The sequence below is a fragment of the Odocoileus virginianus genome, chromosome 22 (genome assembly GCF_023699985.2).
Source record: "Odocoileus virginianus isolate 20LAN1187 ecotype Illinois chromosome 22, Ovbor_1.2, whole genome shotgun sequence".
Taxonomy (NCBI): domain Eukaryota; kingdom Metazoa; phylum Chordata; class Mammalia; order Artiodactyla; family Cervidae; genus Odocoileus; species Odocoileus virginianus.
The window spans coordinates 31724594-31834464 of record NC_069695.1 but is presented as its reverse complement, the minus strand read 5'-3'; the positions used below and the strand labels follow the sequence as shown (position 1 = coordinate 31834464).

Sequence of the window (109871 nt, the reverse complement as noted above, 5' to 3'; positions counted from 1 at the left end):
TACCTTTTATAGGTTGTCAGTCAAAATCTTGCTTAAAGTACTTTTTGTGGTTGAGGGATAGTTGTCACAGAGGGCCGTCTCTCAGAGGCTGCCACACCCTCGTTAGGGTAAGCTGCAGTGATGCTCCAGAGAGCCTTTGATTTCATTCATGAAAAAAGGTCAGAGTTCAGGTTCAGGAAATGAAAGGTAATTTGTTCTTGTTTAGTCACTAAGTCATGTCTGGCTCTTTGTGACCCCATGGACTGTAACCCACCAGGCTCCTCTGTCCATGGGATTTCCCAGGCAAGAATACTGGAATGGGGTACCATTTCTTCCTCCAAGGAATCTTCCTGGCCCAGGGATCAAACCCAAGCCTCTTGCATTGCAAGTGTATTCTTTACCACTGGGGCTTCCCTAGTGGTTCAGATGGTAAAGAATCTGAATACAATTCATTGGGTTGCAAAGAGTCGGAAATGAATGAGCGACTAACACTTTCATTTTGCTTACCACTGACCCACTGGGAAGCCCGAAAGACAAGTAGGCATGCCTTTTTTCCACAGCATCTATAATATTGTACTGATTGTCCTTAAACATTTCTTGCATTTATTCCAATGTTGAAACATGCTAGAAGTTTCTACTTCCCAATTCTAAAAGTTATTAATTGATACGTTAAGGGATCTATTAGAAATGCAAGTCTTTAAGCCTATCACCGTTATTAAGAAATGTAAGACACAAATGCTTTAGTGGGGAGTAGGGAGAAATTTGGGTGCCCCTGGTGGCTCAACAGTAAAGAATCCACCTGCAGTGCAGGAGCCACAGAAGAGGCGAATTTGATCCCTGGGTCAGGAAGATTCCCTGGAGGAAGGCATGGAAACCCACCCCAGTATTCTTGCCTGCAGAATCCCATGGACAGAGGAGCCTGGCGGGCTACAGTCCATAGGGTCGCAAAGAGTCGGACATAAATGAAGTGACTTAGCACGCAGGCATGCCGGGAGAAATTTAGTATCAAAAACTCCAAAATTACTAAGGATAGTAAATCAATACTACCAAAAAGAGATCCTGAGAATCTGGAATATAATACTCTTTCAAGATCAAGAGAAGAAAAAACGAACTCTTCAGTTAATAATATTGTCATAAAACATGCTTTACATAGAGGAATAGGAGGCAAAATTTAGTGCTCAAAAGTCACCTTTAAAATCTTGATACATGCAATCAGTTTTTCTTACAGAAACAAAAAGTTTTTCTGAGTCAAAATATACAGATAACCCACAGAAGTGTAACAAGAGGTCATACTGATGATTCTTGATTTCTGTTAAAGGTTAAGTCAGAATGTTCCCTCTTCCTTTAGTGGAATAAATTAACAGTGATCATTACAGCAGGGCATTGCAATTCTATTTGGAGTTTTTCAGTTTACACATATTTTTCAAAAACTGTCATTTCGTACTCTGTCTTCCAAGCTCAGAGAATGGAATGTCCTAGCACTGTTCCCTTCCAAGCTTGGACTGTGTGCCCTTTGGCAGCGTCGGGCTCTTGCACCACTTCTGAAGTTCATAGCAACATGAACTGCGGAAAGACAGTGCCTGCCAGACCAACTGTACAACGATTCCTTATCTTCCCTGCTTGGCTGCCTTCTGCCCTGTTGAGCTGACATTCACATGAGTCTCATATAACACCACTGCCTGAGAATAGGGTGGAAATCATTTAGCAAGCTTACATTGCAGCACCACTGCTGACAGTCCTGGAAGACTGAGGTGCAGCCAACTATAGGTATTTGGCTTTATTTGCTTGGGAAAAAAACCCCTACAATTTCCAACAATTCTCTTCTATCTTTCCACTTATTTTTTAACTGTTTTGACGAATTGGTCTGTCACTTGACCATTAATAGATTTAAGTCTAGTCTAATTTAACTTATTTTATTCTCAAATAGACTTTTCTAGTTGAATTACAATTGTTTGGTGAATTAACTAACCTGATCTTTGTTCCTCTAAGGATCTGGCATTAGGAGCTGCCTAATCTCTTTCAAATGGGCCTCCCTAGTGGTTCAGGGATAAAAAATACACCTGCCAATGCGGGAGATGCAGATTTGATCCCTGGGTTGGGAAGATCCCCTGGAGAAGGAAATGGCAACACACTCCAGTATGCTTGTCTGGGAAATCCCATGGACAGAGGAGCCTGGTGGGCTACAATCCATAGGGTTGCAAATGAGTCAGACACGACTTAGTGACTAGAAAACAACAGCAGCAATCTCTCTGAAGGCTAGAATACTCACTATGTGTTATGAGGATTGGAGGAAAGTAGTATAATATCCAAAATGCCATATTTACATTGAAGACATAGATCATGTAATTGTTCCCTTCCTGGACTGTAGGAATGCCTTAATAATTCCAGAAAGGGTTTCTCTTCATGGCATTCATTTTTCTTTAGTCATTTCTGAGGAAAAAATTCCTATGACTTAAATATTTTATAAGTAATTGCAGGGCAATCCTGACATAGTTAACATTCCTCCACATTGAAACAAACTCGCAGGGAAATAACTGTTTAAAAGAAATGGGGTTGATTGACTTCACTTCCCTAGAACCCATTTGCATTGAGAATTTTGACAGCAATTGGTCTGATTTAAGTGTCAGTAAAAGAAAATAGAAAAATAATTTCATTTCTGATTATAAATTATATAAATATTCCAGCAGTTTATCTGAATTAGAGTCTGTCTCTGATGTCATTTAGGTCTAATTCAACCAGATTCTCACCCTGCTTCTCTATGGCATTTGTCCACCATGGAGAGTCCTTTGAAGTCCCAGAGGCTGGACGCATAGAACTCCCTTGGCAGGAAGAGGTTTAAAAATAGAGCAAATCCCAGGTAGAAAGTCCAACAGCCGACACAGGAGGCACGGCCTCGGGTCTGCACTTCTTTCCCAGGCCTTTAGATTCTACTTACCATTAAAATGATCAAAAGGCAAATGTTCCTGAAAAGGAGCCAGTCCATTCCTCCGGGTCTTTCTTGCACGGGCAGTGAGATCTGATTTGAGTCTGGTCCTTGTCCTGAATTCGGCTCTGGAAAATGCACTTTGAAATGTCCTTCGAGGAGGGCCTGGGTGATGACTCTGCTGCTCTCTGAGCCAAGGGATGAAGATGTTCTATAATGACTCTGTTTCCCCACCCTGAACTTCTGGGCTGGCCCGAAGGACTGGCATCGCCTGGGTTCTGGGTAACAGCATAGACACACCTTGATTCTTATTGCAATGAAACCCTTTGTTGGACACCAAAGAAAAATCCTACAGAGTGCGGACAAGATTTACAGGGAAGATACCCAGTGAATAATAAATTACTCACAACATGAAAAATAATTAAAATGCTAGGGCCTGTCATCATGCTGAATGAAATTAGTAGGCTTCTTCTTACTGCCAACATTGTAAAAGCAAAATTACATATACTCACACACACATATACATACGCACATGTTCACTACAGAGCCAACTTCAAGGATGGACACTTTGAGCAGAGGACATTGTGAAAAGGTACCAGGCCTAAGTAGGGAAACAGACAGAATAATGGAATTCTCATGTCTTAATTTTAGTGATTCTTTCCTCGCTCCTTAAAAAGTCCTGTTGTTGAGTTGCATTCTTCAATTTTAAAGATCTTCTAAAAACAAAGTTAAGACAAAGAAACTCTTGAGTTCTCTAGAATATTTGTTTGCACATTTTAGCATCTTCTTAGCATACAGTCAAATAAGTATGGTATAACATTAATTAAATTGTTCTAAGGTAACCACAGTACAGAGTATGTTTATTCCTCATGGCATTTCTGCTGATAAAAAAAAGTGCATAACATGGCTGAGGAACACCTTTTAAGTCCTCATAAAGATGTATCTAAGAATTGAAGGGGGAAAGAGCAGAGCAACATCTGGTTATTTCTGAAAATCATTTTCCCTTTTTCATTTCTTTCTTCTCCTTTCTTTGTCTGGGTTTAGAATAGGTATAGTTTTCTCATAAAAAAATTGCTGGCTGGCATCAACTTTCACAACATAAAAAGCAAATGTTAAACGTTCTCTAATTGCTAGTAGGTATTGTTGGAGAATTTTAAAGGGAGACTGTGTCTTGTCTTCAGAAACAATGCAGAAGCAGTTCCTACTCGTGGAATGTATTCCAAATAACACTTAGTTCTTTGAGAACCTTAGTTTAGCATTTTTGGAAGCATAGGATAGAATCTAGGCAGTTGGAGGGCTGGTATAGTATTCTAAAGTGAAGAGAAATGAGTGATATGTTAAAGGTATTTGTGAGACAGAGAGCAGGAAATTATACTTAAGCAACGTTAAAAAGTGAATTGTTACAAAGAGTATTTGGATGTATCTGCCTAAGCTAACCTATATATTTAGGTGTGTGTTAGTCACTTGGTCATGTCTGACTCTTTGTGACCCTGTGGACTGCAGCCCACCAGGCTCCTCTATACATGGGATTCTGCAGGCAAGAATACTGGAGTGGGTTGCCATGCCTTCTCCAGGGGATCTTCCAGACCCAGGGATCAAACTCAGGTCTGCTGCATTGCGGGCAGATTCTTTACTATCAGAGCTGCCAGGGAAGCCCCTAATCAGGGGACACCGTGGCTGCACAGGCCAGAAAATGAACCTGGACCTCCCATGTGGCAGGTGAGAATTTACCACTGAACAACCTATATCTGCCTAATTCAAGTATTTAGAAGATGACCTGATAAAGCAGGCGTGTGGATTGTGTTTTAAAATACATCTTTGAGTGGCTGTTCAGAATGTGTAAGACTAATGCACATACCTTTATGGGGTGGATATTAACCAACTGTTTAATTGTATGCTAGATTAGTCTTTAAACCAAGAATTATGGAAACCTATGCTTGAGTAAATAAACATTCAAAGCATTCTCTTGTAACATTTTTATATCCAACTGAGCTTTCATCCTTCTTCATTTGCATGAATTTTTGTCCAGAGGTTTGCAATGTGACAATTGTATCTACTATAGAAAAATTTTCTTTTATAGCTATATCAGAACAGCATTAAATTATTTTTCACTCTTTGAGATATATCCTCTCTCAATGGTGCCAGTGAGCTTGAGGCTTTTGGAATGCACAGCATTTTCCCCTCTGTTTTTCTGAGTATCAAAGGTACAAACGGTGCTTCTGCTTGAGACTATTTCTAAGAGAAAGGGTGGTGAGAGATGGTTCTCTCCAATCCAGCTTCCCAGAGACCTTTTCATTGGCCATAATTACACTATGACCTTGTTTTTATTTTTGTATGAAGGATTTGACTTAGCTTGGAATAAAGGATGGTGAGAATTTGCACTGTCAGTGAGTGGGGTTATTCCTCGGCTAACTGTGGCATTATTTCCATCCCTAGAAACATACCACCAACAGCTCTGGAGATGGTTTGTGTATGGAAATGTAATGTGCAATATTGCTTGAATTTGAATTGTAAAAACACAGGAGAAGAAAATAAAGTGTTTCAAATAAATGGAATCTCAGGCTTAAAAAATATATGACTGACACCTTCTTTCTATGTGCCACCAGTTTATCATGGCCCATATACTAATTTTTTTTTGCTGTCCGCATCAAAAGGAGAGTATGAGAGGATGGTAGAGGGTTATGGGAGCTTCACTGCTTCCAGTACCATGCTCTGGGCCAAGAGGCAGGAATAAATGTGGGAGATCTTGGATTGCAGTGGGAGTCACTTCAGAACAGTAGCGAATGGGAGAAGCCAGCAGGGATTTATGGTTCTGAAAGTTGGGTCAGTCAGAGTTTAAGAAGGAACTAAAGGATCAGGGAGAAGTCAGTGACTATCATGATGGTTTTATTTCTATAACAACTTCCAAGCAGGCTCTGCGGTAACCTCTAATGGTGTATTATACTAAGATTATCATACGAAAACTAACCATTGTTTAGCCAGTTAAAGGAATTTGTTTTATTTTAGTTAATATTGAATCATAATAATTTAATTTGCCTAAGCAAATTAATGAAACAAGTTTAGATCCCTATGAGTTATTGTTTTTCACAAGGGGAAAATTATACTTTTCCCTTGCTGTGTCGTATGGAGATGTTTTACAAAGATTTCCTTCTTTTGTTTATACCATTGATTGATTTCTTCTGAAATACAGAATTTTCTATCTGAATTGCTATTCATAGGGTGAATTTCAAAGAAAAGAAACAATAAGCAATAGAAATAAGGACTACATTGTGGCTCAGACGGTAACGAATCCGCCTGCAATGCAGGAGACGTGGGTTCAATCCCTGGGTTGGGAAGATCCCCTGGAGAAGAGAATAGCTACACACTCCAGTATTTTTCCTGGGAAATCCCATGGACAGAGGCGCTGGTGGGCTACAGTCCATGGAATTGCAAAGAGGTGGACGACTGAGTGACTAACACTTTTAAGCCACTTTTCAGTAATGGTAAATATGTGAATGCAAAATAGAAAAAAGTTGACAGCTGAACGTTACCTTTCTTTTTAAATGAGAGGTTTATTGAGGTATAATTCACATACTGAAAAATTTAGTCATTTCATGTGTATAAGTAAATAAATTTTTTTGTATATTTACCAATGTGTACAACTTTGACCATAGTCAGTTTTTTTTTAATTGAAATTTAGTTTTAATCAGAGGTTAATTTCTTAAAATATTGTGTTGGTTTCTGCCATATATCAACATGAATCAGCCTTTCTATGTTGTAGAGTTGAACAAACTATTGAGTTTACCAGTTAACTCTGTAAATGGAAATTTTCAAGCTAAGCGTGCCCTATTATTTATGTTTGAAATCAAACTGGTAGTATTTCATTTCCTCATATGAAAGTGTACATTGAATTTCAGGGGTGCTTTTGATATTTAATTACTGTTCTTGTGCTTCTATAATATTGTCTCTTCCTGCTTCCAAAGTCATAGAATATTTTCATCCCAAATGTCATACCCTCCTAACACATGGAGAACACTTTAATATGATTTTTAAAAATAATGCTACAGAGGACAGCTAATTCAGTACATTCCAGTACAAATTCTTTTTGGAAACAAAAAAGAAAGACATCTCTACAGGCAAAGATACTATGAAAATGATGTTAGGGCAAAGTTTTACATGAAATTACAGTTTAGAATTACTGGTGGATATGATTTAAGTATCTAAGGGAAGCTTAATTTCTTGAAAACCGGTTTTAAAGGAAAGGAAATTTAAAAAATATTTATGGTCCCAAACTATGTCAAATGCTGGAGGCAAGTAGGTTCTAAAGTTGACTCAAGCAAAAGGGTTTTCATTAGCATGGGCCTAGGGGGATGGGCAAAAAGTAAACAAAGCTGTTTTGGTTTTGACCTAGAGCAGTTACTCTGAATACATGTCTGTTCACTTTGAGATAATGGCATTGAAGATAAACAACCTGTCTCCTCATTAAAACCAGTTTATGTATGACAACCAGGGTGCTGGCAAACCAGGTTATTTAGTGGGTGTTCAACATCACGGAGTTAAACATCAGTTTCCTAAAGAGTTACGTTAGTACCATAAGGATGATGTTAGTTTACACCCTAAAATCATACTTAGCCACAGACAGAAGTGCCTTGTTGGTTCTCTGTGACTTCATGTCCTTGGTGTGGGATGTATTCCAAACAAGGGCAGAAAGAATAGCGTGGCTTCTAGCTCTGTGTTAATTATAACTTACATGCTTATTGCATGGGCTTCCCAGGTGGTGCTGGTGGTAAAGAACCCACCTGCCAATGCAGGAGACATATACTTACTGCATACTTCTCCCCACAGATGTCATTGTCGTTCACCCCTGACTCCTGGTCATTACAGCAGTGGTGGCTAGCTGTTCCACAATGTGGTCATTACTTATATGTCACTCCGGCTACTTTGATGGCGCTGGCCGTGCCCCTCTTTGGCAAAGTTGTAATGTGTGTGTAGTTTACCTTTGATGCTGTTGGTCAAGCACCACGCAGACTCTGAATAAGATCTGGGCTCAGGTTGTTTTGGAAGAAATCCAGATCCAGGAAAGTCAAAAGCTAGGCAGTGCTTTTATAAATATATTTCTTGAACTACTTGCACCAAAATCATTTGGTCCAGTACAAAACGAATGCAGGTTGCTGGACCCCAGATTTACTGAATCAGAATCTCTGGAGGTGGAAGCTAGAATCATTTATTCTTAACAAACTTTCTAGGTAATTCTGGAGTTGCAGGCTGAAATTTAAGAGTCACTGAACCAGGGTAATTAACCAGGGCCTATGGATAACCCAAAATGGCAGCAGGAAAACATGGACATTTTTCTAATATGGTAAGATGAGCACCTCTTCATGGGAGGGAAGGGCTACTGGCTTTTAGTGTTTCTTTTTCTGTGAAAAGTTTGCTTCCTTTTTCCTATCATGTCACTGAGGTCTTAATTATGGATTTATAAACACTCTTCACATGTAAGGAAAATTAACCTCTGTCATATGTGTTGCAATTATTTTCAGCTATTTTCTTCTTTTTTTAGTTTCTCTTGGGTATGTTTTAATTTTGCAGTTGGAAATGATTATATTTTTACACTGAATAGGCAGTAATAAAGAATCCTTCTATCTCTTAGTTCCCTATTGCTGCTGGAAGAAGTTTTCTCATGAAGTTTAGCTGGATAGGTCTCTGGGTTACCTTGAATGTGCTGTACTGTTCTCTTGCTGCCTTCCTCATTTCTATGGAGTCAGAGAGGAAAGGTGACTTCTTTAAGGAGTCTGCCTTTCAGCTTTGACTCACCTACTGGCCAGTGATATGGAATGGGTTTCTGCTGCCTTCCTCATTTCTATGGAGTCAGAGTAAAGGTGACATCTTTAAGGAGTCTGCCTTTCAGCTTTGACTCACCTACTGGCCAGTGATATGGAATGGGTTTCCTGTAAAAATGTTCTCTGATGATTCTTTAGCCTGCCTACATCACTAAATCTTGAAAGGCTGTGTCATTTATTTTTAGAGAAATCTTCACAAGAGATCTAGAGGAATATCTACTGCCTCAAAACTAGAACTTCCTAGTTTTGGTCCACGTTTCAGTGTAACTTAGTGGACATTGCATGTGTGTATGTGCTTTTGAAGGTAGATTGTTATTTTCAACTATTACTTTATTTATTGTTACTTTATTTCATAGAGTTTAGTAGCATAAAAATATCTTGACTCAACTATCATTAATTGGAAGTCTTCATTGTCTTCACTTTTATCACATGTGTTAGTTTTTATTGTGTAGAAGTTAAAATATATTTTTCTTTTATTTATTTCAGGTACCTTATCTCTAATTATAGTATCTTATTTGTCATGCTCATAGAATTACCTATTTACAGTTAATGTCAAGGTGCTATGCCAGTGTGGCATTTTTGAAATGGGTAAAAATTTAGATATGGTTCAAATTCCAGAAATTTTATAAACTGGGATGTTTCCATGAGTGAGTTAATTTATCTCTGTAAATAGCAGATTCCTTACCTATTTCCTCTGCCTGTAGATTTTAGGACATTAAATTAGATATATTTTTATAGAAACACTAGCACTCAGGGCATTCTATTTGAGTGGTATTCTTTCTTTTGTAATTTATAGAGTGTCTATATTTTTAATGGATTTGACATTTATTAAAATTTTTGGCATTAAGTGTAGGTATACACTGTTTTTTTCTATAAACTAGTATTCAGTTTTTAGTGTTAGATATTAAATATGATTTTCTTATTGTTTGCTACTCTAGGTTATAACACATTAATTTCTAACCATTTTGTATCTGTGTTTAAAATTTTGTTCTATATAGTTAGTTTTTAATCCTCATCTTGGTTTTAATAATTTTAAAAATTCATTATGTCTTAAAAATATGGCTCATTATTCTTACTTTGCAAATAATAATGTTTTAGAGGGAGAGCTTTTGGGTTGTTAATAATGAGTATTGCAAAGAGAAGTCAAGCCAGATAGTTACCCAAATAGGACCTATAAATTACCTAACTTGGCCTGAGTTCTCCATTGTAGTTTACACCTGTGTTTTCTAGGGTCACATTTATTTTTGTTTTTATATTGAAAATAGATCAGTTTTCCTGGTGATAGATGTTCAATAATCATGTTTATAGAAGACAGTCTATAAAGTAGAATATTAACTTATGAGTTTGTACTGGGGGGATTTTTTTTCCATGGTAAGATAACTGTAAAGTTAATATTCTTTCTCCAGGTGTCCTCTACTTGTCCTAGCATTTAAGGTACCAACCATCAAATTGTTTATTGATCATTAATAGAGAGCAAAATGGATAGATATTTTGACATGCTCTTCACCTAAGCAGCAGGGATCTCTAGTAAAATATTCTTCCCATGTGAAAGAAATACCTTTATTTTTTCTCCTAGAGAACAGCATATGAAAAGGTATGAACTTCTACATATATTTGATTTCACCTGTCAGTAGATCATTGATATGATTTGTTGATCTCATAGGATTCTCAGAGTACTTCTCTTTTGTTATCATGATCTTTGTCATATGAAGAAAGCAACAATCTCATTGCAGTTTTTTGGACTCATTTTTCAGATATTTGAAAAATATTTATATTTGGAAATAAACTAGTTTTCTTTCATTAACCACTTAATTTTAACTACCCGCTAGTAAGGTCTAAATTTTTATATATCTAATCTTTCCATCAAATCTTACCTTTTAAGGTAAAGGTACATTTTACAATCTAACAAATTGAATTATATTGTCCCTCATGAGATATCATCATGCCAAAGAATAATTTCAAAAGAGAATTTCTGTTGAGAATAGTGGAATTGGATATGCTCTGTGATGTAATCTAGGGTCTCAGTTCTCATACAGACTGTCAAGATGAGAATGGATTTTAGAAAAACTGAAGTGTGAATGAATTGCATTTATTCGTGTATCCAGAAAATAATTATTGAGTTTCTGTTTGTCACTATGCTGATCTCTCTGCATCACACATTAATTCAAGACTTGTTATTTAATTGCTTCCATATTCAAATAATGACAATAGAAATTTCAATGTACGTTTTTCAATAAGCTAAGTGGAAGAATATATCTTCGAAACAGAGTAAATGGTCATGTTGTCGTTAGAAATAAGTTGCTATGTACACAGAAAATGATGAATTTAAATGACTCATAGCCCTTGTTTTTGGCAGTGAGTAGACATCAAAACTGATTATCTATCAAGGTCACTCCTAAATGGGTAACAGTAAAGCTAAGTCATGTATTATAAGAGAATGATTATATGTCTATACACTTTACAGGGACAAGCATCTAATTAATATAAATGATATAATATCATAAAGGTACAAGTTAATGACAAGGGGGACCTGAAGACTTTCCTATTTTACTCCATTGGTTTTCTTTATCCACTCTGTTGATATATTAACTCATGATCATTCTTATTGACAGTGGAATGGTCAAGAAAGGCCTGTCAAATCAGAAAATTCTGAGGTTTCGTGTCACATATTTTATCAGAGAGTGCTCTATAGAGGGTACCAGTGTTTGTGACAGATCTTTTCAGTACCCTCTGCATATATTGCCCTCATTCCTAGGACAGTTTATCTTTATGGTGCAAGTACCACGCCAGCTCCCAGGGTTTTCCCCAGGAGGGATTTTCCCTTCCCAGAAGTGCTGAGCTTCAGTTGTCCATGATAATCCCTGGCTTTTATTGCCTGCTTTCCCATCCCTCTTTCATCTCACCATTTACCCCCTGTGGTTCCTTCCTCTCCATCCTTTCCCTCCAAATTACCCTCACATCCTATCCTAGGGTCTACTCCTGGGTGAAACCAATTGAAAACATGATCAAAATAAACCGAGAAGCCTGGGGGAGTAATTTATCAAGCAGAAAACAGGCATACATTTGGAAAGAAATATCTATTAATTTGAATGCAGTAAAGTATTTTCCTTTGAAAAATGTGACCAATCACATTCTGGGTCCAACCGGATAGCAACTTTTATTTATTTATATATTTGTGGCTGGGTTGGATGCTCGTTGCTATGGGCTTTCTCTGCTTCAGGCTTTTTCTAGTTGCAGTGCTCGTGCTTCTCATGGCCGTGGCTTCTCTTGCTGTGGAGTGTGGGCCCTAGGTGCATGGGCTTCAGTAGTTGTGACTCTCTGGCTTACTTGCACCATGGCATGTGGGATCTTCTTGGACCAGGGATTGAACCCATGTCCCCTGCATTAGTAGGCAGATTCTTAACCACTGGACCACAGGAAAGTCCCAGATAGGAACTTTGATAAGAATTATAGCCTGAGATTTTGAGTAGTTACAGGAAGGCTCTAGAGGCAGTGGATTTCGTCCCTAGATTTTATGTAAGGATGGCTAGGACACAGGCACAGAACAGACCGGGATATCCCAAGTCTGGCATAATTAAGCTTTGTTTGTAAAACTAGAAAAAGTAAGCCTCCCAGAATCAGCTGGAGTTTGTATTATTTGAACTCAGTCACCGAGTCCATGCTGAGAAACTGGCATTTGTTCAAAATTTTTGGCCAGTATTCTCCATTTATATTTATTATGCTTGAGTTCTTTCAAGATTCTTTATAGTGGGATTTTAATTTACTGCTCAGTGTCCCTTTTCCAGTTTCTTTTTGCATGTTGCTGTTAAACTGTTTAGGGCTTTTGGTTTATTTTTTGTCACTTGTTTTGCTACCAAACTGTATGGTCAAACCAAGTAATATGACTCCATGGGATCACAAAGACTTGGACACAACTGAAGCAACTTAGCACACACGTATGCATGGAAGAGCTGGCAACAGGTGATCTTTTGAAAATACAAGCCTGATCAGAGTACTCCTCTGTCCAGGCTTTCCAGTGGCTCTGCATGTCACTGAGGAAGTCAGAATTCTTACAATGTCCCGTGAGGTCAAACTCCATCCCACCCCTGGTACCTCTCAGACTTCATTTCTCATTGCTTTCCTTCTTTCACTCCACATGTGGTCTGTTCTTCTTTCCTGAATCTCCCAAGCACATGCCTGCCTCAGAATACTTGCAACTTTGCTGTCCCCTTGGCCTGACATGCCCAATGCCTAGATAGCCACATGGCTTGGTGTCTGCTCAAATATTGTCTTATAACTAGCCATGCCTCAGTTACCTTATGTAAAAGAGTATCCTCCCTAGGGATTTTCAAGAGGGAGGGGACAAATACCTATGACTGATTCATGTTGATGTATGGCAGAAACCAACACAATATTGTAAAGCAATTGTCCATCAATTAAAAATAGATAAATTTATTTAAAAAAAAAAGAGTATCCTCCTTAGAGGATGGTGTTATATAAGCCAAAAAAGAACAGTCTTTCAAGGAAAAGAGAGCAGTTACTTTTTTTGTCAGATTCTTGCCAACAGTTAAGAAAGACCAGGACAGCCTTATATTTGGCAATGTATAGATATTAGATTTGATAAGGGCCATTCTGATGGACTGATGGGTGAGCACTGATGTCTCGTGGGACATGGGAAAAAAAGGAAAGCACGTGCATATAAGTCTTGAGAAATTTGGTGAAATAGATAAAAAATGAGACAGCAGCCACAGGGAGGGGTGCAGATGGCAAAGTTATGGGGGTGGGGAGAAAGAGAGAGAAGAGGAAGGAGACTATTAGGGAAGGAGCAAAGTCCTTGAGCTCAGATGGGGAATTGTCTTTTTCCATGAGTAGGACACTAACTCCATTGCAATACAGCAAGGGGAGAATATGGGTATAAATGTGGGTGGCTGTGCAGGTTTTTAGAGAAAGATGAATGGATTTGAGATTGATGATTTTAATTTTCTCATGAACAATAGAGTTAGCTCATCAACTGAGAATAAAGAGGGAGGAGGAGGTGTGAGAGTGTTGAGGATACAGCAGGTATGAAATAATAATCTCGTATACTGAGATGGGAAGTCTACCAAAGAATCAGATAGGATTAGCGAAGCATTTGCTGTTAACATGAAATTTGAAATTGAGTATTTAAAATGAAAAAAGTCAACTCACTTGAATCATCTGTTTAGCTTTGTGCAGACAAACACGTGGGAGTGAAAGATTTGGGATATGAAAGGAGGAGGGTCAGGGCAAGGTGGTCAAAGGCATGGTCCAAGTGGTGACAGTAGTTGGACTCAAGAAGTTTGATTAGACAAGGAGGGAAGTGAAGCTGACAGATGCTGAGAAAGTGGTGGGAGTCCAAAGAGTAATGAAGTGGAGGACTTGCAACAATCGGAATTTGTCAGCAAGTGAGCTGGAAGGATAAGGAGAAATTGAAAGAGAGGCATTTGAGGTCCTGCCATGCTGGGTTAGGATGAGGAAGCAAATGATTGAGAAAACTGGGGGAATGGAGGTGTAGGAGCTGAGAATGTGGGGTACTGAGTGCCTCATCCATGGAGTTGGAGAAGCCACAGAAGACAGTGGGCCAGAGTACAAGAGTCTTTAGTAAAAGTGGGAGTGTTATTCAGAGGTCAGTAAAATAGCACAAGGAGAAGAATGGGAGGGGAGATAAACAGATCCCATGTGTCTGAAAGGGGAAGATGATAATGTTCTGAAAGTGGCACTGGAAAGCGAAAAGGAGATGTACCCCAATAAATATGATGATATGATAATAACGGTAGTAAATAAGAAAATCCACTTAAAAGATATAAAATGCTGGTGTACCAAAAAAGCAGGGTATGAAAGAGAAAAAGGTGAAAACAAAGATGCTGAAAGTATCAAATAAAAGCTGAAAATGCAAGTTATTGATCATTAGCTTATTTACCATGAGACTGCTTAAGGCTGTGTTCTGACATAACTGAGTAGCATTCTAGAGAGAGGGTTCCTCAGTAAACATGAGAAGAAATGAATTAGGAAATCAAAAATAAAAAATTTTAACAGCATGAAAATAAAACGATTTCTTCCCTTATATGGACTGCAAATAATAACTAGATTTGATAACTCCTAATTATTCTTTATATGTTGAAACCCATCCCCACCTTGCAATTCAGAAAAGATAATGAAGGCATATGAATCATTTTATTGCTGTAAACATAACTCTTTAGAAATTACAAACCAACCTAAAGTAGCCAACAGATGACCATGCAAGGAATTAGGACCCAAATAATCCCCAAATATTTATACTGAAAATGGAAGAAAAGCACCTTGTTGTAAACATCGCCCAAGATGAATATTAGAGTTTAAAACTAGTTGTAAAATAGCAAAAGAAAAATAAGTTAGACTAAGTACAGCTTGATGATAAAGTGTTTAGTAATTCAAATATAACAAAATGGAGGAATATAGACAACTAAACAATAGCTTATTCATTGTTTTAAAATTATTTGATGGAGAACATATTGATCTGCTTATGCTTTCATCCTAACATGATTTGAATAACTTAGAACTGGAAGACAAATTCTCTTTCATGGACCCGTGGATTCTAATACAATGTGGAATAAGTCTTGCAAACACCAGGAGTTCCTCAGAAGTTAGAATTGATTAAATAGGCATGAGGAAATGTGGCAATACCTTCAAAAGTTTGTTCTGGGTTTCATACGTTTTCCTGAAAAAGTGAGGGCCGTTTTAGCCAAGATTACAACACCTTTAAATCCTGCTAAAGTCAAAGGCTGTCATGTATGTTATACCCTGACTGACATTCAAATATTGGTATAAAATTAGAAATGAATTGTGTATGTAGCAACTGGAAACATCCAGAGTGAATATGTAATTTTTGAAGCTATATAATTAAAATTGTGTCAGAATAGTACATTGAATAAAGATTATGAGGCTAAAAACTTTATACAAAAATGTAGAGCAGATGTCCAGATGAAGGCCTATAAATAACCCCAAATAGATACTTTTTCTATAAATTTTTCAGTGCAAATATTGTTACATCAGGCAAGCTAATACTACCTAGCAGATATATTTGAAATTCAATGTCAAAATTAGCTCAAAATGGTATTTTGATTGATATTAAAGTATTTGTAGTACACTAATTTTTGTCCCTGAGGACTACATCTTTGGAGAGTAGGATGTTTTGTAAATATTAAACACTTTATTTTCAAACTATATATACATAACATATAAATAACTCTTTATTCCTTCTCTTTTGTTAGGAGCCAGCTGATCTGAGACTCAGCTTGCAATATGGGTTTGAAATATAACTATTCACTTATAAAGATATTTTCATATCTTTACATCTATGGAATGGTACAAGGTATATGAATTAGAGTAAAGCATCTAAAGAGAAGGATTAAATTCTTCCTAAAGGCTGATCATTTAAAAAAAAATTACATGCCTTTAAATGACTTAGAATGGTTGCTGTCTTAAAAAGGTAATTTTAAAATTTAGGGATAAAGAATTAGAACATCAATGTGTAATCCTGAAAAAAAAATTCATTTTGAAATTATCTTCCTAGGAAGATTGATGACTAATACTGCCATTTTTTTTTGTATCTCCCATGATTTTATGTAACTAGTGGATCTTAATAACAAAAGTTATTAAGGATAGTCACTCTGGCATTTGTTAGATTATCTAAAAAATGCCTCTGGAAGATATCAAGAGTCTTAAGAAAACACTTCTGTATGATATGTCATATCAAAGTGACAAATACTAGCAATTAATTAATAATTATTTTTATTTCTTCAAACTCCTGGATCCGGGCATCTCAAGTATGCTTTATTTCTGGAAAGATTACCCATTATTAATGGAACCTCTAAAATGAGAGAAATAAAAGAAAGACTCCCTGTGAATGACTTTATTTACACCTCTGCATTTTGGCATGCTAAAGTCTATCAAAATTTTACATAGTCTACAGAGTCAATATAAGATGTATATTGTGGATTTGAAAATATTGATACCATTTGCTGTAACAGAGCAAAATAGCTCTGGGTAAAATAATTCACTCACAATCCCCCTTTGACAAGTGTTCGAAGTCCAATAACTATTCTTTGATCTTATAACACTCTGGAAAATTGAGTAATTGGGGCAGACTAATCCTTAAAAGATTTTTGTCATATCTAGTTTCACATTAGTGAGCACATATTAACATTGAATTTAGAAAAGAGAAAAAAATGCCTCTACCATACAATAGTAAATTTACCTCTAAGAATGCTTTGATTCTATTCAGAGATTTTTAACCAGGTAACACTATATAGCAAATTCACAGAAATGACTTATCATAAATAGCACATTACTAAAATTTTGAAGTTATAAAAATATATCATAATATATAATTTGGAAACTATTTATAAATTGGAGCATAGATAATCCAAGAGCTTATGACAAATCAGGAATGTAAAATTTAGGCTAGTGAGAAAATTCAGTTTGAGGGTGGAATAAAGTAAGAAAATGGTTTGTCTAGTACAACTTCACTCATGTTAACACAATATCATCAACTCTGTTAAAAGTTCCTAGTTGATCTCTTCAAAATAGGAGCAGAGGGTTGTTTTAAAAAGTACGAAACTCAGTTAAAACCAGTAGTATGGTATTAATTTACTGAAACATTCTAGCTCCCCCCATTAAACATTTTACATTTTCTAAAAACAATTTTTTTAGATCCCCTTCAAATAACCTCCCCAAAGCATAACTATACTGCAGGCTTTTTCTCACAGCTCCTCCCAAATCCTTTATTTTAACGTAGAAAATGTGTAATAAAGAGCTGGAAATATAAAGGAATAACACTAAAAACACAGTCTGCAAATGCAACGCAGTTCCCATCTGCTTCTTTGGAAGATGATTTACCACTAGTGATGACAACCGTGTCAAGCGTTACTTGCTTCAGTCTGAGAACAACACCTGGTAGGTTCTCCTTTATCAGGTCAGAGTCACAGCAGTAAAGGGAGAAATGAGTGTGATGCCATGCAACCTCACCAGAATACGATATTCATCACTATTGCATCTACCACTAAACACAAACTAGAATCAGAGAAGTCCTTGACTCCATAGGAATTGTAGCTGAAGCTCCAGCGCGGGATCCAGGCTCACACAGCGCCAGTTCAGCGCCTAGTCAGTCTCACTCGGCTGCCACTCTCTTAGGGAATTTCCCTCCCAGGAAACATTTCCTAATTTGAGGTTTGTTTCATATAGTGCCCTTATTAAGGTAGGAGTGGTTGGTCGCTTGTGGACTTGGATGTGTAGCCGGGATTTTATTCTTTAATGGCTAAAGTGAAAGTGAAAGTGTTAGTAGCTCAGTTGTATCAGATTTTTTGTGACCCCATGGGCTGTAGTGCACCCAGTCTCCTCTGTCCATGGGATTTTTCCAGGCAAGAATACTGGAGTGGGTTGCCATTCCCTTCTCCGGGGATCTTCCTGACCCAGGATCGAACCCAGGTCTCCTGCATTGCAGGCAGATTCTTCCCCCACTGAGCTGTGAGGGAAGCCCTCTTTAATGGTTAACCCCAGTCTAAATATGTGGTTGGGCTTTTATTTATATCCTCTGTGACACTGGCCAGACCAGGCATTTGGGGCACATACTTGAGTGTATATTGCATGTTTAGTTTTTTAGAAATATTGCCTGAGCTATATGAAATTTCAAAACCAAGCAAGGAGAATGATGACCATTGCCATCTTAAGGTCAGTGTTTCGTTCCACGCGCTGGAGATACACTAGAGGCCACACAAAAGCACAGAAGACCCTACAGGCACAAAGAAGCCCCTGTCTCAAGTTTTAGTTCATGGTCATGATTGCCTTAGTATTAATATACAAAAAAAAAAAAAAAAAGTTACAAAGGCTCAGGAGAGCTCTTGCCCAACGGCACTGTTTCCATCGATTTTTCTCACTGTGGTGTCTCACCGTGTGCCACAATTTTCTTAGCACGTGGTTGTGCATCCTAAATCACACTGTTAGTATTGTGCTGATGGGAATTGAACCTAAATCACAATGATGGTGAAAAAAGCACGCTGGGGTCCCTGGCTACTTGGTATATTGAACTGTACTGTACTTTGTGATTCGACTCCGGGTTGTGGTAGGGGATGCGGAACCGAGGGTGTTGCTAAAGTGATGCTCAGAGGAACCCCTCAAGTGGCCGATGGTGGCTGTGCCCCCTAAGCTGCTGCTCAGGCCCCCGCCACCTCCTAGGCTGCCCAGCCCGATGCCGCCACCACCTCCTCCACCCGCACTGCCCAGCAGGCCGCTGCTGCCCGTGATGCCGGAGCCGGAAACTACCCTCTCTGTCACAATCACGTTGTGGGTGTTCGATAACTCAGGGTGCATGCTCAGATTGCCCACTATGCCGGAAGTTGGCTGGATCACTCTTTCCGTCACTACTACATTCGAAGACTGCCTAGGGTCAGGGATGGTCAGAGTGGTGGGCAGACTTGAACTTGGTGCTATGACCCTTTCTGTCACTATCACGTTTGACCCGTCTCTCAAGTCAGGCATCTCTAACATCCCCTGCAAGTCGGCACCAGAGATTGGACCGACTACCCGCTCCGTCACCACCACGTTTGATGCGTGCCGGTTATCGTGAATGTGGACAGAGGGCTTCAGAGTGCCCGAGGAGGTGTAAGACTCCGTCACGGTGACATTACCATAGCCCAGAGGATCAGGAATCGGCGTCGGATGCTGTACCCCAGGTCCCGAGGGGTAGGTGTTCTCAGAGATGACGGTGGTGGTGCCGAAACGTGGGGAGATGGGTGGGTGTCCACTACCAATGGGCTCTGTTCCCTGCGGAGGGCAGACCGGCTCAGTGCTGTCGGGTGGCCAAGACGGATCAGAGTCTGGAAATGGTTCAACGTCTTTTCCCAAGCTGATGTCCGCCAACTTCTTAAACTTCGGCCCCAGTGTATCCAAGAAGCTGTCATCCAAGTCTTCTCCAATGAAGCTACAACAGCCTACAGAGCCCGCAGGGGAGCCTGCACCTTCAATATCATAGATGAGCAGACAGTCATTGGATGGGCGTCCTTCGTCTTCATCCGCATAAGCATATGCTTTCTGAATTTGTAGATGAAAGAGAAAATGGAATGATGAATACATTTTTAACAGTAATAGAGGTCTTTAGCATTATTTCTTCTTCCAGGGCTTTACCAGAAAACTACACATAAAGCAAAATTCTAACATCTTCCATAGACCCTTGTTGTTTAGTTGCTAAGTCGTGTCTGACTCTTGGCGACCCCATGGACTGCAGCCCACCAGGCTCCTCTCTCCATGGGATTTCCCAGGCAAAGATACTGGAATGGGCTGCCATTTCCTTCTCTACAGACTTTTTAGAAGTCATTATGTAATTACTTGAAAGAGTTTGGTTAGAAATGACTTTAACTGTAATTTTGATAATTTATTTTGATATTTAGATGGACTTTTTCATGTTGGTGCACTTTGGACACAAAATCACGAAAAGAATAAAATGAATTATTTTGCAACCAAGTTAGAAGGACATAGTTAAAAACACAGAACTTAAAGTATGCCAGAATTGTGTATTTTGTGGATTTGTTTAAAAGACGCAGTTTATAGTTGATTTGGGTTCATTCGGTATTGCATTTGTCTTCCTTCAGATGAAGTGAATATGGTGATTTATTTCCATGTGGTTTGTAAAGCAAGGTAAGAGGAGAATTTGACTCTGGGTCTATGCTACTTTGAGGTTCAAAATCAAAGGTGACCAAAGACAATTCTTAAAAATGGAACCTCTGTCAAGTCAAAGTGAAAGCCCACAGACGTGTGTGCTTTTATTTATCTCTCTTGTCTGCAATATTAGATTGCAAACTTTCAGGTTAGACAGAAACACCTAGCAAACCAACTCATTGTGCCATTTCAATTCAAAATTATGTTTTGAGTCCTTACTGTTTGCCAGACACTCGATTAGGAAGTTGGCGATAAAGTAATGAGCAAAACCAGGTAAAGTCCCTTTCTCATAGGGCTTACATTTCAGTAGGATGAACCAGAAAATAACACGTAAAGGTTTCTGTCAGAAGGTGCAGAGTAAAGGAACAGAGAGAGATGGGGTTTGTCTTTCAGACAGAGTGGTCAGGGAAAGCATCTCATAAAGTGACGTTTGTTCAGAAACTGGAGTAAAGTCACCGGGAAAGTAAAGTAGAGAGAGAGGGTTTTGGACAGAAGGAGCTACAAGTGCAAAAATTTTGTGGCAGAAATTGTACTTTTCATGAAAATAATATTCATGTGTAGGGACATGGAGAAGAAGTCTGCCTATGGATTTCAGCAACAGTCCTTTTATTATTTGCTACTATTGGAAAGATTTTTACTGGCATTTCAGTTCAAAATATCAGCCACTGGGTTCGATCCCTGGGTCAGGAAGCTTCTCTGGAGAAGGAAATGGCAACCACTCCACTATCCTTGCCTGGAAAATCCCACAGACAGAGGAGCTTGGCAGACTACAGCCCATGGGGTCGCATAGAGTCAGACACGACTGAGCGACTTTTTCACTATTTTTCTGATTAGGAGGGTTAATGAAGGTGTTTTAGGCCAGGATGTATAAGGACATAAATGTATGAGAGACAGTCTCAGAGGTAAGAAATGTTTGAAGGTTTAAGTGTCCTAAGAAGTATAACTAAGGGCAATTCTGTCTCTACCTGGAGATAGCAAAATTAGTTCTCTCTGGTTCTTAGAATGTCCTAGAAGTGTACTATGGCTCTTGGGCCTACTCTTTCTTTTTAAAAAATAATTTTATTGGAGTATTTTTGCATTACAGTACTTTGTTAGTTTCAGCTGTATAGCAAAGGGAATCAGTTATATGTGTTTATATATATATATATATATATATATATATATATATATATATACCCTTTTTAAAATTTCCATTACTCTTACTGCATTACTCCTTTACCCTGTTCTTGAAACTGAGCCATGTACCAGCAACATAATGTAGAGCGTGTATGGACATGGGCATGTGACTAACAGATTTTAGCAATGGAACATTCCATAAAATGTACAGACAAAGTACTACAGAAATACACCTACAGAGACATCAGTCCTATTTTGGATGAGAGGATAAACAGTTAACAATTTCAGAAAGGTGGAAATGTTTGAAGTGGATTGAAAGATGAGTGGGGGTTGGTAAGAGAGATGATCAGACAGAAGCATTCCAGGATGAGCACAGCATGAGAAAAGACATGGAGGGGAGTGGACCAGTGTGAACAAGGCAGAGGCGCTTGGCAAGTGGGGTTGTTGGTAAGGATTAACTGGAGGTGTGAGGGCAGAGGTCAGTTGGTTAATGGCTATGTGAAGGAATTTTGGATTTCATTCCATAGACAAAACAGAGGTGGGAACCACTGGCTATTTTAAGCAGGGGAGTAAAGTGCTCAAGTCAGAATTTTAAAAATGTTATTCAACTGGAGTATAGATTGCCAGCATCTATATCTAAAGACCAGAGGCTGGGAACCTAGTTAGGAGATGCCCACCATACCCTTGTTGAAAACGGTAGGGGTCTGGGGTAGAGATGGGGCTTCCTTGATGGCTCAGCGGTGGAGAATCCACCTGCAATGCAGGAGACACAGGAGATGGGTTCAGTCCCTGGGTCAGGAATATCCCCTGTAGGAGGAAATGGCAACCCACTCCAGTATTCTTGACTGAAAAACCCCTTGGACAGGGGAACCTGGTGGGTTACGGTCCAAAGGGTCATAGAGTTGGGCATGATTGAGCTACTGAGCATGGGGTAAAGATATGGGTGCAGGATGGAGAGAAGGCATGGGGACAGAGAGCTTACCTGGCAGAAGTAACTTTCCATGAAGTTCATATTCAGCCCTCCTTCTCTACATTCCCTCATAGAATTTCTTCTTAGTGTTCCAGGATATTCTTGACATATCTCAGGTCCTCCTGACATTTTAACTCCTTCTGTTAGTTCAAATCCTGTTGTTCTTTCTCCTCCTCCCAGATCTTGCATTTCTCTGCCACCATACTCATTTGTGTAAACTCCTAAAAGTGTTGATCAAATTAAATTTTACTTTCCAGTAAACTATATTTTAAATCCAGTAAACTATATTTTCTCTAGTGCATTGTAAACTAAAAATTAGTAACTTATTCTAATGTATAATTTCTTCATTTAGGTATGCAGTTGTGAGCAAAGAAATAAAATGAAGGTAATACATAAATAAAGGAGATTATAAATATGATATTGAGTTCAAAATAATATTATTAACCAATTTGTTAATTCAGTAATTATTTGTTGTATTTTTATGTATGTCAGTCATGTCCAACTCTTTGTGACCCCATGGACTGTATCCCACCAGGCTTCTCTGTTCATGTAATTCTCTAGGCAAGAATACTGGAGTGGGTAGCCATACCTTCTCCAGGGGATCTTCCCAACTCAGGGATAGAACCTGGGTTTCCTGCACTGCAGGCGGATTGTTTTACTATCTGAGCCACCAGGGAAGCCCATTATTTGTTGAGAGGTTACTACATGTTGTGCTGGGATAAGGGGGCTCCCTAGAGGTTACAAAACCCTATCTATACCTTAGAGAGTTTGATTTCAAATTGGAGGAAAATACCCAAATTCTAAAAGTTAAAGAAAAAGTATAAGAATACTCAGTGTGTATATATTAGACTCTAGCACAGGCACTCCAAGGCTTTCAGAGAAGAGAACAAGGCTATGGTAAGGGGAAAGGTTTGCGTGGAGACTCTGGGATTTGCATTTGAATGTGAGGGGTGAGTGGAAGTCTATTATAGTATTCCAGATAGATAAGATAAAAGGGTGGCCTAGACTATGCAAGTGCCATGGACAGAGTGTTGAAAGTCCTAAGGCTTTCATATTTTAAAGCTCTTGAGTTTAGGTACAGCTTTTCGTACTTCTTATTCTGGTGCTGTTCATGTGCTTTGCTCAAGGTTTGTAGATTTAATAAGGGAATAAATACATAAATAAATCCTCGTGGGTTTGAAGATTTGTCAAGTCTTGAGAACTGATTGGGTGTCAATGAATAGGAAGCTATGAGAGTCAACAATGAGTTTCTGCTTTTGAAGTGGAAGGTATTGGTGTCATTAACAAAAATGGATGCCTCAGGGGTAGAAATAAGTTTAAAGACTAGCATCTCCCGCCTTTTGAATGTGGTTCAGTTCTGTAAGTTATAAACATTCTATGTCTTTTCCATTTTGAAGAGTTCAAAGTGGAAAGGTCATGATCACAAGTTTGAAAAAGACTGAAAAAAACAGAATCCGTAATATTTATTTACCTTGAAAAGAAGCAAGATGGTGGTACAATTATTTTCAAAATATGAGTTTTTAAAATTAATTGCTCTTTTTATTAGACTGATTTTGTGAATTGTAGAGGCAGAGGCTAGCCTCAATAAATGAGCATATATCTATTTAATAGGGTTGTTTTTAAGTTCAAATGAGTAGTTTTTAATAAATAGTTGCTCTATTAAACAAAAGAATCTCAACCAAAATTGACTTTTGTACTTCTCTATTTACAGAAATCCCAGTCATCTCCTGTGTACTTTCTGATGATTATGGAAGATGTAAAAAAATACAGCTTAAAAGAATAATAATTACTGTAGGTTTTTCTTTATAATTTAATTTGCAAATTAGTCATCTACAAAAGAATGATAGAGACAATTGTAAAGATAAGATGGTTGGGAAATAGTAAGGTATACAAAGACAGAGAACAGAGTTCCTTCTTAGTAAATGAATTGTTAAAACTTAAAAAAAATTTTTCTTACCTGAGTTGTCGGCATACTCAATTACATTTGCATTAGGGGCAAGTATGCATGGTACACCGGTATTGGCCAGAGCCTAAAGGACAGGAAACATTTTCCCATTTGTAATGATTCTTTTCTTTCAATGGTTATACAGTGGGCTTGTTCTCAAATTATCTGAGACATTAAAAAAAAATACTAAAAATAATGTGAACCTCACTGAGAAAGGCTTTCTTGGCTGCTGTCATCCAAGTTTGACGCACCTTTGATTTCTCTTCATTCACCCTTTCGGCTCTCTCAGAACAAAGAACAGTCTAGACTGTGAGTGATTCCCTGTGTCTTGGTTCAAGAGTTTTGAAGACTGTGAAGGGGCCGCCTGTTATTGGTGAGCACTTACCCCAGGATCGGCCTGTGCACCTTCCACTGCCCACGAGTGAATTGCTCCGTCGGAACATTCAGGAACAGGCTCGAAGCCAGCCCTGCCGCTGGGGGCGCCTCCACAGTCACAGCAGATCAGCAAGAACGGGACCACTGATGGGGGAAAAGACAGGAATACTGGGATTAACAGTGGGACCATACTAAAACAAAACAACCTACCCTGATGATTAAATTTGAATCCTTAATTTAACTCCACTTGATTCTAACATAATTATGAAAGTTTCAGAAAACAAACTGAATATTGGTGAGATAACAAAATCAATGTGAGCTTCAGACTGCAGTCAATATTTACTTGTTACAGAGTATTCCGATGACAGATGGTATTATACTATTAAAACAGATGAGGTTTTTTTTCCCCTGTCATTACTTAGGAAAGTATTAAAGGAGAAATAGTCCTCAGAGATTGTAACATTTGGCTCATTTCCACTCTATCATCCTCTAAAGCATTGTTAAAGACCGCTTGGGGAATCCATTGCACATTGCACCCTCATATCTAGATCCTTGACTAGGTCCTGTCTAGTGACCATAGGATGTGGTCTCTCTCTCTCTTTTTAAAAATTTTTTAATTAATTTTTTTGCTTAATTATTTATTATTTTTGGCTTTTTTATTGGGTTTTTACTGCTGCATGCATGGGCTTTTCTCCACTTGTGGCAATTGGGAGCTACTCTTTAGCTGTGGTGTGTGGGCTTTTCACTGCTGTGGCTTCTTTTGTGGCTGAATACGGGCTCTAGGCCCACAGGCTTCAGTAGTTGGGGCTTGTGGACTCAGCAGTTGAAGCTCCCAGGCACTGGAGAACAGGCTCAATAGCTGTGGCGCATAGGCTTCATGTCTCGGGAGCATGTGAGATCTTCCCAGATCAGGGCTTGAACCCGTGTCTCCTGCATTGGCAGGCAGATTCTTTACCACTGAGCCACCAGGGAAACCTGTGGTCTATTTCTAAATGCTCCCACGCGTGATACTTCTTTTTCATTATCAAAGTGTTGTTGTGAAGTAAGTCTTATTATTTCACAGAAGGCAAAAGCAAGGCCCGGGGAGTTTGATATTGAAACTCCAAATAAGAATCTTAACTTATCTACTTAAAAATATTGTAATATATAGTGGAACTATGTGTAACTTTGCTCTGTGTTTTCCAAGTCTCCTATAAATGTGTTATCATACCTTCATGATTTAAAAAATTAAAATTAAAAAATAGATACTAAAAAAAAAAAAGCAAGGCTCAGAAAAGTTGGGTAACCTTGGAAAGACTCAGACAATTGAATTTAGAAGCTGGAGTTTGTTTACCCCTTCTTCTCTTTGGCTCTCCTTTTCTTAGACTCCACAGCTTTAGCATAGCTTTTGAACTGTGGTGTTGGAGAAGACTCTTGAGAGTCCCTTGGATAGCAAGAGATCCAACCAGTCAATCCTAAAGGAACTCAGTCCTGAATATTCATTGGAAGGACTAATGCTGAAGCTGAAGCTCCAATACTCTGGCCACCTGATGCAAAGAACTGACTCACTGGAAAAGACTATGATGCTAGGAAAGATTGAAGGCAGGAGGAGACGGGGACGACAGGATGAGATGGTGGGATGGCATCACCGACTCGAAGGACATGCGTTTGAGCAAGCTGCGGGAGATGGTGATGGACAGGGAATCATGGCTTGCTGCACTTCATGGGGGCACAAAGGGTTGGACACGACTGAGCAAATGAACTGAAGTGAAGGGAAATCCCCTCAAGGCTAACCCCCTCCCTATGTTTATAGTCTCAACTCTCGTCTCACTGTCAGACACATCCTTTATTTCTTCTCTGCTGGAGTCCTTTATTGTGATTACTTGCACTCTCATTCTTTTGGGATTGTGCACAGGGATTTTTTCTTCTTCTTCTTGTATTGTGTTCCCCTTTTCTTGTCCAGTAGGCTAGCTCCTATTCATCTGTTAAAATCCAACTCAGAGTTTGCTTGCTCCATGTAGCCTTTTCTGATTGTTTCAATCAATTGTTTCTTACTGTCTTCTTCACTCGAACAGCAGTTTGAATCTGTCTGTTATGGTGGTGGTTGGTGGTGGTTTAGTCATTGTGTTTGACTGTTGTAACCCCACAGGCTATAGCCCACCAGGCTCCTCTGTCCATGGGATTTCCCAGGCCAGAATACTGGAGTGGGTTGCCATTTCCTTCCCCAGGGAATCTTCTCCACCCAGGGATCAAACTTAAGTCTCTTGCATTTCAGGCAGTGAAATTCTCCTGCATTGCAGGCAAATTCTTAACCAACTGAGCCACCATGGAATCCTGTTAGGGTACTTCCCTATTACACTGAGACTCAATGCAAAATAGTTTTTATCCTCCACTGCACTCTAAGAAATCAAACTGATTTTTTTTTTCATTGTATAAACCCAACATCAAACATAGAACTTTCTTGATAATTGCATAAAACAAGAATGTATAGAATATATTTCATCAAAGGGACAGAAAACTAATCGCCTCCCTAGTTTTTTTGGAGGGACACATAAAAACAGGACTGTTCAAGTACTTACATCCTAGGACCAAGAATCCCATGATGAGTAGTCCAATGCCAGCAGGACCAAAATGTACATTATCTCCTCCTGGCTGATAAATACTAGGTTGATCTACATTGTAATCATTTGTGCCAACAGCTAAAGTATTTGTGCCAATACCAACACCAGTTAAGTAGCCTTTAGTGGTAACATCGCCAGAAGTAGGGCCATTTTCACTGGTGGTACTTCCATTCAAATTTGGATGATCGGTTTCCCAGCCACCATTTTCAAGGTCAATAATAATTGTACCAGTACAAGTTTTTTGAAGAGCATCTGTAACAAAGTTTAAAATGAAAGAATTATTTTATACATTTAGTTTAATAATTGTTGGATGATACAAAACCATTTTCTCTCTGCATAAATACTTATTTCAGTGTCTTAATTCCTACCAATTCAATAACCCCCCATATTGTCCTTTGTCTGTGACTCAGTTTTTCAGTCAAATCATTATGAGTAAATATTAGTGCTTGAGAAAAACTGTTCCATGTGTTGAGAAACATACACAGTAAACATCACGTTATGTGTTGGTCAGCAGTGTGTTATATGTCAATGTGGAGACATTTCTAGACTATGTGTTGCACACTTCTCCATATTTTGTTTGCTGTTTTACTGTCTTTCATCTTCAGTTCTTGTTTTTTTTCCTTTTATAGGATGACAAAACCAACAGACTTTGAGCAGGTTGGTCTGTCATTTGTATAGAAATCACCTACTAATAAAACATCATATCCTCAAACTCACAACTGTCAGTTCAAACAACCCATAGGAGGGAGAATTTGGCACTATTGGAGGTGAGGGATGGATTTTCATTATTAATAAAGTGAAGAACTTTTATTTCACTGTCAGACATTTCAAATTTGCTTTCTTCTTGTCCTTCGAAGTTTCAATAAATTATTGTCTTTGTTGGCTAAACATAAGAGGAGAGATATTTGTGGTTTGTTTCAACTTAATGGCTCCACACTTGCTGCTGGTTTCAGCAAGTTACTATTATTGTTATTGTTGTTCAGTTGCTAAGTTGTTTCAGACTCCTGAGACCCTGTGAGCTGGATTATTATCTCTATTTTATAGATCTAAGTTTTGTTGTCAGACTTTGTTCAACATTGTCACTCTAGAATCTGGCACAACGGCTAACATTTGGTTAGAATTCAATACATAGTTTCTGAATAAATGAATAAAGGAATTCCTGCAAGTAGGTAATAGAGATAGGCTTACATCCTAGTCTGTGTGTGTGTGCGTGTGTGGTCTGTTGTGTCCGATCCTTTGCAGTGCCCACCAGGCTCCTCTGTCCATGGAATTTTCCAGGCAAGAATTCTGGAGCAGGGTTGCCATTTTCTACTCCAGGGGATCTTCTTGACCCAGCGATTGAACCCACATCTCTCGAATCTCCTGCATTGGCAAGCAGATTCTTGGCCACTGCACCACCTGAGAAGCCCACATCCTAATCTATCTGATATCAAAGTCCATGTCATTTCAGTCAAGCTAAGCTGATTATATTGTTATTGTTGTATTAGAGTACAACAATTCTATTGTTACTGTTTTTGTTATTTTTATTATTATCATCAGATCCAATGTTTACCCCAGAAAACTGTATTTTTTAATGACAAAGGTATTATTCCCTACTTGCCATAAACCTACAGTTTTGGTAAGCTTAAGTTTCAATTTCTCCTTCATGTGTCCAATTAAGCTTGATTTTGGGTATAAGGAAAGGAGTAACCTAGCAATTGCTTAAGACAATTTCAGCACTGAAATAAGCTTATCTGTGGATGGAATAAACATTTCTATTTGTAATACACATTTTAAAAACTACATTTATTTTGACTGATTGTGAAAAAGACCAGCATAGTTTGGTAAAAATTCTGAATTAATGAATGACTTTAAAGAAGTGCTCCTTTATTTCTTTTTAATCCGTGAAGCAAGTGGAAATTGTCAATCCCATTTTAGGACAATTGAAAGAAAAAGAGAAGAAAGAGACAGAAGAAGAATGAGAAGTTGACACAGCAAATATTGCTTAGAATCAGCTTTGAGGAACTTTCCTCCTAGTGATCTAACCTAATTTAAAGCTGTTCATCTTGAAAAGTAATAAACTTGCTAATTCCAAATTGTTTACATGAAGTTGTACATCAACTAAGGATCGTATAAAGTTAAGCTAGCTTGGCTTTGTGTCTATTTGAAAATAATTTTACAATATTTTTAATTAAATTTTTAAAAATTAAATATTTTTAATTAAATTAAATTACAAAATTTTTAAGTAAAAATTTTCAATTACCGACATTAATAGGAACTAACATTTATTGAAAGTCAGCACTTGTCTAGCGCTTTACTGTAATAACTCCTTGAAAGTGAAAGTGTTAGTTGCTCAGTCATGTCTGACTCTTTGCAAGCCCATGGACTATAGCTCACTGGACTCCTCTGTCCATGGAATTCTCCTGGCACAAATACTGGAGTGGGTTGCCATGCCCTTCTCCAGGGGATCTTCCCCACCCTGGGATCGAACCCAGGTCTCCCACATTGCAGGCAGATTCTTTACTCTCTGAGCCACTAGGGAAGTACTTAATAACTCAAGTACTTCTAAATCCATAATGTTCCTGTCCCATTTTATGGAAGAAAAATGTGAGGGATAAATGGGTTAAATAACTTCTCTAAAATCTGTAGCTAGTAAATGACAGTACAATATACCAATCCAGTTTCATTTCAGAGCTCACAGTCCTAACCATAAATTATGTCTCTTGTATCATTCAGGATTTGATTCTGTAATGCCCAGTATGATAATTTTTGTTGGAAAAGGGGTACTTCAAAATACAATAATTAAAATTTTAGTTTCTGAATATATATGTATATACAAATTCCATGTATATATAATATAACTGTATACACAAATTCCATGAGAAGGGAAAAAAATAAGTTGATTTCTTACCATCTATAGATAGAATTGTTCCTTGGTATTTTCCCTGAAGTATTTTGTATTGTTCCATAGTAACTTTATTTCTCAAAGTAATTACGGCTGTTCTTGAGTCAATAGCGATCAGGTCAGCTGGATTTCTTCCCATTACGTATCTGTTTTTGAAAGACAGTGGTACAAATTAATGTTAATTATGTAGAGAGAGCGAGAGATTGATTTTTATTTTTTTGAAGGATAATTGCTTTCCAATGTTGTGCTGGTTTCTGCTGCCATCCACCGTGAATCAGCCATAAGCATACATATGTTCCTTCCCTCTTAGACTTCCCTTCCACCCCCCCCATCCCATCCCACCCCTCTAGGTTTTCACAGAGCTCCCTGTGTTAGCTATCTGTCTTACACACGGTAATGTATATGTTTCAATGCTTCTCTTGCCTTTCGTCCCACCCTCTCCTTCCCCTGCTGTGTCCACAAGTCTGTTCTCTATGTCTGTGTCTCTATTCCTGCCTGCAGATCGGCTCATCAGTACCATTTTTCTAGATTCCATAGATTTGCATTAATATGCAATATTTGTTTTTCCCTTTCTGACTTCACTCTGTATAATAAGCTCTAGGTTCATCCACCCTCACTAGAACTGACTCAGCTGTTCCTTTTTATGAGTAATAGTCCATCCTAAAGGAGATCAGTCCTGGGTGTTCAGTGGAAGAAGTGATGTTGAAGTTGAAACTCCAATACTTTGGCCACCTGATGCGAAGAGCTGACTCATTTGAAAAGACCCTGATGCTGGGAAAGATTGAGGGCAGGATGAGAAGGGGACAACAGAGGATGAAGTGGTTGGATGGCATCACCGACTCGATAGACATGGGTTTGGGTGAACTCCGGGGGTTGGTGATGGACAGGGAGGCCTGGTATGCTGCGGTTCATGGGGTCGCAAAGAGTCGGACACAACTGAATGACTGAACTGAACAGAGCTGAATATTCCATTGTATATATGTACCACATTTTATCCATTCATCTGTCAATGGACATCTTCCATGCCCTAGTTATTATAAATAGTGCTGCAGTGAACATTACGGTACGTGTGTCTTCTTGAATTATGGTTTTTTCAGGGTATGTGCCCAGTAGTGAGACTGCTGGGTCAAATGGTAGCTTTATTCCTAGATTTTTTGAAAAGGAAATCTCCATACTGTTCTCCATCTGTCTGTATCAGTTTACATTCCCACCAACAGGAGGGAATGTAGAAGGGTTCCCTTCTCTTTATACCCTCTCTAGCATTTATTGTTTGTAGATTTTTGGATGATGGCCTTTCTAACTGGTGTGAGGTGATGGTTTTGATTTTAAAACGTGTTTCCTGCCAGTAGATGTAACCCCTGAATATAATTTTCAATCATTAGAAACTGTGTCTGAGGACATTCAGGAAAGGATGGAGATTTAAACTTAAGAAAAAGAATTAAGCAACCACTTGTGATGGAATGTCTATTATACCCACTTGGATGTCTGAATAATCCCTTGATACTTGCAGCCTCATTTTCATTTGATTTTGGTAGCATCAGAACTGTCCTGGACAACCCAGATACTGGGACTTACTGGACTGTTGCTAATTCTAAACTTTTCTCTTACCAAAGAAGTTATTTCTTCAGAGCTTGTCTTTCATCCCTTTCCTATTTGCACCCCCTCCCCATATACACAGTGAATTTACAGAATTTCTTGTGGATTCCAAACTCTGTCCTTGTCTTGCACCTCTATCCTATTCTCTATTCTCTTCTTCTCCTCATCTTTGACTTTGCAGGTTTCCTTCCATTTATACATCTGTTAGACATACATTGGTTAGATAACTGTCTGTGTCAGGCGTTGTGCTAAACATGGGGAATAGAACTTAGAAAGAAGTCGGAGGTAGAGGTGTAGTCTTCCCTCAGTGAACTCACGTCTCTGGAGTACAAGAGAGCTTATCAGCAATGGTGGTGCAAAGACCGTAGATGGTAATGCCTGTATGTGGAATCTGAAAAATATTTGTGTAGATGATCTTATTTATAAAGCAGAAATAGAAACAGATAGAGAGAACAGATGTATGGATACCAAGGTGGAAGGAGGGATGTGATGAATTAAGAGATTGGAACTGACATACATACTCTATTGATACCATGTATAAAATGGGTAACTAATGAGAAGCTACTGTGTAGCTCAGGGAACTCCAGGCAGTACTCTGTGGTGACCTGTGGGGAGGAAATCCAAAAACGAAGGGATATATGTATATGTTTAGCTGAGTCGCTTTACTGTAGAAGCTAACACAACACTGGAAAGCAACTATGCTCCAGCTCCTGCTTAGTCGCTCAGTCGTGTCCAGCTCTTTACGACTCCATGGACTGTAGCCTACCAGACTCCTCTGTCCATGGAATTCTCCACTGGGGCGAGAATGTGGGTTGCCATGCCCTCCTCCCGGGGATCTCCCCAACCCAGGGATTGAACCCACGTCTCTTGCTTCTCCTGCATTGGCAACTGGATTCTTTACCACTGAGACACCTGGGAAGCCTTAAGCAACTATATTCCAATAACATTAAAAAAAAAACCACACAACAGTAATGGCACAGCTATAATACTCGAATGGAGTGAGTTGACTACAGAGCAAAAGCTTTAAAAACTCATTTGTGAGGTCTTTCCGCCCCACCATTGTTTTTGACTACAGGCACTTTTCAAAATACATGTGCACATATAATACAGTGATTTTTCATGATCAAGTAGAAACATTTGGATATGTAGAGTTAAAAAAAAATACAAAGCATGACTTTTTCCTTAATGTAACCAACTTTTTCATATCAAGGTTATTGTTGACCAATATTAAATGCTGATTAAAGTAAGAAAGCAACTGATATGAGTTAGCTAAATCTAATTGATTTCAGTGGGTGGATTTGCAATGGGAAAATCAATCCATCAAATCTTCTAAGGGGAATACCATGATATGTGGAAATTAGCTAACTGATCAATAAAATATATAAACACAGGAGTGTCAAACTTTCAAGATACAATTATTTTCACATTTTAAACCTTCACACTTTCCATCTTACATTTTTCACAGATATTTATACTTTCTTAAACACTCTAAATTAAGTAACAGTTTACCAGTTTGTATGTTACATGACTGAATTTCAAAAATAGTGATAACTATTTTAATTCAGATACAGTTCAATATGTGGTGAAAATTAGTTGGAAAAAGTCAGTCTTACCTAACAGTTGTTGAAGGCCGACCTGTGTCGAGATCCAAAGCTACATAGTCTCCTATTTTATAGTTTTGTCCCATATTACTATTTACTACAAATGTCTTTGAACCTGGACGGAACACTGAGCCTTCAATTATGTTTAACACGGTCACAGAGACTGCGGTTGCTGTGAGTTTATATTGAGACATAATTGATTGATGAAATTCAGCTTTATTTCTAACACCAAGACTAAGTTGCAGATTATTCATAGCTTCAAAATCTAGAGGCTAGAAAATACAAAGTGAAATGGTTTTACTAGAAGGAGAAAAAGCATTCTAGAGGAAAGAGAAATTCTTTGATTAGAGGCAAAAGAAATTCTCATATCTGTTTCTCTAATAAAATATAAATACATATAAATACACAATCTATTCTTACGTTATGTTCAATTCAATACAAACACATGAAATACAGTAAGAAAAAAATCCAGTTGTCTTAGATCCTTTGTTGAAAAAGTTAAAAATGTGTGAGTTCTAACTGACCAGCAAATTAAAAAATTTCAAATAATACAGATGGTCAAATCCATTGATTTTGTAGTTCAAAGAGAGCTTATGCTAGCTGCTATCATTTCACATTTCTCAGAAGATAGCCCTATTTATAACAAAGAATGGGCCAAATATATCTAGTCTCAATCATTTGACTGATTTTATCCATAAAGAAATATTTATAAGAAATTTTATTTTGTATATGTGATTTATTTCAATAAATCAAATAATAGAATATAATATATAAATAATAAAAAGAAATCTATAGTTTATTCAGTATATCCAGGAAAACATGCATTTTACTTTATAAAATTATCAAATAGTAATTTTCATTATGAAAGATGATGTCAAAATCCACTACTTATATAATCCACAGCTATGCAGTATGCATGTAAATACCAGCTACATTTTTCTAAATTTTCACAAGAGTAGATTAGATGACCATCAATTCACACATTGAGCTCTCCAATTAGCTAAAATTTTCAGTCTTTGCTCTAATATTATCTCAATTTGCAACTCTAAGAATGGTTATAAAATTATGTATAGATACACATCATATGCACTTATTGTGCTGGTTTAGTCACTAAATCATGTCCAACTCTTGCGACCCCATGGAATGTAGCCCACCAGGCTCCTCTGTCCATAGGATTTTCCAGGCAAAAGTACTGGGGTAGATTGCCATTTCCTTCTCCAGGGAGATCTGCCTGACCTAGGGATCGAACCTGGGTCTCCTGCACTGCAGACAAATTCTTTACTGACTGACCTACCAGGGAAGCTCTATGCACTTATTACATGCATAGAATCCTAAAAAAAATTGATACATGATGTCACACACATCTGGGAGAAAAATCAACATTATTCCCATTTTACAGATAGAGATATTGAGGCCAGATAGATAAATCGATTTTCTAAAGTAACATCATAGTTTTGGGTGTAATAGATTAAGACTCAGTTTTCCTAGCATGGAAGTCTAGGTAGGATAGTGGAAAAAAGAATGTGAACTTAATAGCTAGAGAAGCCGAGGTTTGAGTGTCAGTTGTCCCACTTACTAGAGATGAGAACTGAGCAGGTTACAAACTCTCTCTGAACCTGTGTATTTCTTTGTAACGTGGGCATAGAGCCTAGTTTGCAGGGATACTGTAGAGCATAAGCTAAGGCACGTGCACAATGACTAAGTGAATGGAAGCTCTAGGTATGGTGACATTTATGAAGACATATGAGACAAATGATCACACGTTCCTATAGGGCCACAATTCCTCAGGAGTTCATTTCCCAGGGCAATTTTGAAGGAAGGAAATAGTTAAAAGAGGATTGCATTTTACCATGAGGAATACGTGTTGCATGCATCAGACACAATCCATGCACAGCTATTGCAGATTTTAAAAAATTGACTGACAAGTCTAACAACAAAGGGTGAAACTTTCACTGTCGACTCCCTAGGAGTCAGACATTTTTCCTCTGAATCTCAGAGAAAATTCTACTGCAATTAAATTGGTGGATAAATAATGTATTGGAGACAAAGAACTCTGTTGACTGGGACCAAATTTCTATGATATGGACCAAATCTCTAGTGTATGTATGCCTGTAATAAGCCTGGGTCAGCAGCCAATGTGAGATGAGAATTTGATAATCCTGCAAGTACAGGGGGCTTCCTGTAGCTCAGCTGGTAAAGAATCTGCCTGCAATGCAGGAGACCCCGGTTTGATTCCTAGGTTGGGAAGATCTGTTGGAGAAGGGATAGGCTACCCCTTCCAGTATTCTTGGGCTTCACTGGTGGCTAGGCTGGTAAAGAATCCACCTGCAATGTGGGAGATATGGGTTCCATCCCTGGGTTGGGAAGATCACCTGGAGGTGGGCATGGCTGCCCACTCCAGTATTCTGGCCCGGAGAAGTCCATGGACTGTAGTCTAATTTTAATTTTGTAAAAAAACTCTAGATAAACTAACAACTTTTAATTCATATGATGAATATTGTTAGTGAATAATAATTGATGTACAGTATTGACAGGGACACCTTTTTTAAGGCCACGTTGAATCTGGTTCAAAATAAAATTCTTCAAACTGAAAGGATTAATTAATTATTGTTACAAGCATAAAACAAGATTTATGTTTAAAAATGATTTCCCTTTATATGATCCATGAGGGAATATTGTATTGATAGGAAAGAGTTTCAAGTAAAAACTTCAGTGCCTATTTTTATGAAGTGACATAAGCAGAAAAACTCTCTATAAAAGGCTCTATATCATATATAACCCTAAAACACAGTAATTTTTATTCTTTTGCCCACTCAAGTTTGTGAAGTGTTAATATCATTTTAAGATTACCACTTTGAAAAAGAGCCAAGAAAACAAAATGTTGGATAGGATATACTATAATAGGATACCATACCTTAACAACCTTTAAAATTCCCACATTTGTTCTTTCATTCATTTCTATTTCAAACCAATTCCCCTCATTTCCAGAAATGAAGAAAATGACTGCCATCCAGTTAGCTGAGAACTCCTCATCCAAGTCTATTACTCTAATCTCGAGCAAATTTGAATTCAGAGTGTTTTCTTCAATGCTTATGGAATACTAAAACAAGAAGTAAAAATATTTTAGCACAAACTATGTAAGAAAGAGAATTATACTAGTTTTATATAGAATGCTTATAGTTGTTCATGATATAGAAAGGGGATCCATGTTTGTGGTCTGACTTTTCATTGTTCAAATATGGGTTTTTTTCCTATGTATTATATAAACAAACACGAGATGAAATATGTGTGTACCTTTGTGTTATGACTTAAAAATAACTAACATGTACATCTCTAAATAGAATTGTTAGAACGAATTTTAGAAGTTAAAGAAATTAAAGTTATTAAATTCAAGGACTGGACTTTGCTGGTGGTCCAGTGGCTGAGACTCCATCTCCCAGTGCAGAGGGTGGGGGTTTGATCCCTGGCTGGGGAACTAAGATCCCACATGCTGCATGGTGCCCCCCCCCCCACAGACCCCAAACTTTGGGACTTTCCTGGTGGTCCAGTGGCTAAGACTGAAAGCTTCTAATGCAGGGGTCCAGGTTCAATCCATGGTCAGGGTATTAATTCCCACATGCTGCAACTAAGACCAGGTGCAGCCAAATAAATAATTTTAAAAAATTCAAGGACTAATACTTACTGTTGGCTGTTCCATGTATGGGATATTATCATTGACATCGAGGATTTTAATGTTGCATTCACACTCTGCTGACATACCATCTGCCCCACCATCTCGGTCTGAGCCTCTTACAGCTAGAGAGTACTGGCCATATTGCTAAAAAGACACAACAAACAATATCACAGTTGATGTAGACAGTTCTTACTTTGTTTTGTACAAAGATCTTTTAAAATGTTGGCTCAACATTTGCATAAATCTATGATAAGATAGAAGTAACACAGAATGTTGAAAATTCACAAATCTCACATGAATCGATATGAAGCTGCCACTTCTATTTCCAACAATGCCTATCCAGCATTATTTAAAAAGCCCTCATTCCTTATTATATGTTGAAAAATAATATAAAGGGCGAAGCAGACCAAAATTGTTAGGAGGGGAGAGATCATTTACCAGGAATTTATAGAATGAAAATTCTGTACCTAAATTATTAGCCCTTGAATGTGCAAGTAGAATAAAGAGATAGCAAATGTTTGCATTTCTGGGGAGTGGCATGTTGTGGCAGTACAGTTACTGATGATCTATTTTCTTGATTCTATTCAACGGTGCTTCAATTTTTAGAAGCTGGTAAAAGCCATGAAGCCTTTTCTAAATATATGTATATGTGTATCCTCACTCAAAGTTGATATAATTTTAGAGGATTCACAATTAGAGATGTCTTGAGAGCTCTCCATAAATCCCAGGTTAAGAATATCTGCTCTGAAAAAAAGGGAGAGGCCTCAGATTAATAAGATTAGATATGAAAAAAGAGAAGTAACAATGGACACCACAGGAATCATGAGAAACTACTACAAGCAACTGTACACCATAAAATGGACAACTGGAATAAATGGACAAGCTCTTAGAAAGGTACAATCTCCCAAGACTGAACCAGAAAGAAACAGAAAATATGAACAGACTAGTCACAAGTACTAAAATTGAAACTGTGATTTTAAAATTCCCAACAAATAAAGCATCAGGTGGCTTTGCCAGTGAATTCTATCAAACATTTAGAGAAGAGTTAACACCTATTCTTCTGAAACTATTCCAAAAAATTGCAGGGGAAGGAATATTCCCAAACGTATTCTATGAGGCCACCATTATCCTGTTACAAAAATCAGACAAAGATACCACAAAAAAGAAAATTATAGGTCCATATCACTGATAAAAATAGTGATAATTGAAAATCCTCAATAAAATACTAGCAATCCAAATCCAATAATACATTAAGAAGATTATACCCCATGATCAAGAGGGATTTATCCCAGAGATGCAAAGATTTTTCAGTACCTGCAAATCAATCAGTGTGATACATCACATCAACAAATTGAAGAATAAAAACATATGATCATCTTCATTGTCATCGTCATCAAAAGAAAAGCTTTTGACAAAATTCAACACCCATTTATGATAAAACTCTTCATAAAGTGAGCATAGAAGGAACATACCTCAACATAGTAAAGGCCAAATATGATAAACCTACAACTAAAATCCTACTCAGTGGTGAAAAGCTAGAAAATATTTCCTCTAAGATCAGGAACAAAGGAACAAGACAAGGATATCCACTCTTGCCACCTTTCCTCAGCATAGCTTTGGAAGTCTTAGCCACAACAATCAGAGAAAATGAAATAAACTGAATCCAAATTGGGGAAGAAAAAGTAAAACTGTCACTATTTGCAGATGACATGATACTATATATAGAAAATCCCAAAGATGCTACCAGCAAGCTAGAGCTCATCAGTGTATTTGGTAAAGTTGTAGGATACAAAATTAATACACAGAAATCTGTTGCTTTCACAATGAAATCTATACTCTTACAGTGAAGGCTCAGAGAGAGAAATTAAACAATTTTATTTCTCATCACATCAAAAAGAATAAAGTACCTGGGGATAAACCTACCTAAGGAGACAAAAGACCTGTACTCTGAAAACTATAAGATCTGATGAAAGAAATCAAAGATGACACAAACAGCTGGAAGTATATACCATGTTCTTGAATTGGAAGAATCAATATTGTCAAAATGACTGCACTACCCAAGGGAATCTACAAATTCAATGCAATTCCTAGCAAATTACCAATGGCGTTTTTCACAAAACAAGAACAAAAAACCTTAAAAGTTGTATGGTGACACAAAAGATCCTGAAAAGCCAATGCTCTCTTGACAAAACTGGAGCTAGGAAAATTAGACTCCCTGACCTCAGACTATACCACAAAGGTACAGTCATCAAAACAGTATGTAACTGATACAAAAATAGAAACATAGATCAATGGAACAATATAGAAACCCAGAAGTAAACCCATGCACCTAAGATCAGTTAATCCACAACAAAAGAAGCAAGACTTTACAATGGAGGATAGACAGTCTCTTCAATATAAAGAGGTGTTCAGTGCTGAGAAAACTGGACAGCTACATGTAAAAAATGAAACTAGAACATTCATTAACATCATACACAAAAATAACACGATACACAAAATAGATTAAAGATTTAAATGTAAGACTGGATACTAGAAAACTCTTCGAGGAAACTGTAGACAGAACAGTCTTTGATATAAATTTCTGCAATATTTTTTTCTGAACCATCTCTTAGAGTAATGGAAATAAAAACAAAAATAACAGGACATTGATGGAAAAACAGACATAGAGAATAGACTTATGGACATGGGGAGAGGGGAGGAGTGGGTGAAATGTATGAGAAGAGTAACATGGAAGCTTACATTACCATATGTAAAATAGATAGCCAGTGGGAATATGCTGTATGGCTCAGGAAACTCAAACAGGGGCTCTGTATCAACCTAGGGGGTGGGATGGGGAGGGAGATTTAGAAGGGAGGGGATATATGTATACCTGTAGCTGATTCATGTTGAGGTTTGACAGAAAATAACAAAATTCTGTAAAGCAATTATCCTTCAATAGAAAAATAAAAAAAAATAAACAAGTGAACGCTAAATAAATTCAAAAGCTTTTGCATGGCTAAGGAAACCATAAACAAAATGAAAAGACAACCTAGAGACTGGGAGAAAATATTTGCAAACGATTTGAACAACAAGGGATTAGTTTCTAAAATTTATAAACAGCCCATGTAGCTCCATATATGAAAAAACAAACAACCAATCAAAAAATGGGCAGAAGACCTAAGTAGACATATCTTCAAGGAAGATATCAGATGGCCAAAAAGTACATGGAAAGACACTTAACATCACTTAAAGATGCAAATCAAATCATTAGAGATGCAAATCAAAACTACAATGAGATATTACCTCACACCAGCCAAAATAGCTGTCATCAAAAAATCTACACACAATAAATGCTGGAGAGGGTATAGAGAAAAGGGAACCCTCCTATATTGTTGGTGGGAATGTAAATTGCTGCAGCTACTATGAAAAAAAATATGGAAGTTCCTTAAGAAACTAAAACTAGAGCTGCCATATGATTAGCAATCCCACTCCTGGGCATATATCTGGAGAAAAACATGGTTCAACTTGGTAAAAATCAGTAATTATTTTTTTTATTTGCAAGTGAATAGACTGGTCTGAATGTTACTGAATTCCTCTCCATCCTTCTGATTCTGTGACTCATTTCCCAAAGTAATCAGTGGGCTATCAGTATGCGAGATATAGGAAGAGAAAAGGGAAAAAAGAATTCTCTTGTTAAATGAGCCTTCGATAGGATAGATTAAAGAAAGATAAGCAAACAAACCAAAAAAAGAAAGATAAGCAAGTTTCTTAACCTGTAAAAATTCTTGGGGCTTCTATTGTGTTCACCTCCATTGTGACTCATCAAGATGGGGGACATTACAGCAATTGTTTCTTAAATTTATTTCATTGTAGAACAAACTTAGAAAAAATATAGAAAAATAGAGCAAATAGAGCTTTTATGTCTACCTTGTGTGTATTTTTATGTACTTTCAGAATGTAGTTTTCTCAAATTGAGACAAATCCAGTAAGATTAAATGAGAAATGAGTATAAAATCTATTTGAGGAATTCTTATTTTTTTCATCTCACAAATATTTCTTGTGTCATTCCCATTATGTGAAAAGGTTATGTAATTAAAATTTTAAACTATTGTTTTCTTTTTCATTTCTTCTTCTTAGAATTCTTGCTTTTAGAATCAGTTCCATTGAGACTACAACCCACTCAAAGGAAAACAATTACCTCTCTGTCTAGAAAATTATTCATTGTTCGAATTTCTCCAGTGTATCTGTTGATGATAAACATTGGTGAATCTGAAGGTTCTTGTCTTATGATCTTGAAGGCTATTTTTGAGTTCAAATTATTTGGTTCATCTGCATCAGTAGCATTGAGTACCATCACCAGTGTATCTAGAAATCAAGAAAAATTGATTGCAAATGGACAATTTTCATTTTTGTTGTAATATAATATATTGCTTTTCCAACAAAGTGTTATGGTTAGTTAGTCCATGTAATGGGAACTTCACCACTTTCCTTTTCTATTGCTTCAACATATCAATATCTTAGCTCCTTTCAATACCTTTGTCTTGATGAAAAGATAACATTTTACCAGGAACCTTAGACATTACTGATATTTAGAAAACAAGGAAATATTTTCTTCTGCTTTTATATTTCTTATTCTAGTGTAATTATTTTTTTAAAAGGCTCCTATGGTGAAACAAAGTGACATAAGGACAGACCAACTCTCCCAACTATAGTACTTTCTAGCTATGTGATCTTGGCCTCAGTTTCTACATCTATAAATGGGGGTGAAATTGTATTGTCCTCACTGAATTCATGAAAGAATTAAATAGCTATATGAAATAAAATTATGTAAAGTTCCTATTGAATAATGTACATTCAGTAAATATATTTTATTATTCTAGTTTGCACGGTCTCTAGTAAAGTACTAGGTGTCTAGTAGGTTTAAAGAGATGCATGTTTAATTACATACTGCACCTGTTCTTCACCTTTTCCAAAATCTTATTGGTAGTTTTAATGAAGGATGCTGGAGAATGTGAAGAGCTGCCAGCATTCATAAACTAGATTTTTCTATACTCAACTCTATTTCAAGCACAATTTATCTTTAGACACAAACTATCAGCTCCTGTCCCTCTCTCTCTCTCCCAATGTCTGTGTGGATTTATTTCAGCATTTTTAAGTGTTTTTCAGAGGCAATTATTTCATTAATTATGGTGCATTCATATAATAAAATCTCAGGAAACTCTTAAAAGAAATGATGAAACCTGTATTTCCTAATATGAAAATGTGTTCAAAATATATTTAAAAATTCACACTGTAGATTAGTATGTAAAATATGGTCACATTTGTTTCTTCTTTGGAAATATGTTTATATATATTTACATGATTATAGAAAGTATGTACCTAAGTAACTAGTGATTCTATTTGCCTCTGAAGAATGGTACAAAGGAGAGCAAAGAATGCATTTTATTCCGTTCTTACTCATATTTTGTGAAATTTTTATAGCAAACCTTCTTATAGTAGTATTTTTAAAAGTTTAAGATATAGGTATAATATTTTAACAAAAATATTAAATAAAATTTAATAAAATAAAATAAAATTTTATTAAATAAAATTTAATAAAATAAAATAAAATTTTATTAAATAAAATTTAATAAAATAAAATAAAATTTTATTAAATAAAATTTAATAAAAATAAAAAAATTAAATAATTATTTAAATTATATAAAAATTAAATTAATTAAATAATTAATTAAAATTAAATTAATATGTAGGAATTAAATAAAACAATATTAAAATAAAATAAATATTTTAAATAAATATTAATAAATAAAAATTAAATTAATAAATTTTAAATTAAATTAAAATTAAAATGTAATAAAATAAAATTAAAATTAAATGTGTAAGAATTAAATAAAATTAAATTGTAAATAAAATAAAATTTAAAATTAAAATAAATAAATTTTTTATTTATAAAATATAAATGTTAAATAAATATTAAATAAAATTTAAATGTAATAAAAATAAAAATTAAAATGTAAGAATTATTTGAATTTACAAGAAATTATACTACTTAAAAGTACTATGGTTAGTTGAAGTTTTAAATTTAAATGAGACAGTATCTCTGCTGTTTTTTAGTATATTTAGGACAATCTTCAGTGGTACCCTAAGCAATTGATACACTATCTGCACAAGTGACTGAATATTTGGCAGTTAAAATATTGCTTTTAACAGTAATCCATAAGGAAGTAATTGCACATTTAGATTATGAAAGCTCTTGAGAGTAAATACGGGATCTAGTTTCTAGATTTTCTGGTGCCCGTCCACTGACATCCCTTGACATGGTCACCTTTAAATCCACATGGAGGACCAAACAGGATTAGGTTTAAAATACATTTCAAATACATAACATCGGTGACTTGACTAAAAAGCAAACAAAACGTATATTTATTAAATCATATATAAGAAGGGGAAAATGCTTGTTTTGTATTTAGTTAAAGTCACTCAGTCATGTCCGACTCTTTGCGACCCCATGGACTGTGGCCCTCCAGGCTCCTCTGTCCATGAAATTCTCCAGGCGAGAATACTGGAGTGGGGAGCCATTCCCTTCTCCAGGGGATCTTCCCAACCCAGGGATCAAACCCAGGTCTCCCGCATTGTAGGCGTTTTGTATTTCTTTGCTGAAAAAGCTCTTGAAGATTATGAACACCAAATAGATTGTCTGGAGGTGATTGCTGTGAGTTACTTTAAAGTAGTTAAAATTTTTTTTAAAAGTAGTATGAATAGAAGTGGATGAGATTCCCCTTCAAGTAGTCCGTGTGTGCGTGTGTTAGTCGCTCAGTCATATCTGACTTCTTTGCGACCTCAGGATCTATAGCCTGCTAGGCTCCTCTGTCTATGGCATTTTCAGGTCAAGCATACTGGAGTGGGTAGCCATTCCCTTCTCCAGGGGATCTCCAGTCTCCCTGGGTAGGGACTGAACCCAGGTCTCCTGCATTGCAGGCAGATTCTTTTCTGTTTGAGCCACCACGGAAATCCTCAAAGTAGTCAGACTGGGAGGCTAAATTCTCTTCCCAGTGGCTCTGTCATCACTGTGCAAAATACTTTTGGAATTTTTTACAGAGGTGGTGTGTGAGCAAATTCCTCCCATTTCTTTAGCACTGCTTCTTGTGTGTGACAGTTGGAACTGCTTCCACGGTTGAAGGGAAAGCCATGATGGAGCCTTCTTCATGCCTTTCTGTTCTACATGCTTCTCCAAACTTATCTTTCACATTCGTGATGTAGTTTTTTGACAGACTTTAGCCTCTAGATGCCTGGCTGTTAAGAAACAGATCTGGAAACCCAATAGTCTTGTTTACTTAACAAAGTAGACTACTTACTTGCATTAGAATTTTCTTCTATTTCTCCGACAAAAGTAGACATAGAAAATACTGGAGGGTTGTCATTTATATCCAAAACCCTGACTCTAAGCTCAAGAGGTTTCTCTAAATCTTGGCCCAGTGAATTCAGAGCCCGACAGTAGATCTAGGAGAGAAAAGAGGAATAATTACATGGTGCAACCCATAATTATTAAGTTCTCGATTTCTCTGAGCATTATGCTTAGGTATTGTGGGAAACTAAAAGAACAGTGAGACATATGATTTCCTACTCAAAGGTGGGCACAAACAGTACTTAGAAGGGGAGGCAAACACAAAGTCAAAATCCCATTTGAGAAAAGGTAACATGATAAGTTATATAAAGGAAGAACAGAATAGCTATGACTTCATAGGAGGATGTAATGATTGAGAGATCTTCAAAGAAAATTTCAACAGGTGAAGCAGATAATTGACAGGGTGTTCCAAGAGAAAGGATTCATGTGAGGAAGGAAGTGAAGTGGCAAAAACTCATTGCTTGGAATTAGGAATAGGGGTTATGGGGTTTGAGATTATGACAAAGGAGAGTCACACAGCGGCTTCAAAGAAATATAGCATCCATGGGATAAGTGGTGGCTATGTGGGTGTTTATGTTATTATTTGTTGTTGCTGTTCATTCATTTAGTCGTGTCTGACTCTTTGTGACCCCATGAAGCATACCAGCTTCACTTATTGGGTGTTACATAAGTATATTGTGTACTCTTTTGCCTATGTGGTATATAGTAAGTCCCCTACATATGAACCTTCAAGTTGCAAACTTTCAAAGATGCAAATGTATTATCAATCTATCCCAGTACAGTACTACATAGCCAATTGTGTTAGTTGGGTACCTAGGCTAACTTTGCAGGACTTAACGAATACACTCCCAGAACGAAACTCATTGGTATGTAGGGAACTTACTGTGCATATGTGCATGCTCAGTCTCTTCAGTTGTGTCCAACTCTTTGTGACGTTATGGACTGTAGCCCACTGGGCTCCTCTGTCCATGGGATTCTCCAGGCAAGAATACTGGAGTTGGGTTGCCATGCCCTCTGCCGGGGGATCTTCCTGACCCAGGGATCGAATCTGCCTCTCTTACATCTCCTGCAGGGGCAGGTGGTTCTTTACCACTAGTGCTATGTGGGAAGACCATAGGAACTTACTGTGTTCCATATAAAAAGGCATGTGTTTCAAGAGAAGCTAATAGGCTGGCATGTTGATTTAGAATTTTCAGGGAAACATTGTGGGAGACAAGGCAGGAATACCGATATGGAATAGTAGACTAAGGAATTAAAGTAGTTTGAGGCATACAGACAAGCAGTATGAGTGAAAACCTGCAAGCAGAGATTACTATTTGAAGGCATTTTGGAAAATTATGCGGTTTGAATTGGAGAGGTTTACAAGATCAAAGAAAGATATTAAAATTTCTCTACTTTTGTTTATCAAGTATTAATAAGTGTTGACTCTAGTGATAGGTGGAAATTGATTAGCAGCTAATGGAGCAGTCAGAAGAGAGATGAAAAAACGAAGTAGATTGATTAAGTTTCTTGGACAGATAATTATGGGAAAATAGCTAGCTCTTGGGATAATTCATTGGGAAAAAGTAGAAAATCGATCCTTTTTTTATTTGGATTTAATTCAGAACACTTCTGAACTGGAGGAGAGAGAATTAATTATGGGAGTTTGTGATGGAAGGCCTCAGACTTTTTAATGAAGCGGGTCATCAGGTCAACTGCGTAAAGTGAAAATGAGGTTGAGAGTTTGAAGTTTTGTCACGGTGGCTGTAAAGAATAGAGTGAGATTAAGGGTGAGTTAAAGTTTCTCCAAGGCATATTCTGAGCTCAGGGGAGTTGAGCAATGTGAATTTATCATCAAGTACGTTCACTCAGGAAAGGCTCCATCTGGAGTTCCAGAAGTCACCATTTGGCATTGGAGTGAAGAGGAACTGATATTCTCAACTGAATTAAAGAAAAAGAAGTAAGTTAAGTGCTTTCCCTTCTTGACAAACATTTAGTTTGACACGGGAACTGACGAGAGGTTAGCCCTTTCGCTAAGGCTGTTAAACAAACACTCCTCTCTCTCTTAACCTTTTGTTTCTGTCAGGTCATTGAATGCCCATGAAATAAGAGACAACCAAAAATGCCCAATATTGAGACTCTTGAAATCAAATAAATATGATCTGAACTTAAGATATTTCAAAAGTAATATAGGCCCGAACACACACATTCATGCACTTACAATGAAAAAAGGGGTGACCTCTCGATCAACTATGGATGTTATATTAATTTCACCAGTTTTTTGATTAATAACAAAGATTCCATAAGGTGGTTGATCAATTCCTACTCCAGAGATGCGGTATGTAACTTGCTGGTTTGCAGCACAATCTGAGTGAATCTGCAAAGAGAGCACAGGTGAAAACATTACAGAGAGGAAATCAACAGTGCAACTGTTTGATGTAATATCTATCTTTCTTGATAATTGTTGAATGTGAGTTATCCTGTTATCTTTTGAGAAATGTTGGAAATGGGAATTATTTTTCTGGATAAGTGGAATAATTATAGCTCTAGTATCTTCAGCAGTAAATGACAATGTAATAGAAGAACTTCAATTTTAGTTTCTACCAAATAAGAAAAAAGTAAAATATCACTCTCATAAATCTAAATCTGCATAGTTATCATTCATGCATTCACTCATTCAACATTTAAGATGGATCATATTATTTTTAATGTCTGTGCTAATGTTGAGGCCAATAGGGAACTCCTTACCCTCTTTAGGAGTTTCTCAATGTTATTACATAACTTTGATCTTTTGATTAAATGTTTTTTTAAATGTAAAGTTTTGGAAGAAAGTTTTAAGTGAATTTATGTAGGTGACAAGAGAGAGCTATCCAACTCTATTGTAGAAGGTTTTAATTCTGATAATAGGTTGTATTAGCAGAAAAATCAAAGAGACCACTCCAAATAAATTTTATGGAAACCAGGGATCTCTTTGAAATTAAAAATTGCATGATTGTAAGCAATCTTATGGGGGAATCTCTGTGTAAATCTGTGTATATGTATGTATATATGTTTGTATGTGTGAATTTGTGTGTGGAGATGTTTCCGTGTGTGTGTATGTGCACATGTGCATGTGACTGGGTGTTTACAAAAGGAAAATAAGGGAAAATGAAGGGAAAAGAGAATGTGAAAGAGGGTACATTGTGATTGTTCATAGAAAGCTGAAAGTACAAAGTCAATTCTAGGAGATCATGAGTCAGAAAGAGCACACATTTAAATGGTCCCTGTGAATGTGCTGAACATTAAATTCATTGTTTAAATCACTATATTTTTTCATCTAGAGTTTAGGGTGACACATGATTGTGTATATTAATTTCACTAATGTGATGAGTCAGTGTTCAACTGTCTACCCAAGTGGCTAAATTTCTTAATTTACACTTTTGATGGCTTCAATTTTTATAATCTGAATAGCTATAGTTCTGTTCTGTATCCTAACTTCTCAGTGAGATATGCTCATAAAATATTTCAAAGATAGGTTCTTTTGAAAATTTAACTCTGTCCATTCTGATGTTCGGTTTTTTGCCTTGGGGTTGATACTTACTTTGGCGATCGGGTTCCTCTTTGAGTTGTCCTCACCTTCACGGCAGGCTGCAGCAAACTTAATCCACTCACGCTTTTGCCTCCTAGTGGAAAGCCACTTGATGGTGCCATTTTTAGTGTTATAATCTCTGACCTTGGGTGGGCAGGACAAAGTAATAGTATCTATTAACTTTTATTCATATTCACATTCCATTAAAGATTTTAGGGGTCAGGACAGTGTCAGAAAGAGAGGATGTTTAGTTGGAATAATTGGTAATTTTGATAATCCATTATGTTAGCATAACATTAACTTTACTTATAAAGGATAAATTTTCATTGGAAAATATATTACTTCTCCCAAACTATATTTTTTCACTTTTAATTTGGAAAAAAATTAATTCGCTATATATTACCTGGATTCTAAATTCACTGTTAACTTCCAGCACCACCTATAAAAAATAAGATAATCATAATAGTTAATTTTTAATTGAATGCTCTACAATGCATGTTATCCCACTGCTTAAAAAAAAAAAAATTAAACAGTCTTATGGGTCATTAGCAGGTGAATTTGGTTTCTCTCTCAAGGTCTGAGGACAATACTAAGGATTCTTTTATGTTTGGTTTTTACCTTTCAATTTTGCTCTTCTTTTCATTACTTTTTATTGTTAACTTCTTTTTCATTCTTAGCCTGTACAGATACTTGTAATCATATGAGCTAGGATATTTGAAACTAGAACCCAGGGAGAATGAGGGCTGGGAACTCAAGATCTCTTAGTAAATCTTATGCTCGAAGAGTTGAAAGCACTTGGATGGTATTTAGTGATTTCAATAGTATGTAATGATACTAAAATATTCGACTATAGTTTTGGGATCTGACTAGCCACAACTGGAAATAGGAAAGAAAAGCTGAAGTAAAGAAAGCATATAGAGCAGAAATATCTGGAAAACTTTGGAATGTTTGCTTTTTCACAGTCCAATTCTAGATGGAAGATTTTTGAGTATTCTTGAAAATCTTAAGATGATAAATCTTTAATTTGCTTTGAAATATGAGAATAAAAGTGCTGAAATCAAAACAATTTTCTTTATGTAAAAATGAGTTCATATTTGATGTTTTATTGCTGGCATTAAACAAAACAGATGATATAAATGCATCCTTCCACAGCAATGAAAATAAATTACAAGACTGTAGGGACAAATTGCTGTGTAAGCAACTTTCATTAATCTTTTCTCCTGCATTAAACAATTTCCCTGTCAAACAAATGAACTAGTCAAACAGAACTCTCCCTAGTTTCAGCTCTGGCCTTGATCTTTATATATGATTTGTAGTGTAAAATTATGCATATAATTTAAATTATTTTTTTCTAAAGACAAAGGCATTTCTAAAAACACATATTTATATATTAACTCTACTATATCAATAAACTATATCAATGTCAATAAAGACGTTGTAAAATATCAAAAAATTATGTGTGAATTGGAAGGATTTATCTACATTTATTAAATTTAACTTGGAATTAGTTAAAGGTGGTATACATTCTTAGTTTCTATTCACCCCTAAATAAGAAAATTTTAACTTCTGTTTTTTTTTTTTTTCAGAATTGCTAATCATGAGAGGTGTTATCATAATTAGACTTTATCTGGACCACTGATAAAAGAAAATTATAGTTTGTATTTTAAAAAATACTAATAATAGTAATTTCAAAATATAATAATTACTTTTTATAGTCACTTTCAATTTCCCCTTAAATAAAAATAAAATTTTAGTCTCCAAGTACATATTTTTTAAAAATTTCCATAATTCATAATGGTTAATATCAGTAGTATAAAGAGATTATGTTTTTATTATAGAAATTATATACTAATGGTATCAAATGTTAATCATTATCATTAATCACCATTACAATTTACTGAATGATAACTAATATTGGAAAATGTGTTTAGAGAAATCCATGCACTCAATCTTCAGTAGTATATGTGGTCAATACTATAATTCTTTCCATTTTACAGATGAACAAATTGAGGTTTGGGTATTAATTTAGGGCTAATTACAAAAGCATCTACCTGCCAATGCAGGAGACTCAGGAGACAGGGGTTTGATCCCTGGGTTGGGAAGATCCCCTGGAGGAAGAAATGGCAACCCAGTCCAGTATTCTTGCCTAGAAAACCCCATGGAGAGAGGAGCCTGGCTGGGTCACAGAGAGTTGGACATGACTGAGTGACTGAGCACACACTCACAATCCAAAACAATTCAGCCTAAATTTGTGTTTGTGGCACGTGTAATATAAGATGGCTATTCCATGTAAATTTCTAAGTAAAATACACTATGAAGAATTGACATTATTACAACTTTGAGAATTCAAAATAATTCTGATTTTAATCTAATCTCATAATATCCTTGTGAATTATTAATAGGAATGCTTATATACAATGATAAAAGCAATAACAGTAATGCTATGCATGGGGTGGGAGGAGAAAGAAAAATAAATGACCCAAATGGTCCAAGTTACTTTGGACAAGTAACTGAGTTGTTATTGTAGAGTCCCTCCTGGGCACCGAATTGAAATGATGTTAGTGCAGGTATGTATTTCTTGCTACCTGTGAACTCATGAACACTTTTTCCTCTAATTTGTAGGTGTGGAACTGGGGTGTGGGGGTATCTTATTTGTCTGGGAGCCATTTCTTCACAGTTAAAGAATTGTGTATGCATCAGTTATCTGTCTTGTGCTTCCCTTACCACACCAAAGTGTCAGTGCTTGCTGTTTGTTTTGGAGAACTATGCCAGATGACTAAGAAACCGTCCAACTTTATGAAGCTGGGTCATTCTTTTTCCCATGAGTAGCAACTCAGGCAGAAGATCAAGCAAGTTTCACCACAGAGTCAGGCTCTCAACTGGATTAGTAATTAAAAAACTGCCAAGTCTGCTTAAAATTATGTTTTGTTAACATAATCTTACTGTGATTTGCTCAGAGTCCAGGGGAAAAAAAAAAAAAAAACCAAACCCTGAAATAGTCATTCTTGGACTTTCAAAGGCAAAATAATGAAATAAACAGAGTACTTCATAGGGTCAGAGAACTTTCAGTGTACTTGCTGAATTCTCTTAGCTTAGTTTTCTCATTTGTGAAATGACGGGGTAGACTAAATATATATATAGTTACCTTTTCAATTTTAACAATAAATCTCTGTGTGCAGTAGGAAAATAATGAAATTTTTTGATCTTGGGAAAGGCATGATAAAATTGTGGGTTTAAAAGATTACTCCAACCACAGGGAAGAGGCAGTGATTACAGGCCACCAGCAGTGAGTGTTTACATCAAATTAGGCCGGAGATGCCGAGCTGAACACGAGCAGTGGGAACAGACCAGAAAAGATTAAGGGAGAGATACTGCATGGGTGAAACTGACAGGGCTTGAGAACCAATGGGACGTGGGAGTCCAAAGAGGGAAGAATTTCAGGTGATGGCAGTTTTAAACAGGCAGATCCGGAGCACGGGCATAGCAGAATTTAGCAGGTTAGAACACGGCAAGTTTAAGATGCCGGAGAAGGGCCTGGGTGAAGATGCTTAGCTATTAGAAAAGCACATCAGCACCGTGAACAATGGTGCTTCAGGCCTGATATGTGGAGGAATAACTGCTCAGTTTGCTTAGTTGAAATCATGGGAGAATTTGAAATCCCTCAAGAACACAGCCAAGAAACAGCCTGGGGATGAGAATAAAACATGGGAATTCCTACATTTATGTAACTGGGAACAATGACAAAAAATAAGAAATGAAAAGGAGAAAAAGAAATGGCTGAAAAAATAGGAAGAAAATGTCATGCAAAATCAAAGATGTCAAAGGAAGGGAAAGCTGAAAGACAGATGGGGCATGAACCATATCAGATGAATAAAATAGAAGAACAGAGTGATTCCTGAAGAAATCTGAGGTTTTCTAGGATTTTGAATAGGATGCTTCAGTTGAATGAAACAGGCTCTTTCTGACTGAAAGAAATTGGGGAATAAGATGGGGAAAAGGACTTGAAAATGATCACTTTCCCAAGGAATTTGGTAATAAAAAAAAAAAAAGTCAGAAAGATGTGATAGTAGAATTAGATTACTAATAGTGTGCAAGGAAATAGTTTTGGAGAGGGAGACATGTTGGAGATGGAAGTCACTTGGTTGAAGAGGTAAATTGAAGGACACTATCCTGAATAATTTAGACTTTGTCTCTAGAACAAGGATAAGGTTATTTGGGCGAAACTAGGAGAAGGAAATGGCAACCCACTCCAGTGTTCTTGCCTGGAGAGTCCCAGGGGCGGGGGAGCCTGGTGGGCTGCCGTCTTTGGGGTCGCACAGAGTCGGACACGACTGAAGCGACTTAGCAGCAGCAGCAGGGGACTAGTTTGGTTTGTGAGATGTGTTGGGGATGTGTTCTGTGGAGACCATGATGGAGATGCACTTAGGTAATGAAGACTGGTCAAGCTGAGTACATCTCAGCTCTTTTGCCCACTGGATATGGGTGTTGGGGTGAGTCACTTAGCCATTCGGTGCCTCAGTTTCCTCTTCTGTATATGAGACTAAAGCCCTTTCCAATTCAAATATTCTAAGAAAGCAGTGAATAATTCACTTAAAGCACATCCTCAGGGAACCCTCCCTGATCTCTATTATAGGAGCCAATCCATACATATATATATATTTAAAAGCCACAAGACACAAAATTGCATGCTAATTTCAATGATTCTAATTAAGCTCATTTTTTTTTCTTTTGATGTCAAGGTTTACATTTCTTTACATAAGTAAAAATGGTCTTGAAAGTAATAAGTAGTTTTTATAAGGACAACTTCTTGCATTTAATAATTGTGTTAATCTTCAACAGTCACATGACAGTTTTTAAAGCATCACATTTTGTGTCTAACTGTTATGTATAAGAATGAACCTGAGATAAAGCCAAAATATGATAAATTGCTTCTTTTAAAAAAACCTCCTGTTTTGTCTTTCCTTTGTATTACTTCGGCCATAGCTGGAGTCGACAGCACGTTGGTAGGTCGTTCTTCTTATTTGTTGATTGGTTTACTTATTTCTTTGACAAATACATATCAGATATGTGAAACCAAGGCTTTATTATTAAGACTTCTGAAGGATCTAAGCCCTAGAAATATTATGACAAGCCTTAGATAAAATGTAAATGTATACTGCATTATGAAAGTAACAGGAAAATTCATCGTGACTGTTTTCATGTGTAATACCCTCATGATTATTTGGAGTGTGTGTGCAGTGGGGAGAAAATAGAAACCACCCCAAAATTCCCTATTGACACCCCTTCTTTGTGAATTAGACGTCTACTGAGCAATCTCACACCGGTGCAAGGCACTATGAAGGATACCAAAGTGACTTAGACACAGAATCTGCCCTCGAATAACTTACAGCTAGGTAGTTTTATGAGCAGCAAGCAGTGCTTAATTTGTGAAGCTGTGGTTGTTTATTAGCCAAGGCTGTGCTCCATGCTTGTAGACCAACTGGGATCAGCAACCGGTGGCATTTGAACCACTTTAACTTGCCTAAGTCCATTAGAGGTCATCGCATACCAAACATAGCCAGCGAGAGTGACATGACCCAGTGCTCTGGAAGGGTGCTCCCTCACTGTGGGGAGCACGGTAAGTCTAACTGCGGGACTAAGCACACATCCTGCTTCCAGTGTCAGGACAGTGCCGTGTCTGTTAGGACACGGAGATAGCCAACAACAACGTCCTTGAAGAATATGTAGCAGAAGAGTTATCAGAAATACAGTGCTCTGGGAATAGACAGTGTTATTTTTCTAGATTTATGAGCCTTGTTAAGTTGGTGAATCTTGTCCTTTAGCAGGCAAGTCATCAGATTTATCCAGTTAACATTTCCTAGTTCTTTAGGTTTTTCTATCTCCTCAATCAGACACAGCAAATGATTTTACTCTGTAGCAACTCAAGCCAATTAAATGATGACAAATTTGTACTCTTTATTTTCATAAAAGTGAAAGAACAGGCCGATCTTAAATCTGCTGTGAAATTCCAAAGCTTTTAAGAGCATCATGATTTTGCTTAAATACAATTTATACATTTGAATTAACAGGTAAACAGAACTGCTGCTTCCATCTTCTAGAAAATATTTTACTGAAATTCTGATATCTGTAATATGTATCACTATAATATGAGCACAAGAAAGCCTAAAACCCTCTCTTTTGCTTCTCTCCTGTTGTGTCTGTACTAATTCCTTAGTTCTTCTCTTGCTTTAGGCATCAATAGACACAATTATGGAAATTTAAGATTCTGGTTCACATAAGTTGATGAACTATGTAATAAAGTATATATTATATTTTAGCCCTGGGCTTGAGAAATACTCTAAAAACAACTGCATAATAATTTCAACAACTTAATAATTTCAGCCAAGTTCAAACTATAGAATTAGTTTATCTGGTGGTCATAAGAAGTTTTTTTTAAGGCAAGTATTAACTGTGGAAAGAGGAGAAGTGAGGCTGATATGATCAACTGAAGAAATCAATCATTCTTAGTAGTAAAGATGGGTTTATTTGTTCTTTGAGTGTATGCTGCAGAAGCTGACTTTTATAGAAAAAGACACCTTGATATCTGTATTGATTTGAGTTGATCGATTGGACCTGATGAAGTTGCAAAGTGAGGTTTAGAAATCAACAGAACTATAAAATTCTACTGGTTCTACTTTGCTTTTTCACAGTCACCGTGCCATCACTTCTACCACAGTTACAGCCACTTAGAGAGACTTCTTATATTTGATGTAAAGTTAACTTTGTTTTCTGGTGTAGAATTCATTCTAACCACCCCCAGCCCCTTGCTAGCCATGCATATACACACCAAACTCATGGAAACAAAAAGAAAGAAAGAAAAATAAATGTAGCGTTAATAACATTTCTTTGGCCTGCAATGTTATAACAACTGTAAGCTAGTGTCTGTTCAGGCACCTTGCCTAGATAATGGAATAGTCGTGTGGCAAGCCTGGCCTCCATAAGAAGTTTCTTCAGCTTTATTCTCCTTGATTGAACCCACTAATTTGAACAGTCTTAAAACTTAAAGGAACACTGAGCAGATTACACAGCATACTTGTAAATATATGGTTGTCGGGCTCTCAGTGGGTTTGCATTAAAGATAGTATCAGTTTAAATGTCTTAAAAGTTTTCAAAATTGCCCAAATATGCTCCTTAACATAATTTTCACTTACCAATTTTGAGCAGAGAATATAAAGACTTTACATAGATTTCTTTTCTTTTTTTAAAATTGGTAAAAGCAAACATTCAGAATAAGGCTAGCAGAAAAGTTTGATATAGTGCTGGTTCACGTTCAGAAGAAGTATTTTAAAGCAAAAATAGATTGGATAACTCCAAAGGATATTTATCCAGATCATCTGGTAAAATCAGTAGTAAAAATAACTTGTGATTTTTCTAAACCTTAGAAAGTGAAATTTTTTAAAAAAAGTTATTTTAAATGGAAGATTTAAATTCTTTATAAAATAAGTTCTTCAAGAAATAATTTTCCTAATGTGTATGAGAACCTATGATTGATTCCAAAGTAAAATATGGAAAAAAACAAACAAATGATTCACATGCAAACAGGCAAAAACTATCCAGATTCAGAAAATAAAGGACAAAGGCCCAGAACTCTCTCTACAAAGAGAGACAGTTACATGAAAATACATGGTTTTGATAAATTGATATGCTGTACTGAAACTGATATGCTGTACTGAAGAATGACTAGATACAAATGGCTGTTTAAAGGAATTTTATAGGATGTAATTAATTAGAAATAATCATAAAAATTTAAAAAGGCATCTTAGAGATTCAATGAAGATACATAAGCATCTGAGTAAACTTTAATCAACTGATGCTATAATGGACCTGAATCAGATCAAATTTATATGAAATTAAAAGTATTTTCTTATTTCATAATTAACAAACCCTCCTATGTTCAAATGCCATACCGTGTGGTGCTCATTAATCCCTGCCATGTCCCAAATTATGAGATTCTCAGTATCAAGTCACTGGAATAAGTCTAATGTTTGAAGGGCAGTTTGGAACTATATAACTACCACTTACTGATGCTCATTTATTAATAAACCCACTGGTTATGGCCTCTCAATTAATAAAGTGAATTCAAGTTAACCAGCATGTGTTGAATCAAAGATCTCACTTGTTATACAGACACCCAACAATCCAGTTCAAAAATGAAGCAAGTAGAGACAAATATTCACCACAGCACTACATCCTGCCAAAATTGGAAGACACGATTCACCTGGCAGTTTCCTCTTTATATTATATTAACATTATTGTGAGAGAGACTACAATTTTCAATTTTTCAACACAAGAGAAACTGATACAACACACTAGTCCTGTACTTAGAAGTTGTCTCTAAAGTGAGAAGACTAATAAAGTGTAGGGTGGCAATAATAAAGTATTTTGTTATAGTTTCTCTGATCATCAATGTGCAACTTTTGTCTCATGGTCATTACTGACTTTCTAGTAGTAAGAACCATTATCATAATAATTATACTTATTCCTTAATTATAGCCATTCCCTCACCTACTATGTCATTTATAAATCTCCCATACTGCCATTCTTTCTGAAATTAAATAAATGTTTTAAATAAAATTACAGTTTAGAAGTGTGGGGCTTTTGATATTAGTGATATGAATCCCAAGCCACATACAGAACCGATGAGACTGTTTAGGTGGTGAAGCCAGTTACAAACAATTATGATTTTAATTTATAGGGATCCTACTTTTACATTTTAAAAATATAGTGAATCTACCAGCAAAGATACCAAAAGTATGGGAAAATGTCTGGATTAAAAATCAATACACCTGTGAGATTAGTTTTCAAAGCCCACCTACAAAAGAGAATTTGAACAACAGAATGCTATTAAGTAGTGATCTGACTTTCCCAAGTTCAGTGTTTCCCCGGTGACTTGGCAGTGACTTCGATGTCAGAGATGTGATATGGTGAGTTGACACTGATGCACTAATATGACCCTGGAGTCTTCAATTAAGGAGAGAAACACTATTAAAAAATCTAGTCCATAAAAATCACCTTATCATTAACCTAAACTTTTAATGGGTTTAGGTTAGAAATAACACAAAATAACATTTTCCTAAAAGTTCTCTCTTGTTTACAATGAGAACGATGATGGAAAGTTTTTAACAGGATTCACTTACCAGGAAAATGAACAGCACCACAGCTGCTCCGAAGAAGGGCCAGTTCATCGCTGCTGGGTTCTCTTACATCCAAGATCAAGGGAGTTTTGTTTTTGCTTCTCGGTTCTTTCTCTTCCCCCCACTCAGCTGGTGTCTGCTTAAAAATAATTTCTCAGTAGATGTTCTTACATGCAGGCTTTGAGGTGTTTCTGCCTTCTCTGGGAGCAGGTCTGAAGGTACGTATAACCTGTTTAGATCCCCACCCTAAAAACTTGGGCTGGTCTCCCTGAAATGCTTAACAGGATCATCATTGCTCGCAGGTAAAAACTTAGGGACACACCCTCTTCCAGCTGAAAGGCAGCTTTCTGTGGGACATGGAAGATTCACTCCTTTATTGAAGGTTTCCAGTGGCAGGCGTTTAGAATGATCAGAAGTGTGGAGAACTGTACAATGGATGGGGGTTTTTCACCCTAGGCTCTATTTACAGGTTGTTCAGCTTCTTCCCATATTGAAAAGGGAAGTGGAGTCTGAATGTTTATACTATTCAAAGAGGATTATGTGACCCATGTTCATTGCCAGACCTTCAGGTCACAGTAGAACATTATAAACTTTCCATTTCAGTGGACGTTAGGAAACAGTCATTTTCTGAATTATTTTTAAGAGACAGAAACTCTGCTAATGTTAGGAGTGAGGATTTTTTTTTTAAGCATTCTTTCAAACAAACAAAACGTATATACTTACAATTTTAAGGTTCCTGGAATAAATCACATTTCCCTCTAAGTGATCAGCCAAAGTCCAGGGACGTCTCTATTGTCTCTCTAAATGAATGTCTTCTTTCCCCAATTATTTCTCTCTCTTTAAGGTTCTGTCCTTTTCAAATGGAGTAAAATAAAATGTAAAATATCACTAGGGAAGATTAAACATAAACAATAAAAACCACCAATTAAAATCTCAGTGATAATTTAAAAAGTGAGGGTCAGAGCCTGAAATACTAGTAGAAACACAGAAAGCTGTTCTTCAGGTGAGGTGGGTTAAAAGTCAGTGATGATTCCCAAGCGCAGAGCCAAGAATCTGTATAGTGAGCCAATTAGAGCACAGGGAATACACTGGAGAAAAAGCTGCCCACACATGCAAGTAGGAAACTGAATGGAGCCCTGAAGTCTGTGAAAATAAATAGTGAACTGTCACAGGAAAGACTTCAGTGTTCTAAGGGTAATCTCCTCTTCACCTGGCAATGTCTAGTATGAATATTGTGAGTGGCAGGAAGTCTATAGAGCTAGAAGTAGCTGTCTGGAGCAAGAGATCTATCTGGTAAGATGCTGATTATGGTCAAAAAGATGTTAAAAATTATCCCAGAAAGGAAGAGTATCTCTGAGGGTCAGAGGTTCTCCAGAATGCTGTCATTTCATTACAGGTGTGTGGCTAAAAAGGTTGCTCCTCAATTGGTTTGGAAATATCATGCTGTTCGTCATGGAGCTTAGAAGAAGAAGATAGGCTGCCTATATTTACTTGCATAAATGGTGAAAAAAAAAGTGAATAAGAATACTTATGATAGGAATTGGTTGATGTGAATAATTGGATCAACTTTCTCATTAGTCAAGTAGGTTATAATGTAACTATCGACCCATGACTTAGTCTGAGCAATGTATTAGTAGTAGGAAAGTCTGACCACAAATGTCTGAAGACTTACTGGGCATGGGAGATGGAAGGATCTACATTTACAAGCCTCCCAGTGGCAAGTGAATGTTCTTTCCACCTTGAATTCTGGGCATGGTGCTAAGATGTACACTGGTCCTCTTCATCCATGGAATGACTCTTCCCCACACCCAACCCTGGCTCCACCCCTAACTCAGTGACTTGCTCCACAATCCCGACCAACTGGAGCATCTGTAAGGCAGCAGTGTCTCCAGGAGCCTTCTGGAGAGGAGGTGTGGGAGAACCTGGATGTTGCAGAGCAATGATTGTCTTAATTGTCACATGAGAGCTAGTGACATTAGGTAACAAGTGGAGAAGGGAGGTTATGAATCACCATTCCTCCTCCTTCATCTCCTTCTCTACCTCTTTTTCCCTACTCATCTTAATGTCCTTAAAGCAGTGTTGTTCAATAGACAACTTCCTGAAATGTGGAAATGTTCTCTATCTGGGAGAACACTTGAATCGATTGTGGATCTGTGGATCCATTATGCTAGCCACTAACCATATGTGGCTATTGAGCAATTGAAACAACTCAGAAACTAAATTTTTAACTTTAAATTTAAATAACTGCACGAGGCCATTTTTTCTTGTTTAGTTGCTAAATTGTGTCTGACTCTTTTACGACCCCATGGACTGTAGCCTGCCAGGCTTCTCTGTCCATGGGATTTCCCAGGCAAGAATACTGGAGTGGGTTGCCATTGCCTTCGCCAAGGGATCTTCGCAACCCAAGGATCAAACCCACGTCTCCTATACTGGCAGGTGAATTTTTTACCACTGAGCCACCAGAGAAATGCTGCCACATACGGCCAGTGGTTACCATATTACCCCAGTGCAAAGATAGAGCATCATTGTTTTTATTATCTTCTATCTTATCCTAAGCCTAATTCCTTTTTTTTTTTTTTTAAATCAATTCAGCTCTTTCTAATGAAATCTACCCTATACTTTTTCTCAGTTGAGGGAACTCTAGCTTTCTGCTTTTCCATTCAGCACATTTGATTATTCTCCTATTATCTCAGTTGCCAAGTTCCTTATATTTGACTCCTTGCTGGTCAAATTTCCTAATGCCAATGAGCTAGGAAATTAAAACAGAGGCAACAGCACACAACTCTCATTTCTGTGGTCATGTTTCCCCAAGCATTTCTTCCAGTCCCCTTATCTGTAACTCTCACCCCTTTAAGACGTAACTGTGCTGTACAAGGTTGCTTAATCTTCCTGGTCTTGTTACATTCTGATTATACTATGAACAATGTTCAGTATGTGCACTTCCACTTACATCCCAGCAGTTCTTACTTCACGGGAATTTAATGAAACCTGGGGCTATTTTTCTGTTTTGTTTTTTTCCTGGTGTTTTGTGGTAAAATGGACAAATTTTCTCACAAGGATCAAAATTCTTGGGGGAAAGGATTTTGCTCTTTTCTAAGGCATTGCACACCCTAGAATGTCATCCCAAGTGTCTACATTTCTTTATTTTTTTTCACAGCTTGGAATATTGTAACACTCTCCTGAAAGACAAAGTGATCAGCATCTTCCACAGAAGCTGATGGATTCTACTGATCTAGAATTTCTTAAGCCTTATTTAAGTGACTGTTCTATCCCCCCTCATTTACATGGTGGACTCGTACATTCCAGAGAAACCCTTTGGAATATGTTTTTATGTTATATGTAAGCCTCTCGTGCCATATATATCTAAATTACATTAATGAGCTCTAGAAATTGTTTTAAAAAACAGGTGAAAGATATTTTTAAAAATCTTAAAAATGGAGAAGAAATTGAGAGAAATGTTAAGGATAATAGAAACAAAACCTTTTGTGTTTTGCTAGTGTTCCTATGAGAGGCATTGAGTCTAGATCTTGCTCAAGTTGTTTAAAATCAGACTATTCCTCAATGAGTCACATAAAAAGTCTGGGGGATGGAGGCAACATTTGGTTAAATGAGACTTTTCTTTTTGTGTATAACAGTCAAATGCAATGCCTGATCCTTAACTGGATTCCTGATACGAAAAAAAACAACTCTAGAAATAACTTTGGGGATATTTGGAAAAATTTAAAAATAGGCTATTAAGGAATTATAAATTTTATTAGTCATGTATATCTTAATAATTTGTTATATTGGTTAATTTATAGTTATGATTGTATTTTGTAATTATATAAATTTATACAATTGATTATGTAATTGATGCCAATTAGCTAATTATAATTATATTTATATGTATTAATATATTTATTGCTGTATCTGTTTTTTATTAAATTTATTTAGTTTTAATTGGAGGATAATTGCTTTACAATAGTGCTGGTTTCTGCCATACAACATGAATCAGCCATGGAAGCAGCCTAGATGCCCATCGACAGATGAATGGGTAAAGAAGTTGTGGTACCTATGTGCAATGGAGTATTACTCAGTCATAAAAAGAACATATCTGAGTCACTTATAATGAAGTGGATGAACCTAAAACCTATTATACACAGTGAAGTAAGTCAGAAAAACAAATATCATATATGAATGCATATATGTGGAATTTAGAAAGATGGTACTGATGAACCTATTTGCAGGGCGGCAGTGGAAACACAGACATTGTGGACACAGCTGGGGAAGGAGAGGATGGGGTGAATTGGGAGAGCAGTACTGAAAGGTATGTCTTTCTTGTTAAAGATGCATGCTGAATTAAGTAGGGACAAAATCTCATGATGACAGAAATTTTCTTCATGGTAATTCAGCAATAAAATGGATGAAGTGAATATGGCAAAATGTGAACTGTTAAATCTAAGTGATGGCTTATGGTTTTCTCTGTTTTCTGTATAGTTGAGAATTTTTGTAATAAAATTAAAAATAACGATGGGTAGGTGTTGGCAAATTATAGCCATGGGCCAAATCTGGCTCACTATCTTGTTATTTTATTGGGACACAACTGTTTTCATTGGTTTACATATTGTCTATGGCTATGTTCCCTCTAGAACAGCAGATCTGAGTGGTTATGACAAGAGAGCGTGTAGCCTGCAAAGCCTAAAATAATTGCTTTTCTGGCCCTTTACAGAAAAAGTTTGCTGACTCCTGCACCAGATGGATAGATTGTATTTTGTAATACAAAATATGATTCATTAATACATTAGTTGATTTTAGGACAATTCAGAAGGTTGATCTGGAGATTATGAACAGAAATCAGGAAGACTGAAAATAACCACCAAAATTAAAGCAATTAATCATTGAGGAAAAGATACATCTTTATAATCAATTATAGTTTTAGCTTTATATTTTCGGAAAGACTTTTTAAATTCATCAAAATATTCTACAGTCTAACCCTTCTTCCTTTCCTTTAAATCAGATATAAGGAGACTTCATTTTTTCTCTAGTCAGTTCTAGAATGAGAGTCCAATATCATCACATCTTTATGTGGTTTTTTCAATATGGAAACATTATTCATTAGCAGGGGAATCCTATGTGACTCTGAAAACACTGGATCCTACTGAAATATCTTATAAGAGTGGTGAAGAGATTGCTATTGTCAATTCTTTTTTTAAATTAAAATAAATTAAAAAATGTTTGGTTCTACTGGGTCCTTATTGCTACTTTCTCTAGTTTCTTTTGTTGTGGAGCAAAGGCTCTAGGCAGACTTCAGTAGTTGCAGCACATGGGCGCAGTACTCGTGGCTTCCTGGCTCTAGAGCGTGCAGGCTTCGGTAATTGTGGCATATAGGTTCAGACACTCTGCAACGTGTGGAATCTTCCCAGACAAGGGAGGGAACCCGTGTCTCCTGCATCGGCAGGCAGATTCTTTATCCACTGCACCACCCAAACTTAAAAAAAAAAAATTTCTCATTGAACATCCACTGCATGACTGTATATTCAGTATTGTGCTAGGTGGAACTTTGAAAATAATTTTGAACTCTGTTCTTAAAGATGTCACCCAGAGCTGGGATACAGCCATGCTCATTGGCTTATGTATTGTCTATGGCTATGTTCCCTATAGAGCAGCAGACCTGAGTAGTTATGGAGCCATCACTTAGATTTAACAGTTCACAGTTTGCCATATTCACTTCATCCATTTTATTGCTAAATTACCATGAAGAAAATTTCTGTCATCATGAGATTTTGTTCCTACATAATTCAGCATGCATCTTTAAAAATAAAGACATATCTTTCAATGCTACTCTCCCAGTTCATCCCATTCTCTCCGTCCCCCACTGTGTCTCCAGTTTCTGCATTTCCATTGCTGCCCTGCAAATAGGTTCATCACTACATCTTTCTAGACTTCATCTATACTGAAATAGAAGTATTACTACTCCCTTCTGGGTGACTGTCCAACTCGCACATGTGTGTATTAGGTACCACTGCAGGGTACTCTTTGAACTTCATGTACAAGTTCAGTCCTCCCTTTTACCTGTAATAAATTGTCATCAGTTTAGTTCTATGACATTTTTTTCCTTTGGTCTTCTCTCAGGGAGTCATCTCAGAGAGTCGCACATGACTAAAACAACTTGGCACACATGCGTACACACACGCATGTGCCTTTACTAGGGACTGGAGTTACAAAGATGGGTGCAACATGGTTTCTGCCCTTAAGTGGCTCCAAATGAGCTGGGATGAGACAGAAAACAGATTTTTTTTTCTACTAACATGTTAAATAGAAATGCACACAAGGTGCTTTGGGAACCTACATGTTTATGATAGAAAATTCTTGATTTCTCCTTTTTTCTATAGCTTACCTAAATCAACTCTTGTTATATTAACACTAAATTTGTGTCTGTGCCTTTCTGTCTTTATCGTTGCTGTCATAACTCCCTTCCTGGCCCTTTTCACCTGGCATTGCCAGGCCATACCTCTAATTGCACTTCTGCTTTCTTCTCTTTAGTCAGTTTTGTATTCATTTTCCAGAATATTCTTTCTGCAGCATTGCTTTCCTTATGCCGTGTCTCTTCTCAGGAAACTGCAGTAACCATATTTCCTCCCAGGTCAAAAGGTCTTAATATTGTAACCTCTTGGAGACAAATTTGTGTCTCCAACTTACTATATCTGGTACAAACAAGATGCAGTCAGCCTCAATGGTTTTAGTATTTTCCACCATTGCCTTTTATTTTGGGAGACTGCTTTTGATGATGATGACACTGATATATTTCAGCAACATATGTTCATTGATAGCTATCTAGAATATTTTCCATTTAAGGGTGAGTGTATAGCCTATGAGACGGTAAAAAGTTTTCTTTACCATTTTCAGAAAGTTATTTGACTGCAGTTTTAAAAAATCAATTCCATCAACATTCTTGAGCCCTACTAGGGACTATACTAGTTTATAGGAGAGGTGAAAATGGATAATAGAAGTTTCTGTCTTTAAGAAGGCTACAGTCTTGACTGGCTCCCACAGGGGTGATGAGGCTTCTCTATTTCAAACCACTCTGATGTAAGTGCGGTAGGGAAAGTGTATAGTGAGTGTTCTGAGTCCTACAAAAGGGAAATAATTTCCACATTAAGGGAACTGGAGAACATTTCATGGAAATGGTAGATTTTGAAATTTTTAGGATGATTACCTTCTCAACAAATGGAGATGTAGATGGCAAAGAAGGTAAAAAGGGATATGTATTTTTCAGGCCAAACAGGAGTCAAATTAGATCTAAGTATATTATTTAGGTTGAAGGTAGCAGGGTTGATGAACTTGCAGAATGTGAAGGACTTTGAATGTCCTGTTGAGGAATTTGCATGGTATTATGCTGCAGACAAAGAACCAGTATTTACCTAGTCAAAGCTGTGGTTAAGGAATTTGTCCTGGAAGCTTCATGGTAAATGATAGAGAAGAGATACTAGAGAGAGAAAGATAAATTTGGAGGTCATCATAATGGTTTGGGTAATAAACCTGAAATAGTGTGGTTTCAGGGAAAGGAAAAAGGAAATGGATGTATGATGGAGTAAAATAGACAGTATTGAATGATAGATTTAATGAAGATGGAGGAGTAGGTGATGGGGACTGGAGAGCAACACCTCCCTCCTTTTGAAATTAGGTGCAATGGAAGGAAAAGAAACCTATCCGAGGTTTGGTGTAAGAACTGATCAGTTTTTAACATTTTGTTTGTGTTTTTTTTTCCCTCTTCTACTTAAAAAAATTCAAACCTTTATCCAGACTTCAAATCTGTTAATATTTTGGCACATTAGCTCTCTCATTGTGAGCAGATATTTTCTTGGTATATTTTGTATAATTTGCGTATTTGTGTATTTTGAATAATTTGAAAGTTGCATACATTATGACACTTCATTTCTAAATATTATCGTATATATCTCCTAAGAGCAAAGACCCCTGCTATATAATCAGTTTCAGTGTCCTTGAACCAAAAAGCATCAAAAAGAATAATGTTGTTAATGAACAATGAAACACTGAATAAGAAAGAATACGCGAGTCCACAGTGTTGCTCAGAAGGGATAATGGTGCTGATGGTAAGGTCTTCTTTCGAGGAGATTGTCAGCTAATAAATATAGAAAAAAAGTAGAATTAGAGAATTTTAATGTTGCACTTAGAGAGATACTAAGTGATTCAGGTAAAGATCATCAGTGGATGTTAATATTACAGAATGAAGCTTTGCTGGGAAACCAGGTATTTACATGGTCTCAATATATCACATCATCTCACCAGTCAATAAAACTAAGCATTGTTTACAGTGGCAGAAGCTGAAAATATGCAGCTCTTTGCATGATGCAGTCAAAACTATATAATGTCACCCATGTCATAGTCCTGTCCAAAATGCTTAACCTGAATCTCCAAACGAGAAGACAATCAGGAAAATCTCAGTTTTGGAATATTCTATATTAAAAAACACCTGAGCTTTTAAAAAATGCCAATGTTAGATACATAAAATATAGTGGGTGGTTATGTTAGATTTATTATTGTTCAGTCACTCAATCGTGTCTGACTCTTTTGACCCCATGAACTGCAGCATGCTAGGCTTCCCTGTCCTTCACCATCTCCTGGAGTTTGCTCAAACTCATGTCCACTGAGTCAGTGATGCCATCCAACCATCTCATCCTCTGTCATCCCCTTCTCCTCCTGCCTTCAGTCTTTCCCAGCATCAGGGTCTTTTCCATTGAGTAGGCTCTTCACATCAGGTGACCAAAGTATTGGAGTTTCAGCTTCAGCATCAGTCCTTCCAATGAATATTCAGGACTGATTTCCTTTAGGATTGACTGGTTTGATCTCTTTGCTGTCCCAGGGTCTCTCTCGAGTCTTCTCCAGCACCACAGTTCAAAAGCATCAATTCTTTGGCACTCAGCCTTTTTTATTGTCTAACTCTCACATCCGTACATGACTACTGGAAAAACCATAGCTTTGACTATATGGATCTTTGCAGGTAAAGTAATATCTCTGCTTTTTAATATGCTGTCAAGGTTTGTCATTGCTTTTCTTCCAAGCATTAAGTGTCTTTTAATTTCATGGCTGCAGTCACCATCTGCAGTGATTTTGAAGCCCAAGAAAGTAAAGTCTGTCATTGTTTCCATTGTTTCCCCATCTATTTGCCATGAAGTGATGGAACTGGATGCCATGATCTTAGTTTTTTGAATGTTGAGTTTTAAGCCTACTTTAAAAAAAATTTTTTTTTCATTTATTTTTATTAGTTGGAGGCTAATTACTTTACATCATTGCAGTGGTTTTTGTCATACATTGAAATGAATTAGCCATGGATTTATATGTATTCCCCATCCCGGTCTCCCCTCCCACCTCCCTCTCCACCCGATCCCTACTTTTTCACTCTCCTCTTTCACCTTCATCAAGAGGATCTTTATTTCCTCTTCACTTTCTGCCATAAGGGTGGTGTCATCTGCATATCTGAGGTTATTGATATTTCTCCTGGCAATCTTAATTCCAGGTTGTGTTTCATCCAGCCCAGCATTTCGCATGATGTTCTCTGCATATAAGTTAGTTAAATAAACAGGGTGGCAATATACAGCCTTGATGTACTCCTTTCCCAATTTTGAATTTGGCATTGGAATTAAAACACCTTTTCCAGTCCTGTGGCCACTGCTAAGTTTTCCAAATTTGCTGGCATATTTAAGGACATCAAAATACAATATTTGATTCTTATTTGGATCCAATGGCAATGAAAAACAGTAATAAAGAGCATTTTAGGAGACAAATGAGAAAATTTTTATTTGGGGCATTTTAAACTCCAGAAAATATCATATTTTTAATGTTCAGTTTTCAAAATCATTTTAGCACCAATACACACAAAACAAAAAGCAAGAATAACATTAAATATTATTGATAAAGTTTAAAATAAAGACATTTTTAAAGGAGACAATAATTAAATGTGGTGAAGATATCATTATCATGAACACTGTTGCATCAAGTAAAATAGCATAACATGCTCAAAAGAAAAAAATGCAAAGGAAAGTGTAGAACTAAGAAATTTTAATTTATATTTTTAGTCATTGACAGATTTTAAATATATGATTCTGAAAATAAGTTAGACAAAGACAACAAAAACAAAAAGCAATAACAACAACAAAACCAAATGGGAAAATATTATTCACTGCTAAAATTGCTGAAGTTTGAAATAATATATTAACATACAAATTTGAGGGGCACATTAAAAGAATGTCATAACCAGTTGAAATTCTCTTTAGGAATGCAAGATGGTACAAAGTTAGAAAAATCTATTGCAATGTTTAACTATTGTAACAACTCAAAAAGTAACTTCCACAAGTGCTTTAAAAAGCTTGATGTAATTTATCACCTGTTCTAAAGTCAGAGAATGAAAAATAAAGAAATGGAATGCTCATTAACTTTATAAAAATGATGTATCATACCAAAGTCTGCCATTTATTCTTGACATCAAATGCTAAACACATTTTTAAAAATATATTTTTATTTATTGTGAGTGCACAGGATCTTAGTTGCAGGATTTCCAATCTTTGTTGGGGCATGTGGGATCTTTAGTTGCAGCATGTGGGATCTAGTTCCCAGGCCAGGGACTGAATCCAGGTCCTCTGCATTGAAGGCATGGGGTCCCAGCCACTGGACCACCAGAGAAGTCCCAAAATCCATTTTTTTAATCATGAAAATGATCCCACTATTATATAATATTTTCTAGAACTAATAGCCAAATATAAGTATTGGGAGTTAAAATTATGACTATTCATAAAGTATACATTGATTCCAAGAGAATCAATTTAAAAATTAATGCAAAGAGCAAGAGAATTTATTCAGGTGACTGAGTACCTAATTAATAATAAAATTCAATAATCTAAACAATTATCAGTTAGGAATATAATATACTAGTTTTTAGTAGCAACTATAAATGTAAACTACCTCATAATGAAGCAGAGAAGTAGTGCAGAATCTACATGATGAAAACTTGAATGCTTTCCTGAGCGACATAAAGAGGACATGAAGTGCCGGAGAGACACACCCTGTTTTTGTGCAGAAAAACAATGATAAAAAGACTCTGAAAATTCTTTTTTTGTGGAATTTGACAAATTTATTATATGTAAAGTATAGTAATGAATGAAGTCAAACCTTGAAAGTGAAGTGAAAGTGCAAGTTGCTCAGTTGTGTCTGACTCTTTGCAACCCCATAGACTATACAGTCCATGGAATTCTCCAGGCCAGAATACTGGAGTGGGTAGCATTTCCCTTCTCCAGGGGATTTTCCCAACCCCAGGGATCCAACCTAGGCCTCCCGCATTGCAGGCAGGTTCTTTACCAGCTGAGCCACCAGAGAAGCCCAAGAATACTGGGGTGGGGAGCCTATCCCTTCTCCAGCAGCAGTTCCCGACTCAGGAATCGAAGCCAGGTCTCCTGCATTGCAGGCAGATTCTTTACCAACTGAGCTATCAGGGAATCCCGACAAGGTATTAAGTACAGCACTACAGTAGTGAACACTTTTGGGGATTGAAAATGAATAAAAAGATCAATGAAATAGATTAAGAATTTCAGAATAGATTTAACATATAGTTAAAGATCTCTGGTCCAGAATACAAATAGCTTCTCAGATCATTAAGAAATCTGTGCATAATTTAAAAGATGGTGTTGAGGCAAGTGGCCAGCCACTTAGAACAAAATTATCCTGCCTCAGAAAAAATTCCAGATGGAGAAAATATTTAAACGTAAAGGAAGCCAATCATAGAGGAAAAGAACTGAGTAAAAATTAATACCTTAAATTGGGGGATGTCGATCTAAACCTCAAGAGTAAAGGATTGATGAATTTTAACAATATAAAAATTAAAACATGAACATAGCAAATAAGCATGTGCAAAGAAAAAAAGAGTTAAGCTAGAAAAAAATGTGTTGTATGTGTAACAGAGTTCACTGTCCATAGTATGTAATGAACTCTTGCAAATCTGTAAGGAAAAGTTGACAACCCCTCCTAAAACAGGCAAACTACATAAATAGATCTTTCACTTAAAAAGGACATAAAATGATTCATAGGCAGAAGTTACTCAATCTTAGTCAGAATTAGATATATAAATAATAATGACAACAAAAACAAGTAAAAATATCTTACCGGTCAGATTAGCATTTGATAACAAAATCAAATGCTAACAAATGATAATCAAATGATAACACTATTGTTGGGGAGGAAATAGAAAAATGGGAAATCAACTCCTTGAGTGAAAGTGGAAGCTCCAGTTGGTAAAATGTTTTGGGAAGGTGATTTGACAAAGTAACAAAAGCATTCAATATACCTGCACTTTTATACAACAATTTCTATTCTCTGAATTCAACCCATTCATTGCAATATTTCATTAAGCTTGGTCCTATGTTTCTTCTCCTTATTGGTAATCTCTAGAGTGATTTCATGCAATAAAAACCTCCAGCCCTGTTTTACTCTGACCAAATGTAACCAAATACCCACTAGACATCTCCTCTTGGAAGCTTCAAATATAGCTCAATTTCAGAATGTTGAAAATTCACGCTCTTTTCTCACTTTGACCAGCATCCATTGCCCAAGCTTAATAAGACCACCATCTATCTCTATTCAGTTATTTAAGACTGAAGCCCAAGAGATGTTACTACCTCTTTCTTCTGTAACCTTCCACTTCTGATCTGTCACCAAATTCTTTTGACTCCACGACCAAAATATCTTTCAATTTCCTTCCCTTCTCTCCATCTTGACCATCACTGTCTTAGGTATGAGATAATGTTCCCTCAACCTGGATTATTATTATTGTGGCTTCCTAATAGATCTGCATCCATTCTGACCATCTTCCAATCTCTTTACTACCTGAGTGCAAGGAAAAGTATTTTCAAGAGCAAAAACCAAGCCTACAAATATGTTCAATGGCTTTTATCATGAAAGGGAACAGAAGTTCTTAGTTTAGGCTAAAGGTCCTGAATTGTCTGACAGTTGGTCACTCTTCAGTCTCACCTTGTACCACCTTCTATTTGTAAGGAATCTGGAGGGCCCTCATACACCTCCTCCCTTACAGGTCTCAAAATTGCAAGTTTAGAAAGATGGTAACGATAACCCTATATGCAAAACAGAAAAAGAGACACAGACGTACAGAACAGACTTTTGGACTGTGGGAGAAGGCGAGGGTGGGATGTTTTGAGAGAACAGCATCAAAACATGTATATTATTTATGGTGAAACAGATCACCAGTCCAGGTTGGATGCATGAGACAAGTGCTCGGGCCTTGTGCACTGGGAAGACCCAGAGGGATCAGGTAGAGAGGGAGGTGGGAGGGGGGATTGGGATGGGGAATACATGTAAATCCATGGCTGATTCATGTCAATGTATGACAAAAACCACTACAATATTGTAAAGTAAAAATAATTAAAAAATAATTTAAAAAAGAAAAGAAATTTATACAATATCATAATATCAACTATACCTCAATTAAAAAAATACCTAGGAAATAGTAAAGCAAAGACTAGAAAAAGTAAGTAAATTAAGAGAAGCAACCCCCCTTCAAATCATGTCTAATGCTCTATAAATAGCTTTATATAAAACTATAAAGGACTAATTCCATATGAAAAATTATACATATTATAAAATCTAATTATATATGGTTTCAAAAAATATTGCTGTACATACTACTGTTGAAACTATGTGTAAACATGGTTAACATAGAGAACCCTTTTTAAATTGTAATTTTTTCTGGGTTACTATTTCAGAATGACCAGAAGTTAGGCATCTAATAGCCTTTCTATATATTAGTTGCCTTTATGCACAATAAGCAACTAGTATAATTTTAAAAATTGTTTTATTTTTCCAGTGTTATTACTCCAGCTTTGCTTATTAAAATGTACTTTTATGTCCACACAATTTAATGGTTAAAAAAACGTGAGTTTGAATTTTGTATTTTTTTTGTCCATTTCATTTTTCCATAAACTTATTTTTATTGTATTTTACAAAAGTTTTGCTTTGTGAAGGATTGAAAATTGGTTATTTACCATAGATAGTTTGGAAAACACTATTTGGAAGCACAATGCTAAAATTCAAAATTTCATACTGTATACCAGTGGTGTTCTTAGTATTTAATTTGTTCAATTTCTCCTTTCTTACTAAGCAATACATTTTAATGTCTTCCTGTTTGCAAGCTTAATTTCTAATAATAGCAATTCAATAAAAGTGTCAAAAGCTGAAAAAAAATTTGCAAGTTTACATGTATTTGTGTGATTTTACTCTCAGTCCTCACCCCTAGATTGTTCTAGCCATGAGAATGAGAACCATTCTGATAATTTTGGAGAAATGCAGGGTATAAGGATCTGGAGGTCTCACTGAAATCAAAGACATGTCTATTAGGAGCAAAGGAATAATATTAATGGAAGAATAGAAGGTTGTGGTTCTAAAACTTTCCCATTAGAATTTAAATGTTAAAAGTGGAACAATTTTGCAAGTCTTAGGGGTGGTCAAAAGAACTGGTGTTTATGATGGTATGAATCATACTCAAGATATTTTGTACATGCATCTTGAGAAATTAAAATCTCCTTAAAGTTGGGGAACAAAGCTAATGGAGGTGATGGAATTCCAGCTGAGTTATTTCAAATCCTAAAAGATGATGCTGTGAAAGTGCTTCACTCAATATGCCAGCAAATTTGGTAAACTCAGCAGTGGCCACAGGACTGGAAAAGGTCAGTTTTCATTTCAGTCCCAAAGAAAGTCAAGCCAAAGAATGCTCAAACTACCACATAATTGCACCCATCTCACACACTAGCAAGGTAATGCTCAAAATTCTCCAAACCAGGCTTCAACAGTACATGAACAGTGAACTTCCAGATGTTCAGCTGGGTTTAGAAAAGGCAGAGGAACCAGAGATCAAATTGCCAACACCCGTTGGATCATCAAAAAAGCAAAAGAGTTCCAGAAAAACATCTATTTCTGCTTTATTGACTATGTCAAAGTCTTTGAGTATGTGGACCGCAACAAACTGTGGGAAATTCTTGAAGAGATGGGAATACCAGATCACTTGACCTGCCTCTTGAGAAATCTGTATGTAGGTCAGGAAGCAATAGTTAGAACTGGACATGGAACAACAGCCTGGTTCCAAGTCAGGAAAGGAGTACGTCAAGGCTGTATATTGTCACCCTGCTTATTTAACTTATATGCAGAGTACATCATTTGAGAAACGCTGGGCTGGATGAAGCACAAGCTGGAATCAAGATTGCTGGGAGAAATGTCAATAACCTCAGATATGCAGATGACACCACCCTAATGACAGAAAGGGAAGAAGAACCAAAGAGCCTCTTGATTAAAGTGAAAGAGAAGAGTAAAAAAAGTTGGCTTAAAACTCAACATTCAGAAAACTAAGATCATGGCATCTGGTCCTGTCACTTCATGGCAAATAGATGGGGAAGCAATGGAAATAGGAACAGACTTTATTTTTTGGGCTCCAAAATCATTGCAGATGGTGACTGCAGCCATGAAATTCAAAGATGTTTGCTCCTTGGAAGAAAAGCTATGACCAACCTAGACAGCATATTAAAAAGCAGAGACTTTACTTTGCCAACAAATGTCCATCTAGTCAAAGCTATGGTTTTTCCAGTAGTCACATATGGATGTGAGAGTTGGATTATAAGGAAAGCTGAGTGCTGAAGAATTGATGCTTTTGAACTGTGGTGTTGGAGAAGACTTTTGAGAGTCCTTTGGACAACAAGGTGTTGGGAAAGACTCTCGAGAGTCCCTTGGACTGCAAGAAGATCCAACCAGTCCATCCTAAAGGAGATCAGTCCTGGGTGTTCACTGGAAGGACTGATGTTGAAGCTGAAACTCCAATACTTTGGCCACCTCATGTGAAGAGTTGACTCACTGGAAAAGACCCTGATGCTGGGAAGGATTGGGGGCAGGAGGAGAAGGGGACGACAGAGGATGAGATGGCTGGATGGCATCACTGACTCGATGGACATGGGTTTGGGTGGACTCCGGGAGTTGGTGATGGACAGGGAGGCCTGGCGTGCTGCGATTCATGGGGTCACAAAGAGTTGGATACGACTGAACGACTGAACTGAACTGAACTGGACAGCAAGGAGATCCAACCAGTTCATCCTAAAGGAAATCAGTCCTGAATATTCATTGGAAGGACTGATGCTGAAGCTGAAACTCCAATACTTTGGCCACCTGATGCGAAGAACTGACTCATTTGAAAAGACCTTGATGCTGGGAAAGATTGAAGATGGCACAGGATGAGAGGATTGGATGGCATCACTGACTCCATGGACGTGAGTTTGAGTAAACTCCGGGAGTTGGTGATGGACAGGGAGGCCTGGTATTCTGCAGTAAATGGGGTCGCAAAGAATCAGACACAACTGAGCAACCAAACTGACTGACTGATGCTCATCACTACTTTGAAGTTATGGTAGTTATTAGATCCAATGCTAGATTTTGTAGTTAATAAAGATACACATATATCACAATTTGAAAAATGAGAGACTGAACTGAACTGAAAGTTGGGGAGCTCATATTTTTACTTCTGCTTCCTCATTGTTGCCTGGGACCCCATAAATACCCAATAAACATTTTAAGTTAAGTTGAATTCAAAAGCCCTATTTTAAAGAAATTCTGGGGACTTCCCTGGTGGTCCAGTGGCTAAGACTGTACTCCCAATGCTGACAGCCTGGGTTCAATCCCTGGTCAGGAAGTAGATCCCACATGCTGCAACTAAGAGTCTGCATGTTGCATGCTGCATCTGAGACCTGGCACAGCCAAATAAATTAATTAATTTAAAAAAAAAGAAATGCTGCTACTCTTGTTACAACATTTTTCTAGACTCATCCCACAATTGCTTCTATCATATCTTGGAAAGAAATTAGTATCTTCTGTATTCATTTTTTCATCACTTGATCTCAAGCAGCAATTTCTTTTTTTAAATTTTTATACCACGGGAGATTTCCAAAGTGAATTGCTGTTGCAGTCAGTGAGCAGTGCATATTTTTTGGCAATTATGACAAACATAACAAGAAACTTGGGAACAGGTTTTTAAAACATGCTTCTGGTTCCTGGGAGGATTTTTCAACTCAAGCAACTGCAGACCTCATCAAAATTTCATGATATAATTAACTAGTTAATATGAAATGCTGATGACTAACCCTTGGAACTGCACATCCAAGCAGTCAAACTAGTACATTATGAGTCATAGAACTGTGATCTGAGAGTCAGTGAGAAGAACACCCAAGAAAAATCTGCATCCATTCCGAGCTATTGATTGTGAAGTAAGCATAAGAGACATGCTGAGTCCTATCAGAAATTGTGTCAATGTCACATCACCAACTCTTTATCTTGGACTAATCGTATCAGAGAATAACTATAAGATATTATTAAAGTTTTTACCATTAAATATATTTACTTCCATTCAGAGGTGTTAAGTTTGATTCTCTGCAAATTAAGTAGAAAACTGTGTCTCAAAATGTCCTTAAAATCTTGATTCTCAGGTCATTGTATTTACTAAATTTGTATTTCTAGAGAGGGGGAGCCAGATAATGATATTTTTAATTTGTGTCCAAAGTGGCTTGTATGTGCCTTAAAATTTGAGAGCCTCTGATATAGAAGCTTACTTATTAAGGATTTTATTCCTAGATTGTCTTGGTGTAGACATCACAACTGTTACACAGATGAATAGAGACTCAGTGATCCCAGGAGTATTCCCTGATTTAAGTTGTTATTGCCAGTTTCTGACATTTTCAGCAGTGGAGAAGGTTCTGGTGTTTCAGTTCAGTTCAGTTCAGTTCAGTCGCTCAGTCGTGTCCAACTCTTTGCGACCCCATGAACTGCAGCATGCCAGGCCTCCCTGTCTATCACCAACTTCTGGAGTTCACCCAAACTCATGTGCATCGAGTCGGTGATGCCATCCAACCATCTCATCCTCTGTCGTCCCCTTCTCCTCCTGCCCCCAATCCTTCCCAGCATCAGGGTCTTTTCCAATGAGTCAGTTCTTTGCATCAGGTGGCCAAAGTATTGGAGTTTCAGTTTCAGCATCAGTCCTTCCTATGAATACCCGGGACTGATTTCCTTTAGGATGGACTGACTGGATCTCCTTCCAGTCCAAGGGACTTTCAAGAGTCTTCTCCAACACCACAGTTCAAAAGCATCAATTCTTCTGTGCTCAGCTTTCTTCATAGTCTAACTCTCACATCTACACATGACTACTGGAAAAACCATAGCCTTGATATAGATGGACCTTTGTTGACAAAGTAGTGTCTCTGCTTTTTAATATGCTGTCTAGGTTGGTCATAGCTTTTCTTCCAAGGAGCAAGTGTCTTTTAATTTCATGGCTGCAATCACCATCTGCAGTGATTTTGGAGCCCCAAAAACTAAAGTCAGTCACTGTTTCCACTGTTTCCCCATCTATTTGCCATGAAGTGATGGGCCCGGATGCCAACCAGTGTTTCTGTTAATAAGGAGAAATTGCCTGAAATTGCAAAGAAGACAAACTTTGGAGTCAGTTCCCTGGTGGCTTCATGGTAAAGAATGATGCAGGAGACAAGATTTGATCTGCTTAGGAAGATATCTGGGAGGAGGGCTTGGCAACCCACTCCAGTATTCTTGCCTGGAGAATCCATGTACAGAGAAGCCTGGCAAGCCACAGTTCACAGGGTCGCAAAGAGTTTGACACAACTGAAGTGACTTAGCATGCATTCATGCACTCGTGGGTTATTAAGTAACACAATCTATTGGGTGAATATATGGAGGTAAAAAGGAATTAACATGTTGCATGGCCACTTCTGCAATAGAAGTTTGTACAAAATTCTCCAGGAGAAGAGTGAAAGGCAAACAATCATCTGCTTTAAAGAATGAGAGGTATCTTCACAGAGGAGTTAGCATTTGAGATGAATACTGTGGGATGTGAAGGATGTCTGTAAGATGAAGAGGAAATGTAGGGGTAGGAGAAATGCATCATCTTAGAGGGAACTGATTATGCCAAAGTCACAATGAACCAAAGCCTAGACAGTTGAAAGAGACAGGATTTGACAAGTGATTGTTCTTTGGCTTAGCTCTGCTGTAACTGGCTATGTTTTGTTTACTCCAAGAGGACACATGGGTGAACTTCCTTTTTCTCTTGTTGTTTAGTTGCTGTCATGCCCAACTCTTTTGTAACCCCAGACTCCTCTTTCCTTGAAATTTCGCAGGTAAGAATACTGGAGTGGGATGCCATTTCCTTTTCCAGGGGATTGAACCCAAGTGTCCCACATTAGCAGCAGATTTTTTACCACTGAGCCACCAGGGAAGCTCTTTCTGCCATAGAGTGGGTTGCAAAAGGCCCTCCAGGGATGGCACGCCACGTGGGTTATCATTTTCCCCTCCTTCCATCATTGCCTCATTGGGACACACCCTAGCAGGTGTCTATGCAATCATCACCCACTTGCTCACATCAGCCCACATCAGAATTATTTTTCTGAAGGCCCAGCAATACTTTCTGGTGTTTGTTCAACAGTTGGTTTATGTTACTCATTTGTGAGGCATCTTAAGATGCCCCGTGATAAGTTGCTTCTCCTCCATGCTAGCTGGGGATGAGTCTCTGGATGGGAAAGTTTCATGCCCATTTTATTTATACAATCAGGGTCTAAAACAACTCTCTTAAATGCTGGGTCTTCCTCTACAAACATTTGTTTAACCATTAATACTGTTGCTTATCTGTTTTGTATCTTCTTTCTGGAGGATGGATGACCTCAGCCTATGTGTATGTTGGTGTGTATGTCTTTGCTATAAACTCCTCACACTATACTGAAGATTCTTTTTCTCTCATTGTCTTTTGTTTATTGTCAGGACTTCTGGATTTAGAAATAGTCTCACGGGGCTAGATATTCCATTGTGAAATCTCCACAGGTCTTTCTTTCTAATTCTAGAAATAGGGGCTTTTTGGCATTGAATGAGACCTTACTTATAAAACCTGCTAGGGTCGGGGTTCCTCCATGATGGGATGTTTTATAAAATGAGGTTTGACCTCTGGTAGTCATTTTCTCTTTAAAGAGAGTATATCCCAGAGGCCTTCTGTTTGATGAGGCAGGTGGTACAAAGAAGGCCACACCCACAGCCTGCTATGGTCCGTGAGCCAGCCAGGATTCCACCCGTGCCTCAAAAGGTCCCTCTTCCCCCCCACACTCAGATCCCAACAAATACTTGGCATAAGAATATCCATCAATTGTTAAAACAAACAAAAAAATGTTCCGTCAGCGGAATATTTTGAGAGAGTGGTGGATAATGAATATATAGATGCCTGCCAATGAATGAAATTCAATAATTTACTCATGCAATAAACTTGGATTGTGTTCTGATTATATGTCATATGCTATGCTCGATGTTAGAGAGTCAGCATATCCATATGGAGGTCACAGTTCGAAGAGCGTGGTGCCCTTGTGGAAAAAAATGACAGTATTATTTTATATTTGTATTATCTATTTTCCTTTAAGTCAGTGGAGTCACTTTGCTTTAAGTCATATTCTGCAAGCCAGGAATGTGACAGGCTAAAGTTATTGCAAGGAACCTCTGATAGCTTATATTTTCCCATCATTGTAGACTAAGTAGATAGACCCCCAATTTATATATTCTCCATTTATTAGCTAAACAGTGGTAATTTCAAAAATTAGTTCAAATTTTCACATATGTATAAAATACTTCAAATATTATAAAAATTATCTTTTTCATAAAATTAATAAAATACAAATAAAATTAATTAATTGTAATTTCAGTAATTGAGTATTTTCTTGGCAGATATTCATTAGTGATATTACAATCCAATAAAAAGCTTTTATATAAATGCAAACTATATAAATGTTTAAAAGGAGAACTGCATACTTTAAAAACAGAAACCACTCAGAACCACTGACCGTTAAACTGTTAACATGAGTGAGCCTAAGTCATGTTTATTTTAAAACAAATAATGAGTAATCGCTCGCCGGCATGCTAAGTCGCTTCAGTCATGTCTGACTCTTTGCGACCCCATGGGCTGTAACCCACCAGGCTCCTCTGTCCATGGGATCCTCCAGGCAGGAATACTGGAGTGGGTTGCATGCCCTCCTCCAGGGGAACTTCCCGATACAGGGATCGAACCCCTGTCTCTTACGTCTCCTGCATTGGCAGGCAGGTTCTACCTGGGAAACCCTGTTGCTGCTGTCACTTCAGTCGTGTCCGACTCTGTGCGACCCCATAGACGGCAACCCACCAGGCTCCCCCATCCCTGGGATTCTCCAGGCAAGAACACTGGAGTGGGTTGCCAGGGAAACCCTGAGTAGTCCCTTAATATTTCTTTTTTTTTTACCCACAAGGAATTTTCCAAGAGTTTTTGAGAATTTAATGTTATGCTTTCATTTATTCCACTAGTATTTATTGAATGCCTACAACTAGGCACTCAGTGTTGTATCTAGCACAAAATATTACACAACAACCTGACAAATATTGCAGAGAGTAACTATTTAAGAAGATATAAATTCCTTTTTTTGTGATCAGTTTGCTTTTCTCATAAATTTACAGAAAGTTGTTAGTGTTTCAAATAAAACGTTATTGACCCTGGTAAACAATATGGTCTTCAATATGAATGCAAAAAAAAAAAAAAATTGAATGAAGCAAAAAAATTTTTTTTAAATAACAGAAATTGGAAATATGGTTAGACTTCCTCTCAGTTGCTCTTCGGCCTAACACTTGAATTACCTTCTTAAACCGCATGTTTGATACAAAAATGTTAAATAGTTTTAAGCTTTCCAAAGTTCAAAACTTAATAGATTTATTGAAATAGTCTCTAGTAGTATTTTTAAAATTTAATTTAATTGTTTTATTTTTAGCTCCGCTGGGTCTTGTTGCTACGTGGGCTTTCTCAGATTGCGGTGAGCTGGGGGCTCCTCTCTGTTGGCCGTGTGCGAGCTTCTCATTGCAGTGGTTTCTCTTATTACAAAGCACAGGCTCTAGGACACGCAGGCTCAGTAGTTGCGGCTCACAGGCTCCAGGGCGCAGGCTGAGACGTTGTGGTGCATGAGTTCAGTTGCCCCGTGGCATGTCAGATCTTCCTGGATCAGGGATCGAACCTGTGTTCCCTGCATTGGCATGCAGATTCTTAACCACTGGACCACCAGGGAAGTCCAATATTGTTTTATATTCACAATTAGTAGTAGAATATAAGCACTGAAGATGAAAACTGAGTATAAAATCCCATGTGATTATCTGCCACATGTATTTTATTGCAATAGAGATAGCAGACCAAAAGACTTTCAGAATTAATGAAAGTACTGAAAACCTCCTTTACTCCTAAAGTTAAAGTGTACTTTAAATGAACATTCACTACTTTGGCAGGCATGATGAAATGAATCGTTCACCACTTTTAAAAGCATCTTTCTTTTTAAGGATCTGATACATAGTTTCTTTAACTGTCTCTGAATTTCAAGATGTATTTCACTTAAAATGAAAGGCTATCAAAACTTGCTGAAAGATAAGTGAGTGCTCCAGTGGTTGAGTTACGTCTAGAGTCAGTTGATTCCTTTTAGCAATGAGTGAAAGAGTACATTGTGACAGTTTACCCATCTTTTCAACTTAACTGCATAGATAACTTTATTCAGAGCTTGTTGCTTACTAGGGGTTATTAATATATCAAGATGGTATTTGTGGAATCTTGGCTAGGTTGTGACTTTTCAGACTTTGACGGTTGATAAATTGTGAGTTTGATACACGCTAGACTCTCCCAGACCCCATCCTGAAAGCAGTCTCAGGACCAAGTGGTGATGTATGGTCATCAGATTCTCTAAGTTGGGGGGAATATTTGATTTAAATAGTATTCTAATTTTAAAATGAAATAGAAACACTAATAGAAACTGAGTGGACCCAACAGAGAGGATGAACTCAATAGAGACACTATTAAAAACTGAATGGACCCAGCAGAGATAATGGACTCAATAGAGACTCTACTAGAAGCAGAATGGACTCAACAGAAATGATGAGCTCAATAGAGAAACTGCTGAAAATCGAATGGACTCAGTTAGAGACAATGGACTCAACAGGGACACTATTAGAAATGGGATGGACTTTCTTTTATTGCCTAACTCCATATGTGTCCCTATAGAGCTCTGCCTCCCAGCTCTGACCATAACTGTAAATGTTATCTCACTCAGCCTGAGGAGATGTACGTGGTGAATTGGAATCAAATTTGTGGGTTTGACTATTATTTCATGTCTGTTGCTATCTTATTATCTTACCACTTGTCACCGGGCTTTATATTAATATTATTTTGCTAGATTAGTAAGTCTTATAAATGTATGTTCTCAGCAAGAATGCAAGCTTTCTATTCTGGTGGGTGTGACCAGTTAATATAACTTCACAGGCATACTCATTATTCTCTGTAACAACTTACATTACTCAGATAGAACTTAGGTTTTTCCCCTATAACTGCTTCTTAACTCTACATACACATTTAACATTTTTAAAGGAATAATGTTATGTTCCATTACACCAAATTCCTGGTTAATAGTTTTTCAAAACTTTGAGAAAAACCTTGAAAAAGGTTTCACTTGTCATTTGAAACATTATCAAAGAAGGAATGCTTCTGTACTCTTACATGGAGAAGAAAATGTCAACCTACACCCATAATCTTGCCTGGAAAATCGCGTGGACTGAGGAGCGTGGTGGGCTATGGTCCATGGGGTCACAAAAGAATCAGACATGATTTAGTGACTACACAATGAACACTCTTACAAAGATTACTAGGAACATGGCTGTCATGGTTACGGAAGAGGACCTGGAGAAGGTAATTTTGGAGATCTCTCTGGTTATGGGGAGGAAGAGGAAGATATGGTGATGAAGGTCCTGGATTTGGCAACCAGGGTGGGCTCTAGATGTAGTTAGGCCAACTGTGGAAGTGGAGATAATGGAAGTGGAATTTACAATGATTTTGGAAATTATAACCACCAACTTTCTAATTATGGTCCAATGTAGAACTTAGTTTTGAAAACAAAGCATTTCACATAGTTGAAAGACATGGAAACATTTAGAAGATAAACTGTATTTTAAAAGTCCTATTTAAATTTGTGTGATATTAAAAGTGAGTTTTCCTTGGAAATATTTAAGGAAAATTATGATTGTTTATTAAGCTCTTCTACCACTCGTTTTTAAGTCATACCTTGAATGAGGCTGACATATTTCTGGGTGGCAAAGTTCTTTCCCACAAAGAAATGTTATGTTGTATCAGGTGCAAGGAGGTTTCTTCTAATTCTAATAGTTTATGATTCTATGAAAGAAATATTTTTATAAGTACATTTTGTTATAAATTTAAGAGAGAGGGAACTTTGCAATTGCATTAAGTGAAGCTGCAAGGTTAAGGTTATGTGTAATTTGTGTAGTAAACTTTTCTATCCTGTATAGTTGTAAATTATTATTATTTTATGCCACAGTACTTATCATACAGTATGAACTCAATATATTTTTGGAATAATCACATCTTCGGGAACAACTGTGATTATTGCCTGCTCTACCTCTTCAGTTCACAAAAGACACATGAGGGCCTGAGATGGCAAGAAAGACTTGTCCAAGGTTACCTCAGGTCTTAGACTCTTTTAATGCTTTTTTCTACAACAGCCTAGCCTGTCAATGTAAGATTTCATAAATTGAGCCATTTTTATTGACAGAAAAAATACCACTGAGATGTAAGATTGAAATTGGTGGAAGTGAGAAATAGATTTAACGGACTAGATCTGATAGACAGAGAGCCTGATGAACTGTGGATGGAAGTTTGCGACATTGTACAGGAGACAGGGATCAAGACCATCCCCTGAGGAGGCCTTACAAATAGCTGAGAAAAGAAGAGAAGAGAAAAGCAAAGGAGAAAAGGAAAAATATTCCCATTTGAATGCAGAGTACCAAGGAATAGCAAGGAGTGATAAGAAAGCCTTCCTCAGTGATCAGTGTAAAGAAATAGAGGAAAACAATAGAATGGGAAAGACTAGAGATCTCTTCAATAAAATTAGAGATACTAAGGCAACACTTCATGCAAAGATGGGCTCAATAAAGGACAGAAATGGTAGGGACCTAACAGAAGCAGAAGATATTAAGAAGAGGTGGCAAGAATACACAGAAGAACTGTACAAAAAAGATCTTCACGACCCAGATAATCACGATGGTGTGATCACTCAGCTAGAGCCAGACATCCTGGAATGTGAAGTCAAGTGGGCCTTAGGAAGCATCACTATGAACAAAGCTAGAGGAGGTGATGGAATTCCAGTTGAACTATTTCAGATCCTAAAAGATGATGCGTCAATATGCCAGCAAATTTGGAAAACTCAGCAACAGCCACAGGACTGAAAAAGGTCAGTTTTCATTCTAATCCCTAAGAAAGGCAATCCCAAAGAATGCTTGAGCTACCACACAGTTGAACATCTCACACATTAGTAAAGTAATGCTCAAAATTCTTCAAGCCAGGCTTCAACAGTACATGAACAGTGAACTTCCAGATGTTCAAGCTGGATTTAGAAAAGGCAGAGGAACCAGAGATCAAATTGCCATTATCCATTAGATCATTGAAAAAGCCAGAGAGTTCCAGAAAAACATCTACTTCTGCTTTATTGACTATGCCAAAGCCTTTGACTGTGTGGATCACAATAAACTGTGAAAATTCTGAAAGAGATGGGAATACCAGACCACCTTCCCTGCCTCTTGAGAAACCTGTATGCAGGTCAGGAAGCAACAGTTAGAATTGGACATGGAACAACAGACTGGTTCCAAACAGGAGAAGGAGTACGTCAAGGCTGTATATTGTCACCCTGCTTATTTAACTTATATGCAGAGTACATCATGAGAAATGCTGGGCTGGATGAAGCACAAGCTGGAATCAAGATTGCTGGAAGAAATGTCAATAACCTCAGATATGCGATGACACCACCATTATGGCAGAAGGTGAAGAAGAACTAAAGAGCCTCTTGATGAAAGTGAAAGAGGAGAGTGAAAAAATTGGCTTAAAACTCAACATTCAGAAAACTAAGATCATGGCAACTGGCCCCATCACTTCATGGCAAATAGATGGAGAAACATTGGAAACAGTGAGAGACTTTATTTTTTGGGGGCTCCAACATCATTACAGATGGTGACTGCAGCCATGAAATTCAAAGATGCTTACTCCTTGGCAGGAAAGTTATGACCAACCTAGACAGCAGATTAAAAAGCAGAGACATTACTTTGCCAACACAGGTCCGTCTTGTCAAGGCTATGGTTTTTCCAGTGGTCATGTATGAATGTGAGAGTTGGACTATAAAGAAAGCTGAGCGCTGAAGAAGTGATGCTTTTGAACTGTGGTATTGGAGAAGACTCTTGAGAATCCCTTGCAGTCTCACTGCAAGGAGATCCAACCAGCCCATCCTAAAGGAGATCAGCCCTAAGTGTTCATTGGAAGGACTGAGGATGAAGCTGAAACTCCAGTACTTTGGCCACCTGATGCGAAGAGCTGACTCATTTGAAAAGACCCTGATGCTGAGAAAGATTGAAGGCGGGAGGAGAAAGGGACGATCAGAGGGTGAGATGGTTGGATGGCATCACCGACTCAATGGACATGAGCTTGGGTAAACTCTAGGAGTTGGTGATGGACCAGGAGGCCTGGCGTGCTGCAGTCCATGGGGTTACAAAGAGTTGGACTCGACTGAGCGACTGAACTGAACTGAACTGAACTGACTGATCATGACAACCAGGATGATGGATAAAGATAGCCCTTAGGCATTCCTAGAATTAAAGGAAGTGAAAGAGTTATATTATCTTCACAGTTATAAAAAGAATGGAAAATTTAGTTAATAATTGATAAAATTATTATTGATAAAATATCAAAAAAATTTCATTATTGTTTTCATTCTATTAATGATAGAAGTTGGAATTGTTCAGTTTTCCAAGGTTTATGATGTTAAGATTGCCTGGTCATTAGCACATAGTTCTGGTTTTTAGAGGTAGGTTTTTAGTTGTTATTTGATTGAAAATGATAGCATTAATGTAAATTTTACCCCTTTTATTTAAAAGAATAGTAGAAAGATGCACTGGTTAATTACTATTTTTGTATTTTATTAATAATATTGATCTGCCCTGAGATTTAGAAATGTAGTTTACTAAAACTGCTTTATATTTAACTATAAACACTATATTAATTCTTAACATCAACTTATTCCATTATGAATTTCTTCTTGCAAGGAGTTAGATTATTGTAAAGTAAGTGGATGGAACCAAAATCACATTGATAATAACCTCCAAAAAAACCCTTAAGTTACCTATCAACATCAATACACTTTGTTTTGTGAACATAGCCCTACATAGTGACATAAAGTTACACATGTTTAGTGTAGGAGGATGGAGCGCTTGTCTCAGAGTGTGGCAGCCTGGTTTCACATCCTAGTCTGTTGATTTTCAATCCCTGTGACCCTGGGAAGGTTCTTTCACCTTTCTGTGCCTGTTTCCTTACTGCTAAAGTAAGTCTAATATCAGTGTCTGCCTCATAGTGTTAGAAGAATTTCATGATTTAATATATGTGCCAAGCATAGAACAAGTACTGAATAAGTGTCAATTATTATTATTATAACACAGAAATGTACAGAATATAATAAACATTATGCACATACCATGTAAGTTTCCAGTTTTTTATAATGTGTGATTGAATTGATGTAAATTAATCCTGTGCTTGATGATATACTTGGTATATTCGATTCTTTCCTTTGGTGTGTTGTATTAATTTATAAATTCTTCAGTATATGTGCATGTACTGGATATGGATGTGAGAGCTAGACTATAAAGAAGGTTGAGTGCTGAAGAATTGATGCCTTCAAACTGTGGTGTTGGAGAAGACTCTTGAGAGGCCCTTGGACTGCAAGGATATCCAACCAGTCCATCCTAAAGGAAATCAGTTCTGAATATTCATTGGAAGGACTGATGCTAAAGCTCCAATACTTTGGCCATCTGATGCAAAGAGCCAACTCATTGGGAAAGGACCCTGATGCTGGGAAAGATTGAAAGTAGGAGGAGAAAAAGGCGACAGAGGATGAGATGGTTATATAGCATCACCAACTCGATAGATGTGAATGTGAGCCAACTCCAGGAGATAGTGGAGGACAGAGGAGGCTGGCAGGCTTCAGTCCTGGGGTCACAAAGAGTCAGATAGGACTTAACAACTGAACAACAACTGGATCACTATATAAACTATATTTTATATACTGTTTTCTTGTGATGAGTTATGGTTTTAAAAAAAAGAAATGAAAGTGACTGTCTAGAGCATCTGTATTCCTCCTCAGCTGCCTCCTCAAAGCTACTTGGGTGCTGTCTCAGTGGTTTCTGCTTTTTTTTTTTTTTCCCCTCTAGTAAACAATGAGCAGTAAAACTGGCTCTCAGGATGGGCAGTGAAGATAATGGTCTAAGTAGCTTGGGAGAGCAGGGGATCGCCTCCGGGTGTAGACTGGGCGGGGGGACAGGGGCGGTGGGTGGAGAGGGATGGTGGGAGGAGGAGAAGCCCAGAGCATGCGGCAACCTGTGCTCTGACTCTGGGTTGGGCAGTAGGCGGGGTGGAGAGGCTCTGCTGAGATTAGGCATGTTGGGTCCTTGAAAAGAGGCAGGTTGAGAAAGGGGAGAGAAAAAAAGTTAAGTAGGCTAATGTTTTCATGGTGTGAGATGCAGTTCTGAGAAGGTTAGCACTCTTGAAAACTTGCTGTGAAAAGATGGATGGATGGGGGAGGAGTGAAAGTGTGAAAGAAGTTGAAAGAGATAAGGAAAGATTGGAGTCACTTGAATAAGAATCTTGACACGCTAGACTCCTTATGACTCAAGATGATGTGGTTCAGGCACTGCTCGGAAGCCAATTAAGAGCTCATTGAACTAATTTGGCCTGGATGCAGTATATAAGGACAAAAAGCTAAAATCCCAAATTTGGTTTCTGTAGCTGGTGAGGAACTTTTGTCCGATGGTAGAGTTCATAGTGAACTGAAGAAGCACTAAGGGCAATGATGCGCTTTTCAGTACGATCTGTTCAGAGACTTTCCTAAAGAGATTGTGAACTACCCAGGAAAGCTGCCAAAGGTTATGGTTGTACTAAAACTGATAAACAAAATCGTAGAGAGGCAATAAAGGACAGGCTGTGGGGAAAGGGGGTGGATGAATAGATCTGGTCCTTTTAATTGAAATTGATCTTTCATCAGACAGATCATTAGCACCCATCTGCTAATACACACCCAGGCCTCAATTGTGAACAAACCACTCTTTGAACCCTCAAGCATTTCTGAGATTTCTTGGAGGATTTCCTCAAAGTTTTCCTGAGCAGATCTGGTGATGCCAAGTGGACCACTTCCCTTGCCCAGTCAACGCCCCGTCTCCCATTGAAGAGGGTTGGATCCCATGATACAGTAGTCTTGGTGAGAGGAAAAAAGAATGTCATCCTCTTTTCTAATGGTGAATGAGTTAGTGCTCAGTCACGTTCAACTCTTTGTGACCCCGTGGACTGTAGCCTGCCAGGCTCCTCTGTCCATGGGATTTCCAGGCAAGAATACTGGAGTGGGTTGCCATTTCCTTCTCCAGGGGATCTTCCTGACCAGGGATCAAACCTGGGTCTCCTGCATTGCAGGCAGATTCTTTACCCCCTGAGCCACCAGGGAAACACTTTATTATGGAGGGACATTGAATTAATGATGCATTATAATATCTTTCAAAGGTGAAGGTTTTTGTGCCAAAGTCTCCCCCAGTCTCAGGCGTGGGCAAGGCAGGAAGAACTCTGAGTGACCCATACCATCCTGTTCTCAAGAGTGCTCCACTCCCAGGACAGGCTCTGCTCCTGGGCTGTGCCATGCTGGTCCCATTCCAGCACTTGAGGCCTCTGCTTCTTCTCCTGACCTCATACTTATTATCTCTGTATCTTTTGTAAACAACTCCACTTGATTATTTTTGAAACACATTTCAAAAGATGCTGTTGTTGTTTAGTTGCTAAGTTGTCTCCAACTCTTTGTGACCCCATGAACTGCAGCACACCAGGCTTCCCTGTCCTTCACTAACTCATGTCCATTGAGTCGGTGATGCTATTTAAACATCTCATCCTCTGCCACCCCCTTCTCCTTTTACCTTCAAAAGATGCTAAGAGGAAATAAATAAAATGATTTGCTTTCACTTTAGAGCCTTTAAAGAATTTTTTTTTTCATAGAAAGCTCTTTTAGCATTTGGTAATTTCAATGAATAAACATACAACTATATATCTCTCTCCTTTTGCGGCACTTCCTCACAGACAATGGCTGCTGACATGTAGAGGCGTGAACTGAAGTGCAAGTAAAGTTTCCTTTCTCTCACCCAGTTATGTGCCTCTGGCTTCATTATGTCTGTATAGGCTCATCAGAAATTTAGAGATGCATGAGGGCCTGATGAGCTACCTAGGAGAGGTTCTCACCCATGAACAGAGACAGGAGGACAAGTTTGGTCTAGGAAACAAAGCACTGACTGTCAGAGAAGCAGAAACAATCATGAATACACCATGTTGTTCATACATCGATCTGTCTCTTGACATTCTGATGCATACCCGATTCTATTGGAAAAGCAGGGGTTGAATGTAAAACTGAAATGATATCTTCACTAAAACCTATTACTGGCAACCTAAAACATGACTCCCGGTAGGAAAAAAGAGTGTGACACCTCTTCTTTACAGAACCCACTGTAGACTGTACAGGTTGAGGATTCCAGGAGGAAACAGTCACACATGGCAGAAGGTGGTGATCATAATGTAAAAGTGGCTTATGTCTGGAGCAAACAACACCTGAGGAGGTCAGCAAGGAGAGGAAGAAAATGGCAGATGTCAGCTGAGCACTTTCAGGAACATGCAGGAGACATCCTGGGAATTCTGGGTGTTCTAGGCATAGCTGGGGTGCGGGATAAACTTCATAGGGAAAGGAGGTCCTCTCATAACAGCTGGAAACAAGAACCAACACAACAGGTGTACCAAAGTTCTGTGTGCAGGGGTGTTTGGGTCTTTCAGTCTGTTAGATAAGTCATAAATTAGTCGAATGGGTTCAGATATCTCCTGGAGGTCAATAAATACCATATGTACATCTCTTGTAAGGAAGAACATATAGGATGGCTGAGAAAGAGAGCTATTTATGCAAACAGTCTTAGAGTCCCAATATAACAGAGGCAGTGCTGAAAACGGCACCGGAATCCTTCTGGGTTGTCCTGTGGTCCCATCGGAGGAAAATGAGTTGAGACTGACAACTTGAAATCTTACTATTAGCATAATATAATACCCAATGAACTGCCTACACAGGCCCCATACGTTTGCTTACACGAAGTTGTATTTCTCTAGACCAGTGAGGGGGCAGGTTACTGGATGGAAGAGTTTTCTTCACTTGCTATCTCAAGTCTAAATATCTGACCCAAATCTTCCTCTCTTCTCTCATCACTTCCAAAGATCCCCTGGAGAAAGGAATGGCTCCCCACTCCAGTATTCTTGCCTGGAGAATTCCATGGATAGAGGAGCCTGGCGGGCTTCAGTCTATATAATTGCCAAGAGTCAGACATGACTAACATGTGCTCCACTGGACTACTTAACCTTTTCTCCTGTTGCTGAGCCTTTTCATTCCTCTATGACTGTGCTCATGTGGTTTCATTCTGTTGGGTTGTCTTTCCCCCAACCCTCACCTAATTTCTCAGTCTGACAAATTCTTTATTAATCTTTAAAATACATCTCAAAAGGCTTTTCTTCTTTGCAGTATTCCCTGACATCCTAGAAAGAACTATAGTTTCAATATAATTTTTTATTATACCATAGCCATAACTTGGAGCTTGGTTACAGTATTTTACCCACAGTAGAACTACTGTCAAAATTGTGGTCTGTCCTCTCAAACCCTGTCACTGCTTTATTAACTAAGTTTGTGGAATATTCTATATCCTCTGTTGGCATTTCATCAATCTTCACAGCATTTTCACAAGGAGTAGATCGCATCTCAGGGAACCACTTTCTTTGCTTATCCATAAGAAACTAATTTTTCATCAAAGTTTTATCACCAGATTGCAGCAATTCAATCACACTTTCAGGCACCACTTCTTATTCTCACCACATCTACAGTTACTTCCTCCACTGAAGTCTTGAACCTCTCAAAGTCATTCATAAGAGTTGGAATTAATTTCTTCCAGTTTCTTGTTAATGTTGATATTTTGACCTCATCCCATTGGCGCTAGTGGTAAAGAACCCTCCTGCCGATGCAGGAGACATAAGAGACTCGTGTTCAATCCCTGGGTCAGGAAAACCCTTGGAGACAGAAAAGGCAAAAGGAGTTGTGCTCTAGCTGCTATCTCTGAGAAGATCTCTTGTAAAATCTTAACAGGGAAAACCAACATGTCACTTTAGCCAAGTAAACAGAAATTTATAGTCAAATTCTGCTGCCAAGGCATCATACTCTATGATACATGAAAAGACCAAGAATATGAAAATAAAAAACTCTACCACCCTCCCATGCCTCTACCCACCTTCCCACCAAATAAAAAAAGAATGTTTTTAAAAACTTTGATAGATGATAGTAAGGTGGCATCAAGGTAAACATGGTAGATTCAAGGCTTCGTTTTCTCAGCTGTTATTAACTTTGAAACTTGGTCACATTCAGTTCTTTAACACATCACCCTCAAGTAGCAAATGAGTTCCTTGTATATCTTTCAGAGTACTCTAGCTGTTTCTCATTGGCAATAAGAAAAGCCACAGAAAAGGGTCATGTGTCCTTTTGAAGCACAAATGGTACTAATGTGGACTGATGTATGAAGCTGGTAGATAATTACTCTAGATTCTATTGTATATAAAACCATAGGGTTTCATAGTCTAGCAGAAAGAATCCATGGGGAGGTCAGGGAGATGTTTTACTAGAGAACAAATAGTCTGCCATTAAAATCATATGGTTATCAGAAGCCAGGTGTATTTGTCATTGAATAAAGAGCTCAGGTTTATTGTTTCTTCTTCCGGGACAAATTTGTCTCTAGTTCTTGGAATAATATCAGAAATACAGTAGGAATTCTGTGATAAATATGGAAGAATACTTGGCAAATTTCATTGTGAATATTCTTCTACTCTCAGACTACAGACATTATTGAAGTGTTAAACTTCATTTGGATACATAACATATAAGCTTCTGAGAATATGGAGAAAATATGGAGGAGAATCATAAAAAATTATTCATGTTGGAAAGTAGACTTAATGTGATCACCCATATGTATTCCATCTAGAAAGCTAGAGCTTGAGAAAGGGTAGTTATTTTCATATCTATTCATTCAGCAAGCCTTCAGTTCCTGCCATCTGCTAGGCACTATATTAGGCATTTGGGATAAACAGACAAAGGAGTAAACAAACAGTCCAAAAAATTCCTGAGTTATTGGAATTTATAGTCTAGTGGGTGAGAAGATAAGTATAAAAAAATAATAAATAAATTGTATACATAAGAAAGTGTTAAGTGTGTGGAAAAATTAGAGCAGGAGAAGAGTAATTTAAGAGTGGGGAGTTAAATAGATGATCAGGATAAACGTACTGAACACATGATTTTTGAGTCCAAGCTTTGAGGTAGAAAGGGAGTTGTCCATGCAGATATCTGCTGGAGGAAAATCTTAGATGGAGGAAATACACAGGCAAATATCTTAAAGCAGAAATTCCTTACATAGATTTGAGGGGAAGGAGATAGTGCACGGGACAGATGATGTGGGGCCACCTTAAAGGCATCATGAGTAATTTAACTTTTATTCTGTTACATGAAAAAATATTCCAGGGTTGTAAACAGTGATGATGGGATTTGACTTTCATTTTCAAAGGACTCCTTACATTGCAATGTGGAAAATAGACTTTAGAGAGAGAGAAGAGCAACAGACATTCCATCTAGGAGGTTATTCCAGAAACCCAGGTGAAAGATTTTGTGTGCTAGTATTAGTATTGGAGCAATGGAGGTGGAGTGGAAAAGGTCAGTCTTCATGCCAATCCCAAAAAAGGTAATACTAAAGAATGTTCAAACTACCATACAATTGCATTCATTTCACATGCTAGTAAGGTTATGCTCAAAATCCTTCAAGCTAGGCTTCAGCAGTATGTGAACCAGAACTTCCACATATAGAAGCTGGGTTTAGAAAAGGCAGAGGGATCAGAGATCAAATTGCCAACATTCATAGGATCATAGTGAAATCAAGGGAATTCCAGAAAAAACATCTACTTCTGCTTCACTGACTACACTAAAGCCTTTGAATGTGGATCACAGCAAACTGTGGAAAATTCTTAAAGAGATGGGAATACCAGACCACCTTACCTGCCTCCTGAGAAAACTGTATGCAGGTCAAGAACAACAGTTAGAACCGTGCATGGCACAATGGACTGGTTCAAAGTTGGGAAAGAATATGTCAAGGCTGTATATTGTCACCCTGCTTGGTTTACTTCTATACAAAGTACATCATGCGAAATGCCAGGCTGGATGACTCACAAGCTGGAATCAAGATTGCCAGGGAGAAATATCAACAGCTTCAGATATACAGATGATACCGCTCTAATGGCAGAAAGTGAAGAGGAACTGAAGAACCTCTTGATGAGAGTGAAAGAGGAGAGTGAAAAAGCTGGCTTGAAACTTAGCATTCAAAAAATTAAGATCAAGGCATCTGGTTCCATCACTTCATGTCAAATAGAAGGGGAGAAAGTGATAACGGTGACAGACTTTATTTTCTTGGGCTCTAAGGCTTCCCAGGTGGGGCAAGTGGTAAAGAATCTGCTTGCTAAAAAAAAAAAAAAAAGAATCTGCTTGCTAATGCAGGAGACACAAAAGACATGGGTTTGATCCCTGGGTTCAGAGGATCCTCTAGAGTAGGAAATAGCACCCTACTCCAGTATCTTGCCTGGAAAATTTTATGGATAGAGGAGACCAGTGGGCTACAGTAAATGGGGTCACAAAGAGTCGGATATGACTGAGCATGCAATACAAAATATATACATATATATATAAACTGCGGATGGTGACTGCAACCATGAAATTAAATAAACACTTGCTCCTTGGAAGGAAAGCTGTGACAAACCTAGACAAGTGTATTAAAAAGCAGAGACATCACTTTGCCAACAAAGATCCATATAGTCAAAGTTATGGTTTTTCCAGTAGTCATGTATGGATGTGAGAGTTGGACCATAAAGAAGATTGAGCAGTGAAGGAATGCTTTCCTGTTGTGGTGTTGGAGAACATTCTTGCGAGGGAGATCAAACCAGTCAGTCCTAAAGGAAATCAGCCCTGAATATTTATTGGAAGGACTGATGCTGAAGCTGAAGCTCCAGTACTTTGGCTGCCTGATGCAAAGAGCCGACGAATTGGACAAGACACTGATGCTGGGAAAGTTGAAGGCACATGCGTGTGTATGCATGAGCGGGCACATATGTGCAGACATGTGCATGTGCGCGCACACACACACATGCACACTTTCAAATGTAAGCTCAGAAGAAAAAGATTAGAGAGCCTTTTATATTGTAATTTAGTAAGCATTTGGAAAAGGAGGAAATTAATATTGGAGAATGAGTACACAGAAAGTGCTTAGTAAATTGTCAATTGTTTTTAGAATAGAGGATAATAGATGAAAAAATAAGGAAACAAAGAGATATTTGGCACAGAATTTATTGAGATGAGAAATTCAGATAGATAGCACCATTTATACAGCCTTGAATTGGGGATATCAGAGTAGAGTGTTTACGTGTCTCTCTTTTTAATAAAGAATTTACTATAAAAGGATACTTTATAGGTATTCCCTTGTGTCTCAACTGGTAAAGAATCCACCTGCAATGTGCAACACCTGGGTTCAGTCCCTAGGTTGGGAAGTTCCCCTGGAGAAGGGAAAGACTACCCGCTCCAGTATTCTGGCTTGGAGAATTCCATGGACTACAGTCTATGGGGTCACAAAGAATTGGACATGACTAAACAACTTTAATTTCATAAAAGGACATTTTATGAGGGAAGAAAGGGAATATGGTTAAGGAAAATGGAAAGATCTACTCTGCTGTTTTTAAAATGCTCCCTGAGATTCAGTTTTGAACAGGGCATAACCTGGAAATAGGCAGGCTTGCATGTACTAGATTCTGTAAAAAGTAAAATGGGAGAAGCTACTTCATTTAATTAAGATCTTGGCATAGTCAAAGTTAATGAAACCTAGGTTTCTTAGCTGACTAAAGTTATAAAATGGGGGAATTTTCAGAAATAAGGTGTCAGACAAGTTCTTTTAATTTTTCCAACTGGAGGTTAGTCAGTTAGTCAGTCAGTTCAGTCACCCAGTCGTGTTTGACTCTGCGACCCCATGAACTGCAGCACGCCAGGCCTCCTTGTCCATCACCAACTCCCGGAGTCCACCCAAACCCATGTCCATTGAGTCGGTGATGCCATCCAACTATCTCATCCTCTGTCGTCCCCTTCTCCTCCTGCCCTCAATCTTTCCCAGCATCAGGGTCTTTTCAAATGAGTCAGCTCTTCGCAACTGGTCAATAATACCGCAAGATCTGTGTTTTAGGATTTTGCCCCTGTTCCAAACTCAAGAAGGATACAAATGACATAGTAATGCAATGTTTATGTATTTTATCTTAAGTCAAAAGTACCTTAACGTGAAAGGAAGTAATTCATTTTCTAGGTCAAAAGTAAAGTCTATGACCATGTGGAAGACAGAAACATTTTCAAACTTCTGTTTTTATTTCTACATCCATACGCATTATTAATTCTGTTCAGCCCTTTTCACTTACAGTGGCATTCATCTCAAATCTTGCCTCTAAAATTGTACTCTTTAAGCCATATGGCAAAAGTTCATCCAAGTCTGTCATCACTACCATTTTCAAAAGTGCTCGTCAACCTTCAAGTGGAGTGCTTCGCCAGTTACCAGTGCAGAAACCACTCCCGAGATGAGTGGATTGTCTGATTCATCATCTTGGAAACGGCGGGTATGTGTGTGTGTGTGTGTGTGTGTGTGTGCATGTGCGTGTGAGTGATACTTCTGAAGGTGGGTTTGAAGAGGAATTGGAGACTTTAAAACCTCATCATTTGCCTTCATCGTTCTGTAAAAACCTCTCCATCTTTCTCTAGAATATCAACTCAGCTCATGGGGATTTTTCTTTTTTCTTCTTCATAAGCACACAATCTGTATTGTTCTAAATCAAAGCAATTCCTGATAGAGAAAGCTTGGACCAGGCCTCTCTAGAGGGCTTGGATATTTTTCCCAGGTCAAACAAGACAAAATTAACCCTGAACTTTTATATTCAGAAGGATAGGAAACTGTTTTGTGCCTTAATGCTGTGGGGTTCTTTTTTTAGACCATGGCTTGAGTACATTCACGTTCTAAAAAGGAACTAACTCAAAGATATGCTCATTTAGAACAGCATGAAAGATGATAATATCAAAGATGTTATTTTGGAAAGGTAAAGATGAAGGACTTAAAAAACAGATTAAGAGAAGAATTATAACTTGTCTTTTAAGAAAACTGTTTCATGCTGTGTAAAACACATGTCATTTGGCATTTTAAAAACTTGGTAATAAGGGTTGTAAACTTTAGAATTTGATTTCTAAAGAAAAAAACAACAGCAGTGCATATTCTTCCATGTGAAAGCTACTTTGTTGGCTTAATCTACAAACAGATCTTCATTCAGAAAAATACACACACACCAAGCGAAAACTGCTTATTCAGTGACGCTGCTCACCAAAGGAATTATTCTTTGACTCTGTTTTTAGTTGGGTGTGGGAAGGTAATTTTCCCTCTTGGCTGCAAGCTTGGAGAGGGGCCAAAGTGAACACCCATGTGAACACAAAATAATTAGGAAAGATTCACTGTGAATCAGTATGTTCCCATGAACAAGCTGGGATTTTAAAATCTGCTCTGATTGAAATTGCTTAAAATATAGACTTGGGAGTGGGTAAGAAGTGATTAAGAGGAAAAAAAACTAAATCACGAACAGCTAAATATTTGTTCTAAGATAATTAGGATAGATCAAAATGAACATTCAGAAGAGATAATTAGAGCCTTTATTACTTTTCTTATTAATCATCATTTTAAAAGAACAAGAAAAACATTAGTATTATAATTTTTGTCTCACAAATTTCATTTTGTGAAGGCATAGGTAGATAAAAAATTCTAGAAAGTTAGGTATTCTCAATATTTAGAATAAATAATTCCTTTTTTTCCTAAAGAAAGAATCTTATTTCAGTTTTCTATTTATTAATAGACTATGCAAAATCAAGTTAATAACTACTTGAGGTATTTTCTTTAAGAAATTAAAAATAACCTAATAGAGAACATAACTTTGTTTTTCAACTTTTGCAGTTAAAGAATTTTATGGGATTGTTAGAGTATATAAGAACATTATTGTATAAAATATTTGTTTGAAAGATGGGACCAACAAAAATTGTTATAGATAGTTGCCTAAAATGTACGTGGTATACTTGTCTTCAGTGTTATGAGTAAGAAGTCAAATTGTACCCATCAAGCTTGTTGGTCACACTTCAAATAGCTTTGGGGGGAAAAAAGGCACAACCCAAGCATCATTATTTAATTCATAAGTGCAATTAGTTACAAGGGCTTCACCCACAGTTCTTTAAAGTCTTAGTGTATTATTCCAACTAATAACAGTAGAGGTCAATGCTGAAAAGTCGATCCAGTAATAGTATAATTCTGAGAGCTACTTTTCTTGTAATAACAATTACTTGCTCTGATCATGAAAATATGTTGTGTGCACATATATTGAAAACAAAACCTCATAGGATTTTTTTCTTCTTGAGAAAAATTCTACTGGCCAAACTTATTTTCAAAATTTTGTATCTCTGTATTTTATACAGAACATGGGACCAACGTAACAGTTTATGTTGGTCCCATCTTTCAAGCAAATATTGTATACAATAAAGTTATTACATCCACTAATATTTCCATAAATTCTTTAACTGTAAAAGTTGAAAAAGAAAGTCATATTCTCTAATAAGTTATTTTTAATTTCTTACGTTTATGTTCTTTATTAGAACATAGTCATCGTTGAACTTCCAGAATAACTCTATGGTGCTATATCATAAACTCCAGTGGAGAAAACATGGAGTTCTAAATTCAAAGTTTGGCAGGTAAAGAAAAAGTTAGTTTGGAAAGTTCTGATTAGAAGCTACTGAGCCCTCTGGAAATCATTGTTGACTTAAGATAGAGAGACCTCAGCCCTTGTAATCAAGCAAATGACACATCACTGAAATAATCTCAGTTCTGTCACTTGAGAAATATGGAGATAGTCACCAATCAACACCCACTTCTTTAACAGAAATATTGTGTTCATAATGATAATAATTGACGAAGGTTTTGAACTGGGAAGATCTGGTACAAATATAAAAATATTAGGTTGTCAACATTCTGCAACCTATCAGAGTTTTTACCTTAATATTTACCTTAAGATTAATATTTTGCCTTAATATTTACCTTAATATTTAGGTATAATCTCTATAATTTTACCATCTGAATATTTTCCCTTTAATTTTCCAGAAATTATTAAATGAGTAAAGTTTACCTTTTATTCGAAACAAAATACAATCTTAAATGCCATTTTTTATTAAAATGATCTTTTTGTCACGCTGATCAATTTTTATTCATTACCTTATATCTGTGTATTTTTACATGCCACAAGCATGTTGTGTAAAAATTTTGCATGATAATTTGTAATGAATATGGTTTTTCATTTTTAAAGATATTGTCACACTCCATTCTGTCTTATCATAATGCTTTAAACTGTTTCATTAAGTCAGTATATTGGGGGGTTGACCTTTTTTATTCTTCTTGATTTCGTTTGTATTATTGCAGGTGCCCAATTAACAGCCTCATGAATTTCTTTTTGCTGTCCCAGATGGTTTCCTTAAGATAACCTATTTTGAGTTTTCTCTTCCCTCCATTCATACCATACTTTATAAAAGTCACTAAACTGAAAGGTAGTATTTTGTTTTATTTTTCAAGTTTGCTTTCACTTAGTAGATTAGCTTCTTGAAGGAATGGACTATATGTTGTTGATATTTATATTCTAGGTCCCTACCATAGATGCTCAATAACCATATACTATATAAACAAATGAGCAAATTTCTGGAAATAGAATAACTATAATATAGATTTATTCATGATTCTGGAATACATTGTTCCCAAAAAGCATGCATAATTTATAGAGCTACTAACTGTGTTTCCTTGGGCCAGTATCACCTCAGCATAGCCATCATTATCATCAAAAATATTTTTGGACTTCTTATAAGTGTACTATATCATCTCCAGGTTGTTATAATTTGTGCTTCTTTGATTATAAGCAAGGATGGACATTTTCCAAATACTTTTGCAGTAATAATTTTAAAATATCTATTTCTTCTCCTTAATGCCAAAATAATATTTTGGGTCAGTGATTTCTCTATCATTTTAAAATAAATTTTTTAAAACAACTAGGTGAAGATAACACTACTGAAAGTGATTTGAAATTTGGCCTAGTTTCTATACAATTAAATTTAACAATTCTTTAGCCAAACCACCCCCAGAATTTTGAATAGAGTTGCTTAAATTGAAGATCCCAACATTATAAAATAAATTGTACAGAATGAGAAATTGTAACCTTAGGCTGAGGTTCTTCTTTGGTTATGCAGACCCTAAAGAGCTGCTTTCCTGAATGTAGCCTTTACCCACTTATTCACTCTCTCATCTGTCAGCTACTTGAACGGCAGTACAAGAATACATGATGCATAAAATACTTGCATGTGTACATGCTAAGTTGTGTCCAACTCTTTGGGAACCCGTGGACTATAGCCTGCCAGGCTCCTCTGTCCATGGGATTTCCCAGGCAAGAATACTGGAGTGGGTTGCCATGCCCTCCTCCAGGGTATCTTCCCAACCCAGGGATCGAACCTGCATCTTTTACATCTCCTGCATTGGCTGGCGGATTCTTTATCACTATGCCACCTGGGAAGCCTGCATAAAATATTTGACATCCTCTAAATTTCTGTGTCCATTTTGTGTCCGTTTGTTAACTCACTTTTTTCTGGTCTCTTGGGTTACACCTCCTTCTCCAAGGAATTTTGAATCTGTATTATTTCCTCTACATGAGGGTCCATTCCTTCTCACTTTATTCCTTCAAAGTAGTACCTAATTTTGAAGACCCAGCTCATCCTATGTGTTTTCCATAAAGTTTCCAATTTCCTCAGTCACAATTCATCTTTCCCACTTGTATCTCTTTTTGTTTTGATAACTTTGTTTTCAGCCCTATTTTAAAGCACATATCCTATTCTGTCTTTTGTCATAGGCATAGGATGGTGTCATGGTTAAAAGCATAGTGGCTTTGAATGCCACTTCTACATCACTGCCACCTCGGACAAGTTTATTCACATCTCTGTGGCTCACTCTCCTCATCTACAGAAAGGGCCAATAATCGACGCTGCGCCTATGTTGTTAAGGAGGATTAAATGAGATAAGCATGTGAAGTTCATACACCAAAGACTCAAAATAAGTAAGCTGTTATCTTTCTCCTAAGTTTGTGAGTTACTGAAAAGGGGGATTCTATTTTAATGATCTTTGCATCTCTGATAATTATCACAGAAAATATCAGGTAGTAATAATATAATAAGTAACATTTTAAGCTAGAACGAGTTTTCCATTGAGTCTATATTCTGCTTTGGAAAGCACCAATGAAGTCTGGATAAATCTGTAAAGGAACAGATAATCAGATTGATTAAAAGTTAAAGTATTAGGAAGAAATGAAATAAAAAAACTATATATCCTTGAAATTGCAGCTTCATTTGATGTGCTTGAATTGAAGAATTGACCCCTCAACTGTTTTTCAAAGTGTTGGTTGATGGGTAAAGTTGGTTTTTTGGGTAGATTTCTTAAAATCGATTTATTTTCACTTAAAAGATGCTGCATGTAATAGTGGGATCTGAGACACAAAATACATCATTTACAAGTGGAATTATCAAGATCTGGGTCCAAGAGTCCTCAACCAGTGTTAAGAGTACATTTCTAAATTCCCATGGTCACCCATCAGAAAGGCTAAAGTGAAAAAGTGGAAAAGATTGTCAAAGATGTAGATCAATTGTAACTCTCACATATGACAGTTGCAATGTAAATTGGTAGAAACACTTTGGAAAATTGTTTGGCAGTATCTATTAAACATGTACCTACCCTATGGCTTAGCAATTCCACTTGTTTGATATATACCTATCTTAAATGAATGGATATGTGCACCAAAAAACATGTATATGAAAATGTTTATCATAGCCCTGTTCATAACATCCCCAGATTAGAAGCTGCTCAAGTGTTCATCAGTAGTAGAATGGATAATATATTACAGTATGTTCATATACTGTAGACTATAGTATATAGTATATAGTATATAGTCTACTATATAGACTATTATACAGCAATGAGAATAACCTTTCCAGTCCATAATACCCCCAAATATATGAATGAAACATACAAACATAATATCTGAATGGGAGCCAGATAATATGCGAACACGTAGCATTATTTCATTTATTCAAAATAAATGAACAAAGTTTAAAAGCAAAAAATAGGCAAAGCTCTGCTGTTAGAACTCAGGCTAGTAGTTACACTTAAAGTCCTTTCTGTTAGTGCTCTAGATCATGATCTGGGAGCTTGTTACATGAGATGTAATTATAGGATGAAAATTCACTGAGTCATACACCTGTGATAGATAGGTCCACTTTTCAGAGGCACAATAGATATACCATATTTATATTATATGTTCATTTAAAAAGCAATTAGGGGCTTCCCTGGTGGTCCAGTAGTTAAGACTTCACCTTCCAGTGCAGGGGGTACAGGTTCAATCTCTGATCAGGGAACTAAGACCCCACATACCTCACGGCCAAAACACCAAAACATAAAATAGAAACAATATTGTAACAAAAGCAATAAAGACTAAAAAAAATGGTCCACATCAAAGAAAAAACCTTTTAAAAATTAAAAAGTAACTGAAACTTCTCTATGAGTCTATGTAGAACTTCTTACAAATTTGTTTTTATAAAGAACTTTTTGAATCTCTTTACAGCAGGCAGCAAAATACGTTGTGAAGTCCCTTTCCTAAGCCCAGGACTTCTTGGGTCCAAGAGGCATCCACATTTATTCTTCTCCATCTGGAAGCCCAACTCTAAGGCTACCATCTAAGAGTTTGAAGAAAAAAACAGAAAAAGTAGACCTTTCCCTAATCTTTAGTGTTCTAACTCAGTCACAGTAGAATCTGGCGGTAAGCTCTAGTGTTTACTCACCCTGTTTAAAGTCTTGGGACCCTTCTTGTAAATGGAATTCCTCTGACACCACAACTGTTTCCAAAGAGGTCAAGAATTCGGGGATGCTTCGGGAATAATTAATATCGACTAATTTCTCCCAATAGCCAAAATTAAGAGCTTATGTTCCACTCTTGTGTTTTCATTTCCTTGTACTGGAGGTCCATAGAGGAGTCAGTATTCCAATGGGAAACTTGAAAATGGGTGGAGGTAATGGATGCCCCACTTCTGATATGACTGACTTGTTCTGATGTGTGCTGTCTGCTCAGTCTTGTTCAATTCTTGGTGACCCTGTGGACTGAAGCTGGTCAGGCTCCTCTGCCCGTGGAATTTTCCAGGTAAGAAGACTAGAGTGGGTTGTCATTTCCTTACTCCAGGGTATCTTGCAGACCCAGGGATCAAACCAACATTTCTTGCCTCTCCTAGTTTGTTCTACACGTAGGCTAGGGAGGAGAGTGATATATGCTTAGGGTGACTCTGCCCTGTCTCTCCTTTCTGTGTTCACTTTGGCAAAGAACTGCTTATATTACCTTTATGTTGCTAGAAGGATCAGGAAACAAGAAAATCTGTCTCAAATGCAAAGTACCTAAGATTTTCCAGGTAGCTAATATAGACTAATAATACAAATTCCTTCTTACTACCTTTAATTTCATTGTGTGCCTTTAGTTGGGCATCAGAATGAGCTTGATGTTGTCCACAGTTCACTTAATATCACATTCCATGAGATTATGAAGAGTTTAAAACATAATTAGTGTCATCTCTGCTTTCAGTGATAATTAGATTATGTATTTGTTGTTCTTTTCACGCACGATATAAAAATCAGCTTGCTGGCTAGAACCAGTGTTTTCACTATACTTGATTTAGGGCAAAACTGACTTCTTGTGCGACAGTCATGGATATTTCTTCTGTTTGGCTCAGATGCTTAAATCTTCTCCACTTGGCAGAGGATCTAACTAGCCTTCATGGCAAAATCTTACTGCTTTTTCCACCTAGTCCCTCGGTCACGTCCAACTCTTTGCGACCCCTTGGACTGCAGCACACCGGGCTCCTCTGTCCAAGGGATTTCCAGGCAAGAATACTGGAGTGGGTGGACATTTCCTTCTCCAGGGGAGTCTTCTTGATCCAGGGATCAAACCAGTGTCTCCTGCATTTGTAGGCAGATTTTTTTTTTTTATCACTTGTAGAAGGAAATGGCTACCCACTCGGGTACTCTTGTCCGGAAAATCCCATGGACGGAGAATCCTGGTAGGCTTCATGGGGTCATAAAGAGTCGGACACAACTGAGCAACTTCACTTTCACTTTTTTAAATCACTGAGCCACCAGGGAAGTCCCTTCCACCATGTTACGTTCCAAATTTATTTCCTTCTTACTATTGCAGTCAACAAGAATTTTTTTTTTTCTGACCTCTAGACCAGTTTTCTTTCTCTCCCTCTCTCTGTCATCCCCTAATATTAAATATTGATTTTTTTCTTGCTTTCCTCCAAGGCAATTGCTAATTGCATATATGAATGTTTTCACTGTTTCTTGTATTTCAACTTTCATCCCTATCTAATCTCTTTCAAGTTCCTCATACTAGAATCATGCTTATTTTCTCTTCTTTAAACTTCTGTCTTCTGTCACTCATGCTCAAGTGATCTCATTTTGTTTAAAATAGCCTTCTCATTTATTTCTTTAAATCTTTTCTTCATTAAGCCCTGTCTAGCAAAATATAGAAAAAGAATCCACTTCTTCATCTGTATGTATAATATCTTGTTTAGTGTACTCTATAGCACTGACTGAGGAGTTCAAGCCAAACATTTTAAGAATTTTAAACTTGCTAGTCCTAAGTAAGTAAAAAATAAGATTCATTGGATGAGTTATGTTGGAAAACTTTTGGTTTTAAATTTATAAGTAAACTTCATAGAACTTTCCTTGTCCCTATTCTCTGATGATATCTGGATAAATCATCATTCCAATCATTGTCCATCACCAACCAGAATCTATGTTATTATTGCTTTTGTGACCTCAAGTCCCAAACCTTGTGTTTTCTCAAATTTTCCTTGGAGGAAAGCAAGAAAAAAAAAACATAATCAATATTATAATGTTAGGGAATGACAGAGAGGGAGATAAAAAAGTGGTTTAGAGGCCAGAAAAAAAATTGTGTTATGCTCGCAGAATCATAAACTGCAGAGAAAAGGGACAGAGGTTTAAAAGAAAAAAAAGGAAGGAGGAGAAAAGATACAACGAATGGAAGAAAAATGATATGAAGAAGAGTAAAGGGAGATGTGGAAAGAAGGAAAAATGAAAACCAATAGGAATAAAGAGGAAAGCTTGTTTGGGGAAACTCTGTTGCTGCTGCTGCTAAGTCGCTTAAGTCGTGTCTGACTGTGTGTGACCCCATAGACGGCAGCCCACCAGGCTCCCCCGTCCCTGGGATTTTCCAGGCAAGAGTACCGGAGTGGGGTGCCATTGTCTTCTCCATTGGGGAAACTCTAGATGGAAAGAAAAAATTGCTGAGGTTGCATTTACTGACTTCCAGGGATTTTTCTTTGGTAAAAACTATATGGTCACACATGGATTAGCTGGCTTGCATGTTACCATCTGCAGAGACACACTATGTCTTTGTACTCATGGCACAAAAGACTTCATTCTCTTTCTAAGAAACATTTCATTGTATGACAGTATAATTTATACTTGATGAATCCGCCTTAACATTTACACAGGAGGTTACTGACAAACACAGTAGAATTTAGGCAAGGAGTAACAAACGGCTAGAAGTCAACCAAACAACAACTATGAATGGAGAAGCACATCTCATCTTAAATGAAAAATAACCTAAATCCGGAGGAACTCCACTGATGAATGACACAGCCAAGGATTGTGTGTGTGTGTGTGTGTGTGTGTGTGTGTGTTGTTGCTCAATCGTGTCCAATTCTTGCAACCCCATGGACTGTGGTTCACCATGCTCCTCTGCTATGGGATTTTTCAGGCAGGAATACTGGAGTGGGCTGCCATTCCCCTTCTCCAAGGGATCTTCCAGAGGAATTCCATTGATGAGTGACACAGCAAAGGATTAATGGCTGCCATTCCTGAGAAAATGCCGATTCCTTTTTCAGGGGTTGTGTGAGTATAGGAGAATTTAGGTAGAAGCCAATGCGGATGGATGGAAAGAACTGGGTATTGTAAGATTCTTACTAAAGAGCCATATGTTTCAGTTGTTTCTACAGGCTAACATTTCCCTTGAGGTGACTGTGATCTCTGGTGGAGTTACAGGGATGACAGTGATTATCTAGCCATACTTATGAACTCTTCTTAGAAGAGTCCCTATTGGCAAAGTATAGGTCAGGAAACTTGCCTTTTAATATAAAGATAACAGTCACAAACATCAATATGCAGAATTATAGCTTCAAAAGTATATCATCAAATAATATTTTATTGGTAGCCATGAACCTTTACGGGTTTTCATTTAAAGCTGTGAATGGAATTGAATAAATGCTTTAAAGCTCAATGTTAAATTAGATTTGTCCTCTGATTTACAGGGCCATTCTTAGTTTCAAGAGTCATAACCATAATATTCATCATGATTATTTTCCTCATATTTCAAGAAATGTAGAGAAAGAATTGGCATAAAAATTAATTTCTTCTTATTCAAAGTTGAAAATTGGAATATTGAAAAGCATCTTTGGCACCTTGTCACTTTGCTAACATTTATTAGTAAAAAAATCAATGTAATATCTCAGGGAACAGAAATTTTCATAGATATATAAGCCCTTAAAAGTATATATTTGTGTTTGGGTAATATATATATTGAGTATTTAGTCTGATATATATATATTTGTGCTTCCCTGGTCTTCCTGGCATTCACAGGGTTTCCCTGGCGGCTCAGCTGGTAAAGAATCTGCCTGCAGTGTGGGAGACCTAGGCTTGATCCCTGGGTTGGGAAGATCCCCTGGAGAAGGGAAAGGCTACTCACCCCAGTATTCTGGCCTGGAGAATTCCAAGGACTACAGTCCATGGTGTCACAGAGTCAGACACAACTGAGCAACTTTCACTTTCACTTTCTTTCATATATTTGTGCAGGATATATATATATACACACCAGAGGCCTCAAACATTAGAATCTAATGCCTGATGATCTGAGGTGGGGCTGATGTAATAATAGTAGAAATAAAGTATAAAATAAATGTAATGTGCTTGAATCATCCTGAAACCATCTCCACCCCATCCCCACCCACCCCAGTCTGTGGAAGAATTACCTTCCACAAAACTGGTCCCTGGTGCTAAAAAGCTAGTTAGGGACAGCAGATATATAGCATATGCTTATATATAGAAGAATAACTTAAAGTATAGACTATAACTAGTTGGAGTTCTTTTGAAATCCCATCAGCATGATGGTTACAGTGAGATTGTTTTCATAATTACTAATGGTTTATAATATTACCAGCCATTTTAAACAGCAAATGTAATAATGCTTTATAAATAAAAGCTTGCTGCAAAAGTTGAGGACAGGTTTGCTTAGAATGCTGCCACCTTCAGGAAATTTTACCTTACAGTAATTTGTGTACATGATATTGAGGAACATATTCCTGTTTAAGAAGCATTAAACATTCTCTGTGTTCAAATTATACTTTACCTGATAACAGAATATTGAATAGTACTACTTATATAAAAAAATTCTATTTTGGAAATCATTTGAAATGGGCTATGTTACTCTATTAAGAAAAAGGAATCATTTTTATTAATAAAAATATAATGTAAATTTTGCATACTTTAAAATATCCCTGACTTAGCAAAATACAAACATCAGTCCAAATGGTTTGATAAATAACTACATAATATTCCTGCTTTAAAGGGATTAAATGATAAAGCAGTTTACTCACAATTTCTTATGCCTTTAATCATGTAGCTACTAATATAGTTATGCTTCATTAACTCTGTAAGATGTGCTGAAGAAAATTATGCTGTTATTTCAAAAATCATCTTTCACTCAATACTGAGTTGAAATATTATTAATTATTTTGAAATATGTTCATGGTCATAGCTCACTACAATGTAAATCTACCTAAATCTAAGGATTTATAGAATTTTGTAACTGACAATAAACTCCTCAGATTTCCTCAATTCTCATCATGTTTTGAAGACTAAAATCACAGATAAATAATAATGAAAAGACATGTCTTTAAAGATCTTTCTGTGTATAATAACAATAATATTTATTTACTGTGGAAGTCACATTTTTTTCAAAACACTCATTCCTTATTCTTTTTCAATAAAAAGAACAAATATTAGCCAAAAATTTTGTTCAGGTTTTTTCATAGTGAACTTTTTTGCCAACTAAGTATTTAATCACTGAAATGATACACTTATTACAAAAGTTAACCATTTTTTCCACTTCACCTCTAAACTCCTCTCTATCTCTTTTCTAAGTATCTTTCTCTTCAATGGTATTGATAGAAACATTATTCATATAAACAGATGCACACATTCATACACATACTCATGCACATACATATATGTATACATGCACATATAAATTTTATTTTTGTTTTAATTTTTGCAAAAATTGGATCATATTTTATAAACATAATACTTGAAATTGATTGTATCACTTAGCAAAATATTGGAGGTACCCATTCAGATTATTAGGTACTGATAGATTAATTCATTCACATTCATGACTATACAATATTTTATACACACAGAAGAATTATTCAATAATTTCAGCTTCTATTTCTGATTTTTAAATTATCATACAGTATAATTGATTGTTGGGGTGTACAGTTTTTTAATTTTAAATTTGTGTAAGAAATTTACAGGTTACATCAGATTACAGAACAATTTCATCACCTTCAAAAACTCTCATGCTATCCTTTTATAGTCACATGCTTCCTGTGTGGGCTTCCCAGGTGGGGCTAGTGGTAAAGAACCTACCTGCCAATGCAGGAAACATAATGAGAAGTAGTTCGATCTCTGGAACAGGAAGGTCACTTGGAGAAGGAAATGGCAACCCACTCCAATATTTTTGCCTGGAGAATCCCATGGATAGAGGAGCCTGGTGAGCTGCCGTCCATGGGGTCGCCATTGAATTGTTCTCAAACTGGTAGTTTAGTTTTTTGGAAAATTGCATACATGGAGTCATTAATATACACCTTTTGAGACTACAAAAGCTAAAGTTTGATCATTTCTTTCACTTAGCACAATGTCTTTGAGATTCAGCCAAGCCGTAGAGTTTATCAATAGTTTGTTCCTTTGATGTGAATTTACAAAAGCTTATTTATCCATTAGAAATTGATGGAGTTTTTGGTTGATGGAGTTTTTGATTATTATGTATAAAGATGCTATAAACATTCAGGTACAGGTCTTTCAGTGTGAAAATAATTTTTATTTCTCTCCAGTAAAGGATTAATTTTGAAGAAATTGCCCAACTTTTCCAAACTGGCTGTACCATTTTGTATTCCAGGAAGCAATATATGAATGTTCCAGTTGCTCCACATCTTTACCAGCACTTGATGTTGTCAGTATTTTTTATTTTCATTGTTATAATAGTTTTGTAGTAGTATTTTACCTTGGTTTTAATTTGCATTTACATAATGGCTCGTGATGGGACTTCCCTGATATCTCAGATGGTAAAGAGTCTGTCTGCAATACAAGAGACCTGGGCTTGAATCCTGGGTCAGGAAGTTTCCTTGGAGAAGGAAATGGCAACCACTCCAGTATTCTTGTCTGGAAAATCCAATGGATGGAGGAGTCTGGTGGGCTACATACCATGGGGTAGTAACACTGATATTGGATATTGATATATTGATATTAATGGCTAGTGATATTGATTATCTTTCCAAGTGCTATTTGCTGTCTGTAGATCCTCTTTGGTGAAGTGTCTGTTCAATATTTTTGTACATCTTTATTTAAGTTTTAAGTTTTCTTACTGTTGAATTTTGAAAGTTCGTCATATAGTCTTGATATAGGTAGTTTATTGTATATGTGATTTGCAAACATTATCTCCCAGTTTGTAGCTTGCCTTTTGATTTTCTTAGTAATGTCTTGAACAAAGCAAGCATTTTTAATTTGGATGAAGTTCAATTCATCATTTTTTTGTTGAATAGATTGTGTTTTTTGTGTCACTTCTAAGAACATTTTACCTAACCCCGGATCACAAAGATTAAAAAAGTTTGAAGAGGAACTGAAAAGCCTCTTGATGAAAGTGAAAGAGGAGAGTGAAAAAGTTGGCTTAAAACTCAACATTCAGAAAACTAAAATCATGGCATCTGGTCCCATCACTTCATGGGAAATAGATGGGGAAACAGTGGAAACAGTGTCAGACTTTGTTTTTGGGGGGCTCCAAAATCACTGCAGCTGGTGATTGCAGCCATGAAATAAAAAGACGCTTACTCCTTGGAAGGAAACTTATGACCAACCTAGATAGCATATTAAAAAGCAGAGACATTACTTTGCCAACAAAGGTCCGTCTAGTCAAGGCTATGGTTTTTCCAGTGGTCATGTATGGATGTGAGAGTTGAACTGTGAAGAAATCTGAGTGCCGAAGAATTGGTGCTTTTGAACTGTGGTGTTGGAGAAGACTCTTGAGAGTCCCTTGGACTGCAAGGAGATCCAGCCAGTCCATCCTAAAGGAGATCAGTCCTGAGTGTTCATTGGAAGGACTGATGCTGAAGCTGAAACTCCAATATTTTGGCCACCTCATGTGCAGAGTTGACTCATTGGAAAAGACCCTGATGCTGGGAGGGATTGGGGGCAGGAGGAGAAGAGGACGACAGAGGATGAGATGGCTGGATGGCATCACTGACTCAACGGACATGAGTTTGAGTAAACTCTGGGAGTTGGTGATGGACAGGGAGGCCTGGCGTGCTGCAATTCATGGGATCGCAGAGTCGGGCACAACTGAGCAACTGAACTGATGTAGTGAAGTGAAAGTGTCAGTTGCTCAGTTGTGTCCAACTCTTTGCATCCCCGTGGACTTTAGCCCACCAGGCTCCTCTATCCATGGAATTCTCTAGGCAGGAATACTGGAGTGGGTAGCCATTCTCCTCTCCAGGGAATCTTCCTGACTCAGGGTCTCCTTTTTCACTTTCATCAAGAGGCTCTTTAGTTCACTACGTATACTATTACAAAGGAGGCTGTAAAAAAAATCCTGGTACATATATCCAAAGTTTGTATTTGTGATGGATTGGTTGTAATGTGAAATTTAATAATCAAAATGGAAGAAATTTTAAAATTTAGTAGATATTAATTAAATGATGTTGTATCAATTCACATTCCTACCAGGAATGAGACAGGATTCCATTACCTGCACATCGTTTTCATTGTTTTGAAAGTTTGAACTACCTATGTTGGCCCATTTGATGGCTGAAAGGGCCATCAGTGGCCCTTTAAGTTATGTTTATGTTATGTTTATAAACATAACACAGATGTTTATGTTATTTGTGGCTTAAATGGTAATCTGTCTGATTTTAATGAAGTTGAGGTTTAATGTTTCTATTGGCCATTTGCATTTTTCTTTCTGTGAACTCTGTTCACATCCTCAATTGAATGAGCTTTGTAACTGTCCAGTGACAGGCAGCAGTTGTGATTTTGAAGGAGAATCATTTTACCTCTGAGCCCAAGTGTGCTTCTTTGTAAAATTGTAGAAATACTTTTCCCATTCAATTACTGTGAGATTTACATGAAAATCACATATAGGAAATCACTACTTGTTCAACATGTAAAAATAAAATAATTTAATTGGACTATCATGGATTTTTATTCCAGTTATTAAGATCTCCTTTATTAGAATTTAATCTCTATATCACACTGTCCTTATGGGGTTAAGTATTTATTTCATTTCAATTAACACATGTAAGAAATTTACTTATACATACAAATTTACTTTCATTTAGGAGATGGATGTTCAAAAAAAAAAAAAAAAGGAGAATATTGATTTACACAGAGCAAAATACCAAAGGGGGTCAGGGCATGGAAGTAAGCTGTTAACTCAGAATGAGTTTTAGTTTCTTTACTTAATTATTGTGAAAACTTGGGGGAAGTTATCTGAATTCCTTCAACCTTGATTTCTTATTTATAAAATAAGGGAACTATTATGTGCTTCAGTTTTTGTGAAGATTAAATGAGATAAGGAACACAAAGTTCTTAGAAGAGTGTCTAGCATTGAAAATTTCAAAACAAATGTATTTACAGCCATTTTCTACATTATATTCAGTTAGTTATAGAAAAATGAATGATCTAGGAGTCTTGTTTTGAAGATAGTCTACAGCCAACCTTTAAACACTGGATTACAATTATTTAAGGATTGCACTTGTTTCATC

At 37.2% G+C, this 109871-nt stretch overlaps 1 protein-coding gene across 1 annotated transcript; it reads right to left on the bottom strand.

Moving 5' to 3' along the window:
* Positions 1-14870: 14870 nt before the first annotated feature.
* Positions 14871-57690, bottom strand: DSG1 (desmoglein 1). The gene is made up of 15 exons (XM_020902013.2): positions 57274-57690; positions 48501-48536; positions 48110-48241; positions 46751-46906; positions 44501-44645; positions 41344-41510; positions 37176-37310; positions 36408-36593; positions 33506-33765; positions 30303-30442; positions 27371-27664; positions 24823-24956; positions 24450-24522; positions 22505-22713; positions 14871-19782 (listed from the first exon to the last, which is right to left on the bottom strand). Exons 1-15 carry the CDS (start codon positions 57319-57321, stop codon positions 18763-18765), a joined length of 3135 nt encoding a protein of 1044 aa, XP_020757672.2. The 5' UTR covers positions 57322-57690; the 3' UTR covers positions 14871-18762.
* Positions 57691-109871: the final 52181 nt, after the last annotated feature.

Bases quoted from the DNA above. Each gene is read 5' to 3' on its own strand.
- DSG1 (XM_020902013.2), bottom strand. From the start codon at position 57,321: ATGAACTGGCCCTTCTTCGGAGCAGCTGTGGTGCTGTTCATTTTCCTG. The intron at 46,907-48,109 runs GTAAGTATCAAC...CTCTCTTTGCAG, and splicing joins AGAGGAACCCGATCGCCAAA to ATTCACTCAGATTGTGCTGC. The intron at 36,594-37,175 runs GTAAGTATTAGT...TTCTTGTTTTAG, and splicing joins CATACATGGAACAGCCAACA to TATTCCATAAGCATTGAAGA.